Source organism: Microcaecilia unicolor, chromosome 11, assembly GCF_901765095.1.
Source record: "Microcaecilia unicolor chromosome 11, aMicUni1.1, whole genome shotgun sequence".
NCBI lineage: Eukaryota > Metazoa > Chordata > Amphibia > Gymnophiona > Siphonopidae > Microcaecilia > Microcaecilia unicolor.
In genome coordinates, this window is record NC_044041.1 from 32,166,953 (window position 1) to 32,285,838 (window position 118,886).

At 44.6% G+C, this 118,886-nt stretch overlaps 2 protein-coding genes across 2 annotated transcripts in view; both read left to right on the plus strand.

Annotated features, from left to right (window-relative positions):
* LOC115479946 (N-alpha-acetyltransferase 25, NatB auxiliary subunit-like) overlaps positions 1 to 3,329 on the plus strand; it is an 82,504-nt gene extending 79,175 nt beyond the window's left edge. Inside the window, 1 exon segment of the mRNA XM_030218284.1 lies at positions 3,309 to 3,329. Coding sequence (XP_030074144.1) covers positions 3,309 to 3,329 — 21 coding nt within the window.
* Positions 3,330 to 14,617: 11,288 nt separating this feature from the next.
* LOC115479948 (N-alpha-acetyltransferase 25, NatB auxiliary subunit-like) lies at positions 14,618 to 108,797 on the plus strand. The gene is made up of 21 exons (XM_030218286.1): positions 14,618 to 14,668; positions 18,226 to 18,300; positions 22,698 to 22,805; positions 23,560 to 23,638; positions 24,315 to 24,426; positions 25,620 to 25,706; positions 33,925 to 34,094; positions 40,691 to 40,803; positions 46,145 to 46,352; positions 47,287 to 47,376; positions 61,409 to 61,589; positions 64,166 to 64,265; positions 65,863 to 66,014; positions 66,815 to 66,940; positions 78,266 to 78,509; positions 79,498 to 79,621; positions 81,129 to 81,194; positions 81,948 to 82,045; positions 82,193 to 82,303; positions 85,969 to 86,115; positions 107,249 to 108,797. The coding sequence occupies exons 1-21, from the start codon at positions 14,618 to 14,620 to the stop codon at positions 107,369 to 107,371; spliced, it is 2,565 nt and encodes an 854-aa protein (XP_030074146.1). The 3' UTR covers positions 107,372 to 108,797.
* The last annotated feature ends 10,089 nt before the right edge of the window (positions 108,798 to 118,886 follow it).

Below are 118,886 nucleotides of genomic sequence, written 5' to 3' on the forward strand. Positions count from 1 at the left end.
TCTCATCTCTCCCTACATTCCTCCTCGGGAACTCCGTTCACTGGGTAAATCTCTCTTATCTGCACCCTTCTCCTCCACCGCTAACTCCAGACTCCGTTCCTTTTATCTTGCTGCACCATATGCCTGGAATAGACTTCCTGAGCCGGTACTTCACACTCCATCTCTGGCCGTCTTCAAATCTAAGCTAAAAGCCTACCTTTTTGATGCTGCTTTTAACTCCTAACCCTTATTCACTTGTTCAGAACCCTTATTTTATCATCCTCACCTTAATATTCCCTTCTCTTGTTTGTCTGTCCTAATTAGATTGTAAGCTCTGTCGAGCAGGGACTGTCTCTTCATGTTCAAGTGTACAGCTCTGCGTACTTGTAGTAGCGCTATAGAAATGATAAGTAGTAGTAGTAGTAACTTGTGAAAAGTATACTCTGTTAACAACTCTATATGCACATTCCCGATATCCTGCTCCGTTGATTAATTGGGGGATGTTCTTGAGGTGAGCTACAATGTCCCAGGAAGCAAGATCACATCCCATGTCCAACTCCCATCGTCGCCGAAGTTGGGCCAGCTCCTTCCCAGGTACCATAGACCAAATTTTCTTATGTAGATTGGATATGGAAGGAGCCTCTTCAGAGATCTCCCCAAACAAGGTCTTAATTTTCTCTCCCAATTTAAATTTGAGTGCCTCTTTATCGAGAGAGTGGACATAGTGCTTCAGCTGGCAGTGGGCAAAAGTATCACCCCATCGAATGGACTCACTAGGAATCAAATGGTCTAGAGGTCTGGGCTCTCCTGCCTGATCTACCACTGCCCCCAAATTACTGAGACCGTGAGCATCCCACCATACAAACACTGAGTTCTCCTGCCCAGGTCTGAACATTGGGTTCCCTCTAATAGTTAGAAGTTCTGACACTTGTGGGTTGCCGCCCAGTTGCTTTCCCAGGAAACTCATGCCTCTCGCATAGGGCCCAGAAGTACAGATCTACCCATTATTTGTGGCAAAGAGGGACTATCCCCCTGCAATAACGAAATGAATTGATAGGGTCTAAACAAGGTTGGGAGGCGGGGATAGTGCTGGGCAGACTTATACGGTCTGTGCCCTGAAGAGGACAAATACAAATCAAAGTAGGGTATACAGAAAAAGTAGCACATATGAGTTTATCTTGTTGGGCAGACTGGATGGACCGTGCAGGTCTTTTTCTGCTGTCATTTACTATGTTAACTATGTTCTAGAGGTGTATGATAGAGGCAAATATCCAATCACATACATGTCTCAAATTACAAGCAATATTATAATATTTAATATTGGGTAAGCCCATTCCGCCCTGGTTCCATCCCCCCCAATAGTAATGGCATACGAATTTTTGCCTTGTATGCCTAACAAAACTTCATCACTAGGCGCTATAGCATTCTTATGTCTTTCTTTAATAACCGCAAAGGCAAAGTTTGCATTACATATAACCATCTGGGGAGAATTACCATGCAAATGAAACACAACCGGCCTGACAGTGATAATGTCAAAGCTCTCCAAGCATCCAATTGCTGTTTCCTTAGCGTCCCTCCGGACCGGACCAGGATTGGACTGATGGGTTGTGCTCGCCTACCAGCAGGTGGAGACTGAGAAAAAACTCTGACTCTAGAGAGCCAATAGGAGCCCTGGCCATGTGACCTTAGCCCCAGTATTTTCTCAGTCTCCCAGCAGGTAGGAAGCGAGCCCATTAGTCTCTCTCTTTATCTTTTAGTGGTTAATAATGCTACCTCTTCTTCTGTGCCTAGGAATTCTCTGTTTAGACGCTGGTCAGGCAGGGATTTCTTTTCCTTTCTTGTTTCCTTTCTTTACAGCCTCTGGGGGTGTTAAACTCGGGTGTCCCCGAGTCCCTCCCCCCTTCCTCCCCATCTCCCATACGTGGCTGGGAAGGACTACCCTTTGTTTAGAAAGGTGTATGTCTTTGGGAGAGGCAGCCACTATAGAAAGTTAAAACTTATGAGCATTTTAAAGAGCAAGCTAAATCACGAGCAGGCAGCTCTGTGTTTTTCCCCATTACTTTAACGAGCAGGCAGCTCTGGTTGCTGTTTTGGGTGTCTATATTGTCTAGCTGTTAAAAAAAAAAAAAGAGGCAGCAGTAATTTGGAGGAGTTTTCTTGGCTGGTTATTGCTCTTCCTTCTGTTTTTGTGGGTCAGTTTTAATTTTAGCGGTTTGTTCGGCGGAACAGGGCTTCAAAAAAAAAAAAAAAAAGATTTTGGCGCGAATCGGGTACGCGCGTGCACGCGCATTACCGTCATGTCCGAGAAGCTGAGACGCTACGCTGTATGCCAGCGTCGGGGGATCTCCTCTTCCAGCTCTTGTAAATATTGTACACCGCTGGGGGGTGCGTCGGGACCTTCTCTTTCGCCGTTTTCGGGGCTTCAGTTGTCAGCTCAGAGTTCCTTGCCGTCGCGGTCTGCTGTAGCAGTCTGGACGGGTCAGGTGCACCTCCGGATGCCGCTCCCGCGAATTCTGCGAGTGCGGTGCCCATTTTGTTTGTTTCCCACGACGCGATCCAAGCATCCAATTGCTGTTTTTTGTTTTATCTAACAACAATTGGACATTTGTTCTACAGAGCGCCTTTGTCTTTGCTGCTAAAAAAAATGCCCAAATATTGAAATGATTCCTCCACCCACCTCAATGGGAACTGTCTCCCCCAAGTTCTTCTGGGTTCTGCTGTAATAGCCAGTGCCTCTGACTTGTCATAGTTTAGTTTAAACCCAGAGTATGCCCCAGATTCTGAGAATACTTCCAAAAGATCAACTAGTGACTCCCGGGGCTTCGTAAGCACTACTAGCAAGTCATCGGCAAATGCCGCCACCTTAAACTCCTATCCTATATAATAAAACTCACCCTCAACGTTCTGAGGACACTGACGTCAGTGTCACTTCCTTCGGGTTCGAAGGGTTCGTGGTGGTGAAGCCACCGAAATAACTGTCTCTGGGCCCCGCCCTCGCGTCAAATGTGATGATGTTGAGGGCGGAGCAATGGCGGTCAGTGGCTTCACAACGCCGAAGGGATGGATAGGGGGGGGGGGAGTTCGGGAGGAAAACTTTGCTAGCGCCCGTTTCATTTGCTCCAGAAACGGGCATGTTTTACTAGTGTATTTGTATTTTAGGGATCCATTCTTTTATTGCATTTTATTGATGCATTTGTTGGTTATTTTATTTCATGTAAACTTTCTTGGGTCAGGATTTTGAGGAAGGCAGAGCATTGGGGACGGGGGAGATCTTAATTTTCTTAGGCATGTTCTGTCTGCTGTTTTTGTTTTTGCTTTTTTTCTGTTAGCTGTACAGTGTCAGACATTGACATTTCAAGTACTTCAAACCATTTCTGTTGTAAAATGTGTTTACACAGAATAAATGCACCTCACAGTAAGGCAGCAGTGTGTTTTGAAACCACTACAAAATGTTGACTTATTTTACAGTAGTCCTAAATCTTTTGCAAGCTTAAAATGTGATGGTATCTTGGGTAGTGAGTGAGTTTAATCCTTGGCCTATCCAGAAATGGGAATGATGCAGGGGCAGTATCCTTATCCTCTAGGACTTTCCAGCCATTAATCAGCCACATGTAGGATGCACGTGTACCAAATTCCATAAAAGGCAAAGGTTTGCAGTTGTTGGTCAAGAGTTTTCCTGCAAAGTCTGGGTTAGATGGGGGAGAGTGCAACAAATGTGCTGAAGAGCTTTGAAAAAAGGCTTCTGTTACACTGGGGGCAGGGTACTCATTGAGCTGGAGGCCTAAAGGAGTGGAAATAAGTTTTTAAATATCTTATTAGTTAGTTTAGTGGAGGTAGAACATTGCATTCTGTATGAGAGTACTACCCATGCAGGAGTCGCTGTGGATGAGCAGGGCTAGGCTTGATCTCCTAGTCTGCCTAATGGTTGCCTAAGGCAGGAGTGGCAGCTTCTGGAAGTTGCAAATAGCAGCTTCAGTCAAAGCAATAGGTCCTAACAGCCACACAAGCTTGGTACCACCCACTTATATATTTTTTTATTTTCAGGGTGGACAGTTTTTTTCAGATGGCCAATTTATCCAGGTTAATGGTGGGTAGAAATTATTCTTATGTTTTTAAAAATTGTACTGTCCAATTATGTGTACTTACACATAGTTGGGTTCTGGGAGGAATAGTCCTGAGTGATAATTATCAACACTTTTCTTTGGGAAGGGGGTATCTAAATGAGGGGTGAAATGATGAAGGATGGGGTTCAACACCTCAAGCATTCAGAATGGCAAGCCTGTTTAATAGCAGTTAGAAGAACCATGACTAGCTAGCAACTTTTATCTAAATAGTACATTGCAGTCTCTTGTATTTTTGAAATTCAAATATGAGCAAAAAAAAGAAAACATCTCTACAACTGCTTTTATTTCTCTCCTGCCCCCATTGCTCAAAATGATTGGAGGTGCCAAACACAACACAAATTAAATTTTCTTTTACACAGTATTGGGGATGCATCACTCCATTCAGTTAAATATTTGAGCAGCTTGTTATTCCTAATAGTTTGGTTGTCTGCTGTTGATGTGCTTATTAATGATTAAATTGCATTGTAATTCACGGAGACATGAATTATAATGCAGTTTCAGGACTGTTTTGTAAAAGAGCTGCGATGTGTTTTTTTTTTTGCCTGTTTAATTTGTGCTGTTCTCTTGTTTGCAAGATGAGCTAGCCAGCTTTTGCGTTTCTCAGCTTGAAAAGTGAGTTGCTGTCCTCTGTTCAACCCTCCTTCTGTTGTGTAACTGAGAGACGCAGATCAGATTTCAGTCAACTGTTCTGACCCTGTGCATGTGATATGGGTGTTTACTCTCAGTGAAGAAGGCTCTTTTTGATGTGAGTTTTCATGTCATGAATGAGTGGAGGAGTGGCCTAGTGGTTGGGGTGGTGGACTTTGGTCCTGGGGAACTGAGGAACAGGCAGCTCCTTGTGACTCTGGGCAAGTCACTTAACCCTCCATTGCCTCATGTAAGCCGCATTGAGCCTGCCATGAGTGGGAAAGCGCGTGGTACAAATGTAACAAAAAAAAAAAAAGTTAATTGCTCCCAATTTTTTTTTTTTTTTTTTTAAATTAAGAAGCAGACCAATTATATATTAATTGGCACCTTGAGTATTGTGTGCAATTTTGTTTGCCATATTTCAAAAAGAGACTAGAGGAACAAACTAGAGAGTGTCACGAAACACCTAGCACCCACCTTGGGCTAACCCTGTAGCCACCTAAAGGGTCCAGCCCAGGACTGCTCAGGCCCGCCTGCACCTGTGTGTGTGCTGTACTCTGACATACCCTCCACCTCGCCATGCTGGGTTTCTCTAGCCTCTGGGGTAAGGACACTGGTGCCACAATCCCAAGGATCCCACAGTTCCTAGAAAGCACCCACAGACCAAGAACACACATTATCAGGATTCTGAGTTGGTCCAAGACAACAGAGCTAATAAATTAATATGTTTATTATCAGAAAAAGGTAGAATCGTGAATGGTGAAAAAAGGTGTAAATAGCAAACAATAACGGGTAAAAATAACAGGAATCAACATTAAAACTAACAACACTTTCTTACTATCTAAGTAGTACTTGGGAAGTTCAGGAAAAATAACTGCTCACAGGATTTGAACAGGGTCTTGGTGCAGAGATCTCCATGGTCCACACTCCCACTCTGAGACTGGGGGATTCCAGCACATTCTGGCTGGATCTTGCATGTCAGGGCTAATCAAGGCCCAGAACATTAACACTGAGGGCATTTGGCCAATGGCTGGTTACTTTCCCTTGGAGGCTTTCCTCTTTTCCTCAGGGGAAGGTAACCTAAAATGTAAACGTTTTGTTACTGTTATAAGGCAGAGGTCAGACACTATCTGCTGGCCAAACAAGGGAAATGCATTGAAGGGGAAAAACAAAACATTACAGGTCACAGGCAAGAAAGTCCCCTGCTTTGCCACAAAAGGTACAGAGAAGGGTGACCTAAAATGGTAAAGGGGATGGAATGACTCCCATACGAGGAAAAGCTAAAGCAATAAAGCTCTTCAGTTTGGAGGAAAGGAGACATCTGGGGGGAGATAGAAGGAAGGTCTATACATGTAGTTAATGAGTAGAGTGAAATGAGTAAATGCAAATTAGTTGTTGAATCTTTCCAAAAGCACAAAACCAGGGGACACTCCATAAAGTTACTAAGTAGCACATGTAAACAAATTGAAGAAAACTTTTTCTATATGGACAGCTAGGATCTCTAGAACCACACAAGTTGGTGACATCACCAAGACATGGCCAAGTCGGGTCTAGTCACCCATAGCTCAGATAATCTGGGAGTATCTTCTGAGCCCCCATGTCTGTCTGGAATTGTTACTTGCAAATTGTCTTCCACAAAGGAAGAAGTGCAATATTGAACAGTTTTCAGAGTGTTTCCTAAGTTGGTACTGTTATATTAGGAGTGTTTTGTGGTTCTCTGCTTGGGTAGGGGAGGGTGGATTTGGAATACTGGATGTTAACTTTTCAATGATGGCCTGGGATCATAAGAGTGCAGACACCGGGTCATCTCAGTGTCTGTTTAAGGTATGGGTTAAAGTAGGGTTGGGGGGGAGGGTGTGCTGTTGCAAACAAACGTTAAATTTGAGAGGAAATTAGGGGGGAGGGTGCGGGAGTTTTCTTGCAAAACAAAACTGGGATCATGCGTTATCTAGCTGTATGATGTTTTCACTTATTATTCTGTTCCAGTTGATTGCTGTCTTGTAATCGATTGATGCTTTTGTTTAGATTTGTTGTTTCTAGATGTTGGATTTGTTTGATCTGGAATAAAAACTGTTAAACCTTAAGATTGTGAGCCAACTAGGGACAGAGAAAGTACCTGCTTATAATGTGTGTAGGGCTGCGTATGTCTAACACTATAAAAATGATTAGTAGTGCCTTTCAGAGATTACTGAGCATGTGGTTTTTGATCAGCTGTTGGCCTGTGTTACAGACCTTTCGATCTTTCACCCCCTGCCAAACAGGCTTCCATTCGTCACAGCACAGAGACCACAATTGTGGCACTTCTCAGCGATCTCCACTCTTCTTTTAGATGCAAGTTTCTCTTCTTGTTTCTTTAGACCTTTCTGCTGCTTTTGACCTCGTGGACCATTCTCGTTTTGACATCCATTGAGCTTTCTGGTACCGTTCTCTCTGGGTGCTCTTTTTCAGTTGTTAACTTCTTCCTCCTCAGCTGATTTCCCACTCTCCTGCAGTGTCCCCCAAGACTTTTTCCTCTCACCCCTTTTCAATATTTTTCTTCGCTCCCTTTCCACCCTGATTCAGAGATGTAATATTAAATTCCTCAGCGACCCTCCAGACCGGTCAAGACGCGTGGGTTATGTCCTCCTACCAGCAGAGGGAGACTGAGAAAACACTAAGCTTTTGAAGCCTGTATATATAACCTGTGCAGAACCTCCACTAGCCTGTATTTTCTCAGTCTCAGCAGAGGTAGCAGTTGACAGCCTGTGCAGTCTCCAATAATCTGGTGAGGTAGTTTGTCATTGGGTCGTAGGATTTTTTCCTTCCAAACTTTATTCTGTTGCAGTACCCTGTACGTGTGTGTGTAAAAAAAAAAAAAAAAAAAGTGCTTTGGGGCCCTGGGTCTGGTGGGGCCCAGTTTTTCCCCCTGGGGTGTTACACCTATGTTTGGGTCCCTCCCCCTGTGCTGCTCTCTATTTCTGTTTGCTTGGCAGCTTTGTGCCTCGGCTGCTTTCTCAGTATTGTAGCCTTGAGTGCCTTACAATTTCCAGATGCCAGAATTAGAGTACTGTGCCTTTAAGGTCAGTTATTCTATTTCTGTTTGCTTGGCAGCTTTGTGCCTCGGCTGCTTTCTCAGTATTGTAGCCTTGAGTGCCTTACAATTTCCAGATGCCAGAATTAGAGTACTGTGCCTTTAAGGTCAGTTATTCTATTTCTTTTTGCTTGGCAGCTTTGTGCCTCGGCTGCTTTCTCAGTATTGTAGCCTTGAGTGCCTTACAATTTCCAGATGCCAGAATTAGAGTACTGTGCCTTTAAGGTCAGTTATTCTATTTCTTTTTGCTTGGCAGCTTTGTGCCTCGGCTGCTTTCTCAGTATTGTAGCCTTGAGTGCCTTACAGTTTCCAGATGCCAGAATTAGAGTACTGTGCCTTTAAGGTCAGTTATTCTATTTCGTTTTGCTTGGCAGCTTTGTGCCTCGGCTGCTTTCTCAGTATTGTAGCCTTGAGTGCCTTACAATTTCCAGCTGCCAGAGTTGGAGTACTGTGCCTTTAAGGGCATTTATTTCTTTATTTTCAGCGGACCGAACGGGGGTTTTGATTCCTTGCTGGAACGAGAGAGCAGCGCTTTCTCCAGTGCTTTTGCAGTGTGAGTGAGTTTTTGGTTTGGCGCGTTTGCGGAACAGCTTTTCCCTTCCCTCGTGGTTTATGGCGGCCCAGCTCCTCCGATGTCGCGCGTGCTCGTGGCGAGGGGTAGAGGCGCCGGGCGCTCAGTGTAGCTTTGCGGTGCACCTATAAAGGTGGCTGCGGCACCCCCCGACTTGACCACGGAGGGATCGATGGTGTCGGGAGTCTCCGGGTCAGCGGGAGCGTAGGCAGGGCCGCTGTCAGCGGGAACAGTTTCGGCAGGAACAGCCGCCATCTTGAGTCTGACGCGGCCCATGGAGCCGGCTGGTTTTGGGCCTGCGGCCTCCGTTTTTGGCACAAAAGGGCCTAATGACGGTCCAGGAATGGTGGGCTTTCCTCCAGATTTTGTCTGGACGCGGTATCAGGCCTGGAGATCGGGACCCCCCCCCCCCCCCCCCCCCAATTGGAAGAGGGGGCTATTTCCGTCTTGGCTGAGAGACCACGGTTAGAGTGGTCAGAGGACAGGCAATGTTTTTCTCCTGTAGCTGCAGAAGCTGCGCTTAGTGATCTGGGGGAGTCAGATGGAATTGACGGCTCTCAGGAGCAGGATTGTTGGATTCCTGGAGAGGATCCTTCAGTAGTGCGGATTTTCCATAGAGATGAGCTGTCAGAACTCATAGATCAGGTGTCGTCCACCCTTCAGTTTGGTCCTGAGGTGGCTTTGGGGGAAACTGTCCAGGATCCGTTGGTGAAGGGCATTCAGCGTCAGGCGTGATCCTTCCCTATGAACAAGGATCTCCGGGAGATGATTTGTCAGGAATGGGATTTGCCGTGTAAGGTGGCAAAGGCAATGGCGAGGCTTTATCCCCTCCCTCAGGACGATAGGGATTCCTTTAAGGCTCCCACGGTAGATGCAGTAGTGACGGCAGTAATTATAGCTACGGCTATCCCGGTTGATGGAGGAACGGCCCTCCGTGATCCTCAGGATAGGAAGTTGGGATCTTTTCTCAAGCGTAGTTTTGTTTTGTCGGCTCTAGCCCTGCAGGCCTCGGTTTGTGGGGGTCTGGTAGCTCGGGCATGTTTTCGTTGGGCCGAGAAGCTCCTGGATGATTCGGTAGATGTTGGTTCTTCTGGGGGTCAGGAGTTAGCCGACTTGGACATGGGCTCATCCTTTTTGTCTGAGGCTTTTATGATTTGTTGCCTACTTCAGACAAAAAATATGGCTATGGTTGTGGGTCTCTGCCACTTAAGGGAGCTATGCTCTTTGGAGAAGATTTGGACAAGTTAGTGTGAGGTCTTAGTGATACCAAGGTTCTATGGCTTCCAGATTTTCGGTTCAAGGCAGGGGCCAGAACTAGTTCCTCTCGGGGACGGTTTAGGGAGGCTCAGCGCTATAGGCCGGGCAGATCGAGTGGGACCTACCCCTAGCTGTCTGTTTGTCCAATTTAGATTGTAAGCTCTGTTGAGCAGGGACTGTCTTTTCATGTTAATTTGTACAGCGCTGCATAAGTCTAGTAGTGCTATAGAAATGTTTAATAGTAGTAGGACCTCTAGGGGTCGGTTTTTCCAGCGCACACAGTTCTTTCGTGAGAGTCGTCGCGGAGGGCGTGGCTTTTCCGCGGGAGGTTAGTATTCAGGCCACAATTCCCAATGAAGGTGTGCGGGCTCAGGCTCTGGTGCATGTTGGGGCTCGGCTGAGTCTGTTTTACCAGAGTTGGGCCCAAATCAGGTCAGATCAGTGGGTTCTCAAGGTGTTTCGAGGCGGATGTGCGCTGGAATTCGAAAGCTGTTCTCCCGAAGTGTTTCTGGAATCCCTCTGTCGGTCTTGGAGCAAGAGGGCAGCAGTGAGGGACACTCTGCGGTGGCTGCTCGCGTTGGGAGCCGTGGTTCCTGTTCCTTCAGATCAGCAACGCTCAGGGTGCTATTTGATCTATTTTGTGGTCCACAAGAAAGAGGACACTTTTCGTCCCATTTTAGATCTCAAAAGGGTCAATGCGGCACTCAAGGTGCCCTCTTTCCGGATGGAGACGTTGCGGTCGGTCACTGGTGCGGTCAGGAAAGGAGAGTTTCTCACTTCCCTGGATTTGACGGAAGCTTATCTTCACTTTCCTTTGTGCAGCCTTTTGGTTCCAAGTTACAGGGTCCGATTCGTCGGTTCCTTGCAGAGAAGGCGCCGACGGCCCGTACTTATCGTCAGGTCCTGGGCCTGATGGCGGCGACCATAGAGGTAGTTCCGTGGGCCAGGGCGCACATGCGTCAGGTACAGTCAGCTCTGCTCAGTCGTTGGTCCCCTCTGTCGCAGGACTTGGAAATGTGTTGTCCGCTGTCGGTGGCCCCTCGTCTCAGTCTCCGCTGGTGGCTCAGTCCGCGCAATTTGGGAAAGGAATGCCGTTGGAGTCCCCACAGGGGCTGGTAATGGTCACGGATGCCAGTCTGCAAGGTTGGGGGGCACATTGTCTCAGTCAGGTAGCTCAAGGCCGGTGGTCTCGGGCAGAAGCAGAGTGGTCCATCAACCGGCTGGAAACTCGGGCCATTCGGGTGGCGCTCCAGGCCTTGACGTCGGTGGTTCGCCACAAGGCAGTCCGAGTGCTCTGTGACAATGCCATGGCAGTAGCATATGTCAACCGTCAAGGGGGGAACAAAGAGCCTTGGCGGCGCAGTTGAACTCATCTTCAGGCTCTCTTGGCAGTGCATGTGGCCGGGGTAGGTCACATAGATGCAGATTATCTCAGCAGGCACACTCTAGATCCCAGAGAGTGGTCTTTTCTTCGGTCAGTGTTCCAGTGAGTTGTGTCGGTCTGGGGACTTTCGGTGATCTTAGGGCAACGGCTCGCTATGCGCAAGTTCAGAGATTTTTTTTTTTTTTTCAGTCGCTGAAGAGACCCTTGAGCGGAGGAAATCGACACTCTTCTGTTGCCTTGGCTTCGGGAGTGACTGTATGTGTTTCCTCTGTGGCTGTTAGTCGGTCGAGTAATATAGCGCATCGAACATCACTCCGGTCGGGTGATTCTGGTAGCTTCGGATTGGCAGCGTCGACCATGGTATGGAGACCTGGTGCGGTTGGCAGGGGCGGCGGCCCTGCCTTTGTTGGGATCAGTTCTGTGTCAAGGCCCGATAATCATGCCGGATCCGGCTCGGTTTTCGCTTATGGCTTGGCTCTTGAGCGGCACAAGTTGAAGAAGAAGGGGCTTTCGTCCAGTGGCTTTGCTACGATGTTGAGTTGCCGTAGACGATCCACTTCCTTGGCGTATGTCCGGGTTTGGAGAATCTTTGAGCACTGGTGTGAAGACCATCGAGTTCGGCCGTTTCACTCTTCGGTGGCGGAAGTTTTGGAATTTTTGCACGATGGTGTTGATAGAGGTCTGGCCTTGTCTACACTGAAGGTTCAGGTGGCAGCTTTGTCATGTTTTCGTGGGAAGCTTCAGTGAAAGTCCTTCGCGTCTGTGCCTGAGGTAGTGCGTTTTTTGAAGGGTGTTAAGTTGCTGCGTCCGCCTCAGTGACGGATGGTGCCTCCGTGGGATTTGAAGCTAGTTTTGGATGCTTTGATCAGGCCTCCGTTTGTGCCTCTGGTATCGGCATCTTGTAAGGATTTATCTTTAAAGGCGGTCTTGTTGGTGGCGATTACTTCAGCACGGAGTGTTTCAGAGCTTCAGGCTTTGTCTTTTAGGGAACCATTTTTGTCCTTTCTGAGGGAAAGGTTTCGTTGCGGACGGTGCTTTCCTTTTTTGCCCAAGGTGGTTTCCGAGTTCCATGTTAATCAGGTCATCTCTCTGCCAGTGTTGGGTGATATGGCTGGAGATTCGGAGCAGCGTGGTATTGCCAAGCTGGATGTCAGGAGAGTTTTGAGTTGTTATCTCTCTGGAACTCAGGACTTCAGAGCCTCTGACCGTTTGTTCGTTCTTCATGGTGGCCCAAAGAAGGGTGCAGCGGCTCCTAAGGTGACCATAGCACGGTGGTTGAAGGAGGCGGTTGCATCTGCTTACTTGGTGAAGGGTCCTGTGGTGCCTAGGGGCTGGTCTGCTCATTCCACTAGGGGAATGGCAGCCTCGTGGGCGGAGAATAGTATGATTTCTCTGTTAGATATTTGTCGGGCTGCGGTTTGGTTTTCGTTGCATTCCTTTGTGAAGCATTATAGGATTCCTGTGCATGCAAAGGACGAGGTGCGCTTTGGGGCAGCAGTTTTGACCTCTGGCCTTAGTAGGTCCCTCCCATAAGTTAGTTACTGCTCTGGTACGTCCCACGCGTCTTGACCGGTCTGGAGGGTCGCTGAGGAAGGTGAAATTAGATCTTACCTGCTAATTTTCTTTCCTCTAGACCCTCCAGACCGGTCAAGAGCCCGCCCTGTCTGTATTGGAGGCCAGGAGGTGTGTTTGTTGGATAATTCTTGGCTGCTGTAAATTGTTGTTTCTCTAATTGCAGACTGTTTATTTCTGTTTTGTGATAGGAGTCCGGGACAGGTGGGGCTCTTCTTTGATAGTCCACCTGTAGAAGCCCAACTGTTTTATCAAAGGCAAAGGAACATGTTTCCGTAAGAGCAAGCGGAAGATGTTTCTTGTTTTTGCAGTTTACTGTGACCACGTACAGGGTTGCTAGTTGTTGTTAGTGTTTTTTGTTTCTCTGCTTTGTCAGGGGTATACTGGCTAGTGGAGGTTCTGCACAGGTTATATATACAGGCTTCAAAAGCTTAGTGTTTTCTCAGTCTCCCTCTGCTGGTAGGAGGACATAACCCACGCGTCTTGACCGGTCTGGAGGGTCTAGAGGAAAGAAAATTAGCAGGTAAGATCTAATTTCACCTTCTTAATTTATTCAGATGACATCCTATTGGTCTTTCCCACCTCACCTTCTCAACCTGATCTCTGCCATCTCCAGTCTTGCCTTACTGCTGTATGTATCTCGGTGACTTTCCTGTCACCGTCTTGTCCTCAGTGCAGCTAATATGGTCATATGCTGGATCACCGATCTCTTTTCCAAACCCTCTCCGATTTTCTTTTCTGTTTGACTCGCCAGTCCCCGTGGTGGACTCTTTCCACTATCTTGGTGTTCTGGACTCTGCGCTCTTTAATTCTCAGGTTTCCTTGCTTCTTCAGCATGGTTTTCTATCTGTTCATGCGTGGTTTATGTTGGTCTCCCTGCCTCCCAACTTTGTTGATTTACAGACTCTTCAGAATACTGCTCTGTTTCCTTTGCAAAGCCCACAGATCGAAGGGCAACTAATGACACAAGTAGAGAAATAATCATCAAAGTAGATGATGCCACAGTAAAGAGCATATTTGATTTGGACAGAATTATAAAGCTCTGTAATTGAGCATAAATAGTTCAGTCTGATAGTGTCTCATCAGTTGGGGCAGACCTTGATAAATTCAAGAAAAGAGTTGACTGTCGCTACACACAAAGCTCAATGGTTATGTATATATGTGTGTGTGTATGTATATACGTATATGTATGTGCCCCTGATAGTGCGGTGCTGAATACATGTGCAACATTTAAACACTGACTGTGGGTTTTAAATACTGAAACCAAAATATAAATGTTCACAAAGTGAGAACATTATTAAAATAGAAACATAGTGATAAATCCCCAAAATAGATATTTAACTGCCCCTTAAAGCAAAATAACCAATGGAAAGAACTGTTTCAGTAGTCCTATTCTTCATGCCAACAAACTATATTGCCAAATATAGATTTCTTTTCCAAAGAAAAGTTAGCAACCCAGTGCCTGAAACTTATTTTAAACAATCACAAAAACTACCTCAAATACCTATACAGTAACAGAATATATTTATATAGATACTCAATATGTGAAATTAGACCTTCATCAAAACCAGAGCCTCCTTTCTAACATACATATTCATTGGGCCAAAACACTTAAAATGAACTGTGCATCCCCACAAAACGTTTTTCAATTTTCAAAAAATAAAACAGTTAACGAAAATCTTAGTAGTTCTGGATTGGCCGCTTCCAGGACAAATATGCAAACTTGCATCAACATCTGTTTTGTATCAGGGTGATTGTTCCAGAGTTGCAATCTAGACTTTGCATTACCTGAAATGAAACTGTGTTTTGAGAGTCTCTGCATTGGGGAAATCTGATTGGGTCCAAAACAGTTGCACACCTTGGATTGCAAGAGAGTGCTTGGAGTGGACCAAACCACAGACAGTCCATCCAGCTTTTTATTTCTTTTGATCACAACAGGATGGGGGCCGCCAAGGGGGAAACGCACCATTCTAATTTGCTGGCAGATTGCATTTCTTTCACTTATGCCCAGGTTGGGCTGACCCTAGAGGATCATGTCACAGCTCGCACTGTTGGAGGCCGTGGTTGTCGGTAGCCCACTTGAGGTCAGCCTCCATTGAAGAAATTTGCAAGCCTGCGATGTGGGCTTCAGTCCACACATTCACATCGCACTACTGCCTTGAGCAGCATGCCCAACATGACAGCCAGTTCAGGCAGACAATTTTGCAGAATCTGTTTGGGGACTAGAATCCAACTCCACCCTCCTAGGCCCATTTTATTCTGTTCCAGGCTGCACTCATTCAGATTGGATTATAGTTTCAGGTTAATCTACCTTATGTCCTCACCGTTGCAAGGCTCTGTTGACCAGTGTTTCTTGTCTTTGGTGAGCTTGGATGCTAGGGATTTTCCACTGTGAGAATAAAAAGGTCTGCTTGTCCTCGGAGAAAGTGAAGAACCCATCCTGTTAGATTATCAATGAAATGCTTTGATGTCCCCATGCATACCCCCACCCTCCCACTCTGTCAGACTGTCAAAGTAATGCTTTGATGTTTCTCTTATATATACTATCTGCTACCACATTTGCTTATTTCCGATCTGATGAAGAAGGGCAACCTTCGAAAGCTAATCAAGACATGTATTAAGTTATGTCCAATAAAAAAGGTGGTATATTTTCTTTTCCATGTTTTATTTTGTTTGATTTCTATTGATAACCTTGAAGAGTGGACTAACACGGCTACCACACCTCTCTACCTGTAGCAAGAATTTTCTGAGGACCTCAAGCCTTATATTCTCACAATCCCTCCCACCTCCCTTTGGCGTTGTCTCCTTTGTTTTTTATTTGTTTACTTTCTTGCTGTAATACTCAACTGAGAAGCATTTGCGTAGCGGGCAGGAAAGCACTGTACGCGCGGTGGAGCATGTCTCGTGCTCCACAAAGTTCTTCTTATGCTGTTCATACTAACCGGACTGGGCAATACGGCCTGCGTTAACCCACTTGTGAGAACGTAAGACCTGCTGTCCTCAGAGAATACCTGCTACAGGTAAGTATCTTTGCTTTACACAAGATTGAGGGTAACTCCGGGTTAGCAATTGCATCTTCAAATCAGCAGCTTGAAAGTCAAAATCTGTTTTAGCCTGAAAATAACATGATACATCTGCATTCTATCATTGGGTCTAAAAAGCCCTCTGTGTTGGTTTGTAATTAAATTTTGTTTTACTCTTGTTTTTCTTTACTGAAAATTTTCTTTAAAATCTCCAGTTTCTTAAACAGGTCCAATTCCAAACCCATATGTTTCAATTTTGAGTGGGGGAGACATGTCCTATCAAAAGATAAGTGTCTCTCTCTCCCACTCAGAAATTGAAACATATGGGTTCAGTGGCGTACCAAGGGGGGGGCGGTCCGCCCCGGGTGCACGCCGCTGGGGGGTGCTGCAGCGCACGCCTGTGGGCTCCGACTTCGCTGTTCCGGGGCAGAAGGAGCTGCAGCGAACGAGAGAAGTTAGTGAAGTCGGAGCCCACAGGCACGTGCCGCGGCACCCCCCCCCCCCCCCAGCGGCGTGCACCAGGGGGGGGGGGGGTAATTTCACAAGGGGGGGGGGGGGCATCGGTGATCCGCCCTGGGTGCAATCCAAGCTAGGAATGCCACTGTATGGGTTTGAAATTGGAGCTGTTCAGGAAATTGGAGATTTATAAGAAAATTTTTAGTGAAAAAAAACAAAAAGAAAAACAAAATTTAATAACAAACCAACACAGAGTTTTTTAAAAGCTAATGATAGAATGCAGCTGGATGGAGAGTATTATAATATAAAGTTCTCACCAATGCTACTGAAGCTCCAGCAATAGCTAAGGCTCTTTTCCTCGGTCAATAAAAATGAGCACATAACGTGTTTCAAAAAAATAATTAAATACAGTAAGTTTCCTGAACAGATATTTTTGGAAGTAATCTCGACAGAAACGGCACTATCTAAAGTCTGCAATGACCTGTTCCTCACCAAATCCAAAGGTCACTACTCCATCCTCATCCTCCTTGACCTATCCGCCACTTTTGATACTGTCAGTCACAACCTACTTCTTGACACACTGTCCTCCTTTGGGTTCCAGGGCTCTGTCCTCTCCTGGTTCTCCTCTTATCTCTCCCATCGTACCTTCAGAGTACACTCTCATGGTTCGTCCACTCCCCTATCCCGCTCTCTGTTGCTCAGGGATCTGTCCTTGGGGCCCCTTCTTTTTTCAATCTACACTTCTTCCTTAGGCTCCCTGATCTCATCTCATGGTTTCCACTATCATCTTTATGCTGACGACACCCAGCTTTATCTCTCCACACCAGACATCACTGCGGAAACCCAGGCCAAAGTATCGGCCTGCTTATCCGACATTGCTGCCTGGATGTCCAACCCCCACCTGAAACTGAACATGGCCAAGACTGAACTTATTGTTTTCCCACCCAAACCCACTTCTCCTCTCCCTTCACTCTCGATCTCAGTTGATAACACCCTCATCGTTCCCGTCTCATCTGCCCGCAACCTCGGTGTCATCTTCGACTCCTCCCTCTCCTTCTCTGCGCATATCCAGCAGATAGCCAAGACCTGTCGCTTCTTCCTCTATAACATTAGCAAAATTCGCTCCTTCCTCTCTGAGCACACCACCCGAACTCTCATCCACTCTCTCATTATCTCTCGCCTTGACTACTGCAACCTACTCCTCACCGGCCTCCCACTTAGCTATCTATCCCCCCTTCAGTCCATCCAGAACTCTGCCGCACGTCTTATCTTCCGCCTTGACCGATATACTAATATCACCCCTCTCCTCAAGTCACTTCACTGGCTTCCGATCAGATACTGCATACAGTTCAAGCTTCTCCTACTAACCTACAAATGCACTCGATCTGCAGCCCCTCCTTACCTCTCTACCCTCATCTCCCCTTACGTCCCTACCCGTAACCTCCGCTCTCAAGACAAATCCCTCCTTTCAGTACCCTTCTCCACCACCGCCAACTCTAGGCTCCGCCCTTTCTGCCTCGCCTCACCCCATGCTTGGAACAAACTCCCTGAGCCCATACGCCAGGCCCCCTCCCTACCCATCTTCCAATCATTGCTCAAAGCCCACCTCTTCAATGTCGCTTTCGGCACCTAATCACAACACCTCTACTCAGGAAATCTAGACTACTCCAACTTGACATTTCGTCCTTTAGATTGTAAGCTCTTCTGAGCAGGGACCGTCCTTGACTATTAATTTGTACAGCGCTGCGTAACCCTAGTGGCGCTCTAGAAATGTTAAGTAGTATTTGTAGGGGTTTTTTTTTTTTTTTTGTATTAAGCAATTCCACTATTGCTTTGTAAGTTATTCGTGGTAGGGGGTGTGGAGTTTTGGGAAGAGATGTGCGTAAGTAAATCTTTTCCATGTATTGTATAGGCACACAATATTTTTCAATAAAAATTAAAAGTTGAAAAAAAATAATAAGGTTAGCTTTTGATGGTGTGCCAACACAGTGCTTCATTTCATGGAACTTAACACATTTGTTAATTACCTACACATGTATCATTTTGAGGCTATATTAGTGTATATGTTATCAAAACTGTCAGTGTTCGTTTTGTGGGAATGACTTAATGTAGCTCTTTTGAGATTGTTACAGGCAAAAATACTATATCCTTATTTGTTACAGGCTGGGATGGCACTTTATAAAATTGTTCCCAAGAACCCGTATTATTTTTGGTCTGTAATGAGCCTGATTATGCAGGTGAGTGTTATCACTTGGAGCAGATGATAAATGTGTTTGTTTATATCCTTATTAGTAAAAACAAGAAGTCCCAGTAACACTGTAGAACTGGAGCACACCCAAGTGTTGGGTCACTTGTTCAGGGTCTGTTCAAGGTGAGGTTAGATACCACAGAAGGGTCTGGAAGAAGCTGTGGAGTAGGATTTCTTTTGAGGCTTTGGGTAGGGTGAGCTTTAGTGGTCCAGGGTATACAGCACTGTGTGACACTTTTATAGAGCTAGATTGACCTTTCTGTACCCACCTATTTGTATTTATTACACATCATATTGTAAAGTGCCTTGAGTTTTTACTCCTACAGAATTCTGCATGACTGCGGCGTGCAGAATTCCCCAGTCACGTACAATTCAACATTTCCCCGCACAATCTGCGGGACTGGTAAAGGACAGACCCCCCGCCCCCCAATTTTCTCAACTGGCCTGCTCACCCAACTCTCCGCCCGCTGCCTCCTGGCCTACCTATGCCTTCTCTGGTGGACTAGTGGTAACCAAAATGCTGGCAACAAAATTGCATGTGTATCAATCTTCGAGGTCTTTGAGATCTCCACAACAGTTATAGTTGGATGTACCGTCGTATCAGGTTGTAAAATTGAATGACTATAGAGCTAATATTTTTTTATATAGCAGGCCCCATTATGTGGAACAGCCTACAATTTAAGGCTTAAAAAAATTCAGGAAGTAAAACAGTTTAAACAAGAGTTAAAAATTTCTCTTCATATAAGTGTATGGGGTAGCAGAAGATCAAGATTAAAACTGGCAGAAATAATTAGATAGGAGTGATTAGATTGAAGCCCGGGCTTTAGTTTTAGTTTTTTGAAGTTTTATGTTTGTAAGAACAAATGTGTATATTTTATATATGTACACTTTTGTTAACAGCTGAGAACCTTTGGATTGTGTGTTATAGAAATGTTTAAAATTATATAAATAAGTCTCAAAACTTAGTCTACTTAACACATACTGGCCAATATTCAGCTGGTGGCAGTTGGCGTGTTTTTTTTTTCTTAAACACTGACAGCTGCAGTCTGAATTTAGGCCCTGATATTGAGTGTAGGCATCTGTTCGTGCACTAGCACTCTAGTTCTTACTGTGCCCAGAATGTATAGGGTTGGGTGCGATATTCAGCTTGTTTACCCAGTTAGCTAACAGAGTAGTGGGCTGAGTATCGGGTGGTTATACCTGTCCTCTAACAAAAACAGCATCCATCCTCGGCCCAAGCCTCTTGAACACCTTCTCAAGAGCAGCCCCCTCCCTCTTGGGGGACCCACAGGCAATGTTCTCTCTAAGCTGAGCAGGAGTCCTCTACCTACATTCCTGTGGAGGATGGTGCTTCAATATTGTGTTTTCAATTGCTAGGGACTGGCAAGCTCTGTGGCATCCTGCAGGGCTTGCGTGTCCCTCGCTACTAAAAATGTGATAGTGAAACAGCCCCCTCCCCACTGGCAGGAGTGTCGGTGGAGGACTCCTGCATAGCTTAGAGGGAACATTGCCCACAGGCCTGCCTTAAAACTTCCCAGTCACTCCTGCCCTGCCAGCGCCAGGCTTCAAAATGATGACTGAAACCTCTAATGATAGTCTCATGGTGGTATCAATAGGGGTCAGACTCTAGCAGTAGTACCATAAGGTTGCGGCTGCTATTATGGAACCTGGCATTGCAGGAGTGACTGGGCATCGCATCTGCCTGGACTGTATCCTAGACCCCCAGGGAAGTTTTAAGGTGGGCCTTCTGGGTGTGGGGGAGCTACAAGGGGGGATGTTCTTAGATGAGGGGTTCAGGAGGGGATACGTACTTGGGGAGAGTGTGGTATCTTAGGTGTACCTTATTTTGAGGGGGGTTGGGAGGTAGTAGTCTATCGGGGGGAGGGAGTGCTGAACTTGGATGAGGATTTGGGGAGATCTGTCTGGTGGAGGAGTTGAGAAGGGTGATGGGTGTTAGGGAATCGGCTTGGGAGAAAGATTGGCGGCAGCAGCAACAACAACCTTTAAGTTTATGCGGGTACTAGCCAATATTCAGTGCTTGCATCTGCATAGCTAAGCAGGCAGAATTCCTTGCCAAACAGGACTATTACACCCAATTGACTAATTCTCTCAGCTCTAACCCTCGTCGTCTCTTCGCCACCCTTAACTCCCTCCTCAAAGTGCCCTCCGCTCCCACCCCCCCGTCACTCTCTCCTCAATCACTGGCTGACTACTTCCGCGACAAGGTGCAAAAGATCAACCTTGAGTTCACTACCAAGCCACCTCCTCCTCTTCACCCTTCAACCCTCTCCCTCAACCAACCAACCCAGACCTCTTTCTCCTCCTTTCCTGATATCTCCGAGGAGGAAACCGCCCGCCTTCTTTCCTCCTCAAAATGCACCACTTGTTCCTCTGATCCCATCCCCACCAACTTACTTAACACCATCTCTCCTACTATCACCCCCTCCATCTGTCATATCCTCAACCTCTCTCTCTCCACTGCAACTGTCCCCGACACCTTCAAGCATGCTGTAGTCATGCCACTCCTCAAAAAACCATCACTAGACCCTACCTGTCCCTCCAACTACCGCCCCATCTCCCTCCTACCCTTCCTCTCCAAGACACTTGAGCGCGCAGTCCACAGCCGCTGCCTTGATTTTCTCTCCTCTCATGCCATCCTTGATCCACTTCAATCCGGTTTTCGCCCTCTTCACTCGACAGAAACAGCACTTTCTAAAGTCTGTAATGACCTGTTCCTTGCCAAATCCAGAGGCCACTACTCCATCCTCATCCTCCTGGATCTATCCGCTGCTTTTGACACTGTCAATCATGACTTACTTCTTGCCACACTGTCCTCATTTGGGTTCCAGGGCTCTGTCCTCTCCTGGTTCTCCTCCTATCTCTCCCACCGCACCTTCAAAGTTCACTCTCATGGATCTTCCTCCACCCCCATCCCCTTATCTGTTGGTGTTCCCCAGGGATCGGTCCTTGGACCCCTTCTCTTCTCAATCTACACCTCTTCCCTGGGCTCCCTGATCTCATCTCATGGTTTCCAGTATCATCTCTATGCTGATGACACCCAACTGTATCTCTCCACACCAGACATCACCGCGGAGACCCAGGCAAAGGTATCGACCTGCTTATCCGACATTGCTGCCTGGATGTCCAACCGCCACCTGAAACTGAACATGTCCAAGACCGAGCTTATCGTCTTTCCACCAAAACCCACTTCTCCTCTTCCTCCACTTTCTATCTCAGTTGATAACACCCTCATCCTCCCCGTCTCATCTGCCCGCAACCTCGGAGTCATCTTTGACTCCTCTCTTTCCTTCTCTGCGCATATCCAGCAGATAGCCAAGACCTGTCGCTTCTTCCTCTTTAACATCAGCAAAATTCGCCCTTTCCTCTCTGAACACACCACCCGAACTCTCGTCCACGCTCTCATTACCTCTCGCCTGGACTACTGCAACTTACTCCTCACCGGCCTCCCACTTAGCCATCTATCCCCCCTTCAGTCTGTTCAGAACTCTGCTGCACGTCTCATATTCCGCCAGAACCGATATACTCATATCACCCCTCTCCTCAGGTCACTTCACTGGCTTCCGATCAGATACCGCATTCAATTCAAGCTTCTCCTTCTTACCTACAAATGCACTCAGTCTGCTGCCCCTCACTACCTCTCTACCCTCATCTCCCCTTACGTTCCCGCCCGTAACCTCCGTTCACAGGATAAATCCCTCCTCTCAGTACCCTTCTCCACCACCGCCAACTCCAGGCTCCGCTCATTCTGCCTCGCCTCACCCTATGCTTGGAACAACCTTCCTGAACCCTTACGCCAAGCCCCCTCCCTGCCCATCTTCAAGTCTTTGCTTAAAGCCCACCTCTTCAATGCTGCGTTCGGCACCTAACCCTTACCGTTCAGTGAATCCAGACTGCCCCAATTTGACTGCCCCGATCGGACCGACCGTTCACTTGTCTATTAGATTGTAAGCTCTTTGAGCAGGGACTGTCTCTCTTTGTTAAATTGTACAGCGCTGCGTAACCCTAGTAGCGCTCTAGAAATGTTAAGTAGTAGTAGTAGTAATTAGCACTGCCTTTTGTATGATTTTATCTGTCCACTTATCTATGCAGGTTCCGGCACTAAATATGGCCTGTGTTCACAGAACTGCCTGGATTCCACATATGCACTTAGAGCTGATGTTCAGCTCTGCTACCCAGTTTAGTGCCACTGAATATCAGTGGCCAGTTTGCTCAGTATGGTTTAACTTAAGCAGGCAGGAAACCACTCCAAATATCGATATCATACAGTTTTTATTCTGCTGCGGTTCACACATTTAATGAAGGCATAGAGGAAAGAACTGGCGAGACCTTGTGCTGTAGCATTTTCAAATTAATTTTCCCCCGTAGAGTATTTCAGAACAGAATGAAAACCTCTCAAAGACTATGTTTCTGCCGCTAGCTGAACGAATGGTGGAAAAAATGGTGAAGGAAGACAAGATTGAAGCAGAAGCTGAAGTAAGATGTGTTTTCAAAGTCAATTTGCTATTAAACTGTAACATTCTGGTTAAATGTAGTAGATAATATTGAGGTGACTATTGGAAGGGATGAATAATTTTAGTATGATTGTTTTAGTTCCTTTGTAAACTTATGCTACCCTTACAATCCCCAAGTAGCCAAAATCATCATCTGCAAATCACAGTGGTTATAACTGAAATGGTATTTGTGATCTATAGTTTCCCAGGGTTTAAAATCTTTATTTTTTTTTTTTAAACCTTTTTTTTAAAATTGAATTTTAAAAATATATAACAAGGCATAAACATACATGCCAAACATTTGTAAGGTATAAAATATAAAAAGAACCAGAAAATTTACTGGGGTTTAAAATCTAATCCACATTTGCTGAGTACACAATTCCCCCCCCCCCCCCCCCCATTAGATTGTAGATACTGTCATATTTGGGGGGAGGGGGTAAATGTGAGTGATGTCATAATACAGATGAAATGAGCAATGTCAGTTTAGACTAGTCCTGGATAGACTTTCTCCCTAGAGAGTGGTGCAGACAATTGTTTTCTGAACGGTGATAGGATTGGCTGATATAAGTTGTCTAGTTGCCATCTAGTGTAGTGACTTTTTTTTTTTTCTCACACACATTTATCCCAGTACACTTTATAAGTTTAGTGTAATTCTTACTTGACACGTGTTAGAAACATGGTAGATCTTTGCCTCCAAAGTTAATTTTTGCTTGTTTTTATTTGCTTTTTACTATAAGGTTGAACTTTATTATATGATTCTCGAGCGCTTGGGAAAGCATAAAGAGGCTTTGGATGTTATCAGAGGCAAGCTAGGAGGTAAGGGTGTTGATGTAATTTCTAGAGAAAGGCATGATTTAGTATGATTGTATAAATCTGATGTGTTTCTGTATGCACTGATATGGCCTGATCCTCGTAGCACAAAAGGGTTGTCAGGAAAGCTGGTTCTTGCAGCAAAATACATGCGGATATCATATGAATATTCATTGCTGAAATCCTGAAGGTCTGGCCTGTTTTTTTGGTACTCGAGGATTAGGTAGGCTAGGATTTAACTGTTCACTCGTCCTCTAGATTGTTCACTTGTCTTTAGATTGTTCTCTTGTCTTTTAGATTGTAAGCTCTTTGAGCAGGGACCGTCCTTCTATGTCTAAATTGTACAGCGCTGCGTAACCCTAGTAGCGCTTTAGAAATGCTAGTTAGTAGTAGTAGTAGTAGATTTGATTGGTATAATGAATTTAAAAGTGGCCTTTGTAGTTAAGTATTTTGAAGGTTTATATAGAGATGGTATTGATATAAAATTACAAAGAAAACACAGTACGCTCTGCTGAGAATAACATTTGTTAATGACAGGGGTCCAATGAATGTATGCCAAGTCTTCTACTTGATAAGTGTAGTTTCTGTAGTTGAGCTTTTTATAAACTTGCATGCCCTCTTCCTACATAAAGTATTTGGATTAATGCCAGAACAATAAATGCATCTCATGCTTTTCATTCAGAGAAGTTGACAAGTGAACTACAAAGCCGAGAAAATAAATGTATGGCCATGTACAAGAAGCTGAGCAAGTGGCCCGAATGCAATGCACTCTCTAGGAGACTCCTGCTGAAAAAGTAAGCTTTTGCCTTGGACTGTAGAAAACCTATAATAAAAACCAGGGGCTAACTGATTGTAGTGTACAAATCTGAGACCTGCCTTGGGTCCTCAAGTCTGATTTAAAATTATTGCAACTTTGACAGCTAAATCAGTGACTGCAGTAACTTTTTTTTTTTTTTTTTATATTACGTCAATTTTTCTGGAACACTGCTATTTCTTCAATGTGTGCTAATATTTTATTTGTAAAATAGATGATATAGAATGGCCTCGTTCTTTCTGTGATATACAATGGCCTCGTTATTTCTGTAGTTTAGCAAGCAGGAACATTTATTTAACAGAAACAGGGCAATCTAGAATGAGAAGGCAAGTCTACTGGTCTGGGGTCCCAATCAAGACCTTGACCAACTATTGCATATTGCTTTTCTAATCAACATAGACCAGGAATTTGCTTCGTGCATAATTTCTGTATGTGTAACTTATCAGTAATGACAGAAGATTGCAGTCTAGACTGAGACCCTGAAGTTCTAGTTTGTGTTTTTTTTAAACAAGAGAAAATCTTAATTTCCACAGTCCTCTTTATAGCAGAGTTTCCTAAACTCAGTTCTCAGGACTTACAGACAGGTATATCTTTAAAAATATTTGCACTGAATATTCATGAGCTATGGTTGCATATATTTGGTTTAAGAAACAGGCTAACTTCCAAAGTTAGGTTTAGTTTATGTAATCAAGGTGCGAGTCCCTCCTTTTACCCCCTCTGCACCCCCATTGCACCTCCATCCCGCCTTGGCTGCAGGAGGAGGGTATTGGCAGCACAGCACCTTGGATGCTGCATCCTCCTCTTCTGCCCTGGGACAGGAGTTCTTTTTACTGTAAGTAAAACATGCAACACTTGCAGAGGTGGAGTAGCACACTGTGTTCAGAAGACAGGTAAGTTGCTGGAGAGAGATATAGGGTAGCCCTTGGTCTCCCATATTGATTCAGTGAGGAGCAGGGAGTTTGTAGCCCTCGCCACAGATGAGGCCTAGACTGTTTAACTACATTATTTCTAGTACTTTGTGCCCCTGATGTATTGAGCCCCTTGCTGATTAGTATCTGTAGCGTTTGTAAGAAAGTTTTAAGAGAATTATGCATTAAATAACTACAGTAGCACAGTTAATGCTACATAATTAATTTTTTTTCTTTTCTCTGTTCTCCTTTTGCTTTCTTTTAGCTCAGATGATTGGCAGTTTTACCTCACTTACTTTGACTCTGTCTTTCATCTTATTGATGAGGCATGGACTCCTCCAGAGGGAGAGCAGTAAGTTGCACTATCTACATTTTATTTTGGGTTTTACCTCCTCTTGTTACTTTTCCCCACAGTGGGTTTGTTTGGGTCTGCCTTTATATTTCACTGACATGGACAGCGCATGGGTGACCTGCATATGTGGCTCAATAGGAGGAGGCAAATGAGACCTGAGCAAGCATATAGGGTCTGTAGATCACAGCGGTAGCTTACTAGCTGGGCCGGAGGGAAGACCATGTCTTATCAAGAAATGAGAAGCCTCTGGAGCCAGCTGACTGCAGGGGCTCAGGCGCCTGAGCGGGATCTGAAACCCAAGCCTCACCTCCCAAGAATGCATTGGAGTTCAGTGGCCCCATGAAATATGACTGCTAAGAGTAGACACGTGGAAGGAGATTTGTTGGGTTGGGGCCTGTGTCTCTACATCTGGAGACTGTCAGCCCATTTATCGTGGTTCTTTTTGACTAGTTATCACAAGTGCTTATTCATTTTGTGATGTACATACTAAAAAGCTTACCTCTGAGTTTTATTTTGTGAGATGTAGAATAGTACGAGATTAAAGCAAAGAGCGTAGCTGATGTCTTGAGGAATAGGTCTTTGTAAGCTAGAATTTTCACAAAATATAAAGTGAAAAATAAAATGGTGGGAATATGAGCCAGGCTATCCAAAAACTGGAACCAAAATGAAATTTAAAATAGCGTTTAAGTTTCAAACTAATGATGATAAAACAATTCCACATTAAAAGTGACTCGACACAATGTTGTGTTTCGGCCAGATGGCCTACATCAGGAGTCTATAAACAAAAACAATAAATAAATACATAGAGTATACATAAACATAATATCCAAAAAAGAGGAACATAATATCAAACATCAAAATAATTACCATGCTAATATGAATACTAAAAGTCATATTTTGTAAAAGGTATTGCATGTAATGGCCTACAACAAAAATCTATAAACAAGAAAAATGACTGCATGAAAAAGAAACACATATGAGATATAAAATGACACACATACCAGACAAATGTCATAATTATCATAAAAATAAAACATAATTTATGAAAAGTGTTGTACATGTACATATATAGGTGTTTATAAAATGTGAAAAGGACTAACCTTGTAACTGAGATCAATAGTGAAATAAAATCATCAATTGATATAATAAAGGAATCTGTAAAGAAAATAAAAAAACATAAAAGAAAAAAATACAGGTGAAAAATAAAAATAAAGTATAATGTAAAGATAAAAATGAAATTAAAATAAAGGTAGACTAACCTCAAATCACAAATGAAAAATCTGCAGACAGGGACTTAAAATGGTCTGCAAAAAACAGAAGAAAGTGTAAGAAATTGTATATATGGTCACGCATGCAGGTGAAGCCGATAAGTGCTTAGATAACGAGCCACCTCAAGTTAATATGAATTTGGCCATTTTTTTGCAAGTGTCTGGCAGCGCTGACAAGTACTTAGATCACGATCCACCTCAAGGTTTGAACGAGTGTCTAGCGGAAGAAACAGCGTATAAGAAGAGAAAACGTGAGGTACCTATTTATATCAAAAAAGGTCACGTAAGTGAGCTAATATACAAAAAGCCAATGTACAAAAATGTCAGTATCGCAGTGAGATTCTAAAGACAAAAAAAACCATACCTTGAAAAAGACCGTTGGCAAATAATCCGTCTGCCACTGCACTCTACAGAGAAGCGATTGAAGTGTTACGGCGAGATGGGCTGCACAGGAGTGGCTTAATAGGACTTGCTGCAGAGTTCTACATCGTTAAACTTGCCTGCCAGCGAATGCGGGCATAAGGTGTCTGAAAACAAATGGGTCAGTATTCAAAGCTACTTACATGGCCTGTATTAAGTGCTGACTCTTTTTTTTTGTTTGTTTTAAATTTCCTGGCACAGAAAACTCTCTAAAATCTTGGCTATATAAATTAATATATAGTCAAAGGTTAAGGGTAAATTTTCAACAGCAGTGACATTTTAAATTATTACAGATATTCAGTAGTATAGAATATGTGTATAATGCAGTCAGTAACACAGGCACTAATTAATTTAACTGAGACCTGTGGTTCAAGTAAACAAATGCCACACTGGCTTGGTTGTCCTGAAGGGCTGATTGGTTTTTTTTTGTTACATTTGTACCCTGCGCTTTCCCACTCATGGCAGGCTCAATGCGGCTTACATATTGTATACAGGTACTTATTTGTACCTGGGGCAATGGAGGGTTAAGTGACTTGCCCAGAGTCACAAGGAGCTGCCTGTGCCTGAAGTGGGAATCGAACTCAGTTCCTCAGTTCCCCAGGACCAAAGTCCACCACCCTAACCACTAGGCCACTCCTCCACCAAAACACCAAACACGTCTGAAGATTATATTGTGTGATTTAAAGTTAAGGTAAAATTGGACCATAGATAATTTTTTGTCTAAAAGCCTGCATTCAACAGTTGTCATGCACATGGGCCATGACACAGATACTGAACATGTTTCTGGGAAAATGTGAAGGTCCCTCTAAGCACATCAGCAGTAGAAAGCTGCATAGAAGCAAGGATAGTGGGATTACCATGAGAATCCTGTGGGGATCCCCTCCAGGTCCATGGGAATCCCACAGGGATGGGACATACCTCAAGGTACCCTGCTGCCGCAGTGCTGATGCTCTCATCTGCGCTTTTTAAAAATGGCTGCCAAGACTTCCAGTGGCAGCCTCGTGAGCCTATCTCAGCAGCCATTTAAAAAAAGCAGAGACTAAAGGATCAGCACTGCGGCAGCGGGTAGGAAAGAGTGGGGATCTTTCCTGCCCCAAAGAAGCCACTAGTCCACCAGGGGTTACCTTGAGTATGTGCCAGGAGGCCACCCAGGGCTGGAGGGGAGGTGGATGGATGGAGTCGGGATGATAAAAAGTCGAAGCCATTTAAGTGAGTCTGTTTCCCCTTCCTCATGCAGCAGTTATCCCCGTACACTCGACACAAAGCAAGCAAACCTATGAGCTGTTGCATCCACGTTGTTCTTTATTGTTGGTGGCATTTTTATTTAATCTCACTTATATTTTCAAACATGCTAGCTTGAGCAGCATACGGATGTACATAGAGGAAATATAATAATGGAATAACTTTTCACAGGTAGAGTAGTAATTTGTTATAAATTGTAATCAGTGTGTCATTTGGAGTGGCTGGTTATAGGGGGACGCCCTAGCACTGTTATGTTCATGCAGAGATTTTTTTTCTTCTGGTAAAGGGCTACTAAGACATCATGTTATGAGAATCAGGTGTTCAACATTCAGAGTTTCTATTTATTTATGACATTTATAGCCTACATTAAACATGAATTAGGTTGAAACCTATTTAAAATCATGTGTTTTTTTTTTTTTCCCCTGTGCCTACATCAAAAGAAAAAGATGGCATGTGGGAACTTCTTTTGTTTTGTGGATTGCAGTGGTATATTATAAAAATACACTTGCCTTTTTTATTACTACATTTTCACAGAGAGGTATTGAATAATGAGGGAAGGGCTTCCTTCATGTAGAAGTTTTGTCCAGTGCCAGTTCAGCACACTATTAGCCGCCAAGTTCATACAAAGTTAATTATGTTCAGTAGAAAATCAATCTGTTGGCTCGTGGTGCTTGCTATGTGAATATTCCATCACTATTGTTGTTACCAAATCAAACATATAAACGGCGAGTGACCGACTCACTCGCAAATGCACAGTAGAGTCTTCCCTCTCTGTCCTGCCCCTGCATCAATACGTGATGACGGGGGCGGGACAGAGAGGGAAACTGCGCAAAGCCGCCGAGGTCGCTACCCCCCCCCCAACCGAGGTCGCCGCAACCACGCCCTCTACCGGCCCAGGCTCTCTCTACGCTACTGAACTTACATCCATTCGCCGGAATGCAGCACGCACATCAGCTGAGCTGCCGTCCGCCTTCCTTCCCTGCCTGTGCCCCACCCTCGCTGACGTTACGTCACACGAGGGCGGGACACAGGCAGAGAAGGAAGGCCGACGGCAGCTCAGCTGATGTGCCCTGCTGCGTTCCGGCGAATGGATGTAAGTTCAGTAGCGGAGAGAGGGCCTGGGCCGGGTGGAGGGCTGGCGGCGGCGACGGTGGGGGTGGGGAACGGTAGCGGCGACCTCGCGGGGGGGGAGGGGAGCGGTGGCGACCACGCGGGGGGGGGGGGGCAGCGTCGACCTCCGAAAACCCCAATACCAGCCTGTTTAACGGGCTCAACGGCTAGTATTACATATTAAGGGCATTTGCTTTAAACTTTATTTTAATTCATTTATACAGTCCTTACATGCACATGGTTTTGTTTTTTAAAGCCAAAGGTGAATCCTAAGGGTGGTTGAACAATTAGGTATAAATTGTGTTGTTTCTAACTTTTATACTTGTTTTGGAATTTGGACTGCTTTGGGTCTTGTGCTGATTTGTATATCTACTGTCTTAGCAGAGTGTGGAAGAAAATTTGTTACTTTTACTAGTATTTTTACTGCTTATAGAATCTGGCTTTCTTGGGGGGGGGGGGGGGGGGGGTCAAGGTGACTGCGGCACAGCAAAGGCTGGGCGGCCGGGCCGGGAGATGGAATGGAGGAGATTACTTGCGGCGGGGATAGGTTAGATTCCCCATGGGAACAGGTTAGATTTCTATCCTCGTCTAGTTAGATTTCTTGGACTCTTTAGTTGCAGTTAAGCAGGCCTTGTCAGCTTTTCTTTGAAACTAAGAACAAGCCAACACCTGTGTACCATAACTGTTTTAGGGCCTGATTTACTGTTTTCCCATTTTGTGTTTATGGGGGAAAAAGCTTTAAAAAATCAGGCCCTTAATGTACCATTACATAGTGCCAACAGAAAGCGACCTCTCTCCCTTCCACTATCCCTAACTCTTCACTGCTGCATCTGAGGCGATTGCCTTTTCACTTCATACATGACCTGACTTTTTGATATGTGAAACACAAATCACTCTGTCTCCTGCAGTTGTTACCTTCACTCTTTTCCTTGGCACTCCCTTAATAGCAGTGGCGTAGCCAGACTGCCAATTTTGGGTGGGCCTGAACCCAAAGTGGGTGGGCACAAAATCCCCCCCCCCCCTCCCCAGCAAAATGTATTCACACTCAGATGCATTTGTCACATAGGGTAAAGTTCTGCTTTTCAGTGCATCCAATTTCAGACAATTTATTTAATAACCTAACACCCTTTTCAATGAGCTTTCAGAGGCCAAAACCTCCTGCCTCAGGTCAGTATAATGCTGTTACGGTATTCTCTCCTGACCTAAGGAAGGAAGGAAGTATTGGTCTCTGAAACTTTATTAACACCATATTACTTTATCCTAAATTAAAAATAAAATTATTTTCTTTACCTTTGTTGTATGGCCATTTACTTTTTCTCATTGTGTTGCTCCCAGTCTCTAGATTCTGCTTTCCTTCGTTTTCGCTTAACTCTTCTGCCAGGGTTTCCTGTCCATTTGTCATTTTTCTCTCCTTTTTCTTTGCTTTCTTCAATATTTTTCTGCCTCTCTCTGTGTCCAGATTTAATTCATTCTTACTATCCATTCTTTAATTTCCTTCATCTACTTATGGCTTTTCATCTTTTTCTCACCCTTGTTCTCCCATGCCCCTTCCTCTTATTCTCCAATCTTTCACTACTCCCCCTTTCCATGCAGCAGCTCTCCTCTTTCTCTCCCCATCCTTCCAGTCTCTCCCCTCTGTCTCCCCATCCTTCCAATAGTCTCCCCTCTTTCTTTCTGCATCCTTCCATCGTGTCACCTCTTTCTCCCTACCCTTCCATCCAGCGTCTTCCCTCTTTCTCTCCCCATCCTTCCACCCATCTACCCTCTCTCCTGATCCTTCCATCTAATGTCTCTCTCCCTCCTTCTAACCAGTGTCTATCTCTCTACCCTTTTCTGTTCAGTGTCCCTTCTCTCTCCACATCCTTCCAGTCTCTCCCCTTTTTCTCTGCATCCTTTCATCCATCATCTCCCCTCTTTCTCTGCCATCCTCCCATCTGTTTTCCCTCTTTCTCTCCCCATCCTTCCGTTTTCCCTCTTTCTCTGCCATCTTCCCATCTGTTTTCCCTCTTTCTCTGCCATCTTCCCATCTGTTTTCCCTCTTTCTCTCCCCAATCTTCCGTTTTCCCTCTTTCTCTACCCATCCTGCCATCCATTTTCCCTCTCCCGATTCAGGCCCACCAGCCCCAGCTCCCATTGCCGGCCACTGCTGCTTTTCCTGATGAGCAACAGGGCCGGCGCTACAAAAAGAAGCGCTCAGCTGACTGAGCTGAGCGCCAACGCTAAGACTCGACGAGAAAAAATGTTTTTAAAAAAACGCGACACCGCAGGCAGCCTCGAAGCATTGGCTGCTGGCTCTGCAGGCTCCGCCCGTCTCTTACGTCACTGCCCCTGGAGTGAAGCACTGAAAAAGCAGAACTTTACCCTGTGTGACAAATGCAATAGGAGGAGGCAAATGAGACCTGAGCAAGCATATAGGGTCTGTAGATCACAGCGGTAGCAAACTGGGCACCTGGGATTTGTTGAACCTTGGGTTAAAGACTTGGATGGCCTTTTGTAAACTGAGATTGATTGTGTGTGTGCGATTATTTCCTACCACCACAGGACTTTTCATACAATAGTACAGACCTTGGTGCTGACTACTGTAATGCTTTTGATTAGTCCCGTGATCCCTTCAGCTAGTTCAGAATGCTTCCATTTGACTTAACAGTAGTGATTACACCCATATCTAAACATTGTTTCTTGTTGCTTGTACTTCAGAGATTAATGTTTTGAGGGGTGTTGTTGGATCATTAAGACTCTTTGAGGTTGTAGTCTGAGGTATTTGAATTATTGACTGTTGCTTTATGAACCTAGGTGGCTGTTACGCTCTCAGGCCTAGTTTATTGAAATTCTGAGCATTTAAGGAATGGGTCTAGAAAATCTGTTTTTTCAGCCACTGGTCTTGCACTATGGACCTTTCTGCCCTGTCTTTGAAGGGTAAGCAGAGGGTTTTTTTTGTAAGTGACTAAAGGCTTCCTTGAATTTCTGAAGAATACGTGGACTATATGAAAAATTGATTTAAAAAATGTGGGATATACAGAGGGCAATTTCTAATGCAGTTTCAGAATGGATTCAGTATGTGAAGAAAGGTTGGTGACCCTGAGAATATACAGAGTCCTCAAATTCACTATGGTCCTTTACTCTTAGTGCCAGAGAGGAGAGAGACTCTAGTGTGCTATTGGACCCCTTACATGACTTTCTAGAGAGTAGCTCTACTTCTGGTTCAGTGGACTCTCCGTGACTATTTTGATTATCAGCATCCCTCAAGACAAGCTGAGTAAGGTTGGTCCCACTGAGACCTATCAAATTTTTGGCTCTTCGGTCTCCGAGAAGGAGCTTCAGAAATGAGTGGCGGGGATGGTCACTTAGCCTTTGAAGAGTGTTGAGAGGCAGATGTTGACTGGCTTAATTTAATGCTCAGAGTGGAGCTATCTGCTTTTTTACCACCCCTCTCCTCCCAATAGGTTTTGTCTTAATACTGACATTGACTGTTGATGCTGGGTGACAACACCAAGCAGATTGATTCAGATTTAAAACTGAATGGCTTCAGAGGTTTCTCCAGGTCCTTGGTGTTTCGGCTCAAAGACCCAAGAGCCAGTTCTTTTTGCTGAATGGCAACCAACTGTCGATCCAACAGCAGGTTTGGCAGTCTACTTGGGGGGTTTTGTGGGGATTATAACCCGACTCCTGGGTTCTAATTTTTATTTTTCCTTTTGGATTCTTAAGAAAAAAAAAATCTACCTGTTAATGTGCTTGTGTTGTTTCCTTGTTTTGGTTAGATACATATTTAACTATGGAGAACTGCTTGTCTTCAAAGAACACAAGCTAACTTATCTGTACAGATGTTCTCTAGTTAGCAGTCCACCAGTCACATAGACCACCTCTCTTCTTTTCCAAAGTTAATCATTACCGTAATTATTTGAAGCACACTGTGTGAGTATGTAGACATAAAAACTGCCATTCTATACATGCTCACGACCCTGAAGATTTTCTTAGGAAGCTCTACAAATGCATTTTGTCTGTGTCATTGAGTGTCACCTAGATGTGCGATTCATCTGCTTTCAGAGGATACTTGTTAACAGGTAAATAGCTTTGCTTTATTTTAATGTTTTCTTCCACACTCCCATTTTTTAAAAATTGAATGGATAATTCCTGACTTTGGGGAAAAGGACTGAGACTGTATTTTCTTCTCCCTGCAGATCTGTGGAAGGAGAGGTAGATTATTCGATAGAGCAGATGGCAAAGTTTGTACTGGACAGGGTAGCAGAAGAGTCCGAAAGCACACGGCAGCTGCGGGGACCATTCTTGGCCAAGCTGGAACTAATCAGACGTTTGCGACTGAGAGGATGCAATGATGAATATAAGCTAGGTAACAGGTCACTCTAAGTCTTAATTTCCCTGGATGAGCGGCAAGTGATAACTATGCTGAGTTACACTTTTCTTCCAGACAAGATTCAGAAGTGATTTAGAAATGTAGCCGTGCTCTGTGCAGCTGGTGGAACGCTGGCAACCATTTTCTCATGGCTCTGTCACACAATGGTTTAGGAAGAATATGGAATTTAGATCTGGCAAGAGGGTTAGATTTAGCACTACTGCCCATTATTTACTGCAGTTCTCATTTTCTACAGTGGGGCCTGTTTACTAATAATGCACATTATATTGGCACACTTCAGTAAACCTAGCCCACCAGAAGTTAAGATTTGCTATTATATTCTCCAAGCCACTGGCCTGTGTGTGACTCTGCATTAGTGTCTGCTAGGGAGGTGCATTTATTTGAAACAACGTGGGAAATAGCAACTTCCTCAGCAACCCTCCAGACCGGTCAAGACGCTTGGGTTATGCATGCCTACCAGCAGAGGGAGACTGAGAAAACTAACTTCAAACTGAGTACATATAACCTGTGCTAGCCCTCTATCTCCAGTATTTTCTCAGTCTCAGCAGAGGGTAGACATGCAGCTGTGCAGCTTGTCCGGTCTGGCAGGATTTAGGTCCATTTTGTGAGACTAGTTTATTTTCAGTTGTTTCTAAGGAGAAGTTGGTGAAAGATCAGTTGATCCCTGTGCCTGGAACTCTGTGGTGTGCAAGGGGTTGGTAGGTCCGGTGGGGCCTACCATTGTCCCCTCTGGGGTGTCACACCCGGGTGGCCGGGTCCCTCCCCCGACTGGCTCTCCCGTTTTGGGCAGCTTTGTGCCTCGGCTGCAGTGTTAATCCTGCAGCCTTGAGTGCCATTCAGATTATAGCAGCAGGGCTCAAATAAAGTTTAAAAAAAAAAAAAAAACACCTCGTGTGGAGAGCTGCAGCAGCTGCACTCCGGGGTTTCCGGAGTTGTTCAGCCGGTCTGGGAGAGCTGGGCCAGTGATTCAGCGCCGGTGAGTGTTATTTCTTGATTTTTACTTCGCCGGTAGTAATCAGCTGTTTAAGAGGCGCGAGTATGTCGGGGAAGTTTCTTCGTTGCCGGCTGTGCGCGCGTCGGGGTGTTGAAGCGGCTGGCGGTCCCTGCCGCTTTTGTGGAGAGCCCAAGGCCTCATCTCCCGCGCCTCCGGTGTTAGCAGCGGAGATTCCTTCTGCGGGAGCGCAGGAGGGTGGTGCGGCTCAGTTTGGCGCTTCAACGGCGGTCCCGATTTTGGCGGGAACCGCCGCCATCTTGGATTCGGGTCTTTTGGGTGCTGAGACGGTCGTGGGACCGCAGCCTTTCCCGATTTCGAGTCCCGCTGGGGGGGAAGCCTCGGGCAGCATGGGGTTCCCTCCAGAGTTTGTTTGGAGTTTGTTTCAGGCTTGGAAGGCGGGCCCATCGGGTGCGGAGTCCCTTAGTCCAAGGTTGGGGGGGGCTACCGCTAAAAGACCGCGAGTGGAGTGCTCTGAAGATGTAGAGGTCTTTTCTCCTCCAGACTCGGAGGGTGATTTTAGCCCCCTGGAAGAGGAAGAGGGGTCGGTGGCAGGGCAGGATGGGGACCTGTCTTTGCCGGGGGAGGACCCCTCGCTGGTTAGAATTTTTCACAGGGAGGAATTGTCGGAACTCATTGAGCAGGTGTCTGCCACTTTAAGGTTTGATTCTGCGGCAGCTCCCATTGGGGATGGGAAGCAGGTGGATCCTTTGGTTAAGGGGATCAGGCGGGTCTCTCGCTCCTTTCCTATGAATGCGGACTTGAGAGATATGATCTCGCAGGAGTGGCAGTCGCCGGAGGCTCAGTGTAAGGTAGCTCGGGCTATGGCCAAGCTCTATCCCCTTCCTCAGGAGGACAGAGAGTCTCTCAGGCCTCCGACGGTGGATGCCGTGGTTACGGCAGTGACTAAGGCTACTGCTATTCCAGTGGATGGGGGGGCCGCGTTGCGGGACCCTCAGGATAGGAAATTGGAGACCTTCCTAAAGCGGAGTTTTGATCTGTCTGCCTTGGCGCTGCAAGCGTCTGTTTGTGGAGGTCTGGTGGCGCGGGCTTGTTTTCGTTGGGCGGAGAGGCTCCTGGATGGCCCGCAGGCTGATAGGGCTTCTCTGGTTCAAGATCTGGCCAAGTTGGAGATGGGGTCGTCGTTCTTGGCGGATGCACTGTACGATTTGTTGAGGGCATCGGCTAAGAACATGACTTTTGCCGTGGCGGCTCGGCGGGCCCTGTGGTTGCGGGGCTGGGTGGCTGATGCCGCTTCCAAGACTAAACTTTGTTCCCTCCCCTTTAGAGGCTCTTTGCTTTTCGGGGAGGAATTGGATAAATTGGTGAAGGGTCTTGGTGATGCTAAGGCGCCTCGGCTTCCTGAGCTTCGTCCCAAGGTGTCTAAGGGGGCAGCAGGACGGGGGCGTTTTCAGGAGGCTCGGCGGTATCGACCCGGTAGGTCTTCTGGGGGGACTAGGGGTCGGTTTTTCCAGAGAACCCAGTCCTTTCGAGGTGGCCGTCGCGGGGGGCGAGGCTCCTCTTCGGGAGCGTCCGGTACGTCCCGTGTGTCTCAATGATGGTTTGGGGACCCAGCCTCTGGTTCGCGTGGGGGCTCGCTTACGCTTGTTTTACCAGAGGTGGGTCCATATCACGTCAGACCAGTGGGTACTGCAGATAGTGCGAGACGGGTACGCCCTAGAATTCGACAGTCCCCTCTCCGACTTCTTTCTCGTGTCTCCCTGTCATTCAAGAGGCAAGGCGAGAGCAATAAGGGACACTCTGTCGCGTCTCATCGGTTTAGGGGCGGTGGTACCGGTCCCCAGGTTAGAAAGAGGTACGGGCTGTTACTCCATTTATTTCGTGGTGCCCAAGAAGGAAGAAGGTGCCTTCCGGCCCATTTTAGACCTCAAAAAGGTCAATGCGGCCCTAAAGGTTCCCTCCTTTCGGATGGAGACTTTGCGCTCAGTGATTGTAGCGGTGCAAGAAGGAGAGTTTCTGACGTCTCTGGACCTGACAGAGGCTTACTTACACATTCCCATCCTAGAGGCGCACCAGCGTTTTCTTCGCTTTGTGGTCTTAGGGAGGCATTTTCAGTTTTGTGCACTACCTTTCGGTCTGGCGACTGCGCCTCGCACCTTCTCCAAGGTGATGGTTGTGGTGGCGGCGGCGCTGCGCTTGCAGGGCATTTTGGTGCATCCGTATCTGGACGACTGGTTGATTCGGGCCAAATCAAGGTCAGAGAGCGAGGAGGCCACCGGCCGTGTGGTGACCTTCTTGCAGTCGCTCGGTTGGGTGGTCAATCTGGCAAAGTGTCACCTGGTGCCTTCCCAGTCTCTGGAGTATCTGGGAGTTCGCTTCGACACGAAGAAGGGCCGGGTGTTTTTGACAGCTCCTCGCATCTCCAAGCTGCAGGGACAGATCAGGCGGCTCCGAGCACAGAGAGCGCCTTCGGCTCGGGCGTATCTTCAGGTGTTGGGTCTGATGGCAGCAACAATAGAGGTGGTTCCTTGGGCCAGGGCCCATATGAGAGAGTTACAGAGAGCCTTGTTGTCTCGTTGGTCCCCTCAGTCTCAGGACCTGGAGGAGAGGTTCCCTCTGTCGGGGGTTGCCCTTCGCAGCCTTCGCTGGTGGCTACACTCTCCGAATCTGGTGAAAGGAATGCCGCTGGACTCTCCCACTTGGACGGTTCTGACCACGGATGCGAGTCTCTCGGGCTGGGGAGCGCATTGCCTGGGGCAGGTAGCTCAAGGACTTTGGACGGTGGAGGAAGCATCGTGGTCCATCAATCGCCTGGAGACTCGAGCAATTCGGTTGGCTCTTCGGTCCTTTCACAGCCTGATAGAAGGCAAGGCAGTCAGGGTTCTTTCCGACAATGCCACGGCCGTCGCTTATGTAAATCGGCAGGGGGGAACGAAGAGCCAAGCGTTAGCTGTGGAGGCGGCGGAGTTAATGTTGTGGGCAGAAGCTCATCTGCAGAGCATCTCGGCGGGCCACGTGGCAGGGGTGGACAACGTGAGCGCGGATTTCCTAAGCAGACACACGTTAGACCCCGGAGAGTGGTCCCTCCATCCCTCAGTGTTCAATCGACTGGTGTTGGCATGGGGGCGGCCGGTGCTGGATCTCATGGCATCGGCCGACAACGCTCAGGCCCCTCGCTTCTTCAGTCGTCGAAGAGATCCTCGGGCCGAGGGCATCGACGCATTAGTGCTCCCGTGGCCGACTCAGCAGTTGCTTTATGTATTTCCGCCATGGCCGCTGGTGGGCCGCGTGGTGCAGCGGATCGGGCACCATGCAGGTCTAGTGGTTCTGATTGCGCCCAATTGGCCTCGACGTCCGTGGTACGGAGACCTGGTTCGGTTATTGGTGCAGGATCCCATTCCGTTGGGCTCCAGGGTGAGATTGGTTCAGGGGCCGATCGAGATGGCCGACCCTGCTCCATTCTCGCTTACGGCCTGGCTCTTGAGAGGCTCAGATTAAGGAAGAAAGGTTTTTCAGCCAGGGTAATTGATACCATGCTGCGTTCTCGTAAGAGGTCTACTTCTTTGGCTTATGTGCGGGTGTGGCGCATTTTTGAGAACTGGTGTCAAGAGCGGCAGTATGTTCCTCTACGGGTTTCCATCGCGGAAGTTTTGGAGTTCCTGCAGGACGGTCTGGACAGGGGGCTCTCGCTCTCTTCCCTGAAAGTGCAGGTTTCAGCGTTGTCTTGTTTCCGTGGAAAGATTCAGGGGATTTCCTTGGCGGCTTCGCCGGACGTGGGGCGGTTCTTGAAAGCTGTCAAGTTGCTTCGTCCACCTCGTCGGCCGACGGTTCCGCCTTGGGATTTGAATTTGGTGTTGGAGGCTCTGGTAGGTCCTCCGTTTGAACCGTTGGCGTCCATCTCGTGTAAAGATCTTACGTTAAAGACAGTGTTTCTGGTGGCCATTGCTTCGGCGCGTAGAATTTCGGAGCTACAGGCTTTGTCTTGTAGAGAGCCTTTTCTCTCCTTGGCTAAGGAGAAAGTGACTTTGCGGACAGTTCCTTCGTTTGTTCCTAAGGTGGTATCCTCCTTTCATGTTAATCAGGTGATTTCGTTACCAGTGTTGGGGGATAGGTCGGGTGATCTCTCTCAACGCCGTTTGGCTAAGTTAGATGTTCGACGCATTTTGCGGTCGTATTTGAGCAGAACGCAGGACTTCCGAGCGTCGGATCGTTTGTTCATTTTGTATGGAGGTCCCAGAAAGGGGGAAGCGGCTTCCAAGGCCACTTTGGCTAGATGGTTAAAGGAGACTATTGCCTCGGCGTATTTGTTGAAACGTCGGGCAGTTCCCTCGGTACTGAAGGCACACTCTACTCGGGGGGTAGCCGCCTCTTGGGCGGAAAGTAGTTTTATTCCCCCTCAGGACATTTGTAAGGCGGCGGTGTGGTCGTCCATTCATTCTTTTGTAAAGCATTATAGAATTGATGTGCAGGCAAAAGAGGATGCTCGGTTTGGAGCGGCTGTGTTGTCTTCTGCTTTTCGTGGGTCCCACCCTTAATGTGTCTACTGCTTTGGTACTTCCCAAGCGTCTTGACCGGTCTGGAGGGTTGCTGAGGAAGGTGAAATTAGGCCTTACCTGCTAATTTTCTTTCCTCTAGACCCTCCAGACCGGTCAAGAGCCCACCCTGGTTCGTATCAGAAGTAATTCAGCAAAAGTAATTTTCAGCCGGGTCAGTTATCAGAAGTATTTTGAGCCGTGTTCTGCTATGTCTGTTCATTTGATATTCAGTATGGTCGGAGACATTTTCTTTGACTCTAATGTTCTGCAGAGTGGGACGCCTGAGCGTTTCATCTGTTTAAGCACACTGTTGGTGTTTACCTATTAGTTTTCCAGGTACAGGGGTTTTATTAGTTTCGGAGTTACTGTTACAGGGATGTGTTTCTCTGCTTTGCTAACTGTATACTGGAGATAGAGGGCTAGCACAGGTTATATGTACTCAGTTTGAAGTTAGTTTTCTCAGTCTCCCTCTGCTGGTAGGCATGCATAACCCAAGCGTCTTGACCGGTCTGGAGGGTCTAGAGGAAAGAAAATTAGCAGGTAAGGCCTAATTTCACCATTTCCTATGTCACTTGTTTTCTGAATGAAATGATAGGAATAAAGAATCATTTTGGACCCCCTCCCCAATATTATTAATGATGCACACTATTGCTCGATAGCACACTCTATTATAATCAGAATTGCCCCTGAAGTGAAAATTCAAACAAAAAAGAAAATGTAAACATAATAGCTGTACTTCATCGGACCAGTGGTGTATCTAGCCCAGTTTCCTGCTTCCTAGGGTGACCAATCCAGGTCACAAATACCTGGCATGTAAGCTAATAAACCTTTTTTTTTTTTTTTTTTTAATTGCCTGCACACACCTAGTATCTGGCCTGCCATATATATAAATGAAGAAACAGACAATAGGCTTGTGTAGTAAGGAATAATGTATATTTAGTTATATTGCTTCTATATTACATATCGAAGTGTGAGTGTGTTCTTGTGAAATGATGATCAGAGAGTTCACGGTAAATAGCACTCTTCAACCCGCATTGCAAGAAGACAAAAATATGAACCTTTCATTTGTTTGTTTTTACTTCTAGGTGAACCAGAAGAGCTCATGTTCCAGTACTTTAAAAAATTTGGAGATAAACCCTGCTGCTTTACTGACTTGAAGGTCTTTGTGGACCTTCTGGCCCCCAGCCAGTACACAAAGGTAAAGGGGTAGTTGTATTTTGGGGAATATTTGCACATCACTAAGTGCTGCTTTTTATATTCCCTGTTGAATTAGCAGGGGATAGAAATTGAAAGGAAGCATGCTGCTTACTTTCTGAAACTCCTCTACCCAATACCCACAAACGTACAACACTACCATAGCTCTTAGGGGTGAAGGGGGCACCTACATGTGGGTACAGTGGGTTTTGGAGGCCTCCCATTTACCAGCACAAGTGTTAACAGGTAGGGAGGATGGGCCTGGGTCCGCCTGCCTGAAGTGCACTGCGATACCCACTAAAAGTGCTCCAGGGACCTGCATACATGCAGGCCTCTAGGACTTGTTGCTGCTGTATAACCTTGGCACACCAGTTGACACCTGAAGACTAATGTCTCTGAAAACGTCCTTTATTGGAATAAGCACGCTTACTCACAGTTAACTGCGGTTGTGCCCCACTAGCAACGAGTCTCGCTGGTACTGAGATTAGCAGTAGGTCAGGGCTGGCAGAATGCTGTACAATGCCCTCTTTCAGCAACATTCAAGGTAAGAACTAAGTTCTGTAACGTGGCTAACACATGAAAGGGATCTAAAACTGGCTTACAAAAATGGCCACTACCTCATGGACTACCGGGCACACTCTGACCCAGTAAGCAGAGGGAAAAGCACCGTGGGAGTAGAGCCTACCAACTTCCAACATCGTGAGCATGTAACACAAGCTAGTGGAATCACGGAGCTGAATATCCTACACCCACCACAATGCATTGCTGATGTGACTGTGCAGTGCACATAACAGAAAAGGTGTCACACTCACCCGAGAGCCACATCAGAACCAGGGAAAGGCTGTCAGAGGATAGAACACATTCTGCTGTCATGGAGGTGGGTTCGCCATTTGAGGCTGGCATAAAGGTTGGAAAAAAAATTTGTAAAGTGGTTTGTTTTTGGTGGGAGGGGGTTAGTGACCACTGGGTGAGTCAGGGAAGGTCATCCCCGATTCCCTCTGGTGGTCATCTAGTCGGGGCAGTTTTTTGGGACTTGGACCTGAAAAAAAAGGGGTCCAAATAAAGCGGACCAAATTCTCGTCAAAAACGCCCTTCTTGTTTCGATTATCAGCTAAAGACGCCCATCTCTCCTCGGCCGATAACCACACCCCAGTCCTGCCTTCACCATGCCTCTGACTCGCCCCCGTCAACTTTGCGTTCCTGCGATGGAGTGCAGTTGAAGACGACCAAAATCGGCTTTCGATTATACCAATTTGGTCGCCCACGGGAGAAAAACGCCTATCTCCCGATTTGGGTCGAAATATGGGCGCCTTTCTCTTTCAAAAATAAGCTGGCTAGCATTCCTTGACAAATCCAGCCTGTGGTTTGGCAATAAGACTAGTCAACGCCTAGGAAAGTCTATTCGCCATAATTTTAGCAAGCAATTTAGCCTCCACTGTTAGCAATGAAATCGTCCTGTAAGATTCCACTTTAGTCAGGTCACGGCCAGGTTTAAGAAATGCCAGTGTTTGAGCTATATGAAGACAGTCCGGAAGCTGTGTCCCTGTACCATAGTATTAAAAGCACCAATGATGGGCAGACTAATCTCCCCTTTCACAAGTCCGCTCCATACTGGGTGCCTTACAAAGTATCGATTGCAAGATCACCAGCACCACTTCATTTCCCAAGGTGGGGCATTCAGTCTAGCAGTCTCCTGCGGAGCCATTGTAGAGTTCTCTAAACCCCAATCCGATGGCTTCGCGTAAAGGGCAGCATAATAATCTCGGAATTTCTACAGAATACCCCTATCGCTGTGATCTGATCTCCCCGACAAACCAAGCGGGTCAGCATTTCTCCTATTTTATTTGATATTTAAAGTATACCAGAGATTTCATTCAGAGCAGATTGAAAGCTCAACAGCTTTGTGCGGTTAGACTGTGTAGGAGCCAAGCCAAATTGCTTCCTTTCATGTCGATAATCAAGATAGTCCTATTCCTAGCTTTCTTTTGGTGAGAATGTTAGGCAGTGATGTCCCCCCGCAACACCGCCTTAGCAGTTTCCCAAAAATGGATAGAATTGTCCATATGGAAACTATTAAAGTCCCTGTATTCTGCCCATTTTGTTTGTAAAAGTACCTGAAATTGGGAGTCAAAATAGAATTCAGGGGGAAACTTCCACATTCCCACCACCCTCTGCACCAGCTGCAATTCCATCTATACCATGGCATGATCGGACACTTGAACCAATCTCTGCTGCCAGAACCCTGGGCCTTAAAATCTGAGGTGGTAAAATATAATCTATATGGGCTTGCATATTATGAGCCCTAGACAGGTGGCTATAGTCACAGTCACTGGGATGTAAAATATGCCAGACATCAAGTGAGTCCAAAATGTCACAAAGCATTGCTACCCCTCTCGTATGATGGGGGCAGCCCTTGACCTATCCAGATTTTTTTTTTTTTTTTTTTGTAGCCCGCGCTTTCCCACTCATGGCAGGCTCAATGCGGCTTACATGGGGCAATGGAGGGTTAAGTGACTTGCCCAGAGTCACAACGAGCTGCCTGTGCCTGAAGTGGGAATCAAACTCAGTTCCTCAGTTCCCCAGGACCAAAGTCCACCACCCTAACCACTAGGCCACTCCTCCACTTCAGGTCATAAACTCCATTGAAATCCCCCCTCCCTCCCCTAAGATAAACAGGGCATCACCAAAATCTTGTAGGGAGTGTGTCAAATGTACATAAAATTGTTGATCATAGACATTTGGTGCATAGATGTTACACAAAGAAAAAGAGTGTCCAGCAATTGTTACCTGAAGAATAATGTAGCGACCATCCGCACCTGAATATACACAAGTAACCTTCACATCCAAACCTTTTTTTGATAAGGATGGGCCACACCAACCTTCTTCCCCACCCACCATCTAATTAGTTTCTGATGTTCAGTGGCATTCAGATGGGTCTCTTGTAGCAATGCCACATCTGCTTTATGTCTGTTTAAAGCCACCAGGATCTTCTGGTTCTTAATTGGAGAGCCACTACCTCCCACGTTCCAAGAGAACACTTTTAGCGCATTAAGGGCACCTTTTACAAAGCAGCCCTACTGATTAGTGTGCGCTGAATGTGAAGAAGCCTATTCAACTCCTGTGAGCTTCTTCAGATTCAGCACATGCGTAATGCCACTTTGTAAAAGGAGCCCTAAGTGATACCAGAAGAATATATGGCAATAGCAGATAACAATCTAATCCACCAGAGGGAATGTCCCAGCTGTCACCCTCCCCCTCCCATAATGTGTGACCCGCAAAAGCGGCGCACACCCCACCTTTGGGACGTCCATTTTCCCTCCCCCCCCCCCTTTCCTTCCTATTATAACCCATCATTCTCAAAGCCCCACCAGAGGCCTGGTCCGCCAAGACATGGCACCTACCGCCATCCTGCCATGTATCAGAGCAGACTACAAGAATATATAACCTCTACCTCATTCAAACAAACCCTTGCACAATCCCAGGTACTACTATACCCCTGCATACACAATAAACCTAGCACAAACCATCCATTCAAATTAAAGCCCCTTCTCCCCACTAAACAGATATAAGAAACTAACACAAGAATCCAAGTACTAGCCAAAGCCTTCTCACCAATTAAAAAAAAAAAAAATTGTCCCGGTCTAACCAACTGACCGCTCCAAAGGCAAAATAGATATGTTATCCATAGAAGAGATGTAAATTACTCAGGCCTGCCCATAACAGTCACGTGGCGGTGGGCCTTGCTGCTAGGCCATCCAAAAAATATTGGGCTTCCGACACAGTGTTGTAGAATGTGGATATAGCAGCGCAAACCTGATGTTTTTAGTGTGCAGCGCAAAGCTGATGTTTTTAGTGTGCAGCGCTAAGCAAACAGGATAAAAGCTTTCCGTTGGGCCTGCACTGATGGCAAGAAGTCCTGAAAGCAGAGCACCTTAACAGTTTTCGTATTGTAGAGTGGATCCAGCCTGAATCGCTTGCATAATATTTGTGGGCAAAATTTTAAATGCAAAGTATGACTGTACATGGGCGGCCTGCCTCTGTTCGACGCACTCTTAGCCGGTGTGCACATTTGAAGGAGCTTAGCTGATCATTCAGATTAAACACTTGTGGGATCCATGTTTCCAAAAAGCAGCCCAGCTCCTTGTTTGACAAAGATTCCAGCAAGCCGATAGGACGCCAATTATAACATCTAGAACAATTTTCCAAATCATCCACTTTGGATTCCAGTTCCTTTATTGCTTTCAGCAGTGATTGTTGGGTCTGAGAAAGCTGTGCGTCTGATCCTCTAACCCATACGATGGAGCTGGGTGTCTGCTTCCAGTTGAACGCTCTCAATGCACTCATGGCCTCCTCCACCCGATCATGTAATTGCTGAAGTTTTTTATCAAGCGCAACTTCCACCACCGCTGTCACCTCTGCCATAATCTCCACTATCCACACAGAACCTACCGAGGCACTCGGGGAGTGCTGCTCCACCATCTTGACCTTTGGCTGATGCTGCTTCTCACAGTCTTTCTGAAGGATTTTGGAGGCCATTCCAAGCTTGTGACCACTCAAGAAACTGCTCCATTAGCAAGTCAAAAGGTTTCTGAAAAGGTATAGAGAATCGCCATGGCTTACAATAAGGCAGAAGTCGATAATTTAGCAATATAAGAGGAGGTGCAGAGGAGCTACAGTAGTTAGCGTCTGCTCCCACACATCACATCACATCACATGACCCCCCCCCCCCCCCCCCCCCCAAAATGTTGGAATGTTTTATTCCTCATGTAGTTCTTAGTAGTAACCATTTTGACAGCTTATTCAAAGCAGAATATATTTTCCTGGGGCTTCCAGCTCAGTTGGAATAAGGTCTTGATTCTGGCAACGTGAGCCTTCACTTGGAACTATCTGGGGTTCACCCAACCCAACACAGCTAGTCTTGTCATTGTGACAGTTGCCAGTCAGAAGCCATGTAGAACACCTTCTAGAATCTTGTAGTCATGGGCTTTGAATCTAGCCTCTCTCCTTCTGTGGAGGCTGTGAACGTTACCTGTGCAGCATCCCCAGCCAGCCCAGGGAGCAGAAAAACTCAATGGGAGGGGTCAAATTTGGGATCTTTCAAATGGTGGTGATTGCATCCCTATAGAGTATATATTACAGAAGATGCATGTAAACTGTAGTGCTGAAAAATGTTTGTAATTACTAACATTTAATTGCTTTTAAAATATGATTTTTGAATCACGAGTTGTGAGTAAATATCAGATCCATTTAGGGTTACTGGACGCTAGTGCCAGGGTACATGGTGGCTTTTGATTGGATCCGTGTATGCAGGATCAGATTCTCAACATTTTATTTTGTTTTCTTAGTTCATAAATCGGTTGCTTGGGACATTGCCTCGGCTTGAGCCATCAGAGGGTAAGCTTGTACTACCAACTGACATCAGAGCTTTACAACGACACTTGTGTATTGTACAACTATCCCGATTACTTGGTTTTTACCATGCGATGGATAAAAACCAGAAGCTAGATGCAGTGCGAGAGCTGACACTGCGATATCGACATGGCCTACAGTTTGGTGAGTTATCTTCTTTGTCTGCTACCTATCCTTGCAATTTGATATCGCTTTTAAGCCACTTCAGAGATACCATGTACAGGCTGACCGAATTTTGGCTTCGGTTCTGAAACCCACCCAAAATCTGGTTTTGGCCATGCTTTGGTTTCATTCGAAATTGCAAGTTGACTTAGAAGCTCAAGTTACTCCTGCTCATGCCAGTTCCAATTTCAAAATGGCTGCCACAACCTTCAGCAGTAGTCTTGTGGGACTGCTATAGGAGGTTCTGGCAACCATTTTGAATGTGGAGCCATCATGGGCAGGAGTGACGGGGGATTACTCCTTTCCCAACTAGCTAAATAGACCACCATATTATTTCAGAGACTCTATTTTTATATGCTTTTATACCTTTTTTTTTAGTTTCACATGTATTATTTTTGATACTTTATCTTTTTAGTGATTTCTGTATTTGATTCATGTGCAGCGTATACCTTAAAATGCTGCCCGGTGCCCTTCTATTGAGGTGAATTGCAAGTGATGTCATTGTAATGCATGTGCCTGTCATTTGTGCGTACACATTGCAGTGTGGGACACACAAAGTTTTACTGGTTTGTTAGCTGCTTTTTAAGTTAATGCAATTTTTATAAATAAAAAGTTGGACTATGCTAGCCAACATTAGTGTAATATATTTATTTTGTATTTTTAATGTTTTTTTTGTTTGTTTGATGAAATCGCTGGTTCTTGAGTCATTTCCTGAAACCTTAAAGCAAAAATAAAAAAGATCTCTAGGTTGGCATGTCTGACTGTATATGTCACACTGACCAGCTACAGCAGCACTGTTCTTTTTCTTTTATAATGGTAGCCAGAAAAGCTGGATTTTATTCTTTTCAAACTGCTAGTCATGTTTAAGGTAGATGTAGATTTTGGTATGTTAAAAATGCTTATAAAATTTTGACAGGCAAGTCATGCTTGAAGACCGAATTACAGTTTTCTGATTACTACTGTCTGCTTGCTGCTCATGTGCTCCTCGATCTGTGGATAGAAACAGGTAAGCTATTTTACTAGGTCTCCATATTGTCTCTTGTATCTAGAGGGAGACATGTCTACAAAGCATTCTTTATCATTTTAATGTTGATATCTAACTCTCCAATATTGAGCTCACAGCGGTCGTTGCTTTTTTAAACACTGACCACCGCAGACAAAAAAAAATCCAGGTATTCGGGAGAATAGTTATCAACATGGGCTATTGTTAAGACATGCTGTTTTACCACAGATTCCATTTACTAATAACTGGGGTTAACAACAAAATAGCACATCTTAATGGAAGCCCATGATAACTCCCCCCTTCAATTAAAGTAAAAAGAAATGTTTCTAGAAATTGAAATCACTTCTATAAGTAATAAAATGAGCCAAGTATTGGGCAATCAAGCCATTCTGACATCACTGACGAGATTGGCTCTTAGGCATTGATGGAATGAGGCATTATGACATCACAGTATCAGCTCTGGTTACCAGAGACTGAAACCCTTCACACTGGGGGGGGGGGGGGGGGGGGGGGGGGGGGGAGAGTTATCAAGGTGGGTTAACTTTAAAGAGAAGTTGCTTACCTCCTGTAGCAGGTATTCTCCAAGGACAGCAGGGCTTATATTCTCACAAGTGGGTGACGCCAAGCCACGTCACCCGGTCCGGGACTTATGATTAGCATAAGAAGAGCTTTGTGGTGTGCGAGACACACTCCACCATTCATGCGAGAGTGTGGTCTCCACAGTTTTAATATTACAGCAAAAAAGTAAAAATAAAAAAAGACAACTCCAAAGGGAGGTGTGGCGGGATTGTAAGAATATAAGCCCTGCTGATCTCTGAGAATACCTGCTACAGGTAAGTAACTTCACTTTCTCCAAGAACAAACAGGGCATTAATTCTCACAAGTGGGGAATCCCTTGCATTCAGGCTCACCAGAAAGAACAAACATTGGTCAGTTGGGCCTTGCAATGGCAAGGAGATAATGCAGATTATCCTGGAACTATATTCAATCTCAATGAGAGAGCACCTGGAACAGAATAAAATGGTCCTAGGAGAGTGGAGTTGGCTTTAGACCCCAAAATGCCTGTTGCGTTGGGTATCCTGCTGAAGTCAGTAGTGTGATGTGAATGTGTGGACTGAAGCCCACGTCGCAGCCTTGCAAATTTCTTCAATGGAGGCTGACCTCAAGTGGGCTACTGACGCAGCCATGGCTTCAACATTGTGAGCCGTGACATGAACCTCTAGGGCCAGTACAACCTGGGCATACAGTGGTGGAAATAAGTATTTGATCCCTTGCTGATTTTGTAAGTTTGCCCACTGACAAAGACATGAGCAGCCCATAATTGAAGGGTAGGTTATTGGTAACAGTGAGAGATAGCACATCACAAATTAAATCCGGAAAATCACATTGTGGAAAGTATATGAATTTATTTGCATTCTGCAGAGGGAAATAAGTATTTAATCCCTCTGGCAAACAAGACCTAAAACTTGGTGGCAAAACCCTTGTTGGCAAGCACAGCGGTCAGACGTCTTCTGTAGTTGATGATGAGGTTTGCACACATGTCAGGAGGAATTTTGGTCCATTCCTCTTTGCAGATCATCTCTAAATCATTAAGAGTTCTGGGCTGTCGCTTGGCAACTCGCAGCTTCAGCTCCCTCCATAAGTTTTCAATGGGATTAAGGTCTGGTGACTGGCTAGGCCACTCCATGACCCTAATGTGCTTCTTCCTGAGCCACTCCTTTGTTGCCTTGGCTGTATGTTTTGGGTCATTGTCGTGCTGGAAGACCCAGCCACGACCCATTTTTAAGGCCCTGGCGGAGGGAAGGAGGTTGTCACTCAGAATTCTACGGTACATGGCCCCATCCATTCTCCCATTGATGCGGTGAAGTAGTCCTGTGCCCTTAGCAGAGAAACACCCCCAAAACATAACATTTCCACCTCCATGCTTGACAGTGGGGACGGTGTTCTTTGGGTCATAGGCAGCATTTCTCTTCCTCCAAACACGGCGAGTTGAGTTCATGCCAAAGAGCTCAATTTTTGTCTCATCTGACCACAGCACCTTCTCCCAATCACTCTCGGCATCATCCAGGTGTTCACTGGCAAACTTCAGACGGGCCGTCACATGTGCCTTCCGGAGCAGGGGGACCTTGCGGGCACTGCAGGATTGCAATCCGTTATGTCGTGATGTGTTACCAATGGTTTTCGTGGTGACAGTGGTCCCAGCTGCCTTGAGATCATTGACAAGTTCCCCCCTTGTAGTTGTAGGCTGATTTCTAACCTTCCTCATGATCAAGGATGCCCCACGAGGTGAGATTTTGCGTGGAGCCCCAGATCTTTGTCGATTGACAGTCATTTTGTACTTCTTCCATTTTCTTACTATGGCACCAACAGTTGTCTCCTTCTCGCCCAGCGTCTTACTGATGGTTTTGTAGCCCATTCCAGCCTTGTGCAGGTGTATGATCTTGTCCCTGACATCCTTAGACAGCTCCTTGCTCTTGGCCATTTTGTAGAGGTTAGAGTCTGACTGATTCACTGAGTCTGTGGACAGGTGTCTTTCATACAGGTGACCATTGCCGACAGCTGTCTGTCATGCAGGTAACGAGTTGATTTGGAGCATCTACCTGGTCTGTAGGGGCCAGATCTCTTACTGGTTGGTGGGGGATCAAATACTTATTTCCCTCTGCAGAATGCAAATAAATTCATATACTTTCCACAATGTGATTTTCCGGATTTAATTTGTGATGTGCTATCTCTCACTGTTACCAATAACCTACCCTTCAATTATGGGCTGCTCATGTCTTTGTCAGTGGGCAAACTTACAAAATCAGCAAGGGATCAAATACTTATTTCCACCACTGTAAGTGAAGGAAATGCAATCTACCAGCCACTTACAGATTGTGTGTTTCCCGATGGTGACCCCCATTCTGTTGGGATCAAAAGAAATACAAAGTTGGGCTGACTGTCTGTGGGAACTGGTCTGCTCCATGTAGAAGGCCAGTTTTCTCTTGCAAACTAAGGTGTGCAAGGTGCTTTCGCCAGGATGGGCATGAGGTCGGGGAAAGAATGTTGTCAAGTGGAGGAGTGGCCTAGTGGTTAGGGTGGTGGACTTTGGTCCTGGGGAACTGAGGAACTGAGTTCGATTCCCACTTCAGGCACAGGCAGCTCCTTGTGACTCTGGGCAAGTCACTTAACCCTCCATTGCCCCATGTAAGCCGCATTGAGCCTGCCATGAGTGGGAAAGCGCGGGGTACAAATGTAACAAAAAAAAAAAAAAAAAATCGACTGGTTCAGATGGAACTCGACACCACTTTCGGCAGGAACTTAGGGTACATGCTGAGGACTACTCTGTTGTGATGAAATTTAGTATAAGGTACATCCACCACTAATGCCTGAAGCTCACTGACCCTACAAGCTGAATTAACAGCCACCAAGAAAATGACCTTCCAGGTCAAGTACTTCAGATGGCAGGAATTCAGTGTCTGAAAAGGAGCTTTCATCAGCTGAGTGAGAATGACGTAGAAATCCCATCACACTGGTGGAGATTTGACAGGGGGCTTTGACAAATGCAAACCTCTCATGAAGTGAACCCTTCGTTCTGTGTGATGAGGGTTTGAAAAACACTCCAATCTCCACGATTCTTCACAGGATAACTCCAGAAGTAGTGGGAACCATCTGCTGCATTCAGTATGGCGCGAACAGAATCATGGTTCTGCAGTCTTGAGTTTCAACAAAGTTTTCCCCACTAGAGGTATGGGAGGATACGCATACAGAAGACCTGTCCTCCAGTTGAGAAAGAAGGCATCCATCACTAGTCTGACATGGGCCACTGAGGGGGTGCCTCATGCTCAGAAGATCTTGCTGTCAGTGCCCACATTGAGAGACTACTAGTGTGGTTGCATTATCCTGCTCAGTTTGTCGACCAGGGTATTGTTTTTGCCTTTTTGTATTATCTCAATCAGATCCTAACGGTACACTTTGCATATTCCATGTACTGAACCGGAGGAAAAAGCCTCAACAGACTCCCGTTTTTTTGGCTATACAGCTCTTAAATCGCTGGAGTTCTTACTGTCATCATAGGCAAAAAACCTCCTTAGTGGTCTTTAAAGTCTATATCCTAAATAATATCAGGTAAATCCCCACTTATTCTCCTGACTGCTGTCGCGTGATCTGTCAACTCCACGGCCAAAAATCCTCTCTCATTGAGCCTCTCTGGAAACCTGGGTCCTCTTCTTCATTCGAAGGCACAGTTAGTTGGGCTGTGGTCGGGCCCAAGACAAGAAGACACCAAGAATGGGTGTCTTTCCCAGAGATCGTCTGATTGCACTGGGTACAGCACTTAAAGCCACTGGAAACCTTCATGGACCTGAAATGAAAACCTTTATCGACTAAATTAAACAAAGCGATGGTTCCTGAAAAACGGGCAAGGCATGGCAAAGAAGAAGGGAAAAATCCCGGACGAAGTCAAGGCCTAAAATGGCCGAATAATGACGAAAAAGAAAGGAAACTTAAAACTGGGCAAAATTAAACTACTAGAAGATAAAGGAAAGTTACAAAAAAGGGGGTTCCGCAATGGGAACACAAAAAGGGACGAAAGAATTGCCGAAAGGCACACACATGAAAAGTTCTTTGGACCGAGGAAAGTGAGGCAACAGTAAAAAAACAAACAAAAAAAACACACCTTCTCCTCACCACGATAGAAAAAGCACAAAGGAGACTGCTCTCAAGGCAGGCGGGAAGGCACTTGCGCCTGCGCGGTAGAGCATGTCTCGCGCTGCAGCTCTCTTATGCTAATCATAAGTCCCAGACCGGGTGACTTGGGTCGGCGTCACCCACGTGTGAGAATTAATGTCCTGCTTGTCCTTGGAGAAGATGATATTTTACCACTAACTTGTGCTATTTTAGCACAGGTCTCATCTTATGCAATGAGACCTAGTTAATAATAATTAGGGTTAACAGTAAAATAACACACAGCCCACATTGATATCTTCCCCCTTAGTGTCAGTCTCAAGATAGTGGCTGCCACTGATAATGCTGTTGGCTCGGTACTCTATCTGGATAGCAACAATATTCTACTACTATCCAGATAGGATGGCGCTGAATATTAACACTAACTAGATTAACTTTAGCTCCACGTGTAGACTACTCCAGCACTGTCCAGATAGTGCCAAGTAGTTTGAGGAAATAGCTGGTTAGTGCTGCTGAATATCCTTCCCATCAGCACCTATTTAATTAGGAGCTGCCCCTACCCAAATAAATGCCTTTGAATTTTGTACTTGGAAATAGATTTTTCCTTTGCTGTTTGTTCTGTCTTTCATTTAAAAACATGTAAGTTAAAGCTTATGTTAACCTTGTCCTGCTAATAAACAGACATTCCCGAGTTTATGATATGGTGAGAGTAATTTTATGACTGCTTGTATTCATGAAAAACAGACATGATACACTTTCAAAGCATAAGTACATGCATCATATAGCTTTGAAAATTACCCCAGGAAAATGATGCACACATTTCTCAGAGCTATAGTTTGGTGCACCTAATTTTACTGAGGTAAAATACATGCCTTCTTTTGAAAATTCCAGAAATACATGTATGCTTGCGAATATTGTCCTTAGGAGCACCACCTCAGCCTCTGAGTAAAGTTTATGTACAAACAGGCTGTATATATGTAACTTTACTGACACACAGGACATACGATGTTAAAAGCCCATTTCTATTGAGAAACAAGCTGTTTTACCTGCAGAAACGGCATTCAGCATTATCCTTTATATGATGTTGAGTGGAATTTAAGAAGTGACTTTGGTGACGTTCATAATGTTCTGTACATTTTGTAGTGGAACTTAGCTATGCAAATCGGATTAATTTATTTGTTTTATAAATGTATACCCCACTTAACGGCTTACGATAAAAACATACATAATATAAAATAGTCCACATCACATCTAACAACTAACAGAACCCCCCCCCCCCCCCCCCCCCCCACAATATGTAACTGAAAACTTTTTTTCATTTTATTAATCCTTCATCTAAGTATTAAGAAAAGCTTGCAAAAACAAATTAGTTATCAAAACTTTCTTAAACTACTGTGTATACTCCATTTTGTCAATAGATATTAAAAAAATGTAATGAATATATTCCTAGTATTTTAGGAAAAAGAATAGCGAAATGGGCCAAAAGTTGGATCTGTGTGGATTGCCTTCCTGAAACTGGTCTGTTCAGAGGACAGAGCCCTGTTGGCTAGTGATTATCCTATTTGTGATTTGATAGGATCAAGCTAAAAGTAACTGAGCTCTCAACTACATCAGAGTGTGTTCTTTATACTGTAACATGAGCCATGGAATCCTGCCCCTGTAAATTCCAAAACAAGGATCCAAGTTTAGATTTATGGTCCATCAGATCTTATTTTGACTCAGCCATGACTCGTACATGTAAGTTTGGATTTGCCTGACTTGCTAGTAAGAGTATGATCCTCTTCTGTACGAAGTACCAGCTAAAATCCCATGTTTCTATCTTGTTCAGATCAATCTAAGAAAGCTGATCCAATCCCTTTGTTTCCCTGTTGCATGCATGGATTACATTTCTAGTTTATTCCCAAGATAGGACTACCTTCCCATGCATGCAGTGGAGCAAAACGCCACCTGAGTGAAGTGATAACCTGTGTAGTATTGTAATGTGATATGTACCTAGTCTGGTAGGAGTGAGTTAATAGGAGATACGATGTTCCTGTACAGAGAACAAGATCCACCAAGACTTTAGTCACTATGATAGCTATGTGGATAGGCATAAATATAAGAGAGGGAATGTAAGAGCTTAAAGAAAAATAGGGTAATGAGAGTGTTTGCAGAACCAGTATCATTTCACAACAAAGCATAAGTTACTTTGAAAAGATACCATAGTAAAGAATACTACAGGAAACTAAAATTGATAGTGTAGTGTAAACTGCTTTAACGTCATGGATTAAGATTAGGTATTAATCAGCTGGCAGTTCCTGTATTTATTTATTTATTTATTTGCATTTGTATCCCACATTTTCCCACCTATTTGCGGGCTCAGTGTGGCTTACAATACATTGTAAAAGATGGAAGTGGAGTTGGTTGCAGTACAGTTATGGATTACATTGTGAAGAATTATATAAGACAGAGTAAGCTCAGGATATTCTCAGGGGATCGGACAGTGGAAATAACAGGGGTGAGTTGAGAGGGGTGCAAAACATGACCGAGGGAACGGGGAGGTCTGACAGTTTTGGAATTGTAGACTGACTGACTTGAAAAGCTGGATGTACAAATAAGAAAACTCCTGAGATAATTTATAAGCACCAGTGTGTGCCAACTACTACTACTACTACTACTTAGCATTTCTATAGCGCTGCCAGGGTTACGCTGTACAAGTTTAAACATGGGGAAGGACAGTCCCTGCTCAAGAGAGCTTACAATCTAAAGGTAAAAACTATGTAGTCAGTGTAGGTATCAGGAATGGGAAGGTGGTTAGGCGCCAAAAGCAAGGGAGAAGAGGTGGGCCAGTGTGTGCCAAGACTTTGTGCTTCTTGAGCTGGAGAAAGAATGGGATTTATAGAGAGAATTATATATAGAGAGAGCCACTATTGTAGGTTTTCATGTCTGCTTAATAGCATCAGTAGATCTAAATACACAAAAGCTATGGAAGTATGAAAGGAAGGGGCCAGAGTCCATCTCCATCATTAAATTTGTACAATCATTCCAGTGAGCAAGAGGAATGAATGGAAATCCACTAGAGATGGGAGTAACTAGTGAGGTAATAAAATTTGCTGATGACACAAAGTTATTCAAAGTCGTTAAATCGCAGGAGGATTGTGAAAAATTACAAGCGGACCTTACGAGACTGGGCGTCTAAATGGCAGATGACGTTTAATGTGAGCAAGTGCAAAGTGTTGCATGTGGGAAAGAGGAACCCTAATTATAGCTAGGTCAAGCAAGGTTCCACATTAGGAGTCACGGACCAAGAAAGAGATCTAGGTGTCGTCGTTGATGATACGTTGAAACCTTCTGCTCAGTGTGCTGCTGCGGCTGAGAAAGCAAATAGAATGTTAGGTATCATTAGGAAAGGAATGGAAAACAAAAATGAGGTTGTTATAATGCCTTTGTATCGCTCCATGGTGCGACCACACCTCAAATATTGTGTTCAATTCTGGTTGCCACATCTCAAAAAAATATATAGTGGAATTAGAAAAGGTGCAGAGAAGGGCGACAAAAATGATAAAGGGGATGGGACAACTTCCCTATGAGGAAAGGCTAAAGCGGCTAGGGCGCTTCAGCTTGGAGAAAAGGTGGCTGAGGGGAGATATGATAGAGGTCTATAAAATAATGAGTGGAGTTGAACGGACAGATCTGAAGTGTCTGTCCACGCTTTCCAAAAATACTAGGACTAGGGGGCATGCGATGAAGCTACAATGTAGTAAATTTAAAACGAATCAAAGAAAATCTTTCTTCTCTCAACGTGTAATTAAACTCTGGAATTTGTTGCCAGAGAATGTGGTAAAGGCGGTTAGCTTAGTGGAGTTTAAAAAAGGTTTGGATGGCTTCCTAAAGGAAAAGTCCATAGACTGTTATTAAATGGACTTGGGGAAAATCCACTATTTCAGGGATAAACAGTATAAAATGTTTTGTACATTTTTGGGATCTTGTCAGGTATTTGTGACCTGGATTGGCCACTGTTGGAAACAGGATGCTGGGCTCGATGGACCTTTGGTCTTTCCCAGTATGGCAGTACTTATGTAGTTCATACAGGGGTGGAAGCAAAACAAGAAAAAAACACTACAAAGATTAGATCACCAAACAAGGGAGAACAATTGGCAAATACACAAGTACAGTGGGGAAGTACAAAGTATTACTTCAGGAACCATATGTTGATCAAAAACAAATTCAGGAATGGCTAAACTTTAGGATGAGAAACTGAGAACTGCAGCCCAGGTTGCTGGATTATAGAATAGCAGAGAAAAAAAACTGGTAAAATGGACGTATGTAGATTTTGTAAAAGTGAGCTGGAAATGGTATTCATCTTGTAGCTGCAAAGTTCTGATAGGAGAAAATATTTATACAGGATGGCACAATAGGAAACTTTGTAAATGCTACAGCATTGCTGTACCTGAAAAAGTGCTAATATGACCCTAAGGGAATTATGAAAATGAGTTATGATCACCTGGAGCATTCCCATTTCAACTGATAAGCTTGATACAAGAAAACTGGTTATAGTGGTAAGGGGGGGGGGGGGGGGGGGGGGAGCGACCCATTAGAATAACATTGATAATGGAGGTGTTGATGCCATGTGATTTTTCTGTGCATCACATGAAGAGAGAGAAGATCAGTTACCAAGCAGTGCTGTCAGAGACCACCTTGATTGCCTATACTTTATTACATCTTATGAACTCCGTAAGGAAGCTGTCTTTTGGCGTGATGCAAGTACAATGTCAAACACTGGCAGTAAATTTGACAGTTTGGAGATCATGCTCCACATACCCTTTGTTAGGAATGAGGTTCATTGCTGTCATGTCCCATGTGGAGACACTGCCCTCAAAACAAGTAGAAAAAATAGCATACAAAAGAACATAAAACTTCACTTTTGAGTGTCAGTGCAATTTCTATGCCCTTTGCCCTTCTCTCAAGTCCTAAAACCTGTTCCCCCAATCACAGCACTTCCAAGGATTAAAAACTAAAATGGCCTGCCTTTATTGTCTCTGCTAGACCAGTCCAAACCAACAGGTTGTGTCCCTTCCCAGCCAGCAGATGGCGTTAGAGATACTGAACCATTCCAGTGATGATGACATAAGTGCTGGTGCACACTGCAGCCTGAAAATCTCCTCCAGTATTTCTCTACCTGCGCCAGATGGTGCAGCAGGACCTAGGCCTAACTTACCAGGACACAATCTATGGCCTGCTGTCTTTGTGGGAAGCCAGGGTAGTTACTAGGCCCAAGGGAGATCCAGTGGCAGTTGGTAGGCTGCGGGAAATTGAAGTATGAGCTGGCCTGTAGCACAGATATACCCAGCAACCAGTTCAGTATGGACTGCAGGACCTTGTAGCTTAGTTCAGTTTCCTTTGCCCAGTTGATGTTGGGCTGGGTTCTAATTTAGGTCCAGGCTTGGGGAGCATTCCAGAGGAGGATTGCGAAGGTCTTGCTCACCCTTATGAATTACACTTTCAGCTACAGATCTTCTGACTTTGATGGGGATAGCAGGTGTGTTGCAGCCTGTTCTTCCACTATCAGGTCAGTCTCCAGGGCTAGACTTGGTAGAATGGAGTGTGGCAAATGAGATCAAGAACCATGTGACCCAACATCTAGGAGCATTTGGGGGCTCCTAGAGGTCAGTTGGATGATGATCCTTGGGCAGTACATCCACCATGCTCTCTCTGGGATGAAGGCACCTGGCTGAAGAGCCCTGATCCCTCTCCATGTTTTATGAGGAGTGAGGGGTGCTGCCAGGCATGGGCTCCCATCCTTACAGGAACAACAGACAGAGAGGCTGTGGAAGGCCTGCTGGATCCTGGCCCTGTCTGCGTCCCCTGGGAGTGGATCTCTGTGATGTGGTAGATGAAGACTTAGATGCCTTCCCCCCACCCAACCCTCCCCAGGGCTTGATTTGTGGTTGATGGAGGGTGAGGACTCTAGTTGTCTGGCTCTTCAGGCTAATAGAGCTGAGATGTTTGAACAAAGCTGGCACAGAAGTGCCAACCCTAGTGGTGCCTTTTCCTGGAGGGGCAGCAGAGTCCAGTCAAAGCCTTTCTTTTACTCTAAGCACTCTTGTATATTCCTGGCCATTTAGTGGCTCTGGAGGGCTTCTTCATGATTTTGGCTTCCTGAGGACCTGGATAGGTTTCTTTGCCTCCCTAAGATGCCTTAGTCACAGTAGTGACCAAGAAGACCGCCATTCTTTTGTCGATTGGTTTGGCACTCAAAAAGGACATTCTTGATAAGAGGGTGAAGCTGCTATATTAGCATCCCCTTCCTCATCCCGCCTCATCCACTGCTGTGGTTACCGGGGTATATTACATAGTAACATAAGTGATGACAGATGAAGACCTGAACAATCCATCCAGTCTGCCCAACAGTCGCACTCATGATCAATTCATGATTAAATCAACAATGAATGTGAGATTGTTTACTTGATCATGGTCATTCTTTGATGTTTCTGGGACATAGATTATAGAAGTCCGCCTGGGTGTGTCCTTATGTTCCTTACTACTGGAGTTGCTGTTAACGCTCACTTCAGTCTACCCAAATCCGTCTTGTCATTTTTGGGACCCAGATCGTAAAAGTCTACCCAGCAATGTCATCAGTTCTGATTATTGAAGTTGCCATTGAAGCCCTTTCCAGCCCATCCCAAACTGGATTGCCTTATATAAAACACAGACCTACAACGTTTGCCTGGCACTAGTCTTAGTTCTTTACGGCTGAAGTCGCCATCCAAGTGTCACTCAGCATCCACACGTGCAGCCATTTAAGTTTTATTTATTTATTTTTTTTTTGTACCATCTATTTTCTGAATAGGGATCCTCTGTGTTCATCCCACGCCTTTTTGAATTCTTTCACTGTCTCTACCACCTCCCTCGGGAGGGCATTCCAAACATCGACCTGGTGAGAAAGGGTGGAACAGCCCTCGAGTCTCCAGAAGTTGCTTGCTTTGAAGTTAGCAGCAGAAGCTATGAGGAAGGATACACCTATCTGGTCAGTTTCCCCTTTCATGGTGTAGCCTGGAGATGGTTGTGGCTCTGGTGTTGGACAGTCAACTCAGCCTCCAAGGTTCTTCTCAGTGAGCTACTGTTCAAGGGGTACTTACTTCATGAAGAGAACTTAGAGAAGCTTTTAGTGCTTCCTCCCTGGCCCCTGATTGTTGGGGTTCTCTGCAAGGCAGTACCTCATCCGTTCCTTCTGCTTGCGTTTCACAGACTGTGCTTTCTGGCTGGAGACCACCTGCATCAAAGCCCGGTGCTTATTCTTTTGGCTTTCCGCTTGGCCCTTAAGAGATGGAACTTGAAAAACGGGTTCTTTGGGGCTAGTTAATCCAATTCATTCAAAGCTCACACAAGTTCCAAGGCCTACAGCAGGACAGAACAGGGGGGGGGTGTCAACAGGGTAGGCATCTGACTGCAGCTGCCGTTTCAGCTGCGAGCATATGCCCCTCTTCTCCTCCTTTCTGTGGCCCTGTGGTTACAATATCTGCTGTAGTAAGAACTGTGAGGCTCTAACTGCAAAGCCCAATACAATTCAAACACGTGGACTGCATTCAGTTTAGCTAGCTGATATTTAGACCTACATAGGGTTCTGTAGATACTAAAACCTGTGGTTTAGACTGTAACAGATGTTTCCTCTGGTGGCATGGTTGAAAGGGAGACCGAGGCAGAAAGCCATGCATCAATGAATTTACGGCTTCTACTGTGAAATTGGCTCCAAAATAAACTGCAGCAATTCAGTGAGCAATGAGCATGGAAATTACTGCTGCATTAAAAACATGCAGTAATCCACAGCTCATTGCCAAAACGTTCCCCTTTTTGTCAACACTGATAGGAAGGGGTACATAAAGAAAAGTTTCAGGGTCTGTTAACCCCAACATTGTCTCGTGGCCTCCCTCTGAACTAACCTCTGTGACCTGCCAGTTACACAAGTGTTTGTTCATCCCTGGTGTCTAGCAGCACACTTCCTCCACCCCCCCCCCCCCCCCCCCCCATTAAAAAAAAGAAAGAGAGAAAAAAAATCCCTGGTGTCTAGCAATATCCTTGCTTCCCCCGCATTTAAAAAAAAAAAGAAAAAAAATTGTTTTTTAGCATCCTCCTCCTCCTGCCCCCACCTCCCCTTCCATCCAGGTCGTATTTTCGTGAAGACTACTAAATAAGAGAGAAATTCACTTATTTGCCAGACTGACCCTGCTTGGCATCCTGCAAGGTTAAGTGCCACCATTTTCCAAGATGGCAGGAGTTGAGGGGACATCGGTCCTGCTTCTTGAAGGTATGTCCTGGAGTGGGGTCTGGGGCCATGGTTGGGTGCCACTAGACACCAGAGAATTTTTTTTTTTTTAAGTCTGGGCAGGGGAGAGGCAGGGTGACTACTAGATTACCAGGGATATTGGAGCTGATGCAGAAAGCTATTTTGGGGCAGGGGTTTTGTGTTGGAGGGCTCTCCTGAGCCTTCTACGCTGCCTCAGACCTGACGGTACATTTTCTCACATTGTGCTCACCTGGTAGACCTCAGCGCACAACTTAAAAACTACTTTTAATTCCTGCAGATTGCGGAATAGCTTCCTTACAATACATCTTAATAATACTGTGCGCTGATGTCTACCACACAAGTCAGCTTCAGCACTGAAACCCTTTCTACATCGTGTGGCCAGTAACAAGTGCATAGACCACTTGTTAACAATGCACTTACCCACAGTAGCTTTTGATATTGTCCCCTGAGTTAGTAATGCCAGGCTGAGGGAGGATAGGGACAGAATTAGGACTTGGTGGAGGGCAGAAGCAGAGGAAGAGCTGGGACCTGAGAGTTGGGTTGAGAGCATAGGTTCGGATTGACAACAGGAAAAATTTGGTGGAGGGAGCATGTGTTGTGTGAGATGCTTATTTTCCATGCGCATAACCCATTAAAAAAAAAAATTCCTTGTAACCACTTCTGGAAGCTAGGAGTTAAAATAGTATTATATGCTACAAATATTTTATCCAGGTTTTATTTCATGAGTGTGTGTTTGTCAATTTCAAATGACTCGTAGCTTTTTTAATTAGGATCTACTGTAGAAGTACAGGTTGCCTGAAAACATTAATAAGCATCTATTTGGAGTACCCTACGAAAACATCTAATTGTCTGAAAAATAAACACCAACATTTCCAACTTGTACCTCCCAGGATTCAGAAGGCATAGGTATAATCAATCAATCAAAAAAAAAAAACTGCTTTTGGTATTGAAAGAGATTAATTTTTCTCCCATTTTTTTCTGTTCCAAGCAGAAATTCTCTAAAATAAGTCCTTTGCATCCCTCCTCTCAGTCCTCTGTTTATTTAAGTAATTTGATTTTTGTGGGGGTTTGTTATTTCGTTTTCAGGTGAAGAGGCTGCAGTGTGGCATTCCCTGACGTTACTAGAAGAAGGATTAGCAAATAGCCCTTCTAACGCCCAGTTCAAGCTGCTGCTTATTCGAATCTACTGCATGCTGGGTGCATTTGAACCTGTTGTGGATCTTTATTCCAGTCTCGACGCGAAACACATTCAGCATGATACTATCGGGTGTGTTTAAAGCCAAACAAGTACTGCTATTTGTGTCAAATCGCAGCTAAATCAAACCTGTTCTCTGTACTTGAAGCATGAGTAAAACACCAGCTCTTCAGAAGTTTACAAGTTATCTAAGGTTTCTGGCTGTATACTGTCCTATGATGCGTAGGGGTTTAGAAAACAGAAATGCCTATTTCAGACCCTTGGGGTTGGTGCAGTCCAGTGCTGATTCTCTGCTTAATTGCTAGGGTTCAAAAAGTTCTTAGCAGTCTGTTGCCAGTTTTAATTCTTGCTATACCATTTAAACTGATGCCCAGACCAAAGCCCTGTACAATCATCATAAAAATAAAAAAAGGACAAAAAAAGACAGGATAATCACACTAATTGCAAGTCTGTCGTGGAGGAGCAGCCTAATGATTAGTGCAGTGGCCAGGGAACAGGGTTCAGTTCCCACTGCAGCTCCTTGTGACTCTGGGCAAGTCACTTAAACCTTTGTTACCCCAGGTGCAAAACTTGATTGTGAGCCCACTAGGGACAGAGAAGGTGCCTGTGTAAAATGTAAACTGCTTTGGTTGTACCCCAGAAAGGCAGTATATCGAATCCATGACTCTTTAGACATGAGGGATTATAATATTCAGAATGTATCCATTCTTCTATCGTTCATGCCCTTCATTCTGTTAACTAGATCAAGAGGCATTCCGCACCCAAATGCTGCTTACCAAAGCCAGTGCTCTAGTATGTCTTGAGGGAATTGAATTTCTTCAACGCTGCTTCTTATTGAATCAAAGGATGTCCATAACTTTAATTTAATTAAAATTATATTTTGATTAGTCCAAATCTGGCACTTTAGTTTTTACTCAAAAAAAATTGACGTGTGTAGTCTGTGATTTATTAATTTCACGGTTATCTGCTTTCTGATGGAATAAGATTCACTTCTGGTCACACATAAATTCTTGCGTGTACGTGGAATCTGTGTTCTAAAAAAGTGGTTGAAAAGTGACCAGGAATATGTAATCTTTGTGCTGAAAGCATTTCTGATTTACTTTCGATAAAACATTAGGCCCCAATGCTCAAAACTCTGGCGCTATATGGAACAGCACTGGAGTTTACCGCTACAGCAGCACCCAATAATAACTCCTCATGCTTGAAACTAATAGTATGCAAATGATATGTGTGCTATTGGCTTCCACCATGAGGATAATCACACTAAAGTGGGCGGATTGTGCCTGGGCATGCGCTCAAGAGACCAGGCACAATCTTCAAACCCTCCTTCCCTTATATGGAAGTTAAGCCCTGCCCAGTGGGTGGAGTGTCGCCATTTTGAGGTTCCCTGGCCCAGCAGGAGGAGGGAGGGAGAGCTAGTCCCTCCTTCAAGGTAGGGGAGTTGGGGAGGACTACTAGCCCACCAGATCTAGCCTTCGGGGGAGGGGGGGGGGCTGGACAAGAGTCCCACTGGACCACCAGGTTTTATTTTTTAGGAGGGTTAGGTGTTTGGGGGTCCACCGAACCTCCAGGCACCTACGTCCTTGGGGGTGGGCGGTCTGAGGTCCACCAGACCACCAGGGCCTTTGACATTTTTTTTGGGGGGGGGGGGGCTGGAGTCCCACTGGACCACAATGGTTTTAAAGTGTTTGGGGGGGGGGGGGGGGGTTGGCCAGGCTACTTCACAAACCCTAAGGCCAGCTCCAAGCTGGAGTAGGGTTTGCAGCCGGAGGAGCGTGCTTCCCGCTGAGCATTGGGGAGGAATAGCCAATGAGGCAGTCAGCATGCATTTACATGCTCATTGCCATGACTTTCTCCATTCTATGCCTATGTTTATATTTTAAAAAAATCAAGGGTTAAAATTCCTTGTTTAGGGGTCTTTTTACTAAGGTGCACTAATGGATTTAGCGCACGCTAAATGCAGCGCAGCCTATTATATACCTGTGGTCTGCATGGCACTTAATACACGCAGAAGCTCCCAAAGTTTTTGCGTTCACGGCACCCCCCCCCCCCGGCCACATAGGTCTCCCTTTCCCTGTAGCCCTCTGCCGTCCCCAAATCCAGCATCCTTCTTTCCTGCAGGACCAGGGTCGGTGTTGTTTCCTTCTCTTTCCCCCGCCGCATCTGAAGTGCTTGCAGCTTACATTTTCAGGCCATTTGCGATTCACACAGGCACTCCGGAGCCTTCCCAGTTTTCCACGTCTGGCCCTCTCTGATGCAACCTCCTGTTGAGAGGGCTGGACGCGGCAGCAGAGGGAAGTCCCCCCACAGTGCCTTTGTGAATCGCGGATGGCCCGAAAATGTAAGCTGCAAGCACTGCAGCTGTGGCGGGGGATGAAACAGGAAGTGGCAGATGCCGGACCCGTGGGAGAGGAAAGTAGGGAGCGCCGTGCCACCCCTGAGAGTTTGCTGCGGAAAACCAGGGTGCTATAGTGTACAGTTTGGGGAACCACTGTACTAATTCGTTAGTGCACCTTAGAAAAAGGACCCTTTAGTATTTTGGTTTCTTTGCCACTTTCGTAGTCTCTACTCACATTGAATAAGAGGTGTTGGATAACACACCAAGCATGTTTTTGATATGGACTTGATAGAAAATGTTTTTGTTTTAGTTACCTGCTGACACGGTATGCAGAATCACTGGGCCAGTATGCTGCTGCTTCACAATCTTGCAATTTTGCACTCAGGTTTTTTCACTCCAACCAGAAAGATGTAAGTGAAAAGCAGTTTTTTGTTTAATCCTTAGTGGTAACTGCATGCAGTTACTTTTAAAATAGCAGATGGGTGATCTGTAAGTCCTCTGTGATCCTTTGGAAGTTCAGTGTGGGGGGGGGGGGGGGGGAATGTTTCTGTTGCTAAGCTGGAATCCTGTGCATTGCTTGTGGAATTCTCCAAATTGGAGTCCCTGAGAATCGCCAGGCTGCAGAGGTCACGTCCTTAGAACCAGGTGTCAGTCATTTCAGAGTTGGACCAGACTAGAAAAAAGGCAGTTGGAGGAGGGGAAATCCTCCAGTGTTGCAAGCAGTTACATCTGCATAGCTGCAGTGTTTCATCGCTTAATTATTTTTCATTTCTTCCTTTATTTTTAAAAACTACCAGGCAAACACACACATTGTTTTTTGCAATCCGGTAATTAACAGAACCCAAATTTTGTATTTGAGCTCATGGAAGTGTTGAGCTGCTGCCTTCCTTTTAAATGGGGAAGCCACAGCAGCAGCCCAAGGCAGCTGATCAGTACTCCGATGTTGAGCCTGACAGTGGGACCCAAGTGTTGCACCATCGTGCCCAATCTCTCTCTCGTCACGGAAAGAGAGAAGTCCAGTTAGACCCATCTCCTCTCAATGTTATTCACTGTGAATTTAAGGGGAGCCCAGTGCCAGCCTAGAACACCAGAAGATTGTACCTCTTGGGCTGGGCTTTTTGCATGGAAGCAGCACCAAAATCATTAGGCTGGTGACCATATTATGCAGGGTCACAGTGATATTTCATCTTGTGCAGGGTTGGACTGGAGTAGAGGAATGGGGACAGTAGCATGGGCTAGTTTAAGGAACCTGTTAAGCTAGAAATGGCCAGCAGGCTATATGTTGATGCCTTTCTGTGGGAGATGTGATGACTTAGTTTCTACAGGTGTGACCCCCTGCTGGCTGAATAGTGGCATTCTGTAATTTGTCTTGGAGGAAATTTCCCTGCCTGCTGTTGGTCAGCAGAAGAAACAGTCACACTAGATCCATTCAAAGGATGGAGTATAAAGAGGGTAATACAGTTAGGAGGTTAGGGTAGTTTAGAGCTATGTATGCTAGAAAATATTGAGCACATACTCTGAAGAGTCAACTGTGAGTTAGAAAACAGTTGAGAATCTGGTGCTAGCCTGGAAAATTATGATGAAAATGCATATTTTAAAAACTCTTCTAGTATGTCAGAAGCAAGATGGTATTAGATTGCATATTGTATTCTATTCTATCAAAAACATTATTGTAGTCTCTGTCTATCTAACCTTTGAACCGTTAAATGAGACAGGAATCGGGCATGCTATGTATTAATCTGTTCAGACTTCACTTCCTTGATGGAACATATCCTTGGTTTGGCTCGTTATTGGTGACCAGTGATTGGTTGATTCTGTGCATAGGAAATCAGAATGTAAGCCATAGAACAAATAGTTGTTTAAAAAAAATGGAAAGTAGATTTGGTTGAATTTGTCAGGCTAATAAAATGAACCAGGTTTTATAATAATCTTTTGTAATTTTTTTTAATGTTCATATTAATGTAATAGTAACATTTTTTTTCCTTTATTCTTTTTTGCCCAATCTAGACCTCCGAATATATTATTCAAGCATATAAATATGGCGCATTTGAGAAGATACCAGAATTTATTGCTTTTAGAAACAGACTGAACAATTCGCTTCATTTTGCACAAGTCCGCACTGAACGGATGCTATTAGACCTCTTACTGGAAGCCAATATGTACGTATGCTGGAATCATAGGAGCATGTGAAAGTCCTGACCGGAAGCAGAACGCTTTCTCAATTGTACAGGATTCCAGTACCACCCAGAAAAGACAGTCTTGCTGCCATGCCCTGCGTACCCAGGATGGGCAGCCCTATGGCATACTGTAGATTCTGAAATAGGTACCAGCCAGTCATATGCCATCACCTCCCTGCATGAATTAAGTTTTTATACAGACAATTGTTTCAAGTAATTTCTGTGCATTGTATATAGAGAGTAATTTGTTAGTCTCTTAATTCAGTGTACTAATTTTGCTGACCTGAGGTTTATACAGATGCTAGATGTCTTAATTGAAGTTCTAAAATCTTGCAAGTGGGGTTATGATACGCTCGTATGGTTATTTTGGACAAGTTTTGATTATATAAGCTAACACGCTGTATGAACAAATGTAGTCAAAAGAAACATTTCTGGACCCAGCACTGTTTCTTGTGCTGAAAGCCTATCTCTAATGTGCACACCATTTTACATGTGCTCTCTCCCTGTCTGTACAAAGGAACCACGTCTAATCAAGTTGCATTATACCTGTAAATTTAATTATTTTTAAAGTCTTTTGCATAATTCGTGCTCCATTTTAGACTTAGAGCACTTTTCTGAAGACCGATTGAGTTTCCATATTAAGAATGGTTTTCTTTGCTTGGTATCATAATCTTTTCTCTGTAGACGTGAGGTAGTAGAATCATTATGCCAGCTGTTGGCTTATGTGAGAGATTTGGTGTCTTATTGTTAACAGCGGGTTTCTTTTTTTAAAAATTCTGCAGATCAATTAGTTTAGAAGAGAGTGTAAAATCCATGAGTTTGAGTCCAGAAGAAGATGATATTCCTTGGAATGATCTACGTGACAACAGAGATTTAACTGTTCTCTTTAATTGGGATCCAAAAGACAGGTAAATGGAGTATTATATAATTCACAGCTTGCATGATAAAGGAAACTTAGATGCTATGTGTCTGTAGAACAAAAACATATTAAAATATCTATTCCTATACCAGAACATATTAAACCATGAATTTTGAAACAGTTAATTTTTCTTATAAACCCCTCTGCCTAATATAGAACTTAGAGGTTTGCATAAACTCTAGAACAATGAAATAAGCATGAGTTAGTAGAAGTAATAAAATTTTGAGGAAATCAATTACTTTGACTGTGTTTCTAAAATTTTGTTTAAACCAATTGTACAAGAAAGGTCTTGTAACATTCATGTCTGGCCAAAAAAACAGCTAAATTGAGTAAATATATTCCAGCACTGGAGTAAGAAATTAAAATGTTCCCCTCTGGATCTTGTCTGTTGTAGTTTAATATTGTCATTAATTTGACCTTTACATTTTTCAGGGTTTAGCTTTAGTCTATGACTCCTTAGCCAATTCACCAGTTGGTCAAGTTTATTAATAAGTAAAAGTACATCATTTGAGTTGTAAACATCAATGGTGGTCAAAACTTGTACATCAATATATAAAGTAAAAAAAAAAATCAGTTCAAGGATTTTTTTTAGCCAAAGGTGATTAAAAAAAAAAAAAAAAAGGAACATTTCTCTGGTTAACTAGAACATTATTTTGCTCTGTGCTTTGGTGGTTTAAAAGATTGGGATATAAGAAAAGTTTGTAGGTTTATTGATTTTTAAAAGAAAAATTGAATTTCTTTTTTTTTAATTCTTTATTTATAATTTCAAAATTTTACATCACAAGAAAAACTTGTTACAGAAAAAACAGACCCAAAATAAACATTAGGATAAAATATCCAAAGAAAACTTTTGTAATCATATATTGTATGTCTTCTTTAAATCACAAATAGACAAGTAAGAGGGGGGCATGAAACAAAAAAAATGGGGAAATCAAAATAGGTATAATTTAGGAAAAAGCTTAACACGCATTTTCTCACCTATTACAAATACTTCTAATCAGTTGTTAGCTTCCGCAGATAGTTTCCTTGAATCCAGAAACACTCTTAATTGCTCTGGCTGAAAAAATATGTATTTTATTCCTTGATATTTCAAAACACACTTACTAGGGTAATTCAGATAGTACGAAGCACCTATATCTAAAGTTTCCTTTCTCATACTCAGAAACAATTTCCTAAGTTCTTGTGTCTGCTTTGTCACATCTTGATATATTCTTACTGTTTTACCATAAAACAATTCATTCATCTTTCGAAAGTATATTTTTTTTTAACGCTTCAATGTCCTGTTGAAAAACTAATTGAACAAATAATGTCATTCTTTCAGACTGTTCAGATAAAGAAACTTCCAACAGTTCAGATATATTCAAATTTCCTTCCAAGATTTCTTTTCCTGAGGAATTTTTGTTTTGAATGTAGTAAACTTTATTTACCAGAGGTAAAGTTTCAGGGGAATATCTCAAAACTTCAATCAAGTATTTTTTAAAGACTTCCAGTGGTGATATTCCTATCTCTCTTGGGAAATTTAAGATACGCAAATTAAGTCTCCGATTATGGTTTTCAATTTGTTCAATCCTTCTTTTAATTATAAGTTTATCTTTAATCATTTCTGAGGATAAATCTTGTAGTTTTTTAACATCTTGTTTAATCTCCTTAGTTTGTGTGGAGAAATCTGTTCTAATATTCGCCAGAGATTCAGAAAAAGTGTTCATGGTACTCACAAGTGTAGAAATTTCCTTTGTGGATTTCTCTACGGTAGCTGCCAACTGTTGGAGAACAATCCAAATGCTCTCCAACGACACCATTCCCGAAGCTGCTTTCAATAGCTTCAATTCAACGCCGGAGCTCAAAGGTTCCAGCTCACCTGCACATACCACCTTTCCAGTACCTTCGATCGAGGTAGTCCCAGCAAACACTCCGGTTTCGGGTACTCCTCTCTGGTTCTGGCGGCTGTCGGGAGGGAGCGGCGGATGAAGCGCCGGAGGTGAGAGAGTAACATCCAGGTCCAAGTCCTCAAGGTTTTCCCCTGCCTTGAGGAGAGCCGGACCCCTCACGGCGTCCTGGGTAGAAATTCGCGAGGTGTACCTTTCAATCGACGCCTGACAAGGGGAAGAGGTCCGGGTTGTCGAAGCTTCTCCTCGGACCGTTCCCTTTCTTTTTGTATGAGGCATCGTAGGAAAAATTTCTTTAGTCGGCGTCGATACAAGAAGGGCTCTATCCTCGTTCAACTGCGTGTCGCCATCTTGACACGCCCCCCTCGAAAAATTGAATTTCATAGAAAGCAATCTTCATTTATTAACTTGTTTAAAATTGTGTGGAAAGAGTTTTACATTATTTTAACTTTATAGCCTAGAGCATTAACAGTAGAGCCTAGTTCAGGGCCCTCAAGAGGGCACAGATTTCCCCACCAGTTGCTTGGAAAGATTAGAGCAGGAACAGCAACCGGGGCATTCCCAGTCCTTTAAGAATATGACTGCAACCTTTCTTGGCCTGTGCAGACATCTGGGCGCACTTACTACAGCACGCCACGTAGTGGTTGGGTCTGGGGCAGCAAACACTTATGTGGTATGCGTCAGACAGGATTTTTTTTTGCTTTATCTGTGATCACCTCCTTCAGTTTTTTTTTCCTGCTTTTGCTCTTCCCCCCCATAGAGAAAAGGATGGATTCTAAGTCGAAACGAGAGGGAATTTTTAGAAGAGAAGGGAGCATATCTGTCAAATCTTGAGCGGATGGGAAAGACTGACAAGGGTGGCAGTTAGTTGCCTCTAGGGGGGGGGGGGTGTGCATGCTGGAACAGGTTTTAGAAGGTATTCGAGTTTTCTCAGCTCTACGGAAAGCAGGTCCAAGCTGGCACCATTGTGTGATGGCGTCACCTATGTGCAACTGCCTTATCCCGCTTGTCCATAAAGAATGATTATCTACAATACCAATAAAAACAGAAATGTACTTCCTTTTGTATTGCACAATCAGTGGCATAACCACAGGGGGCCTGGGTCCCCCCACCCCACACGTTGAGCTCAGATCTTCCAAAATTAGTCATCACCTTTGCTGTGGCTGGCAGGGATCCCCATGCTGTGCCAGCTGAAGACCACCTCCTCTGGTCTGGCAACCAGAGCTCTCCAAGCTCTGCAGCTGGTGGCTGTGTTCTCAAGCTGCTGCCTCCACTGCTGGCCCCCCATGCATACTCGGCTTTCACACGTGCAGAAAAACCAAGCATTCACAGGGGTGGGACAGCAGTGACGGCAACAGCTTGTGAACACTGCTGCTGGCTGCAGAGCTTGGAGAGTTCTAGCTGTTGGAGTGGCAAAGGAAGAGGAAGTCTTCACCTGGAGGGGCACAAAGATCCCTGCTAGCTCAGGTATGTATATTTTGCATTCAGGCAGGGAGAAAATTTGTTGCCCGTCACTTTTAGGTTCAGCCCTGCGCCTGGCCCCCCCCCCCCTCCCAAACCATCTGACTATTCCACTGAACACATTACAAAGACGTATGTGAAACATTTATATCAAAGTAAACATATTCCAGTTAATAAATTCAAAATAAAACACTTTTTTTTCCCTACCTTTGTTGTCTGGACATTTTATTTTTCCATCATGTTGGTCCCAATTTAACTTTTCTGCTACCTATTAACTTTCCATATTCTCTCATTCCTTAGCTGTCCAATTTGTCATCCTACTCCTTCCCCAGCCTGCTATTCCTTTCTATCTTTCATCTACCCTCCATACTACCTCTGTATTTGCTATCCTCTTTTTGCTCATTATTTTGCCACTCCTTCTTGGCCTCTCCCATATAGTTCTGCCATTTCCACTATTTCCCTTCCTTCTCCCTCCCTCCCTCCATTCTCATAGCCCAGTATCTCCTTCTCCTTCCTTCCCCCTCCCATGGCCCATCTCCCTGTCCCTTTTCTTCCACCCCCATCATCTTCCTGCCACATCCCTCCTGCTGCCCCCCTCATGCTGTACCCTTCCCCCTCAATGGTCCAGCATTGCTCCCTCCCGTCCACTCCTGAGCCAGTATCCTTCCACTCCATCCCACATAACCCAACATCTCTTCTTCCCTTCCTCCCTTCCTTCCCTGGGTCCAACATCTTTTTTCCCAACTGCCTTCCATCTAGCATCTCTCCCTCACTACCATCCTTGGGTCCAACATCTCTCCCTCTTTCTTCCTTTCCTCTACCCCATTATCCATCTCTCTTCCTCCCCTCTATTCCTGGCCCCCCCGGGGTCTACTTTAAAACAGCTCCAGGGGGGCCCCTTTGGTCTGCCATTCCTTTCCCTTGTTGCCACCCCATCTAAAGTCTCTTTCCCTTTCCCTCACTCTCACTTTCCTTGTCTAATTTAAATCACATTTTTGTTCACAGGAGGTCACCAACAGTGCAGGGATTCTGATATGCTGCCTGCATCTGCCCCGGCGCTGTTGCTCTGCTGCGTTCCTTCCAGGCTGACACAGGAAGGGGTTGGAATGTGGCAGAGTAACAGCACCGGGGCAGATGCAAGCAGCGTATCAGAATCCCTGCTGCATTGATGACGTCCTGTGTTCAAAAATACAAAGTTAGACAAGGAAGGTGAGGGGAAGGGAAAGAGACCTTAGATGGGGTGGAGAGAAATAGGAAGAAATGATGGACTGCAGGAGCCCCTTGGTGCAGGGCAGTTGCCCTGGTCTCATCCCCTTTCCCTTATGTCCGCATATTCCATTGCCTGGCTTGAACACTAGGGGATGCTATTGTTAAACTCAAGAGTCTCTGAAATCCAAAGTGTGTTATCTTCTGTGGAGTGAAGGAGTAGCCTAGTGGTTAGTGTGACAGACTTTGATCCTGGGGAACTTGGTTTGATTCCCACTGCAGCTCCCTGTGACCCTTAGCAAGTCACTTAACCCTCCTTTGCCCCAGGTACAAATAAGTACTTGTATATACTATGTAAACCACTTTGAATGTAATTGCAAAAACCACAGAAAGGCGGTATATCACGTCCCATTCCCTTTCTGTGCAAGAAATAAAAACTAATTGTCATGAAACACCTAGCTACCCGCCTGAGGTTACCCCACAGCCGCTTAGAGGGTCTATCCCAGCACAGCTCAGGTCCACCAGCACCTGCCCCCTTGTGCTTTACACTAGCACCCACCGACTGGGTCACAACCGCCTCTGGGCAAGTCTCCCCAGTGATTTCTAGGTTAATGGGGCCACACACCCAGTGGTCCCACAGTTCCCAGAAAGCACTCACAGACCCAACACACACACTACCAGGATTCTCAGAACTTGGAACAGTGGACAAAAAAAAAATGCAGATGATAAACTGTAATTTCCTCAGCGACCCTCCAGACCGGTCAAGACGCGTGGGTTATGTCCTCCTACCAGCAGAGGGAGACTGAGAAAACACTAAGCTTTTGAAGCCTGTATATATAACCTGTGCAGAACCTCCACTAGCCAGTATTTTCTCAGTCTCAGCAGAGGTAGCAGTTGACAGCCTGTGCAGTCTCCAATAATCTGGTGAGGTAGTTTGTCATTGGGTCGTAGGATTTTTTCCTTCCAAACTTTATTCTGTTGCAGTACCTTGTACGTGTGTGTGTAAAAAAAAAAAAAAAAAAAAAAAAGTGCTTTGGGGCCCTGGGTCTGGTGGGGCCCAGTTTTTCCCCCTGGGGTGTTACACCTATGTTTGGGTCCCTCCCCCTGTGCTGCTCTCTATTTCTGTTTGCTTGGCAGCTTTGTGCCTCGACTGCTTTCTCAGTATTGTAGCCTTGAGTGCCTTACAATTTCCAGATGCCAGAATTAGAGTACTGTGCCTTTAAGGTCAGTTATTCTATTTCGTTTTGCTTGGCAGCTTTGTGCCTCGGCTGCTTTCTCAGTATTGTAGCCTTGAGTGCCTTACAATTTCCAGCTGCCAGAGTTGGAGTACTGTGCCTTTAAGGGCATTTATTTCTTTATTTTCAGCGGACCGAACGGGGGTTTTGATTCCTTGCTGGAACGAGAGAGCAGCGCTTTCTCCAGTGCTTTTGCAGTGTGAGTGAGTTTTTGGTTTGGCGCGTTTGCGGAACAGCTTTTCCCTTCCCTCGTGGTTTATGGCGGCCCAGCTCCTCCGATGTCGCGCGTGCTCGTGGCGAGGGGTAGAGGCGCCGGGCGCTCAGTGTAGCTTTGCGGTGCACCTATAAAGGTGGCTGCGGCACCCCCCGACTTGACCGCGGAGGGATCGATGGTGTCGGGAGTCTCCGGGTCAGCGGGAGCGTAGGCAGGGCCGCTGTCAGCGGGAACAGTTTCGGCGGGAACAGCCGCCATCTTGAGTCTGACGCGGCCCATGGAGCCGGCTGGTTTTGGGCCTGCGGCCTCCGTTTTTGGCACAAAAGGGCCTAATGACGGTCCAGGAATGGTGGGCTTTCCTCCAGATTTTGTCTGGACACGGTATCAGGCCTGGAGATCGGGACCCCCCCCCCTCCCCCCCCCCCCCAAATGGAAGAGGGGGCTATTTCCGTCTTGGCTGAGAGACCACGGTTAGAGTGGTCAGAGGACAGGCAATGTTTTTCTCCTGTAGCTGCAGAAGCTGCGCTTAGTGATCTGGGGGAGTCAGATGGAATTGACGGCTCTCAGGAGCAGGATTGTTGGATTCCTGGAGAGGATCCTTCAGTAGTGCGGATTTTCCATAGAGATGAGCTGTCAGAACTCATAGATCAGGTGTCGTCCACCCTTCAGTTTGGTCCTGAGGTGGCTTTGGGGGAAACTGTCCAGGATCCGTTGGTGAAGGGCATTCAGCGTCAGGCGTGATCCTTCCCTATGAACAAGGATCTCCGGGAGATGATTTGTCAGGAATGGGATTTGCCGTGTAAGGTGGCAAAGGCAATGGCGAGGCTTTATCCCCTCCCTCAGGACGATAGGGATTCCTTTAAGGCTCCCACGGTAGATGCAGTAGTGACGGCAGTAATTATAGCTACGGCTATCCCGGTTGATGGAGGAACGGCCCTCCGTGATCCTCAGGATAGGAAGTTGGGATCTTTTCTCAACTGTAGTTTTGTTTTGTCGGCTCTAGCCCTGCAGGCCTCGGTTTGTGGGGGTCTGGTAGCTCGGGCATGTTTTCGTTGGGCCGAGAAGCTCCTGGATGATTCGGTAGATGTTGGTTCTTCTGGGGGTCAGGAGTTAGCCGACTTGGACATGGGTTCATCCTTTTTGTCTGAGGCTTTTATGATTTGTTGCCTACTTCAGACAAAAAATATGGCTATGGTTGTGGGTCTCTGCCACTTAAGGGAGCTATGCTCTTTGGAGAAGATTTGGACAAGTTAGTGTGAGGTCTTAGTGATACCAAGGTTCTATGGCTTCCAGATTTTCGGTTCAAGGCAGGGGCCAGAACTAGTTCCTCTCTGGGACGGTTTAGGGAGGCTCAGCGGTATAGGCCGGGCAGATCGAGTGGGACCTACCCCTAGCTGTCTGTTTGTCCAATTTAGATTGTAAGCTCTGTTGAGCAGGGACTGTCTTTTCATGTTAATTTGTACAGCGCTGCATAAGTCTAGTAGTGCTATAGAAATGTTTAATAGTAGTAGGACCTCTAGGGGTCGGTTTTTCCAGCGCACACAGTTCTTTCGTGAGAGTCGTCGCGGAGGGCGTGGCTTTTCCGCGGGAGGTTAGTATTCAGGCCACAATTCCCAATGAAGGTGTGCGGGCTCAGGCTCTGGTGCATGTTGGGGCTCGGCTGAGTCTGTTTTACCAGAGTTGGGCCCAAATCAGGTCAGATCAGTGGGTTCTCAAGGTGTTTCGAGGCGGATGTGCGCTGGAATTCGAAAGCTGTTCTCCCGAAGTGTTTCTGGAATCCCTCTGTCGGTCTTGGAGCAAGAGGGCAGCAGTGAGGGACACTCTGCGGTGGCTGCTCGCGTTGGGAGCCGTGGTTCCTGTTCCTTCAGATCAGCAACGCTCAGGGTGCTATTTGATCTATTTTGTGGTCCACAAGAAAGAGGACACTTTTCGTCCCATTTTAGATCTCAAAAGGGTCAATGCGGCACTCAAGGTGCCCTCTTTCCGGATGGAGACGTTGCGGTCGGTCACTGGTGCGGTCAGGAAAGGAGAGTTTCTCACTTCCCTGGATTTGACGGAAGCTTATCTTCACTTTCCTTTGTGCAGCCTTTTGGTTCCAAGTTACAGGGTCCGATTCGTCGGTTCCTTGCAGAGAAGGCGCCGACGGCCCGTACTTATCGTCAGGTCCTGGGCCTGATGGCGGCGACCATAGAGGTAGTTCCGTGGGCCAGGGCGCACATGCGTCAGGTACAGTCAGCTCTGCTCAGTCGTTGGTCCCCTCTGTCGCAGGACTTGGAAATGTGTTGTCCGCTGTCGGTGGCCCCTCGTCTCAGTCTCCGCTGGTGGCTCAGTCTGCGCAATTTGGGAAAGGAATGCCGTTGGAGTCCCCACAGGGGCTGGTAATGGTCACGGATGCCAGTCTGCAAGGTTGGGGGGCACATTGTCTCAGTCAGGTAGCTCAAGGCCGGTGGTCTCGGGCAGAAGCAGAGTGGTCCATCAACCGGCTGGAAACTCGGGCCATTCGGGTGGCGCGCCAGGCCTTGACGTCGGTGGTTCGCCACAAGGCAGTCCGAGTGCTCTGTGACAATGCCATGGCAGTAGCATATGTCAACCGTCAAGGGGGGAACAAAGAGCCTTGGCGGCGCAGTTGAACTCATCTTCAGGCTCTCTTGGCAGCGCATGTGGCCGGGGTAGGTCACATAGATGCAGATTATCTCAGCAGGCACACTCTAGATCCCAGAGAGTGGTCTTTTCTTCGGTCAGTGTTCCAGTGAGTTGTGTCGGTCTGGGGACTTTCGGTGATCTTAGGGCAACGGCTCGCTATGCGCAAGTTCAGAGATTTTTTTTTTTTCAGTCGCTGAAGAGACCCTTGAGCGGAGGAAATCGACACTCTTCTGTTGCCTTGGCTTCGGGAGTGACTGTATGTGTTTCCTCTGTGGCTGTTAGTCGGTCGAGTAATATAGCGCATCGAACATCACTCCGGTCGGGTGATTCTGGTAGCTTCGGATTGGCAGCGTCGACCATGGTATGGAGACCTGGTGCGGTTGGCAGGGGCGGCGGCCCTGCCTTTGTTGGGATCAGTTCTGTGTCAAGGCCCGATAATCATGCCGGATCCGGCTCGGTTTTCGCTTATGGTTTGGCTCTTGAGCGGCACAATTTGAAGAAGAAGGGGCTTTCGTCCAGTGGCGTTGCTACGATGTTGAGTTGCCGTAGACGATCCACTTCCTTGGTGTATGTCCGGGTTTGGAGAATCTTTGAGCACTGGTGTGAAGACCATCGAGTTCGGCCGTTTCACTCTTCGGTGGCGGAAGTTTTGGAATTTTTGCACGATGGTGTTGATAGAGGTCTGGCCTTGTCTACACTGAAGGTTCAGGTGGCAGCTTTGTCATGTTTTCGTGGGAAGCTTCAGTGAAAGTCCTTCGCGTCTGTGCCTGAGGTAGTGCGTTTTTTGAAGGGTGTTAAGTTGCTGCGTCCGCCTCAGTGACGGATGGTGCCTCCGTGGGATTTGAAGCTAGTTTTGGATGCTTTGATCAGGCCTCCGTTTGTGCCTCTGGTATCGGCATCTTGTAAGGATTTATCTTTAAAGGCGGTCTTGTTGGTGGCGATTACTTCAGCACGGAGTGTTTCAGAGCTTCAGGCTTTGTCTTTTAGGGAACCATTTTTGTCCTTTCTGAGGGAAAGGTTTCGTTGCGGACGGTGCTTTCCTTTTTTGCCCAAGGTGGTTTCCGAGTTCCATGTTAATCAGGTCATCTCTCTGCCAGTGTTGGGTGATATGGCTGGAGATTCGGAGCAGCGTGGTATTGCCAAGCTGGATGTCAGGAGAGTTTTGAGTTGTTATCTCTCTGGAACTCAGGACTTCAGAGCCTCTGACCGTTTGTTCGTTCTTCATGGTGGCCCAAAGAAGGGTGCAGCGGCTCCTAAGGTGACCATAGCACGGTGGTTGAAGGAGGCGGTTGCATCTGCTTACTTGGTGAAGGGTCCTGTGGTGCCTAGGGGCTGGTCTGCTCATTCCACTAGGGGAATGGCAGCCTCGTGGGCGGAGAATAGTATGATTTCTCTGTTAGATATTTGTCGGGCTGCGGTTTGGTTTTGTTGCATTCCTTTGTGAAGCATTATAGGATTCCTGTGCATGCAAAGGACGAGGTGCGCTTTGGGGCAGCAGTTTTGACCTCTGGCCTTAGTAGGTCCCTCCCATAAGTTAGTTACTGCTCTGGTACGTCCCACGCGTCTTGACCGGTCTGGAGGGTCGCTGAGGAAGGTGAAATTAGATCTTACCTGCTAATTTTCTTTCCTCTAGACCCTCCAGACCGGTCAAGAGCCCGCCCTGTCTGTATTGGAGGCCAGGAGGTGTATTTGTTGGATAATTCTTGGCTGCTGTAAATTGTTGTTTCTCTAATTGCAGACTGTTTATTTCTGTTTTGTGATAGGAGTCCGGGACAGGTGGGGCTCTTCTTTGATAGTCCACCTGTAGAAGCCCAACTGTTTTATCAAAGGCAAAGGAACATGTTTCCGTAAGAGCAAGCGGAAGATGTTTCTTGTTTTTGCAGTTTACTGTGACCACGTACAGGGTTGCTAGTTGTTGTTAGTGTTTTTTGTTTCTCTGCTTTGTCAGGGGTATACTGGCTAGTGGAGGTTCTGCACAGGTTATATATACAGGCTTCAAAAGCTTAGTGTTTTCTCAGTCTCCCTCTGCTGGTAGGAGGACATAACCCACGCGTCTTGACCGGTCTGGAGGGTCTAGAGGAAAGAAAATTAGCAGGTAAGATCTAATTTCACCAAGTAACTGAAAAATGGTTCAGTTAACTAAACATTTGCATACTTCCTAGAAAGTATGTGGGGAGGTATAGGACATATATAGCTGTTCACCAGTTATCAAATATAAATATAACTGTTGGCTTCAGCAAAGAGCTGTCTCTTGCTTCAGTTTAATAGCCAGCCACTGCTGGATAATTTCAGACCCCAGAACAGTCAAGTTTCAAATAAAAACTGATTAAATCACTTCAAGGCACTTCCTATTATCTGTGTGCTAAGAAAGAGGGGTAAGTCCTCTGTAACAGCTTTAAGCATAAATATGCACCACCTAACATGCACAACCTGATGGCCAAACTAGAGAAATACATCTCGGAATCAATTAAGGCAGGAAAATATCCAATATATTTTACAGACTTAAAACGCACTCATATGTTTGTTTTCCTAACTCTTTTTTTTTTTTTTTTAATCTAACATATCTAACAATTTTAAAACTTATAGGTAAAAGCCACAATGTAAAAATTAAAATTGTGCAATGAATAATAGTCAAATCCTAGCTGTGGTTTTTTTTCCATTTGTGTCAGGGATGTATCAGAAGAGCACAAAAAATTGTCCTTGGAGGAGGAAACCATTTGGTTGCTAATTCGATCCTTGACGCTCAGGTTGGTGAGCGGACTTACAAATCTTAGCCATACTGTTGAGCCAAAGAATTCAGAAAAAGCCACGGAGAATGGAGTATCTTCCCGAATCGATACCATCCGTTCTCTGCTTCAGCAGCTGGAAGTTGCAGTGGATTCCGGAAAGAAATTTATTGATAGAAAAATTCAGGTATCTGGTCTGAGGGAGAGGAGGAGGGGGGGTATGTGGCTGAAATTCCATTCAATTGTTCAAAGTTATCCCCAGATTTGACAAGACCCGTGCTTCAAGATAAAAATACATGCTTGGCTCACAAGCGATGTTGACCGAATAATCCATAATTTTAATGAGATGCAGCTGTCCTTTACTGATTAAATCCAGCCAGGACAAAAGACTGCAGAATCTCAGTTCCAGCTTTAACGGTTGTCTCTCTAAAACATAGTTGAGTGTAAGTATTAAAGGGCAAAGGAGCATTTTACAGTATATTTCCATATTGGTACCAGAATGTTTGTTTATATGCAGGGTATTAACTAGAGAGAGGTTTTCCTCTATTGTTTAAGCCATGAAGTAACTGAAATGTTTGTGTGAGTGAGCATATTGTGTGTTTATGCCAAGCAGTTCATCTGTTCCTTTGACTTCAAAATATTTAAAAAAAAACTCTAGATCCTGATAGAACTATGTTACTTCAAAACTTAGAAAATAGGTGTTCTCTATTTTCTTCAGTTGCACTGTGACGTAGTGTCTTCATTTTGCCCTCGAGTAGGGGGATTTCATTGACAACCTGGGGGGAGTAAGTTCAAATATATAGTTAGCAAGGCCAGTATATATCTTATCAGTATACTAGTGGAAAAAAATCCCATCCCTTGTGCAGAAGCGATGCTTAATGACTGTTGCCAGGCTGGGTCTGGAATCTGAATTCTAAAATGCCATTGTGAATTTTGGAATCGGTTGGGCAAGAGTGATTGGGCATTGCCTCTGTAAATTTTAGGGAGGAGGTAGTACAGGTTCTTGCAGTGGTTGCTCAGCTATGTTTTTGCATTTAGTAATACGCTACATGCTGGGACACATCTATCACCAGCAGAAAGCACAACCAAAACTGCCATGTGTACGTATATGGATTCATGTGTTTAAGATAAAAATACAATATAGTAGTTATTCTGTTGCCTTTTTTTTTTTTTAGTATCCCTTCCTTGGTCCTCCTCCTTCAAGATTGGCAGTCTTCCTTAGTAGTGGCAGTTGTCGGTGCCAGACTAGCTCATTTCATCTGATTGATGATATTTACGAACTAGATACTCATGGGTTAGGTAAGTTTTCCAGTTGTACTTTTCATGGTCTTATAGTTTCTTGTATTGGGTGTTTAGTTATCTCTCTGCTATAAGAGTTTCACACCTAAAAACACTACCTATAGAGTGCTAGAAAGGGGATAGCTCATTACCAAGAAAAAGCTGATTTACAAAGAATTTAAAAGAGGGAAGGCAGTTTTCCAAGCCTGTTTATTTCCTCTCTAGGAGAAGGGTGGACACTAGGAAGGGAGTTTATTTCTCGGGTAACTCAGATTACAGGGCTCAGAGAGAAAGATGTGTGGTTAAAATACAGGACCACAGATCCTTAAGAGATCAGTTCCTTATGTTGTTTAACTGTACAAAGAAACTGCCTTGACTTTAGCTAACCATCTGATTAACCCAACTGACTGTACCACTTATCTTGTCCCCATCTATATATCTGCACTTTGCCCCTCAGCTATATGGTAAGCTGTATTTTAGAAAAGCTTTAATATCAATACTATGTTGTTTGAATGTTCTAAGGTGTGCTGCTTAGATGTTTTATTAATATTATGCTGACATAATATTATTATGTGCCCCGGTGGTGGGAGACAGGGATAGTGCTGGGCAGACTTATACGGTCAGTGCCAGAGCCGGTGGTGGGAGGCGGGGATAGTGCTGGGCAGACTTATACGGTCTGTGTCAGGGCTGGTGGTTGGGAGGCGGGGATAGTGCTGGCCAGACTTATACGGTCTGTGCCCTGAAGAGCATAGGTACAAATCAAAGTAGGGTATACACAAAAAGTAGCACACATGAGTTGTCTTGTTGGACAGACTGGATGGACCGTGCAGGTCTTTTTCTGCCGTCATCTACTATGTTACTATCAAGCTCATTTTCAAAGCACTTAGCCTCCCAAAGTGCTTTGAAAATATGCCTCTTTGTTACTATGTATGTTAGATATTGTCTGTTTGAATTTCAGTGCTGTTAAATGTGTATAGTTTTGATTCTGTTTGCTATTATTAGGCTTCAATTTGCTGTTTTCAAGTTTACCTAATTTATTGTGTTTATATTTGATCATGTTACTATTGTTATGCTATTAACAAAATTCTAAGTTTTATGTTATTGTACCTGTACATAAAGGCGGTTAATAAATCCGAATAAAGAAATGAGGTTTGAACCTCTGCCATGCGATCCATGAGCAAGTTGCTTTGCCTCTTTCAAATGTCAACTTCAGTTTCCTAAATTTCTGGTACCCTGCTGATAATTGCATGGCCTGAGAACTTAAATATGTGGATGATATTGCAGATACCTGTAGATGAGATGTAAAGCTCAGTACATCTGAATGAAGAGGGTGAAATTGCTGTGATAGGGACTTCCTCAGACAACACGTTTCTCATTCTGTAAACTATTTGAGAGGATTCACCTCTCCGAAATGGCACTGCTCTACAGGTGTGGCCTGTATGCTTGGTCTGCAATGTAATATGACTATATCTGTCTATTTTAAAGGTTAAGAAGACAAATACTTAATTATTTTATTTTTATATTTCAGAAGAAACAACAGAGGTCCAAGAAAGGATACAGACCAGTTTGAAATCTTTGTTAGAACAATTAAAAGGTAAGGGGCATTCAGTTCTATTTTAGCAAAATTATCCTCAAGATGTACACAGTGCTGTTGAGACACAGAAATGGGTAGTTCCTACTCTTCGAGCTTACCAATGTTGTATGTTTTGTCTGTTGGTCTTGACTACAAAAAAAAAAAAAAAAGAGACTTTGAGCCCAGATGACAGTCTTGGTAGAGAGGATTTAGAGCAGGGGCTGTAGCTGTGATTAATTCAGGGAAGGACAATTTTTCATTGAGTAAAGTGTAAAGAATGAGGTATCTTAAAGTGATTTAAGAAACAGACAGTTGTGAACCTGAAGCAGCTTCAGGTCTCCACCTGGCCATCCTTTCACAGCTAGTTGCCTTGCTATTTGGGTGGTTGGGGAGAAGGAATTATGAGAATGCAAATGGCAATTATTGGTATATCAAGATTGTTTAATGGGGCAGGGAATTATGTTGAGGACAGGGACCACGTCAATTTTGTTTCTGGGCAAAGATTGGTAAATAAGCAAAATTCAATCTATATAAGAAAAGCAGAGAAAACGATGGGCAGGTGAGTGACCGGGGAGGGGGGGAGGTGGAGAACAGAGGATCCCCAGACACCACCTGCAGAGAGTAGAAACAGTAGTGTCTTTTTACAACTAGTCAGTTCTGAAAGGTTTTCCTTCTGTTCCTTAACTCCCTGCCCACCTAGATCTGCAGTTCAAAGAGTAAAGCTGGCTAGTAAACCCTGTTTTAAATTTACAAGATCATATCTTTTCTTTCCAGAAATGCTCAATAAATCTAAAGGACACTTAATAGAGGTTCGAGATGGCCACTTTAAGACACATTCTGGCATTTTAGAGAACTTGGTCTTCTTTGCTGAGGTAAGCGGATGCTGGAAATTTTTCCCGTGTTTGAATCTTGTGCTCTGAAAAGTGGAAGATTGAGCATAAGAGCCCACAGTATGGTAATAATTGGGTACCACTTGATCAACATTTTGTTCATGTGTGCAAATGTCCTTTCTCTTTCAGACAATCTCACTGTCTTTGTGGGTGACAAGTTATTGTAGTGGTGTGCTTCGACCTTTCAAATCAAATCTCCAAAAGAAGAAAAAGAAGAAAAAGGATACTCCTGCAGCTATGGTAGGTATCTGAAAGGGTGTAATTAAAAAAACAAATAATTTTCAAAACATAAAAACCATGAAGTAATTTTTTTCAATTTCTTTTTGACACTTTAGTAAAGCTGTTAAGAAAATGTGTAGCTTTGTGCATCAGTGACCAGCCACTTTTTGTATCCTGATTTCCTTATCATTCATTAAAGATACTTAGATCAAAATCCATCTTTGTATAGCTTTGCATTTTGGCTGTAGGTACTAGGGGGCCAGTTTACTAAACTGCATTAACACTGGCAGTTGGGCTGACCTGGTTGCTATCTAAAAGGACTCTGATTTTGTGACCCAAATCGAGCCTTGTGGAGTTGTGGCCATGTGACATAGTAATTACAGCAGAGACCAGCACATAACCTGTGTAGAAAGGTGACTAGAGTTGTACCTGCTGATCCATGCAGGTTACTTCCCACCCTTCCTCCTCCTTTGTTTTAGGGTTGTACCAATTAAACTTCAAATAGTTGTTTATAGTCTAGGTGCAGGGCGGCCCAAGGCAATCTGTTGCCTGAGGCAAGGATGAAATGACGCCATGCCCCCCCCCCCCCCCCCGCCAAATTCTTCTCCCCCCCCCCAGCCGCAGTCTAGTATTTCTTCCCCCAAGCCTGCCTACCTTTTCTTTTGTTGTTTTCAAAAGTCAGAGGTGGCAGCAATTCCACATATGCTGCCCTGCTGCCAGCACCGGAGTCTCCTCTTGTACTGTGGCCCGCCTCCAAGGAAACAGGAAGTTGCGTCAGAGTGGTGGGCCACATTACAAGAGGAAATAAAAGTTGCTACCTGTAACAGTAGTTCTTGGACAGATGATCTTGCAGCCACACAAATGAAGTGACTCTCCCTTGACGTCACTGACCCGGACCAATGCCAAAGCATTAAGCTTAAAAAGCTATCACAATATGCGCGTGCAGATTCCCACTCTAGTCCATACTATATACCATCAGGCAAGAATCGCCCCTTTTCAGTTTGATATAATAGCTAGTGGCAACTTAAGGGAGGGTTGGGAGGGATTGTGTGGTTGCAAGATCATCTGTCCAAGGAGAACTACCATTACAGGTAGGCAACTTTTATTTCTCCCTGGACAGAGTATCTTGCAGCCACACAAATGAAGACTCCTAAGCTACACAGGTAACAGATTAAGAAATATGCATATGTCTATTGAAAAAAATAACTGGTACCTGTGTGAGGAGGAGGTGGTAGTTGACGCCTCAGAGTACAGAAGAAAGGACAGCATGACCAAAAACTGCATCAGTAGATGAAGTTGTATTGATGCAATAATGTTTCATAAAAGTGTGCACTGTTGACCACGTAGCTGCTCTACAAATGTCTTGTAAGGAAGTTCTGCCATGGCCCTGAGATTATGAGCTGTGACATGAGGAATGTGTGAGGGATTAGATGGCTGTGCAAGTTGATAACATAAGGTGATACACTTCGCAATCCACTGGGATAGTTCCTTTCGTCACTGGTTGCGGTTGAAGGATGTCTTTTTGGATGGATGTCCTCAACTGCACTCTCCTGCTACGATTGAGCTGCATCAGAGCCTTCCTGCAGCAGGCCGTGGAGGGGGTGAGCGGCGCGGCGTCTTCCTGTCTGGCGGCACAGGTTTTTATTAAGTGAAGGACGTCAAAAAAGAACGTCTTTGGAGTGGGGGTTTTTTCAGGTGAAGGATGTCCAAAAAGGACATCCCTGACATTTTTTTCTTCTGATTTGCCACAACAAGAGGTGTAGACCTCCCGTTAGGTTTTTCACGGTAAGGGGATCGGAAAACCGTAGTGCATCTCATTATAATAGCCTTGCAATAGCCTTTGGATCAGCTGCATTCCGTTTTCGTTACCATGATCGGAAAATGGCTCGGAGAAGCCTTTAGTGCATGCCAGGGTTTACTACTTGCTCGTTAACGGCTCGTTAAGTTTAGTGCATCTTGCCCTTTGTCAGCCCCGATGGAGGAGATATAGGGTGCGTGTTCTGAATCTGAGTCTCAGCACCGACAACAGAAGCAGTAAGTTGTGGTGGCAGAGACTGAGGAGAAATCAACAGGTGTTGAACAGGCTGCTGATTCATAATAGAAACTGCACCCTCCGAACTTTTACCAGGCAGAGGTTCGTCAGAGTGTTTTCTTTTGCTTGTAGCTTTCTTACCAAGCTGTTTGAGGTAACTTGTTGACGACGGCTCTTATTTTAAGATCTCTAATTTTTCGTGTTCGAGGGAGCATTCTAGCACACTTGTCACAGTTGGAATCTAAGTGTGCTTTCCCCAGACAGCAAACACATTGATCGTGAGGATCTAAGTTAGACATTTTATTACAGTCTTTGCAGCGTTTGAAGCCCTGTTTCTTTGCCGTCATGACAGGGAAGAGAAAAACTGCCGAATTGAATTCCTTAACGAAGGAGTGAAATTGTGGAGGAGAAAACAAAAATTAAAGAAAAAAAACAAAAATATATATTATAATTGCGAGAAAACTGCACTGGAGAGTATTGAGTCAGCGGGTCTGACCGTCAGCGCAGAAAGAAATAAACTGAAAAGGGGCGGTTCTTGCCTGATGGTATATAGTATGGACTAGAGTGGGAATCAGGCTGCCACCAAGAGTGTGGAAGCTCGCTTGAATCAGCAATCCTTTGGTGAAATTTCAGTTCACTGACCTGGTCAGTGTCAAACTTTAATTTGCAAAAAGATACTAGGATTCAATTTTACAACTTATTTAGAAAGAAAACAGAGCAAGAAAACTAATTCTGGTTCCTGTGTGTTTCTATCCCATGCCTTTTTGAATTTTGTCACTCTGTCTCCCCTGCCTCCAGTGACAGGATGTTCCAGGTGTCCACTAACCTTTTCAGTGAAAAAGTATTTCCTGATTCTGCTTTTAAGTTTCCCTCTTTGCAGTTCCATTTCATTTCCTCTGTTGCAACAATTTCCCTGTTTTAAAGAAAATATTCATTTGTTCATGAATATTTTTAATTTACTGTCATATCTTCTCTTCCTCATTTTCTCTGGGATATACATATTTAGCTCTTTAAGTCTTTCCTTCTTATGTCTCCTGGTGCAGACCCCATACCATCTTGGAGTAGCCTAGTGGTTAGTGACTTTGATCCTGGGGAATTGGGTTTGATTCCCACTGCAGCTCCTTGTGACTCTGGGCAAGTCACTTAACCCTCCATTGCCCCAGGTACAAATAAGTACCTGTATATACTATATAAACCTCTTTGAATGTAGTTGCAAAAACCGCAGAAAGGCAGTATATCAAGTCCCATTTCCTTTCCCTTTTCTATGAATCATTTCAAGTCTTTTTATGTCCTTAATATTCTTCCCAGAAATTTTTTCCAGCTGAGTGGCTTGAAGTAGCCTGATTGGGGTGGGGAGAGCTGCACAGTATTAAAATGTTTTCTGTTAAGTTAGTTAGTTGGCTGGTCAGTAAAATTAGCCAGGTGTAGTGTGCCCTTTCAGAGAATACTAGGGAGAACACTGGTCCTTAGCAAGACATGACCTCCAAAGCTGAACACAGTACTCCAAGCGAGGCCTCATCGATGACCTGTATGGGGGGCATTGCTGCTTTGTTTTTGAGCATTTAAGCAGATTAACATGGCAACTACACTATTGAACATTTAAAAATTATTTCTTTTAATTTCAGCAAATGTAATTTTAAATTTCCTTCCACAGCCACAAGTATTCACAGTATTTTCGGAGTATGTATCCGGATTACAGACGTTGCTGTCCAATGTTATAGATCATATCAAAGGGCTTGAAGTAACTCTAACTGCACTTAAACTTGAAGAATTATCTTTGGAGGACTCTACGTTCTCAGAGGTAAGAGATGCTCGTTGAAATAAGACAATTTTGGCTATATGAAGCTTTGAGATATTTTAATTACAGCTTTGTTTGAGGGAGCTGCTGTTTGTGGAGTTTTGTGGTTTCATGAATTTTATTTATTTATTTCAGTGCATTTTTACCCCGCTTTTTGCCACAGTGTTTCGGCCCCAAAGTGGTTTACAATGAACCAGTTGAAAATAAATAACAAATACATTGCAGTTACATTTTAGCAAATTAGAGTGGGAAAAGAAAGGGAGACAAAGATGACCGACGAAAGTCCAGCAAAACGATCCCCAGTACGGACTGCTGCAGGGCCCAGGTGTTACAAATGAAGCTGGAGACAGACATCCACGGCAACAGAGCCATCAGAGCAGGAAACAAGATGGCGGACCAACGGTCATCCTCTGCAGCCTCAACCGTCGGGGCACTCCAGCCAGGAACCACCACCACTGCAATTCCATCAATCCGGCTGAAGAAGAAGAGCCAGGGAAGTAATCCAGTCGGCTGCCAGAAGATCACGAAGGCTGCAAGCAGTCCAACAGTTAAGATGACGAGCTGGAGGGGAGGAGACAACAGCAAGGCATCCGGAAGACTGCAGTCGAGCAGCAGCGCCAGGGGCTCCAGCAAAGCACGTCGGGCAGAGCAGCAGCAAAACCGGCAGCTTGACTGGATCAAGAGGAGCCCGAAAAAATGGGATCGCCAGCCTAGCGAACATCCTGCACCGAACCGGCCCCAAAGATGCCCCGACAAAGCGGGAATTACGTATGCTGACTCCGAAGCAGCAGAAGGGAAGACAACCGGCCGCCCACGAAGTAGCTAGCGCCAAAACACAGGCAGCAGGAGGAGCCCTAGATGTAAGCGGACTCCCAGGATCAGAGTCGGACCAGTTCCCAGCCAGACCATGGGCAAGCTCCACGACGAGGCCAGGAGCCGATGGATCGTCTGCCCGTTAGTTGGCGGCCATCTTGGAAAAATCATAATCAGATTTATTGTAAACTTCTGGTATTTTAAACATGTCTGTCAAGATTTCAAGAAGTGGAAATTATGGTGGTGATATTGAGTTACAAATATAGGCATAAAGTAAATAAACCATGAAATTGAAACTTAGAATACTTGCAGAGTCATACATTTCCCGCCAGAATAGGCAGCCAAAATGTGACTTTACAAATTTTGATCTCTTGGTGTGATCGGAGATTCCATTCCATTTGTGAGTACCATGGAAGGGACTAACACCAGCACAGTCTTATGTCATTGTTTCTTTTCCAATCGTTTGTAACTTTCTCCTCCCTTCAAAAAATAGGGTAGCTTGTTGGTGTGAATGCTGACATGTTTCGTTCTGGATTCAAAAACCCTTCTGTGAACCCTAAGGCTTGAGAGCAAATTGGTGCTTATCGTGCTAGATGCTTTGTTTTTTTTGTTTCAGGGTATTGGGGGAAGGGAGTAGAATCCATTCCTAGTGAGTTAAGCTCTTTTCTTGCTTGCTTTTATGGTGGAAATATGTTATGTTACATAGGAAAAGAGTAGCCATATTGGGCCAGACCAATGGTCCATCTAGCTTCCAACAGTGGCCAGTTCAGGTCACAAATATCTGACAGAATCCCAGTTAGTAGTAAGATTCATGCTGCTGATTCCAGGGAAAAGCAGTGGCTTTCTCCATGTTTATCTTAACAGACAGTGGACTTTCCTCCAGGAACTTGTCCAAACCTTTTGTAAACCCAGATGTGCTAACTGCTGATACCACATCCTCTGGTAACGAGTTCCAGAGCTTAACTGTTCATTGAGTGAAAACAATATTTTTCTGTTCATTTTAAAAGTAGTACCATGTGACTTCCTTGAGTGTCCCTTTAGTCTTTGTACTTTTTGAAAGATAAAGTTGCAAGAGGCTTCTTTGAAACTATACTCTGAAAGGAGGAAGCTGGAGTGGCAGCAGTGGGGATTTGAACCTATGTCTCCGAAGAGACTGGAGCCTTGATCCAGCGCTTTGGACTGCTTGGCCACGCTACCAACTGCATAAATATTAAATGGGAGTATCTTAGTTTCCTTACTGTCCAGCTAGACCAGTCCACACAAGTTCTTTATATCCCCTGAGTAACAGGTGAAGGTAAAGACAGAATTCTATTTCTCTTACTTCCAGGAGATGGTACAGGTTGGACTGGTGCAGTTGTTTTTTTTTGTTTTGTGGAGGCCTGACTCACATAGACCCCAGCCAGGGCACGTGTTCTGTTGGTTGAGTCCTAAGGGTTAGTCTGCAGGCCACTTCTTGGTCAAATTTGGGTTATTTTAACCCCTGTGACCAAACACCTTTATTTGTTGGCTGGTTCTCTTCTGGCCACTGGCACAAGCCCTGCAGGGCCCCTGCCAGCTGGGGCCATACTGTCCCTCTCAGCTTCTTCTAGAAAAAAATAATGATTTTGAGTATTCTGTATTAGCTTGGCTGCAGGCCAGAAGCCAGGACCACGGAGAGGGTGGATTCACTTTAAGAGAAAGTGAAACTACTGAACTCTGGTGGGTGACCTGGTGCAGTTGTAACAGCAGCATTAGAGAGGACTGCCCATTCATCTGGGCAGAGGGTAGTGGGGGATGCCCAGCATGCCTGTGCGATGCTGCAATTCATGCAGTAGCTACTGGGTTTCATCAACAGCAAGGTCAGAGTACCCCAGTTGTGGGATGGGACCTTCGATGGTGACGCTGCAGCTCTGGGGGAGTCTCAGAGCTGAAATCTAGGGCATATTTTCTGCCAGAACTGCTTCCTGGTGCCAGGTTACTGTCCTAGACATGTGGTTGTTGACAGGAGCAGCAGACTTCTTAGTTCCTAGCCACATGGCTCCTTCCTCTGGGCAGACCTTTGCTTCTTTGGGTTTGACAGGAGCAGTGACCTTCTTAGATCCTGGCCACATGGCTCCCTCCTCTGGGCAAAACTTTTTTATCTTTAGGTCTGGAAAGCTCGGTGGAGGTCCCAGTTGTCCTTTGTACATGAAGATCAAGTTGTATTCATCCTGTACCAGCAAGCTAGTGATGATGATAGGCAGCTGTTGAACCTAGTATAGGTAACTAAGAAGAAAATTGCAGCTGTGCTCCTGGCTTTTGATGCCAAAAAGGCTTTTGACAGGGTGCATTGGGAGTACTTGTTCAGGTGCTTCAAAAGATGGGCTTAGAGGAGTGCTATGTATCTTGGGTAAAGGTCCTATATATATATATATATTTTTTTTAATTATTATTTTTATTAACATTTTCCATACAAAGCAAGAACCAAAGATAACACATCAATCTGGTTAAAGGTCCTATATTTACAGCTGCAAGCAGAAAGAATGAACTGTTTTTTTTCTTGGAGTCTTTTTCTTCATGAAGTGATATGATAGGGTTGCTGTCTGTTCCTTTTCCTCTTTGCACTCTGTATGAAGTCCTTCACAGAACAGTAGGCAACAAAAGGATACCAGGGGGCTGGTAATAAAGGAACATTACAAGGTGGCCCTATTCTGATCTCACAAACCCGCCCACCTCCCCTTTGGAGTTGTTGTTTGTTTATTATTTGCTTTTTGATTAAACTGAGCGGGAATGCTCACGCGATGGGCGGGAAGCCAAGACCTGTCGCTTCTTCCTCTATAACATTAGCAAAATTCGCCCCCTCCTCTCCGAGCACACCACTTGAACTCTCATCCACTCTCTCATTACCTCTCACCTTGACTACTTAAACCTACTCCTCACCGGCCTCCCACTTAGCCATCTATCCCCCCTTCAGTCCATCCAGAACTCGGCCGCACGTCTTATCTTCCGCCTCAACCGATATACTCATATCACCCCTCTCCTCAAGTCACTTCACTGGCTTCCGATCAGATACCGCATACAGTTGAAGCTTCTCCTACTCACCTACAAATGCACTCGATCTGCAGCCCCTCCTTATCTCTCTACTCTCATCTCCCCTTATGTCCCCACCCGTAACCTCCGCTCTCTTGACAAATCCCTCCTTTCAGTACCCTTCTCCACCACCGCCAACTCTAGGCTTCGCCCTTTCTGCCTCGCTTCACCCCATGCTTGGAACAAACTCCCTGAGCCCATACGCCGGGCCCCCTCCCTACCCATCTTCAAATCATTGCTCAAAGCCCACCTCTTCAATGTCGCCTTCGGCACCTAATCATTTACACCTTTTCTCAGGAAATCTAAACTACCCCAACTTGACATTTCGTCCTTTAGATTGTAAGCTCTTCTGAGCAGGGACTGTCCTTATTTGTTAATTTGTACAGCACTGCGTAACCCTAGTAGCGCTCTAGAAATGTTAAGTAGTAGTAGCAGTAGAAGTCATGCGTGGTGTGCGCGCCAGAAGGCTCTGGCAAAATTTTTATTTTTGCTCTAAAAAATTTGCCATCTCCTGGGCCGCCATGAATGCCGACCCCACATGTGAGAACAAATCGGCCTGCTGTCCTCAGAGAATACCTGCTACAGGTATGTATCTTCGCTGTACATGTCCGTGGGATTTGAACTCTGAATTTCCTAGTTTTCAGCCCATTACTCTAACCATTAGGCCACTCCACTCCAGTATTAGCAAACTCCTTCCTTGTGCCAAGAGAGGGGCAATTTCTGTTGAGTTACCACCCACAATCATTTTGAAAAGTTGGCTCCTACAAATGTGTGTCACTTCCTCCCATATGGGTTCTGTTAGCTACAAGGATGGTATGGGATTTGCGTTACAAGACGTATGAGGAGAGACTTGCACACCTGAACATGTATACTCTGGAGGAAAGGAGGAACAGGGGTGATATGATACAGACGTTCAAATATTTGAAAGGTATTAATCCGCAAACAAACCTTTTCCGGAGATGGGAAGGCGGTAGAATGAGAGGGCATGAAATGCGATTGAAGGGGGGCAGACTCAAGAAGAATGTCAGGAAGTATTTTTTCATGGAGAGGGTGGTGGATGCTTGGTGGTGGAGATGAAAACGGTAACGGAATTCAAACATGCGTGGGATAAACATAAAGGAATCCTGTGCTGAAGGAAGGGATCCTCAGGAGCTTAGCCTAGAATGGGTGGCAGAGCTGGTGGTTGGGAGGCGGGGCTAGTGCTGGGCAGACTTATACGGTCTGTGCCGGGGCTGGTGGTTGGGCGGCGGGGATAGTGCTGGGCAGACTTATACGGTCTGTGCCAAAGCCGGTGGTGGGAGGCAGGGATAGTGCTGGGCAGACTTATATGGTCTGTGCCAAAGCCGGTGGTGGGATGCAGAGATAGTGCTGGGCAGACTTATACAGTCTGTGCCAGAGCCAGTGGTTGGGAGGCGGGGCTGGTGTTTGGGAGGCGAGGATAGTGTTGGCCAGACTTATACGGTCTGTGCCCTGAAGAGGACAGTACAATTAAAAAAGTAGCACATATGAATTTATCTTCTTGGGCAGACTGGATGGACCGTGCAGGTCTTTTTCTGCCGTCATCTACTATGTTACTATGTTACCATATATTGGGACAGTTCTTCCTGCTTCTCGATAATAATGCAGCAAGGATGACCTAATCAACATCCAGTAGCTTGAAATCACTAAGCAGCAGCACCTCCCAGTCTAGTGCCACTCTTTCTTTCTTTCATCTTATTTTAATCTGTCCTTGTAACCAGTTTATTAGACATGAAGAGATAAGCAACTTTACAGTATGACTGACACACCTGTTATGGGAAGTTAGCGTGCTCATTTTGATTGCATTCTTTCTAGAATGTCATTGTCTATTTAAGAGAATTAATTAGTATCATGCACTGATAGACTCATTTTCTTCTTGGACAAGCAGGATATATAGCCACACATGGGTGATGTCATCCTTGACAGCACCAGCTCAGCTATGTTCTCTCCAGAGCCCAGAAAAGCCTAGAAAGGCTTTCTAGGCATGTGCAAGTGCTACTATCCCCTTCCTCTCAGTGTGTTTTATCTGCTTGACGTGTCAGAATGAGTTTTCTTGCTCTGTTTTCTTTCTAAATAAGTTGTAAAATTGAATCCTAGTATCATTTTGACACGGACCAGGTCAGAGAACTGAAATTTCACCAAAGGATTGCTGATTCAAGTGAGCTTCCACACTCTTGGTGGCAGCCTGAACCCAGGTTGACTGATACCACTTGTAAATACAGAGCTGCTTATCAGGCCAGTTTTTCTGGACTAGTACTGGGTAAGATTCTCATCAGGAGAGATCATCCCCCCCATTTCTGTCACAGGAAGATCTCTTACATCCTCTTCAGTAAAGATCGAAGCGAAGAATTCATTCAGTCTCTGCACTAGGGTCTTTTTCCTCCCTGAGTGCCCCTTTTGTACTTGATGGGTGAAATTCTTGTCACCCTGAAAAGAAGTGTATAGTCTGTCCAGTGGCGTAGCAAGGGCGGAGCGGTGGGGGCGGTCTGCCCCGGGTGTCAGCAGGTGGGGGGGGGGGGGGGGGGTGCTCCACTCCCGCTGCTCCCCTGCCTTTAAAAAAAAAAAATTTGTGAAGCAGAGTCGCAGGCAGGCAGCGCCTTGCGTCTGCCCTGCTTGTAAAAGAAGTAAACCTCGTTGTTGTCGGGCCTTTCTTCACTGGGTCCCGCCCTCCTCTGAGGTAATTTTCTATTTCCGCGAGGGCGGGACCCAGTGAAGAAAGGCCCGATGACAACAACGAGGTTTACTTCTTTTACAAGCAGGGCAGACGCGCAGCACTGCCTGCCTGCGACTCCGCTTCACAAATTTTTTTTTTTTAAAGGCAGGGTTAGAGTAGGAGAAGAGGGCTCTCTCGATGGAGCTCACTGGTAGGCAGGTGGGGGTTCTCAGATGGGAGAGGAGAGGGGTATTGTGGGGGGTCCCAGATGGGATGGGATGGGGGTTTTCAGATGGGAGAAGGGGGTGGGGTGTTGTGGGGGCTCTCGGGAGGGGAGGGGGTTCTCAGATGGGAGAAGGGGGTTGGGTGTTGTGGGGGTTCTTAGAAAGGGTGGGGTGGGGGTTCTCAGATGGGAGAAGGGGGGATTCTCAGATGGGAGAAGGGGGGTGGGGTGGGGGTTCTCAGATGGGGAGGGGAGGTGAAGGGGTTCTCAGATGGGAAAAGGGGACGGGTTGGGAGGGGGTTCTCAGATGAGAGAAGGGGGCTGGAACTGGGGTCTGAGAAGGGTTCATGAGGGAAAATGGGGGCATGCCTAGGTCAGGTGGGAGAATGGGTCGGGCTGAAAAGGGGGGGCCCTAATGCAAGGCATGTGGATGAAGGGGGCTGGAACTGGGGCCTGAAAAGGAGGGTAGGTGGGATAAGGGGCTAGTACCTGGGACTGGGGGCTGAAAAGGGGCAGGGGCTGAAACTGTGGGGACTGGGGGCTAAAAAGGAGACAGGGAGAAGTGGCTGGGGCAGAAGCTCAGGACTGGTGAGAGAAAAGGGCTGGGATTGAAACTGGGGGCTGATAAGGGGACAGGGAGAAGTGGCTGGGGGCTGAAGCTCAGGACTGGTGGGAGAAAAGGGCTGGGGCTGAAACTGGGGACTGGTGGGATAGTGTGGCTGGAACTGGGGGCTGAAAAAAGGGGCAGAGAGAGGGGACAGATCCTGGATGGAAAGGGGAGTGAGAGGGAGGACAGAGCCTGGATGGTTGGGAGAGGGAGGGCAAATGGTGGATTGAAGGAGCAGAGAGAGAGAGCAGACAGTGAATGGAAGGGATAGAAAGGGCAGACAGTGAATGGAAGGGGGAGGGAGAGAGGGCAGACAGGGGCAGATGGTTGATGGAAGGGGCTGAGATAGAGGGCAGATAATAGATGGAAGGGGCAGAGAGAGAGGGCAGACATTGGATGGAGGGGACAGCAGAGAGGGCAGACACTGGATGGCAGAGAGAGAAGGAAGACAGTGAAAAGAAGATGAGGAAAGCAGAAACCAGAGACAACAAACTGTAAATAAAATATATATTTTTATTTTTTTGCTTTAGGATAAAGTAGTATTGTAGCTGTGTTAATAAATGTTTATAATAGAACATGTAAACAAGGTAATCTTTTTATTGGACTAATTTTAATACATTTTGGCTAACTTTCGGAGAACAAAACCCCCTTCCTCAGGTCAGGATAGGATACTGTAACAGCACTATACTGTATTGACCTGAGGAAAGATGTTTTGGCCTCTGAAAGCTAAATGTATTAGTCCAATAAAATGGTATTTTATTTTCTATATTTGTTTTATTTCTATTTGTTAATTTGTAAAGTGGTGATTGGTACATGTTTTTCAAATTTACATCTGCTGTCTTTATATTTTGCACAGTACTCGGGGACATTTTCTGTTTCTGTGGTGTTGCATTGTATGCAGAGCATCTTGGGGGTTGTTTAATTTTTGTCTAAATAGAAAGTTTATTATTATTCTATAGTGGATTAGGGTGTATCTGTGTTTGTGAAAAAGACATGGCTTTCAGTTGACTGTGCAGGATCAATAATCTGTATTATTCTGTCTGGTTTCGTTTTACAATAGGTGAATTGATGTTCTAGTGCTCACTGTAGTGTTGTAAGATGCTTTCCTTTTCCTTGTGTGACTCGTAGAAATGACTGCTTATGGTATGGTAGAATTGCTGTATAGGTCCTGAGTGTTTTGTATTCTCGGCATGCCTAGTACTAGATTTTGGAGGGGGGTGTTAAAAAATGACCGGCCCCGGGTGTCAACTACCCTAGCTACGCCACTGAGTCTGTCTTAATAGTTAATGTAACTGTGATGTCTTTGCATTCGTGTATCACTTTCTTATCAAATTTATTGGAGCTCCATTTCTTTATATGTATTTTTAGCCTGTAAACCACTTTGCTGTGCCCGGCAGTTAGATGCAGTATGGTAAATCAATTCTAAATAAATAAGTGCATTTCTGAGCTGGCGCCTTCAGGAGTGGCATCTCCCATATGTAGTTAAATTGTCCTGCTGTCCATGGAGAACCCCTGTTATGAGTAAGTAACTTTTCTTGCTCCTCTGTTTAAAGGCTTCATGATAAAATGAATTTAATGAATAATCCTTTTAGAATGATTTGCACTACTAGGTGACCTCCAGAGGGCAATGATGCTAATACCCCATCCTTGTCCAACCCCTGCATTCTGTGCCCCCTACTGCCCACCTCAGATTCTCATTCTTTCTACTACTACTACTATTTGACATTTATAAAGCGCTACTAGGGTTACGCAGCACTGTACAATTTAACATAGAAGGACAGTCCCTGCTCAAAGAGCTTACAATCTAAAGGACAAATGTAGTCAGTCAGGTAGGGGTAGTCAAATTGGGGCAGTCTAGATTCCCCCCTTTCCCTGCCCAACCTGCTTTCCAGCCAGGCCAAAACTACTACTACTATTTAGCATTTCTATAGCGCTACAAGGCGTACGCAGCGCTGCACAAACATAGAAGAAAGACAGTCCCTGCTCAAAGAGCTTACAATCTAATAGACAAAAAATAAAGTAATCAAATCAATTAATGTGAACGGGAAGGAAGAGAGGAGGGTAGGTGGAGGCGAGTGGTTACAAGTGGTTACGAGTCCAAAGCAATGTTAAAGAGGTGGGCTTTCAGTCTAGATTTAAAGGTGGCCAAGGATGGGGCAAGACGTAGGGGCTCAGGAAGTTTATTCCAGGCGTAGGGTGCAGCGATTGGGAATGTAGATCACATGGGTGTATTGGTCTCACTGTAACTTCTGAATTCTAAAATGTTTTTAAACAAGAATAAACCCTGTCGGTAATCCTTAATGTGTTGCTCTGGTGATACTCTGAAAATCAGCCAGCAATTTGCCGAAGTACATGTGTGTTTTCTCCTCCTCAATCTAAGCCAGAATAAAATTTAAAAATAAAAAAATAAAAAAATAAAAATCATTGGCAAGGCAGCAACCCGGAAATCAGAGCAAGGTGCATTTCAAATCGGTTGCCCTTTGCACCTGTCTGGAGAAACAAAAGATTAGAAATGAACTAGCTTTATGGCAGAAAACCTTTGAAACCATGTACACAGAGCATTAACATTCCACTGGGAACAGAGAGGGTAGATTTAGGGGATTCCCTACAATTTCCCATGCTAGTTTTAATACGCCCTAACACTTTTTCCCTGTATAAAATCTATTATACTACTTCTCTGTTCCATTCCTGTCCTGCCTTTGTTAGTACTTCAAGGATTGTGCTTTTTCATAAGCAGCTGCCTTTTCCGCGCTTAGTGTCTGTACAATTGTGCAGTGGTTTCTGTTCTTTTAATCCCTGGTGTGTGTTACTTGTGGCCACCAAGGCTTGGGGGGGGGGGGGGGGGGGGATAGGGCAGTTGCCCTGGGCCCCGTGGGCCAGCATGTGTTTCCCTTCTCTCCATCCCTGTCCTGCGTCTTCCTCACCTCGGTAAATGCATTTTTCTTTGCAGAGGGTTGCTGGCGCAGCAGTGATTCAGACATGTTGCTTTTTGGCCTCAGTGCTCTCCCTCTGCCGCGGTCCACACAGGCAGAAACAGAAAGTTGTGTCCCTTCTATGTTTGTTCCGCTCTGCAGACCACTAGCTTTTCACCCTTTCCTCCCCCTACACAGATCCGTCTGACAGCTACTCGTGACACTGCTTTCAGCTATGGTCCCAAACTATGGAATAACCTCCCATCCAGCATCCATAATCAACATTCATCCCAACCTTTAAACGAGCCCTGAAGACCCATATATTCTTCTTGACCTTTCCCTGTTTCTGATGATTGGTTTTGTTTTTTAATATAAAGGCTTTGTGTCTGGATTATGCTTGTGTTTAACTGTTTTTATTGTACATTTTGTTTTGATTTGTTAATGTTTATTGTTCTTTTATGTAGACTTATATTTTGTAAACTACTTTATGCCTTTTGTTAAGTTGTAGTGGTATATCAAGGCTTTGAAAATAAGAGAAAGGGAGAGATAGTGGACCCAAGGGTGGTAGGACAAGAAAGGGAGAGATGGTGGACCCAGGGGTGGTAGGGAGGGAGAGAAGTTGGGAAGAGAAAGGAAGAGATAGTGGACCCGGGGGTTATAGGGAGGGGAGAGATGGTGGACCTGGGGAGGGTGGAAGAGGTAGTGGGGAGGGAGGGAGAGATGCTGGATAGGAGCGCAGTCTGGAAGAAAGAAAGAAGTTGGACCTGGGAGGGAAGGAGAGAGAGGGGGAAATGTTGGGTCTGGGGGTAGAAGGGAGGGGAGAGATGCTGAACAATGGGATGGAGGGAAGGAAAATGCTGTATTGGGGGGGAGGGGAAGAACAGAAAAGAGAGGGAGTAATGTTGGACCATGGGGGTGGGGAGAGAGAAGGAGAGATGAACCAATTTGGGGGGGGGGGAGCAAGAGGGAAGAGGAAGATGCTAAGGGGTGGAGGGAAAGGGACAAGGAGATAGGCAGTGAGATTGGGGTGGGCTACAAGAGTGGAGAGAGGGAGAGGAGGTTCTGGAAATGGTGGAACCATGTGGTAGAGGTCAAAAAGAGGGGTGGCAAGAAGATGAGTGAGAGAAGAATAGTGAGTACAGAAGTAGAAATGTTGTAATGAGTAGATGGAAGGAGATAGGCTGGGAAAGGAATGAGATGGGAAATGGGAGAACTTGAAACTGAGAAGAGATGGAAGATTGATAGGTAGCTGAAAATTAAAAAAGACGGGTGTGAATTTGAGTGGACAGAGGCAGAAAGGGGGGAAAAAGGGAGGAAATAGATGAAAGAGAAAAATCAATATGTTAGAGACAGGTATAGTGAGGGAATGGAGAGGAGAAAAGAAAAATGGTCAGCAGGCACTGGAAAGAGAATTAGAAGACAGACAAAGCAGAAAGAGAAAAAACTGGGACCAAGATGATGGAAAAAAAACAATGTCCAGACAACAAAGATAGAAAACATGGTTTGTTTGTTTGTTTTTTTTAATTAACTGGATTATTAGCTTTGGGATATGTGCATCACAGATGGTTTTTGTATTGTATTCAGTGGTATAGCCAGATGTATGACTCTGACATTTGGGGGGGGGGGGGGGGGGGGTTGGGAGGGGGTTTGAGCCCAAAATGGGTAGTAGACACCATATTTTCTCCTCATCTGAATACAAAATGTAAGTACTTGAGCTGGCGGGGATCCATAAGCCCTGCCAACTGAAGACCTCCTCCTCCAGTCTGGCAGCCAGAAATCTCTAAGCTCTACAGATGGTGGCACTACCCCCCAAGCTGCACTGCTGACCCCCCTCCCACCACCACAGATGTTCAGTTTTCATGCAGGTGTGAAAGCTGAGCAAGTGTGGAAGTGGGGCGTGACAGCACCAGCTCTGAATTAACTGCTGCTAGCTGCAGAGCTTGGTGGTTTGACATAAGGAGGTCATCAGCGGGTGAGGCTTGGGGAGCTTCACCAGCCACAGCAAAGGAAATGTTAACGTTTTGGATTTTTTTGAGGGGGAGGGTGATTATGTTCAGGACAAAATGAAGTTCATTTTTATTTTTATTTCTCCAGTGTTGCAGCACTTGCCGAGTTTAACTTCCTGGGGTTCCCAGTTTTGTTTTAATAACATAGTAGATGATGACAGAGAAAGTCCTGCACGGTCCATCCAGTCTGCCCATCAAGATAACTCATATGTGCTACTTTTTGTGTATGCCTGACCTTGATTTGTATCTCCCATTTTCAGGGCACAGACCGTAGAAGTCTGCCCCGCCTCCCACCACCGGCTCTGCCACCCAATCTTGGCTAAGCTTCTAAGGATCCATTCCTTCTGAACAGGATTCCTTTATGTTTATCCCACGCATGTTTGAATTCCGTTACCGTTTTCATCTCCACCACCTCCCGCGGGAGGGCATTCCAAGTATCCACCACTCTCTCCGTGAAAAAAATACTTCTTGATATTTTTCTTGAGTCTGCCCCCCCCTTCAATCTCATTTCATGTCCTCTTGTTCTACTGTCTTCCCATTTACGGAAAAGGTTCGTTTGCGGATTAATACCTTTCAAATATTTGAACGTCTGTATCATATCACCCCTGTTTCTCCTTTCCTCCAGGGTATACATGTTCAGGTCAGCAAGTCTCTCCTCATAACGTCTTGTAACGGAAATCCCATACCATTTTCGTAGCTTTTCTTTGCACCGCTTCTATTCTTTGTACATCCTTAGCAAGATACGGCCTCCAAAATTGAACACAATACTCCAGACGGGGCCTCACCAATGACTTATACAGGGGCATTAAAACCTCCTTTCTTCTGCTGGTCACACCTCTCTCTATACAGCCTAGCAACCTTCTAGCTACAGCCACCGCCTTGTCACACTGTTTCGTCGCCTTCAGATCCTCAGATACTATCACCCCAAGATCCCTCTCCCCGTCCATACATATCAGACTCTCATCACCTAACACATAAGTTTCCCGTGGATTTCTACTCTCTAAGTGCATCACTTTGCATTTCTTTGCATTGAATTTTAATTGCCAAACCTTAGACCATTCTTCTAGCTTCTACAGATCCTTTTTCATGTTTTCCACTCCCTCCCGGATGTCCACTCTGTTACAAATCTTAGCATCGTCCGCAAAAAGGCAAACTTTACCTTCTAACCCTTCGGCAATGTCACTCACAAATATATTGAACAGAATCGGCCCCAGCACCGATCCTTGAGGCACTCCACTACTCACCTTTCCCTCGTCCGAGCGAATTCCATTAACCACCACCCTCTGGCGTCTGTCCGTCAACCAGTTCCTAATCCAGTTCACCACGTCAGGTCCTATCTTCAGCCTGTCCAGTTTATTTAAGAGCCTCCTGTGGGGAACCGTGTCAAAATCTTTGCTGAAATCTAAGTAGATTGCGTCTATAGCATGTCCTTGATTTAATTCTCCGGTCACCCAGTCAAAGAATTCAATGAGATTCATTTGACACGATTTCCCTTTGGTAAAACCATGTTGTCTAGGATCTTGCAACTTATTGGCTTCCAGGAAATTCACTATCCTTTCCTTCAGCATCGCTTCCATTACTTTTCCAATAACCGAAGTGAGGCTTACCGGCCTGTAGTTTCCAGCTTCTTCCCTATCACCACTTTAGTGAAGAGTTACCACCTCCACATTTCTCCAATCCCACAAAACCTCTCCCGTCTCCAAGGATTTATTAAACCTTTAAGAGGACCCGCCAGAACCTCTCTGAGCTCCCTCAATATCCTGGGGTGGATCCCGTCCAGTCCCATGGCTTTGTCCACCTTTAGGTTTCCTAATTGTGCATACACACTCTCTTCCGTGAACGGTGCTATATCCACTCCATTCTCATATGTACTTTTGCCAGTCAATCGCGGTCCTTCTCCAGGATTTTCTTCTGTGAAAACAGAACAAAAGTATCTATTTAGCAAATTTGCCTTTTCATCATTATTATCTACATAGCGGTTCGCAGCATCTTTCAGTCTCACAATTCCCTTTTTAGTCATTTTCCTTTCACTAATATATCTGAAGAAATTTTTGTCACCCCTCCTTACATTTCTAGCCATTTGTTCTTCCGCTTGCGCTTTCGCCAGATGTATCTCTCTCTTGGCTTCTTTCAGTTTCATCTGGTATTCCTCTCCGTGTTCCTCTTCTTGAGTTTTTCTGTATTTCTGGAACGCCAACTCTTTAGCCTTTATTTTCTCTGCCATTTGCTTGGAGAACCATATCGGTTTCCTTTTTCTCTTGCTTTTATTTACTCTCCTTACATAAAGGTTTGTGGCCCTATTTATAGTTTCTTTCAGCCTGAACCACTGCCCTTCCACTTCTTTTTTTGTTTCAATAACTTTTATTAATAAACAACAAAATAGACATTACTTCCTTAATTCAAAGTAGACAGTTGAATATTTCCTTTTTGATATACAATTCTATACTTCTCTCACTTTAAACATTCTCTTTTATCCATCAACTATAAATCTGTAAATGAACATTGACAAACTGTAATTTTTCATTTCTCCCCCCCCCTCCCCCCCCCCCACCCCCCCCATCCAACACCTATTACTAACTCACTTGGGTCATTGCTCTAATATGTGTCCAAAGTTCATCTTGCCTGTTATAAATTCCCAACCGTTTATCAGTTAATTTCTCCATCTCCTCAATTAGGGAAAGTTTTAGAATCCAGTCTTGTTCTGTTGGTGCCACTTGCTGTTTCCAAAACCGAGCAGTGACACTCTTTGCAGCTGTCAAGCTCATCCTTTTCAAACGTCTTTGCCATTTGACTCCTCGTCTGTTCCCCAGGCCCAGCAGGCACCATTGAGGCTCACACAAAAAGTTCTTGCCTGTATGGGCAGTTATCTTTGCAGTTATAGATTGCCAATACATTTGTAATTTCCCACAGGACCACCAGATATGCAAGAAAGTTCCCACATCCGTTAAACATCTCCAACAATACTGGGAAGCCCCTGGAAACATCATATGTAGTCTATATGGGGTAAAATACCATCTCGAGAGTACCTTGAAGGCATTTTCTTTCAATAACACGCATGTTGATGCTTTGTTGACCTCCAAGATAATGGCCTTCCATTCATGAACTGTCAATTCCTTTTCCAAATCTCTTTCCCATCTAGTCATATACAAACATTTTTCAAAACTCCCTCCCCTTATAAATTTATACAACCGGGATATGACCCCCTTCATTATTCCCAGTGAGCCCCACATGTTTTCTAATACTTCATAGTCCTCCGGATCGTTTCTTAACCATCCTTGTGTGTAAATGTGCCCTTCCACTTCTTATACGTCCTCCCAGCCCATCAGCTCCTTCCTCAGGTATTCCCCCATTTTAGTGTTCATATATCTAATTTGTGATCCCTTCTTATGGTTTTGGTGAATATCTCTCTGTGTTTTGTATGTGAAGAAGTGAAGTTGTTTTATGTGTGATAGTAATGGTGGGTGGGGAAATCAGGGGTGGGGGCAGGGAGGAGATGGGATTGTGGGCCCCCTCCTTAATTTCTGCCCTGGCCTCAGCAGTCTACAATCGACCCTGGTGGCTGCTGACTTACGTTAGTGAGTAAGCACATTGGTGCTTCTATATACTCTGTGAGGTAATTAAATTCGCCGATGACACAAAATTATTCAGGGTCGTCAAGTCGCAGGAGGAATGTGAACGATTACAGGAGGACCTTGCGAGACTGGGAGAATGGGCGTGCAAGTGGCAGATGAAGTTCAATGTTGACAAGTGCAAAGTGATGCATGTGGGTAAGAGGAACCCGAATTATAGCTACGTCTTGCAAGGTTCCGCGTTAGGAGTTACGGATCAAGAAAGGGATCTGGGTGTCGTCGTCGATGATACGCTGAAACCTTCTGCTCAGTGTGCTGCTGCGGCTAGGAAAGCGAATAGAATGTTGGGTGTTATTAAGAAGGGTATGGAGTCCAGGTGTGCGGATGTTATAATGCCGTTGTATCGCTCCATGGTGCGACCGCACCTGGAGTATTGTGTTCAGTACTGGTCTCCGTATCTCAAAAAAGATATAGTAGAATTGGAAAAGGTACAGCGAAGGGCGACGAAAATGATAGTGGGGATGGGACGACTTTCCTATGAAGAGAGGCTGAGAAGGCTAGGGCTTTTCAGCTTGGAGAAGAGACGGCTGAGGGGAGATATGATAGAAGTGTATAAAATAATGAGTGGAATGGATCGGGTGGATGTGAAGCGACTGTTCACGCTATCCAAAAATACTAGGACTAGAGGGCATGAGTTGAAGCTACAGTGTGGTAAATTTAAAACGAATCGGAGAAAATTTTTCTTCACCCAACGTGTAATTAGACTCTGGAATTCATTGCCGGAGAACGTGGTACGGGCGGTTAGCTTGACGGAGTTTAAAAAGGGGTTAGATAGATTCCTAAAGGACAAGTCCATAGACCGCTATTAAATGGACTGGAAAAATTCCTCATTTTTAGGTATAACTTGTCTGGAATGTTTTTACGTTTGGGGAGCGTGCCAGGTGCCCTTGACCTGGATTGGCCACTGTCGGTGACAGGATGCTGGGCTAGATGGACCTTTGGTCTTTCCCAGTATGGCACTACTTATGTACTTATGTACTTATGTAACTTCAGTTTAAGTACAGGCATGAGGATCACAACTATTGAGGGTGCTAGGGAGGTAAAATTCCTTGACGAAATCAAGGACTGCTTTATGGAGCAGCTGATACAGGAGCCAACAAGAGGAGGAAACATTCTAGACCTAGTCCTCAATGGAGTGCATGATCTGGTGCAGAAGGTAATTAATGGTGCTGGGGCTACTGATAACAGTGTATGATCAGATTTGATATCTGCTCTGGATTAAGTATACACAGGAAATCCAATACGTTAACATTTAACGTTCAAAAAGGAGACTATGATAAAATAAAAAGAATGATGAAAAAAAAAACTTGAGGAGCAGCTGCGAAGGTCAAAAATTTACAGCAGGTGTGGATGCTGTTCAAAGATACCATCCTGGAAGCCCAGGCCACTTACATTCCATGTATTAAAAAAGGAGGAAGGACGGCCAAACGACAGCCGGCATGGTTAAAAAGTGAGGTGAAGGAAGCTATTAGAGCTAAAAGAAAATCCTTCAGAAAATGGAAGAAGGTTCTAACTGAAAATAATAAGAAACAGCATAAGGAATGACAAGTCAAATGCAAAGCACTGATAAGGAATGCAAAGAGGGACTTTGAATACTGACCATTTAACCCTACACTCTGTTTTCTATCTTATAGCCAGTTTTGAATCCACAATAGAGCATTACCTCTTATCCTATGACTCTCTAATTTCCTCAGGAGTCTTTCATATGAGGTACTTTCTCAAATGCCTTTTGAAAATCCAGATACACAATATCAACCGGCTCACCTTTAGCCACATGTTTGTTCACCCCTTCAAAGAAATGTAGTAGATTGGTGAGGCAAGATTTCCCTTCACTAAATCCATGTTGACTTTGTCTCATTAATCCATGATTATGTACATGCTCTGTAATTTTGTTCTTTATAATATATATAACTAGTAAAAAAGGCCCGTTTCTGTATGAAAGGAAACGGGCGCTAGCAAGGTTTTCCTCCCCCCCTCCCTCGCTCTCTCTCTCTGTCCCCTCCAAGTCCCACGGCCCCCTTTCCTCCTCTCCGATTTCCATGGCTTCCTCCCTCCCTCCCTCCCTCTGTCACTCTCCTTCACTCTGTCCTCCCTCCGAGTTCGTCTCCCCTCCCTCCCCCCATCTCCCAACGTGCACGTTGCCCCCCCTCCAAAATCGCCAACCCCCCTCTCCCCCTCTTACCGGGGTCCTCTGGTCCCGCCCTTGGGGAAACAGGAAATGAGGGCGGGACTAGAGTCAGAGCGAAGAGAAGGGAAGGCAGCAGACTCGCTGAGCCTGCTCGCTCTTCAATGCTTCCGCCAGGACCCCGGTAAGAGGAGGAGGAGGAGGGGGTAGGGAGCCTCCTGCATACAGGGATGCCGCTTCCGACAGTTTTTTTTTTCCGCTTGTGTTTCAGCTGTTCCTGTCCCTTCAGGGCGGGACCACAGGAACAGCTGAAACACAAGCGGAAGAAAAGGTTTTCACCTCTAATGTTCTGTTTTGCCTGTGTCCGTAGTTGGTCTGCTGGGATCACGTCATAATGCGGCCAGTGATGTCGGTCTGTTCTATTGTGCCTAGCAGACCAACAGTCCCAGGCAGGTTAGAATGTTGGAGGTGAGAATTATTATATAGGATGGCGTTACATTGGCTACCCTCCAGTCTTCCAGTACCATGCTTAATTTTTAAAGAATTACATATTAACAACAATAGTTCTGCAAGTTCATTTTTCAATTCTATCAGTACTCTGGGATGTATACCATCCAGTCTAGGTGATTTGCTATTCTTCAATTTGTAAAATTTCCCCATTACATCGTTGAGGTTTTCAGAGGTTTGATTCAGTTTCTCTGACTTCTGAGCATTGAATACCATTTCTGGCATTGGTATCTCTCCCACATCTTCCTCAGTGAAGACCGAAGCAAAGAATTCATTCAATCTCTCTGCTATGGTCTTGTCTTTCCTGAGTGTCCCTTGTATCCCTCTGTCATCTAGCAGTCCAACTGATTCTTGTGCTGGATTCTTGCCTGTAATATTCCTAAAAATGTTTTATGATGTGTGTCTACCTCCAGCACAATCTTCTTTTCAAAGCCTTCCTTATCAATGCTTTGCATTTGATTTGCCATTCCTTATGCTGTTTCCTATTTTCCCTTAGGCCTTTGAACATTGCCTCTGTGTCATGTTCAGGCCCAGAAAATCCAGGGAACACAAGATGACCCAGGCATTGAATGTGGGCCCTTTCATGTAGCCATGCATAGCACTTAACTAATAAAATTTCTCTTGCGTTACATGAAAATGCTCCAGGTGACTTATATTAAGTCTTTGGTAATGTATACATAAAACAACAAAATATAGTACATAATCTTTCTAAATGTTGTTGGGTTATTATTTTAAACCAGATTTACCACTGGGCTGCTCTTTAGATGTTTTTTTTTCAGGCAGTACAGAATAGACTAGATTCTGTGAATGATGCCCAAATTTGGGTACAAAAAAAAAAAAAGGCACTAAACACTATTCTGTAAAGGGTGCTTTGAGTTGGGCTTTGTTTATAAAATAGTGGTTAGTTCCAGGATCTACCCAGTTTTGGGCATGAAGATCTACATCATCTGAAACCTGGTGTAAATCTTCGTGCTTAAATTAGGTGCAAATCTTCCATATTCTATAACACTGCGTGCAAATTCTAGGAAAGCCCCTCCCCCTCATGGCTATGCCCCTCTTTTTGGATCCATGCATAAGAATTTACGCATGCGTCTTGATGGAATACTGACTTGGACAATGCGCACATAAATTCAAATTGTTGCCAGTTAGCACCAATAGTAGCACCCAATCATTGATGCCAGTTGGCTTGTTATTCAATTAAATTGGGTACACACACAATTTTGAGCACCATGTATAAAATTTGGGGGGAATATCTTTTTCTTTGTTGGTAACCTTCACCGTATCTAGAAAATAGTAATACTATGGCTTGTCTATTCAGAGACTAGATTTATTAAAATGAACCGGTTAGGTTCAGACCTTATTTGGATGGTCCTGGAATGCACCTGAACTTGAGTAGTGAAAAATTAGGGGGGGAACCACCACAAACTCCATGATACCTTTCTTTTGCCATCTGCATGGTTTTGACTACTTGTTTACCTTTGAGGATTGGTTGTCTCCCACCTACATGCTTTTACCTCTCTTAATATTTGGGTCATCCAATATTCATAAGATGTGTGAGTGAGCCCCTTCATTGCCAGTAGAATAATTCTGTAATGCATTTACTCCAAGAATTAGAAAAATCAGTGTTCAGAGCTGATATATTGAAGACTTTCATCTTGTATTTATGGGAAAAGTGTAGTAGTTAGGGCCCACAGAGTTTAATAAGCATACTTTTTTTAATTTATAGTAATCTTATCTGGGGGAGTTTGAAGGAAGAAACATAGAGCAGATAGCTTAGCATAGTCTAATTCAGAAAACATGGTAGACAAACTTTTTGTGGAGGTATTTCTGCTGATTCACCTCTATTATATCTATTAGAGTAGCAGCCAACCATGCCGAATGGCCACAACCCCAGAGCATCTGCTGATTCACCTCTATTATGTTTCAGAGAGCATTTTCCATCTCACAGATAGGCTACAGAGAATACCTTCTCCTGCTTTAGACTTAGTCCCACCCACCCCTAGAGTGACATGTCTTATATAACCTCCCTATCAAACCCATTCATTACTTTTACCTCACCCAAGTACACCTATTTCTATTCTTCTATCACCTTCTCCCACTACTCCAACCAGAGTTACACCTGATCACACTGACCACCCTTCAACATCTTCGGTCCTTCTGTGGCTGTTCTCTTGTGCTTGACTGCTTAAATACTTCAAATTTTAAATGCTTTACTTTTTGTCTATTAGATTGTAAGCTCTTTGAGCAGGGACTGTCTTCTGTGTTTGTACAGCGCTGCGTACACTTTGTAGCGCTCTAGAAATGTTAAGTAGTAGTAGTAGTATTGTATCTATTAGAGTAGCAGCCAACCATACTGAATGGCCACAACCCCAGAGCATCCCCTTTTACTAACATGTTCATGTGCCAATCAACTTGAATTACATTAAGAGTTTTGTTACCACCATAGATCCTGGGAGCTGTTTTAAGATTCAGAAATTGAATTCAGAAATGGATGTTTAACCTTAACCCATTGACTACTATCTGACTGTAGAATGTCCCCTTCATGAAAAGTTGCTCATTTGTAATTTGGCTGATTGCTGGTTTTTCCCTTTGCAGGAAGAAAAGACATTTACAAAGACTGCACAAGGAAAAGTTCAGAGTAGTTACAAGCAATCGCTACAGGAAATTGAAGAGCTCCTGAAAAAAAGACTTGATACCATTAAAAAACTAAAAATTTAAACAGAAAAGGTTCCACAATAAAGGTGAATGAGATTTACTTGCAGAGAAGAACAGCATCTGATTGGCCGTCATTGGAATCCAGAACTTCCTCAGCAATGCATGAAGGACTTTAAAATAAAATACATTTTTTTAGGTTTAAAAAGATATAATATACAGCTGATTAAATTATTGTACATAAACTAGAAGCAGGACCCTCGTGGGTTTGACCACTTTTTTTTTTCTTCTTTTTATACATGTTCGTACACAATGTAACACAAACATCAGAGCATTTTCTTCCCTCTGTCAATAAGGGAGATGGTGTGTAAAAGCAGCAATAGAAACCCAGCATACACCATATCTCTGTCTATAAAACCACAGTGTCATAAATGTTTTTATTTTCCTAAGTTCCTCATCTTAGAAACACATAAAACATAGATGCCTGCCTTTAAGCTTGGAGCACATTACTGTTTCTCTTTCACTAAAGCAAGTGTCTTTGAAAATGCATTTAACGTACTGCTTGTCCCTGCGTAATTTAAGAAAGGGCTGGTGTGTATGATGCAGTCCTAAATATGAAGCTAGCCAGTCACAAAAGAATCTGAGCATTACATGTGGAGGATGAATGGCCAATACCAATTTATTATTTCACATAGATAAGAAGGGGAGGTAAGGGTGCTACAGTCCTACCGAATTAGAAGGTACAGCTTTTGTGCATCTCGGATGTTATCAAAACAGCTGGCAGTTGTAATAATTTACTACTAAGGGGGGGTGAGAGAGAGCACAAGCTATACATACTTCTTCCCCCTTATGGCCACCAAGGTATTAAGCATAGGCATGCCAACAGTATGACCAATAACATGCACTGGATAATTTGGTTTTAATGCTCATTTCCAAAGCTCCCGGATGCTGAGAAGACAGACACAAACAGAACTACAGTTTGTGTAGCTCAGTGGATTACGCCTACCCGTTCCTTAATAGAAAAAGACTTGAAGTCTTGGAAATTTAACAAGTGATGAGAAGCATCAACACGGTAATAGTTAATCTATGTGGTTACATCTAATGTCATTATTAGTTATTTCATTTATGTTGCCAGATAAACAACACTTGTTTTATGAAATAATGCTAGTGAAGTAGTTATTGGCTATAAACTTCAAGATCTATTGGTTTAATGTTTTTAAATGGGGGAAAAAAGTCCTTAACATATTAATGGTTTTAAGTAGGCAGACGTGTTTTTTTTGTTTGTTTTTGTTTTTTTAATTACCACTGTGGTTTCAAGCTCATGTTTCAATATTTTGTAACTCTGGTTATTTATGCGATTGGATATCCAAGTATTGGTAAATTTAGCAGTTATTGAAATGTATTGAAGTGTATTTTGCTGATCCCATGAAATCTTATTTCTTGTCTCTTTTTAAGTCACACACAGTACTATAAACCAGCAAAAAAAAAAAAAGTAAATGAAGAAACTTTTTAGATATAGGCATCAGGAAACATACTTTAAAACTTTTGCAGATTGCATATATGCTCTGATGTAAAGATACTTATGTGAAATCTATATTTAAATTTAAGAAAGAAGCTGACGTTGGTTAAAGTTGGCAGCTCAGAGTAAATTTGTTAAGACATATGCCGGCTGGTCAGGAAGAGTATTTTTAAAAATAAATATAATGTATAAAATACAAGTTGCAGCTCTCGTTTTCTTTATTTTCCCTGCCTGCAAAAGAAAAATTAACAGTAAAATGCAGCAGAGGTGCATTGGGGTGGGGGGTGTTTGTTGCTGTGTCCCAAAAGAAAATGGGCAGTACAGGGCCTGCCGTTAACGAGGGTTTAAATGGATTTAAGGGTGCCAGGACTAAGTCAAATTAGGCTGTAAAGAAGGCAGTATCCTTCTCCAAAGGGCTTCCTGCATCAGTCACCCTTTTTCTAGGGGGAGTAGCCCAATGGTTAGTGCAGCAGCCTGAGAACCTGGGGAACTGTGTTTGATTTCCACTGCAGCTCCTTAGGATGCTGGGTAGGTCACTTAACCCTACATTGCCCCAGATATAAAATAAGTGCCTGTATATAATATGTAAACCGCTTTGATTGTAACCACAGAAAGGCGGTATATCAAATCCCGTTCGCGTCTCCTTTTTTAGCTGCCCACGATGAGGTGTTCAGTGTTCACAGGAGGCTCTTGTACTGTCACCAATGTTGGCTTTGGACTGACCATTCTGCTTTCCAGTGAGACTAGGAACCAAGTGCACGGAAATTGCAGACATCTTTATTTTGGATGGTGAAAAAGAGTTTAATTGCACACCCATGTTACAAACTAAATAAATGAACAGTGTCTTCTAGTAATGCTGTATATCATTGGAGAGTAAGGGGCAGAGTTGGGGCAGAGGGACTTGCCATGCAGTAGGATAGGAAGAAGCTATTACACCCTTTACATCTGCTGGAAAACCAAATCTGGGTATCTCTAAATATCTTTTATTTTTGTTTGTATGTTTTCTGGTTCTTTTCATTTAATTTTAAAGCATGCTTTTATTTTTGTTAAATGAATTCAATATTTTCTGTAACCACTTTGAATGGTTTACCCAGGAAGGCAGTAAATCTTTTTTTTTTTTTGCTGAATAATTGTGCTTATTTGTAAAATGAAACACTGTTAAAAACAAATGAAATACCTGAAAACTGGAGATGTTTTTGAAAGCATGTTTATTCTGTTGATATCCAATATGTGTGGAGAAAAATTTGATGAACACAAATCAACCATTTGAAATATAGGATCAGCTTCTGTTGAATTTGAGGAGTAGAAGCAAAGTCTGATGGTCATTTCATGTAAGTATATTCCTGACGTTCACATACTTATTTCCCCTCATGCCACTCATCAGTGTGTGTTTAATTTCGCTACAAACTCCTGAACCTGTGGCATTTCTTTGGCAAGAAAGACTCAATGTTCGGTTAAGCTCTGGAACTCCTTCCTGGAGTAAGTAGTAAAAGCAGTTAATGTAGCTGGTTTAAAAAGGGTTTGGACAAATTCCTGGAGGAAATGTCCATAAACTGTTAAGGGAGACCTGGTGAAAGCTGCTGCTTTATCCCTGAGGTTAGGTAGCTTGAAATCTTGCTAGTTTTTGGGACTCTATACCAGGTATTTGTGACCTGGATTGGCCATTGTTGGAAACAGGATACTGGGCTAGATGGGCCCTTGGTCTGATGTTATTATGTATGTTGTCCCTTATGTTACAAATGGTTACTATCATTCCTTTGAAATTTAGGAAATTCAGCCCAGGCTGTATAGCTAATTATGACCATTGTAGATTGTTCCCTCTTAACCTCAGTCACATAACCATACTGAAAGTAGAATAAGTAGCTTGACACACTTGCAGTGGCATCTGATGATACAGACGTTCAAATATTTGACAGGTATTAATCCGCAAACAAATCTTTTCCGGAGATAGGAAGGCGGTAGAACGAGAGGACATGAAATGAGATTGAAGGGGGGCAGACTCAGGAAAGATGTCAGGAAGTGAGAGGGTGGTGGATGCTTGGAATGCCCTCCCGCGGGAGGTGGTGGAGTTGAAAACGGTAACAGAATTCAAACATGCGTAGGATATACATAAAGGAATCCTGTGCAGAAGGAATGGATCCTCAGAAGCTTAACTGAAATTGGGTGGCGGAGCAGGTGGGGGGGGGGGGGGGGGGGGGGTGGAAGAGGGGTTGGTGGTTGGGAGGCGAGGATAATGGAGGGCAGACTTATACGGTCTGTGCCAGAGCTGGTGATGGGAGGCGGGGAATAGTGCTGGGCAGACTTATACGGTCTGTGCCCTGAAAAAGACAGGTACAAATCAAGGTAAGGTATACACATATGAGTTTATCTTGTTGGGCAGACTGGATGGACCATGCAGGTCTTTTTCTGCCATCATCTACTATGTTACTATGACATGGCAGAGCTTATTTCCAAACACTATAATCAGACTACATTCTATCTGAAATAACTGTATATATTGACAGGGTTGAAGTAGGCATGCAGATTGCAAGATACAAACTGACTTCTTAGTCCAGAAGGCAAAGATTTAATTGGAAGGAATAAACTGCATTTCCAATCTGTTAATATCTTTCGGAAATATGGACTGCTCCTTCCGTGGAGCACAAATTCACTTTTAGATGTCCAGGCTGTAGCTGAGTTCATTGTCGATTGTAATTTAAAGCTGATCTTGAAAGCTACTCTTGCAACCCTCTTCAGAGATGTCACAGCCTGCAAATAATGCATGTCCTCTTGCAGAAAACGTCTTTGGGGATTTTGTGATGAAGGCCATGTCGAGTGTATAGATAATGGTTAGCAGGAATGTTTATCAGAAATATTTTTCAGAAATATACATTTTGCAATTTGATAAACTAACTTAATATGGTTTAATTCAGTTGCTGTGGTTCATTTTAACTGCCATAGTTTGAATGTGAGTAACTTTAGTTGGGGGGCGGGGAAGAAAGAAAGGCAATCAAAATTAACATGACTAGATGGTACACAGCTCCCTTCTTGCAGAATTTATTTTTATTGTTTTAATTTTGCTGCATGTCCATTTCCTAAATTATTTTGGACATGCTTCTAACTACATACCACTTGTGTGTAGTTAACTGTGACAAAGGCTCATTTGAAGATAAGCAACTCTTGTGAAAGTTGATTTGCTAGGATACACTAGTCACCAGTCTGAGGAGCAGATTGTATTTTCATAATGCATCCTAAATACTTACCTCTGCCTTATTCCTCCACCTAACCATCCCAGACTTTTTCCCAGCAGGTTCCGCTATACAGATAATTTCTGCTTCTTCACTAGAGGCGAGCGTCTGTACTTTCACGAGGAGGGGCAAACTCCACACCTATCCCCTTTAGTAGCCCAGAGAGCTACTGCCAAGGCACTGCGCAAGCCTCCACACAACACATAGGAGGATGTCTGTGATCATGTAGTGAAATTATTTTTGGTATTGTTACTATGCCACTTTTGATTATATTTGTATGTTACCTAGTAATCTATACCAATATAAATAAAGCTGTTTGAAGTGGACGAGTAGTCTGGTGGTTAGAGAAACAGGCAGAGAATATAGAGTTCGTATCCCATGGTCACTTGTGCTCTTGGGTAAGTCAACCCCTTCATTGCTTCAGATACAGACTTAGATTGTAAGCCCTCTGTGGATAGGGAAATAGGTGTGGTACCTGAATGTAACGTGCCTCAAAAAGGTGTGAGCTAAATCCAAATAAATTCATATTTAGATGATCTTTGATGTACATAGATTTTTAACAGGAAAAAACATTCAAGAAACCCACTGCTGCTGTCACGCTGTTGTAACATATTACATATAATTAGCAAGTGTATTGTATCAAAATCCAAAGTGCATTTTACATCATACTACTGAATGGGGGGGGGGGGGGGGGAAGAGAGTACTTTGTAAATCTGATTGTACAGTCTTGTTTCCTTATGCCTCCCCCCTTGAATAAAGTAAAGCTGTGAAGCTTGATTTTGTTTTAAATGAAACCTTACAAGCTTTCGGCCTGGTTTCTCCATTCTGTGCTTTTGGAAGAGTCTTGGTGGTAACAAACGCTACAATGCTTAGGCTGACCATTTACTTTTTTTTTTTTTTTTTTAGCCATTTTACCAGTTGAAAATGTCATAATCTGTTCTATGCTCTTGTACAGTAAAATCATGACTTGTATTTTAATCTAATAAGTGACTGTATGTACAAAAAGGTCTATCTGAACTTTTTTTTTTATTCCTGAATGATGCTATATAATTTATAATTGTTGAGATGTGTACTGCTGTAAAATTGTGCTCCTTACTGGATAAGACTAATTTTATATAAAGATAATTTCATTATGATTTTAGCATCACTTTGTTTAATATAAATACTTGTATGATTATCTTGGTTGGTGAGAAGTCTGTGGAAAGAGCTTCTGGCTGTTAGAGAACGAGTCCCAATCTCTGGAGCTAGAGTAGCAGACTTGAAAATGCTGAGGCAGACAAGTATATAGAGGAGACCTACAGGAACATAGTAGAGAAAACCCACCTCCAGCATAGAAGTATCTCTGCTGCCTTGGAGTATAGTCACCTGAAAAGAGAGCATCATCTTGGTGATGCAGGAAGTAATTCTGTAGGCAGAAGCTGCCTTCCAAGGGATACAATATCCTCTTGCCCTGAGGATGTGGCTCTTAGAGCTTCTACCTAGGAGTTATGATGACTGCTTAATGATTTAATTGCCAACTGAAACATAAGTAGCTGGGTGGGTGGTGGGCAATGGGGAATCACCTGGTCACTTGCATGCCTGGTGCAAGGGTGTTGAACTTCACATGGCACAAGATTTGATTTTAGACAGTGTTAAGGAGCAGCTGGCTGTCTTAAAAAAAAAGTGTGGGAGGAAGGTTCTAGACGTCAAATCTAGTTTCTTTGGTAGAAAGTTTTATTTATTTATCACATTTGTACCCCACGTTTTCCCACCTATTTGCAGGCTCAATGTGGCTTACATCAAACCGTAGAGGCAATCGCCAATCTGGTAAATATACAAATACAATCCTATATAATAATTCTCACCTCCAACATTCTATGCTTGGGACCGTGGCTCCCTGGCTGCAAGTGGTCTGCGAGGCAGACACGCACGGACGTCACTGACGTCAACACAGCTGATTCCAAGGCAAGGGGAGGAGTAGGGAAACACGCTGCCTCCTACTGCCTCGGAATCAGCTGTCACCCCCCCCCCCCCCCGCGCTATGGCCCCCTCGAAACCCACCCCTCCCGCAAACCTGTTGATTCCCCCCCCCCCCCCCCTCGGAACGCCGAAAACCGCACCCCCCCCTCCCGCCACTGTTGTGCACTACCTTTGGGTGTTTTCCTCAATCATCTTAGAAAGATTAACTCCGTGCGTCAGACATCAGACGCACGGAGTTAAACTTTCTAAGATGATTGAGGAAAACACCCGAAGGTAGTGCACAACAGTGGCGGGGAGGGGGGGGGGGGTGCAGTTTTCGGCGTTCCGGGGGGGGGGGGGGGAAATCAACAGGTTTGCGGGAGGGGGTGGGTTTTGAGGGGGCCATAGCGCGGGGGGGGGGGGGGGGAATTGCCTGCCTAAGGCCCGTTTCCTTGCCTACAGAAACAGGCCTTTTTTACTAGTACAATATAGTGTAGTGATCAGGGAGCATCAAAAGAACAAGGTATACAGGGAACAAGGAGGGAAGGTTAAGAGGTCCAAAATGGTCCATTAATTTGCTGTGTTGCAGGATGTAGGGACGTATGTTGTTATCCTTGGGATAGGCCTTTCAAAAGGGCAGCTATTATAAAAGGAGGCAAATTGAAAAAAAAAAAATTAAAATGAGCAGTTGTGAAGGCTGAGTTTAAATCAGGAAGTTGAAATCCAGAACCCCCATTCCATAACCAAGAAGCAGGCAGAGCTCTGGATCTCAGGGAAGAGACATTTAAGATTTTTTGAGAACTGGGCAACATTCAGGGAAAGGGAGAGTCAAAGCTGCTGGCACTAAATTTAAAAAGGAAGTAGAGTAGCTTCTAAACTGGAACTCGAACTTTGACACTCAAGAATGCATGTTTCCAGAGTAAGATATTGTTGAAAGATACTATCAAAATTGATTGTTAGGGCATCCCAATAGCAACGTTGCAATAAAGACAAAAAAAAAGCAGACAGATTAAAGATTCCAAATTATCCCTGACAACTGGTAAACAGGTTATAGATGCAAACACAAAGCACACTTTGAAATGTCTGTATACAAATGTTACAAGCCTAAAATATATCATGGGAGTGTGTTTTATATAGCACTAAGGGGGTCTTATTTATTCATGCATGACATTTATACCTCACATTTAGGATTAGCACATGCTAAATGCTAGAGATGTCCATAGAAATATATGGGCATCTCATATGTTTAGTGTGTGCTTATTTTTAGCATGCACTAAAAATGCTAGCACGCCTTTGTAAAAGGACCCCTAAATGAAGAGGCAGATCGGCCTGGTGGAAGGAGGACAGCCAGTGGGACTCTGATACTAAGGTACAAATTAGGTCAAAATGATAGGGAAGATCAGATTGGAGGAGGGGTGGCAGTAGCTGGGCATTGAGTAAATAAAATAAAAATTCTGTAGGAAAGTTTGCAAAGTGAAATATTTATGCATATAAATTCCATATGTGAAGGAAAGAATAATGGTGTGTATACTACTGGCCAGAATGGACCGATGATGAATTAACAGAAGTTAGGAAAGCTAACAAAGTTGGTAACACAATAATGTTGTGTGGTGTCACCCGCTAATTCCGTTTGATTTCATAGTGTACCTAGTGACTGGCTGACAACATGCAATAATTGATCACAGAAGTGCTAAATGCCCAATATGGGAATATACTTTCAAGCAGGGGCATAGCCAGACACCCAATTTTGGGTGGGCCTGGGCCCAAGATGGGTGGGCAGAAGAACTCTGCCCTATCCCACAAGTGCTTTGGTCTCTCCCTCTCTCGCCTTTATACCATATGATCTCTCAGACATCCCCCTAACCTTTTAAATAGCAGACTTTCACAGGCAGCGAGCAGCAACTAATACACACTGCTCATGTTGGCCCGACAGCCTTCCCTCTGATGCAACGTCCTGTTTCCGCATAGGTGGGAATACATCAGAAGGAAGGCTGTGGGGCCAACATGAGCAGTGCGAAGATCTGCTATTTACAAGGTATGCAGGAGGGATAGTTGGGAGTTTTTGGCTGGTGAGGCTTAGGGATCCCTGCCAGCCACATCATAGGTGTGCTGCTACTGGGTGGGCCTAAGCCCAAAGTGGGTGGGCCTGGGCCCACCCTTGGCTATGCCACTGCTCTCAAGACAGTGCTACAGCAATTGTAATCATAGGCTTACTTGACTGGATCTGTCCACTAGATATTGGACTGATTGAATTGAGTAAGCCTATGCTTATAATTGCTGTGTTGGAGTATATCCCTGTACTGGGCATTTAGCACTGGGGCTTTGCTCTTCTGTGATCAATTATTGCATATTGTCAGCCAGCCAGTATGTGCAGTGTGAAGTCAGGTGTGATCATTATTCTCTGATATTAACTACTACTACTATTTAGCATTTCTATAGCGCTACACAGCGTACGCAGCGCTGCACAAACATAGAAGAAAGACAGTCCCTGCTCAAAGAGCTTACAATCTAATAGACAAAAAATAAATAAAGTAATCAAATCAATGTGAACGGGAAGGAAGAGAGGAGGGTAGGTGGAGGCAAATGGTTACGAGTCAAAAGCAATGTTAAAGAGGTGGGCTTTCAGTCTAGATTTAAAGGTGGCCAAGGATGGGGCAAGACGTAGGGGCTCAGGAAGTTTATTCCAGGCGTAGGGTGCAGCGAGACAGAAGGCGCGAAGTCTGGAGTTGGCAGTAGTGGAGAAGGGAACAGATAAGAAGGATTTAAGCCTACCACCTCTTACTTGCTTGTATTTGACTTCAGTTACCCCAGTAATTAACAGGTTAAGGGCCCCTTTTACTAAGGGGCAGTAAGACAAATGCAGACTTACCACTTACTAAACAGGAACTACTGCTGGGCTACCGCAGCAGCCCAGGGTACTTCTCACCCCTAGCGCTCCGTCATTACAAAAAGTTATTTTTGTAGGGCCGGAGTGTACCCGGCGGTAATTGGGCAGTGCCGTGTGCTGCCTGGTTAGAGCAGGAGCCCTTACCGTCACCTCAGATGGTGGTAAGGGCTCCCCCCCCCCCCCCCCGGTGAAATGGCCACACGGCCATTTCCTGCAAGAAAGAGACTTCCTTTTTATGCGCTGTTGTAAAAGGGGGCCTTGGCCTCTGTGAAAAACACACCGCCGCAGGTTCGTAAAAGGGGCCCTAAATGTCTTGTCAGGAAATGGGAGGTAAAAGTTTCTGGAATAAAGAAATGATTTGTTTTCCAGGGGAGCTGGTTCAGGAACCAAAAAGAGGAGGAGTTATTTTAGATCTTGTCCTTAGTGGAATGTAGAACTTGATGCAAGAGGTAACCGTGCTGTGATCATAAGATCAAATTTAAGTTAGCAATTGGGAGTGAAGACACTAAGGAAATCTACTACTGTGTTAGCATTCAACTTTCAAAAGGGCAGCTATTATAAAAGGAAGCAAATTGAAAAAAAAATTAAAATGAGCAGTTGTAAAGGCTGAGTTTAAATCAGGAATAGATGTTTCTTGAAAACCCAGAGCAGATGTATTTAAAAAAGGTGGAAGGAAGGCCAAACAGCTGGCATGCTTGAAAGATGATGTTATAGCCAAAAGAATGTCTTTCAAAAAAATGAAAAAAAAAAAAAAAAATCCAAATGGAAACAGGAAACATATAAGCACTCACAAGTTACATGTAAGCCAGCAATAAGGAAGGCAAAAATAAATTTGGGGGGGGGGGGGGGCTTACTTTAGAAGCAAAACTCATAAAATATTTTTCAGCTACCTTAGAAGCAGGAAGCCTGTGAGGGAGTCAGACCATTAAATCATCACTGTAGCTGAATATATACCGCTTTGATAGCTTTCAGGTGGTATATAAGGAAAGTTAAACAAAAATAAATCAGGGAGGAAAAGGCCACAGCAGGGAGACTAAATGAAGTCTGTTTCACTCTTTAGTGAGGAAGATGTTGAATAAGCTACCTATGCCAACAATGGTATTTAAAGGCATTCGGGGGGAACCGAAACATTTTGAACCTGGAAGATGTAATAGGCCAAACAGCCAATCTGAAGAGCAGCAAATCACCTGGACTGGATGGAATTCACCCAGAATATTGAAAGAACTCAAACGTAAAACTGGAGCTCTGCAGTTTCATTTGTGAGTTGTGTTCTGGGTTGTATGTATACTATCCAGTCCAGGTGAATCTCCATAGTATAGCCACACACTTGAGTACTGTGTTAATTCTGGTTGCCGTATCTCAGAAAAGGTATGGAAGAATTACAATGGGATGACTCATTTTGGTGAGGACTAAAGAGGTTAGGGCACTTCAGCTTGGAGAAATTGCAGCTGAAGGGAGATAAGATAGACGTCTATAAAGTACAGCAGACCAGGTCAACACAAACTGATTGACCACCCTTTCAAAAGCTACAACTAAGGGACACACAAAGTTACTAAGTAGTACATTTAAAACAAATCACAGAATATATTTTTTCACTGAACAAATAGTGTGCTGGAGCTTATTAACAAAGGATGTTATAAAAGCATTTTGCATAACTGGCTTTAAAAATAAATTGTAAATACCTATTCTGGGTTACAGGAACTACAGGTGCCTGAATTTTTAAAAAATGAGGAAAAGACCATCAACAATATTGAGGTTCAAAGCCACGTATCAATGTGATCGGTCAAAAAAAAAGTCATCATAGGTCTAAAAAAAACCTCCTAACAATGGTGGTGTGGTAGGAACAAATTTTTAATTGAAATTGAAAGCTTCTACCAACAACCCAATAAAGACCAACAGAGTTAGTACTTAGCTTTTAAGCTGCACAGCAAAATGGCTTCACTATTCTTCTCATGGGATTAATCCAATCATTTCCATAGGTGTCATCCATGCAACGTCTGGATAATTAAT

Bases quoted from the DNA above. Each gene is read 5' to 3' on its own strand.
- LOC115479948 (XM_030218286.1), top strand. From the start codon at position 14,618: ATGTCACAGCTCGCACTGTTGGAGGCCGTGGTTGTCGGTAGCCCACTT. The intron at 24,427-25,619 runs GTAAGCTTTTGC...GCTTTCTTTTAG, and splicing joins AGGAGACTCCTGCTGAAAAA to CTCAGATGATTGGCAGTTTT. The intron at 47,377-61,408 runs GTAAGCTATTTT...TTTCGTTTTCAG, and splicing joins CGATCTGTGGATAGAAACAG to GTGAAGAGGCTGCAGTGTGG.